Source organism: Lipophrys pholis (assembly GCF_963383615.2).
Source record: "Lipophrys pholis genome assembly, chromosome: 19".
NCBI classification, from domain to species: domain Eukaryota; kingdom Metazoa; phylum Chordata; class Actinopteri; order Blenniiformes; family Blenniidae; genus Lipophrys; species Lipophrys pholis.
The window spans coordinates 16,306,986-16,451,164 of NC_137647.1; the positions used below are offsets into that span (position 1 = coordinate 16,306,986).

The window sequence follows — 144,179 nt, forward strand, 5'->3', positions numbered from 1 at the left end:
GCACACACACCGAGGCCAGCAGCAGCCTGTGTATTGACGGGTCCAAGCGAGCAGAGTCCTGGTCCAGGGGCGTGGACTCCTTTCTAATGCGCAGAATTAGCACGAAGGCATAGAGAACCGCCACAGCAGGAACCACGTAGCCGATAAACATCATGATGGCGTCCGCCGCCTCCTTGTTTTGCATTTTGGAGCACTCTACCATCTTAGTAGAGATGTGGTTGCACACGTAGAAGAGCAGCGAGGAGAAGCTGGTCAGGACCGCGCCGCCCCAGATGAAGCCGCACACATGTTTGGTGTTGTACACACTGGACATGTACGTGCGGGGCAGCGCACGCTCTATGTAGTAGTCCAGACTGAGCAGCGTGGTGGAATACATGATGACCAGGGACGAGATGTTGAAGAGGATGAGCAGCGTGATGTAGATCTCATTGTTGTATTCCCAAGCGTGCCAGCGGGTGAAGGTGGAGCTGAGGAGCTCCACGGGTGCCACCAGGTTCAGCACCAGGCCCGCGATGGCCATGTTGACGAAGTAGACGTCGGGCATGGTCATGGACACCTTGTTGGAGAGGTTCACCACGACCAGCAGCACGTTGTAGCAGAGGCCCAGTGGGAAGCACACCAGGAGGTAGATGAGGGAGAAGATCGACAGGATGAGGCCGAAGTCCTGGCAGAGCCGGAAGTCCACGCTGGTGTCCGTCTCATTGTAAACCATGCAGATCCACATTGCTGGCTCGGACGCTGGTCACGCTCTCTCAACAGGTCGACTGCAAGCACAAGTCACACAATTACTCTCTGCCCCCGAGAAGATACATTTACATCACTGTATACACAACACTCGTGTGACTCAGGCCCCATTTACACAACCTTTCAAGTGAAATTCAGAAATGTTTCATGTTTACATGGCAACGTATAGAAAACATTGTCTGTTTACACGTAAAAGACGGAAACGCTGAAAATGATGATGCCATGCACCAAGTTGGCGCTGTTATTTGTTTTTGTAATGAACCCACAATCATGCGCACCGAGAAGAATACGCTACAGACATTAACGATAGCGAGTACACGGACATTCGTATAGACATATGACCAAGTTGGATTGCTATTACGGGTAACTTCTCAAGAGAGGCTGCCATTGTTGTTATTGTCCATCTACTTGCGCATGTGCAGAACTATTTATTAAAGCTGTTGTGTGCATGCGCAGTAGCAGCAGTTCCCTGCTCACCAACACAGAGACGGAGTCAGAGCGTTTTCAAAAAGTTGCATATTCAGTGGCTCCAAGCACCGTTGTTGTGAAACGAACACCCAAAACACAAGAAAAGTTTTTCATTTCCACTTGAAACGTCGTGTAAACGGGGCCTTATGATATATCAACATCTTGTACTTCAATATACAAACTAGGATTCTATGACTGTGATCTGTAAACTAACAACTGCATATGGTTGTTTTGGAAGAAGTTTGGATGTTACCACACATGGTCATTTGCTCGATAAAGAATTAAATAAGGATTCAACAGAAATTTACATTTCAATGGTTTGAGTCCTTTCACTGTACTTATGTCTTTCTTCTGTATGAGTCTGTGTGTGTTCTGTATTTTGACATAGAAACAGTCTTGTTTTCTTTTCCTTGATGAGCAGTATCCAGCCCTGTTTTGAATTTCTGTGCTGGCAGCAGCAGTGAGCGAGGCCTTGACATAAAAAAAACGTCAGCCACGACTCGAGCTATTATGCCCTGGGTAACGCTGTTAATTTTACTTCACTGCATCTGACTGGCTGAATACAAACCCCTCACAATATGTTTCATGTGCTAGCTCAGCCTCGACAACCCACGACTTCTCCTTGCTGGCCAGAGCAAATGAAGCCCTTGTTCTGGTGGAAGAATACAAAACTGCATTTGTTTGACACCTTGGCAGGCTTTTTTTTTTTTTTTTTTGCTGCCTCTCTTCTCTCCATTGCAGTCACATGCGAGGACACTGCCGGCTGTGCAGAGCCACCCTTGTACTTTTCATTCGGTCAAGTAGCCAGATAAAGACGAACACTCTACAGGCGCCTTCGGTGCTCTGGCTCTAAGTAAAGCACATTCGTCTTCTTTTCCAAGTTACTGCCAAGTTGACTGGGGGCTGGGCATGTGATGATGGGTAGCTTTATAAAGAGTGAAATGTGAAGCAGGCTTTGGTGAGGGGTCAGTGAGGAACGAGCCGAGGGCTGGGGTTCAGAGCAAGGCAAAGGGAAATAAAAGAACATGAGCTGCAAATCATCCAAACGCTTATATAATGATGCCTTGCATAGTTAATGTTTTAAATTAATAATTCAAACTTGATTGGTCAAGGAGAAAGTTACATTATCTCGGTGATACTACGATTGTTGTTGGTCCACGTGTTTGGCCGAGTGGTGATCCTCCACAGAGGGAGTACGTTTTGCAATAAAGGTTAAAAAGAAATTTCTGGAAAATTCTCCTCCGAGAACACCCGGGAACAAAGTGAAGTATTTTTGTTTTCAGGAGGATGAGTAACTTTGCCAGTAAAGGGGAAACATTCTTCCGTTCACTTACGTAACAACACTACAGAGGGGCTGTTTTGGCCTTAAGCCTCAGACACACATACGCACACAAGGGCTCAGTCCCTCCTCTATACTACTCCAAGCGGCTCTAATGAGACTGTAGTGGGGGCTGGAGCTCAGAGCCGGACTGGAAGTGGATCAGGAGGAAGTGTAGAGTTACTCTATAAAAAAAAAACCAAAAACCTGTCTTCACTACGGCAGGAGGACCGGTCAGCGCTCTTGTAACCATGTCTCTCTTACAGCAGCAGCTCGGTGACTCATTGACTAAAACAGACCTTGACTAAAGCACATAATTAGCAAATGTACTCTTCTATTGACTATGTAATCCTCCACTTGCCGTGTTCTGTTCATCCTTTGACGTCCGCATCGGCCTGCACTCCACCAACAACCTCTCATCACTTAACGAGAAAATGACTCGGAGAGAATGTGGCGATTATTAAAGAGGCATTCGCTGCATGGTGGCTGGCTGTCCCCATTCATTAGCGCCTGCTGTATGCAGACGTCTCTGCCACCCTTTCATTACTGCTCCGCCTCGCTCTGCAGCTTCCGATCGCTGCGGGGGCAACTCATAACTCGGAATAAAAAAAGGTGTCATTGTTTCAAGTGGAGCAGGAACTTCACAGCTTTACTTACTGAAGGCAAAACTAAACCATGGACTAATGCTGATGCTTTCGATTTCATGCAAGACGTAAGATATGCAGTGATAACATTCTCTGTGGAACATTAAGAACCTTATGTTATCTACTACTTAATAAGTGTTCAACTAAAAAAATTTTTAAAATAAAAAATCTTAAAATGAGACATATCCAGTCTTCCCTTAATATTGCCCAGAACTTTACCTATTTGGACAGGAAAGTGCCAGAAATAAAAGAAATTGCATCTATTAGTGATGACCCAGACAAGACAAGTCAGATCAGGCCTCTCATATAATGCTTGTGAACAGCTCGCTCTTCACTCACTGCAGCAGTTCACTCTGGGCAACGTTTACTCGGCCGTGGTGAAAGTCATTGCACTTTAGCTCTGCGCATTTTGCCAGCAGCCCGTGATAATGAAATCTCTTAGTTTTCCACTCAGCTGAGGGAAAAACATGCGAGGTGAAAGTAAATGCCTTCTCTCCCGTCCTGACTCCCAGGCAAGCGAAAGCCTCACACCGCATGAGCTCTGTCTGCTTTAATTCAGGCTAATGAGGCACCATTTCATTTCCAAGTCCATTTTAGAGTCTGTCAAAACTACAGCTGGAATGAGACTGTGTCGGGGTCGAGTGAAGGTCAGGAACACGCTGCTAGCATTAGCAAAACAACAGGCACTGCTCTCTGTGGTTATTACAGCGTGACTGTAGAGGTGAGTTTGTGATCTTAAAAGTAGGCATTAACAACTTAAAGGTAAAATAGCTTGTCCTTATTGGATTTTGTTTTGCTTCCAGGCTAATTTCCTTGGGGGAAAAAAGAAGCCTGAGCGACACAATTCATACCTCACTTCATGATCAGATCAATATTTTTAGATTTCTGTCAATTAAGTGAGTATTTATACACATATCTTCTCAGGATTGCATACGGAAACCATACTGGAAAACCTCAGTTGAAAAAACTTCCCCAGCTTCCTCTCGGACACGACTCCCGGACGAGTGCAGCCGTAGACTTGCTTAAGCCTTGCCTGAACTTTTTGCACCACTCCATGTCAAAAGTGGTTAAGTTAAATACTCCCAGAGGAGGAGGCCCTTGCTTCAGCATGCTTCAGCCCCGCCAAGCGTGATCTTGTAACAGGGACGCCCACGTGCTTGACGTCTCAGCGTACTGAGACCAGATCTCACAGGCTGATGGGAGTAGTGTGACATACTGGGCCCACACCCCTCATATATCCTTACTGGAATTTACAGGCTCTTCTCAGAAAGCGCTGCGTGATGTCACATGATTCGGAGCTCTTGTCTGCAGCAGTGTGCAGCGGAGCAGCAAGGGGAATACTACAGAAAGAAAATACGATTAGATGACTCACTTTTACGCATGTTGTGGCCGTATGGAGTGTCAGAGAGGAAGTGTGGCATGATGACAGATGTCGCACAAAACTTTCCAATGTTGATTCAAAGTAATCGTAAGATAATTCAAAGTAACTGTCCACAAAATACTTGGTTTATCTCAGGAAGTCCCTTCATGCAGTCATTTTTCAGTGGAATTCTCCGCCTCCTGCTAAGCAGCCCATCAACAAAGCACTCTAATGGAGGATTTGACTTCAGGTGTATGCTCATGCTGCTGCACAACATTTGCAATATTAAATCAACTAATCTCCTAGGCAATTTAATAAGGTTCCAAATAATTCAGTATGTTTTCCCTTAAGTTATTATGATTTCAGTTTGGGGGAAATCTTTGCATTTCTTGAAGTACAGATCACCAGATCTGTAGTTGTCTTGTCAAAAAGACGATAAACATACAAACAAACGAAAAAGGAGAACAACCCTGCTGCTTTGAAGGGCTCTCTGTTGAATAGACAGTTTTAAACAATGTCAGGAGAGACAGTGTTTCCTCCGGCTGCGCTCTATTGTTACAGACGCTGGTCAAACACAGGTCACAGTCGGTCTCCTCAGCCCTCCTCGCCTTCTTCCCGGCAACACGTTAACTGTCGGAGGCATCAACAGAGTCAGAGTTCAATGGTCAACACAAAGCAGGCTTACAGCCATTAAGCCCCCCCCAGGCACACACGCCCATGTCCCCTCCGGTCACATGGATGAAGCTGACAACAAGTGCAACGCCTAAATCTCAAGAAGCATTCAGTTTGGTGGGTGGTGGCGACACTTGACAATGAAACATCCAGTCAGTGTGATTTAAAGATCAAATCCATCACCACTGACGCCACTGTTCACTGCATGGTTTTACAAACTGCGGCAGCTTCACAAACAACACTCTGTGCATGATTCTGAATAAATGAACGATATCTTTGCATCTGTTTTCAGTTAGGGATCAGAAGCTCTTACGGGCTACAATAAAATGAAGATGTGCGGAGGCCAGGGGATGACATTAAACAAAGAAAGTGAATTATGACTGTTTAGATTCTAAAAGTATAAAACATCAAAGTACAATCATGAATATATAAATTATAATTAAAGTAATTATGGTGTAGAGTTTAAAGAGATATGGATGCCTTATGGTTGGCTAAACAAACCGACTGTGACAGGTCCCAAAGGAAGAGAATAGGATGTTCACTGTGTAAACAACAATTCAACAAGCAGAAAAAAAGAAAATGTGACTGAACTACTTTAACTTGGAAAAGCTGATCACGTGAGAAACATCTTCAGGTGTTGTTTGTCAAACATGGACATCTCGTTAAAGACTGTGGCGTCTCCAAACGATGGACGAAACAAAAAACCCCATCATATAATCTTGGTTCATTTCGTTTCGTCACACTTCGTGCAGAAGCAGAGCTGACAGGACTTTCGCATTATTCTGCCCTTTTCTATTGTTGGTAGAATTACAACCGCTCCTCTGGCCATCCTCCAGCGGGGCAGACTCACTCCTGCTCACTTCTTCTTTCTTTTCTTTTCTTTTTTTTTTTTCCCCCAGGTGAAAACCAGAGACCTACTTTTCGCATTAGCCAGGAGGGAAATGACAGAGAAGCAGAAGACAACTCACCGCGGACGTATCGGTTTGGCTCGGTGACAAACCTACGGAGGCATCGGGTTTGGATGGAGCATTTCCACTGGCATTTCTCAGTCGTTTCATACGAGCAACAAAAAAAAAAAAAAAAAAAAAAGAAACAAACAAGGATTAAAAAGCCTCTTCAGCTCAGCGCGCGGTCATGAAGACTGAAAAGAAGTGGATTTGAGTCAAACACGTCCTCTTATAGGAACTTTTCGGACGAGGCTCGGAGTGAAAAGGGGCCGACCGTTACAGACTTTACTACTGCTGGAGAGCTGCGGAGGGAGCCCACTGTGTACACACGTGACCCTCCCCCACCGTCTCCTCTCCGCAGCCGCTGGTCGCGAGGCCCCGAGCTCCCGTTCTGCGCTCTGATTGGACGGGACGCGCGGAGGCGGGGCGAACGTTTGCACGCACACACATAAACACACGTACGCACGCACACGAGCACAAATAGTCGTGTTTTTTTTTTTTTCAAAATGTTTTCACTTTTTAGCGCATAGTGATGTCTTATAACACTGATTTCTTTTCCAATCCCAATTCAGATAAAACCATATCTGGTGTGTGGTATGAGAATGGACATCTTGAACAGAAACAAAAAATTAAAAAGTTATTTATTTTCATACCAGAACTGGACAAATAGACTAGATCCAGATACCTGAAACAAGAGACTGATTCTCTTATAAAAACATAGACTAGACTTTTCAAACTACACTTGGATTCCTTAGAAAGCTTTAAGCTGACTTGGGCCTCGTTAAAACAACATTTCAAGTGAAAACGCATCGTTTTTGCATTTTCGTTTCAAAAAAGTTTTGCGTTCACACAACATTTTGAAAATGAATTCTGTTTACTCAGAAACGACAGAAATACTGAAATCTTTTGGAGTTAGTACATGCATGCAGAAAACAATATCGTATAAACATGTACAATGGTGAGAAACTCTGGAGTCTGCAGTTGTTGTTATTGTCGATCTAGTCACACAAGAAGTAGAAGAACTATTATGGACGTATTCTAAGATAATAAATAAAGAAGTGAAATGTTGTTAAGAATGCAAAAATACAGTAGATACAAGGGTGTACAGCATTGATAAGACTGTCTGAGCATCACAAATCACATGGACAAGTAGTTTGACCAACTAGCAGGAATTAAAATAGCCTTAACATTAATTAAAAAAATAAAAAATAAAACATGTTTATCTAAATATAGTGACTAGCATAAGAATTGATCCAAAAACAGATAAATGTGGCATCAATCAAAATTATGAGATTATAGAGACAGATGAGCTCAGAGAACGTTCACTGTTTTTCTCTGCATGAGATGAGAGTGGGAATTAACCAACACTGTGGTCCCAGCTGCTATTATATCTGGGCTAGACTCATGACCTGAATGAATGAAAGATAACCAAGGACAAGTAAATACAGCACAACTCAGCCAGAAAAGCAAAGTTGAAGATATGTTTCAATCAAAACAAAGTTCTCCATGAAAACTTGCACTTTAACTGTCTTGCTCAGTCTGACACTCATCTCGTCATATTTATTCATCTTTTACAGCTGTAATTAGCGAAGGTAGCTTAGGTGATTGCTTTAAATGAGAAGATCCAAAACAACCACAATCAATAATAAAATGACCATAAAAGCCTGCAAGCTAATCAAGAGACATAACATTTTACATGATACAAAGCAAAATGACAAGAAAGAGACAAGGTGGACACAAACTTAGGGAAACAAATACTTAAAAAATTATATGTATAAAAAAAGCTCCCGAAACCAAGAGGAGAGCAACAAAATATGCTGCATCACAAGATGACCACAGAAATAAAAAATAAAAAAAAAACAACAACAATTGGTTTTACATGAGATGGCCGGATTAAACAATAATCATTTTAACTCAACAGCCACGATGACTGACAAAATAGCTGCCATTGTGCGAATTCTGTTGAGATACAACTTTTCATGGAGAAATGTTTTTGAACTTTGTGGGTTTGTTGCTCAAACTAACCTTCCTGGATTGTATTTCATTGTCTCACCACAATCCGCAACAACACAGCTCCAGCAAAACGGCCCATTCTTTCAACACAGAACCTTTTTACTGGCTGTACTCCCACTGACCATAAACTAACCTCACGCCGAGTTCAGACGACTCAAGATGATAAAGAGCGAAGATAGGCTAAAGGGTAGGCAACATGTCCTGGATTCTTTGAACCACAATCAAATTCACAAATCCACAGGATTTTGCCCTTTCTTTGGAGTAGAACCCAAGTGTATTGTATCAAACCAACCAAGCAAAGGAACCACTGTCATGCTGCTGCTGAATTAGTTAGAACAAATAGCTCCAGTCTACTGGATGTTCAGGGAAGCAGAAATAGACCGAGATGACATTTGGTGACAAGTATTTAAATTTGGTTAGAATAGGTGGCTCTTTTGGTTTCATTCATCCTTGATGACAATTCAGGCCCTTGTTTACACAACAATGTTTCCAGTGACAACACCTTGACTGTTAAAAGAAAAGTTGTGTTTAGACTGCAGCGGCAGACACACTGGCACTGATGTAGTTAGTATGCCGGCCCATGGGAGCAGTATATATATATATTTTCTTTTCCCCTGTAAAGAAACCACACACACGTGTGCAGAGAACAATACGCTATAACCTGAACAAAATGGAGAGTACCTGACACTCGTATGGACAGACGACGAATCGGAGGCTGTCTCCACTATAATAGTAAAGCATGTTTTGTGGTTACACTCGTTTTTGTTGTCATGTAAACAGGGCCTTCGTCAGCATATATATTTATGTGTGACGTGTTGTTTCCCATTCTGGCCTTTCCAGAGGAAGACCAGGCAGAATTTATTGTTTCCAAAAGTTTCCAAAGAGGAACTGTGGTAAAGATCAACAGGGGAGGCCATCTACATCTAACTATGCTGGGACTGCTCAGTAGAGTGGTAACTATTCTCACCATGTTTTGGTTTGAGTTTGCATGTTCTCCCTGTGGGTTCATGTTTTCTTTTTTTTTTCTCCAACTTTTTTTTCCATTTTAAAAACTTGTTGCTTAACCAGTTGGTGGAGCAAGTGTATTTCTTTAAAGGGTCTGGTTCCAAGAAATCACCTCTGATGTCAAGCTAATATGGTTGAGTTTAAATAGTTTAAATAGTCCACATCTACCTCAAATATATTCTTTTTCATTTGGGTCTTGTTTAAAGAGTCCATTTCCTAATTTGAGCCTGTCTACTTTAGAGAGCCAGGGCTTTGTTTAAAGAGGCCCGGTTGGTTTAAGTGCTATTTTTTGTTCATGTCTTGTTTCTTAGAGTGGCTGTTAAAAAGGGCTAAACTGTGACTCTGAATAGGTTTTAATTGTGGAAGTGTCTGACTGTATGTCTCACTGTATCGACCCTGTGACTGACTGAGTGAACTGCAGCCCCTGTGAGCCTGAGTCGAATAAATTGGTTTGGAAGTTGCTCACCCACAATACACAAGGAAATTCTACTCTGTGCTGAAATAACATATGCCTTGCAGTCCGGATACGTTTTGTGAAAAAGAGAATTTATAGCCTGGTATAAAACTAAAGCCTGTCAAGGACAAATACATGTTGCAGATGATGGTTGGTTGATGTTCTTTGCGTCACAGTTTATTTTTAACGCAGGTACATCGGCAAACCTCCCTTTTCTCACAATGAAAGAAAACTGACGGCATATTTAAAAAACACACATGAAGAGTAATAGCAACTTCCAACTCTGGCAGAAACATGAGGGTAAAAAGTTGTAATAAAACAAGGCTGCTAATCATCTTGGCAACTAATACAGTAAGACAATACGCTATGATGATGAATGGTCTTTGCGCTGTTCTGTTGAAAGGAGCCTTTAATAAAGCAGCTGGAGTTTGCTAAGAAGATTAGAGATTATGATGTAGATACTTTGCAGCTTATAGCACATATCATAATCCTAACATACAAAGACAATTTATGATGATCCTTTCACAACTTCCGCTTTACGACCACAAACTACATTAGAACTGTGTTTCTGTTGGTCTAATCCATCACATGTATTTCAGTATTTCAATTTAGAACAATTGCAGTACATCATCGTCACATCTTTTAGTGAGTACGGATAAGTCACTTAGAGCAAGTAAATGTCATGTTGGTGTTTACTGCAAATGTCACAGAAAACCTATAAAACCTTACATGATCGATGGCTTCCTGAGCTGCACCCATAGGTCAGCGATAAGAGAGGCGTGTGCAGCATGGCAACATGAGGTCCTCATCAGCGCTTCACTGTGAACAGATCCATCCCTTAATTTCCTGCTCAGCACCTGAGGGAAAGCTGCAGCAACAAAAGCCCCAAAGCAAAGCGCTGAATGCCTGCCGTGCTAAAAGAGAGGAAGTGGATCTTTCATTAGACTCTGAAAAGCATCTGCGTGCCCCATCAGCTCCCCGTGCAAGTAATGGATTGGTTATAGGCCGGCAATAAAAATGAAAAACAGTACCGGAGGATTCTTGGAATGCAAAGTATCAAAATAAAGCTGCCTCTTAAGGGGTTCAGTGCGAGCTTTATGACGGTGCAGAACATTAGTCTCTCGAGCCACTTTTCAAGAAACGAAGCAGACACTTTTGGGGCTGGAATAATTGAAGAGATGCAGATTATGTTCACGAATATCATGTTGAAACAAAAATAGCCCTGCTTTTTCAGCAACTTCTTCGTCTATCAGATATGTGCGCTGCAGCAAACTGTGATGTCTGAGAAGATAGCATCCAATCTGACATCTACATTTACAGGAAACTGTACGTCAGAGTTCTTTCCTGTTGTAACTACCATCACTGATGAAGTTGACCCAAAAAACCCCTGCACGATTCATTCTAGCTGAACGTCAACATTTCCAGTAACTTACTTTTTGGGGGTTGCAAGAGTATTCATTTGCTATTTCTGATGGATCCAGTCCACCATTCTCCATTGAAAATGTCTTTGAATTTAATCACTAAATCAGTGTGTTGGATAATCAGATGACACATTTTCTTGAAACACTTTGTTTTTCTGGCAAAACCTCTGTCTAAGCTCTCCGTAAAAGTAAAAGTCAGTATAGTTGTGTATTATCATATTGGCTCGGGCATATTTTTACTCAAGCTGACCCGTCCCTTGATATTAACTTTAGAATGAGGAATTCTACAGAGAGATACTCCAGATTGAGAATCATCCTGTAATCTATGTACTTGATACCAATTGAAGAAACATTAACATGATGTTCCATACAATATCTTACTTCGCACTTTGTTGTATAACGATAACAAGCTTATTTTCATGACACAGTTAAGTGCTATTCACTGGCAACTCACCGTGTTTCCAGCCTTTTTATCTTTGCACACAGGTTTGTACCGCTTGTGAAATCATCACCCTGGAGGCCGAGATGTTTCAGCGATTACACCCGTGGAATTGGTTCATTTATCAGATAAGACATTTGAAGGCAAACGCTATCTGGAGTTAGTCAAGATAATGTTGATTACAAAGAAATGATTGATGCATTAAGAAGATTGTTCAGAATAAGGAAAGACATTTTTTTCCCCCATTTGATACCTTCTTAACGTCTGAAATTAGCTACATTTCTATTAAACTACAAGGCATTTGAACTTTATCATCTGTGTTCTGAGCTCATATGTGCCACACTGACTGTGGCTGCAATGGTGCCACCCACTATATCCGCAATTATTATACCATAAAGTTAATTATTATTGAATTTTGAAAAAGCACTTGTGTTTGAAATGTCCAGGATGTGTCTCATTCTGAATGAAACACATTGCTTCCTTTTTCTTTCAAATACCAGAAATGGAGGCGTGAATCATTACTTGTATTAAGGCGTTTCGACTGACTCAGTTATACAAACATGCAGTGGAGTGCACCGTTACGGAAGAAAGTAATCACGATAGCCTGTGTTACGTATTTATTAATACGAAGAATAAGATCAATGAATTTAATACTTCAGTTTAATTTATTGTAATGATGCACAAATTAGTGTTCCTCGCACTAAGTTGAAATATATATAGAATTTCTCACTGTTTCTTTAAGGCTTTGTTGCTTCCTTACTCCTAATTTATTCTGCACATCACCCATATTGTGTCAGTTTATTTTCCAACACTGGATTTGTACTCCATTACACTTCCATTTTTGTGTGTCGTCTGTGTAGCACAAGCTCTTTTTTAAATCTTCCCTGAAGGTTTAAACAGGGAACAGATGCTAAATAATACTGTTTTGCGTGGCAGTGCCTCTGATGTGGACATTTACTGCAGCAGGGGAGAAAGTGAGTGTCAGAGTCGGGGGCAGAGTGGGTCGTGAGTCTGACGACTAAATCACAGTTTATCCCCAATCAAGCTGAGAAATCTGTTCCTATTCTTGGAAGCCTCGGTGCCACAGTACCGCTCTGGTCTGCATTTACTTTCCCCTAAAGACTTTAGGCTTCATGACGACATATGGCTTGTTTACAAATGATAGCGTCCTCTCAGCCTCAGCCAGTCGCAGTCACTTGGGCACCAGATGGTCACACACACGTAATGTGCATCTGATGATAATGACTCAACCACAGTGTCAATATTTCATCAGGCGATGTTCTTAAGATTTGTCCCTTGTCGCACTGAACTACCAAAGTGCCAAAATAATAACTGAGAGATGTTCTTGTGCGACACACTGCTGTGTTCATTTTTTATGGGTTTTTAATACTTCTTTCCTGTCATAAACAGAGGCAAACTGTACAGCACTGCAGTCCACCGCATGCTGAGCACGGGCCTTTAAGCTCAGAGGCCTGGGAGTGCACATTAAGCTCATTAAGTCTGCAGTGGAGATTATGCTGTGTTGCAGACCAGGCGCCATAGTCCAGTGGCTTGGACATCTCCCCACTTTCAGAAGCAAGCTGGAAGTGGATAAATTAAGGTGGTAAAGCTCCTCTTGCCCATCAGTAAATCACCATCTGTAATTAAAACAAATGGCATATTGAAACCCAGCATCAATGTGATTACATTTATAAATAAACAAAGGAAACAAATCTAATTTTCATCCAAATATATTTGATTTAATGGTGGAAAAGGAATTTGATATATTGTGCACGGTGCCCACACAGACAAAGGGGAACAATGCTTTGCATAATGTTCAGCGAGAGAGGTGATGCAGTGAGCTCTCATGATGATTCGAAACAAGTTCATAATATAAACATCAGTATGGACCCTGCAGCTTGTTTTTGTTTTGCCATCACAACTGATTCGGAGCCACGCTGAGGCCTGTCATCCTGTCAGACAGCTTCCCGGAAAAAGGCTTCCCATGTGGCAAGACGTGTTTGTGTCATCAGGGTTGACTGGTGAAGCGAGTGTGCACTGGTACACATGTGAGTCTTTATGTGGGTGTGTGTGTTGGCTTTGCGTGTCATTCAGTGCACTGCTGGAAGAAATGTGAATATAGATAAAGTATTAAGCAGCTTGAACAGGGCTAGGTAGGTGTATTTCAGTAAAGAGAATGGAAAACCAGTGAAGCCTGGATTATTATAACATGAGATAAGCCCGTCCCTTAAGCTGGCGTCTCTGTGTGTATCTCCCTACTGGGATAAATTAGGCTTTGGAAAGATTTTTGATGGCAGTTTTTCATAGTTCCCTTGCATCTGTCAGTCTCCCTTAATTTTTCTCAAAAGATTCATTATCATCTGGGTTTTGTGAACCAAATAGTGTTGGGAGCCCTGTTGTTGTGGTTTCCTTTCTTCTTTATCCTAGCTTACCCTCATATTTACGCTGAAATGAGCAGTATGTCTTGGCGGATGATGGCAAACAGCACATCGGATAAACCAGAGCAATCTCTTTTATTCCAACAATACTGGACAATCTATAAAAGATATAATGGGTCATTTAAGGGGAAGCCTCCTAGTCGCAGCTACTATGATTGATATAGACCCTGTAATTTGATAGATAGAACACATGAACACACGCAAATGCACCAGAAAACTATGTCACTGCAAAACAATATCCAGGTGTTTTGTATAAGCATGTGTGCAGTAACATACTGATTTGTTTTTCCGCTGTCACAAAGAAATCCTCAGTACATATAAACTGAGAGCAAAAAAATTCAGCTGAAGGTTAACAATGTCTTCATAGGTGTACCTCAGGGTTCACTTCTTGGCTCTTATCATTTTGTGTTGCTGATATGCAGTGCTCCAATTTGAAAAAAATGAATGAACAAATAAATAATTAAATAATCAAACAATCAAATAAATAGTCAAATACACAAATATATAAATACATAAAGTTACCTCTCAATATGTAAGTTTTCTTGTAGAGCAATATTCATTCTCAGCGAACTCGGTCTTCCAAAGAATGCATTTCATTATGTACTTTTTGGGTCTCTCTAATACAAGAGTATGGAGAAACACCAAGCTGGCGAGCAAAGCTCATTGTTTGAAGTTTATGCCCTCTTTACACGCCAACGTTTCAAGTGAAAACGCATCGTTTTTGCATTTATGTTTCAGAAAGGTTTCCCGTTTACGCCGCAACATTTTGAAAACAATGTCAGTTTCCATGGACACAGCAGGAACGCTGAAACTAATGTAGTTACCTTGCCAGGCCACCAGAGGCCTATACTACGACTCTAAATTTTCTCTTATTGAGCTAACTTCAAGGATTAACACTGAGTTTTCCATACTGCGACGCTTGGTCACTTCTGACTGGGATAAATTACCCCAGTAAGTTATTCTGAATGTTTAACCTGCTCCAGAGCAGGTTGCGTTCTGGATAAGTGAAACTGAGTGATTACAGTGCCATGCCTGTCCATTTATATTGTCCGATGAATTAATATCGTATAATCTCCCGAAGTTACGCATGAACAATCAGGAATTTTCTGACTTTGGCTGCGGCAACAAGGTTTTTTAAAGCCTAGTGGATGTGTTTGAATTCTTGATATTTTCAGAGAATAATTGCTTCTCTATGGTCCTCAGGGTTTCTCCGTGTGTATGATTGGTCAGAAGCTGCAAGGTCAGCCCATGTGAAGGTGCACTGATCCAGCAGGGAAAACTCAGGGTTAAACTATCGAGTTGATAACCTGCTTGGTGTTAACGCTTCTCAGGATCGCGTATGCCTGGGTAAGTTAATCCAGGAAAGAGATAGATATTCAGGGTATGTTTATCCCGGGTCGTCGTATAGGTCTATCTCCTCTCACATGCTCAGAAGAGCTATTTACTACTGCTGTGGTGCGTAGTAGCAGCAGTAAAGCTGTGTTTTCCCCGGTTTACAATATGACAGAATTAGAGCATTTTCAAAAAGTTCTATTTTCAGTGACTCTGACCACCATTGTTGTGTAAACACACAGACACCCAAATGCTACAAAAGTTCTCCATTTTCACTTGAAAACCTTGGGGACAAACGGGACCTTAGACAGAACTCGTGGAATCAACTATAAATAGAGAATATCGTTCATATTTGCATATAAAGTGATTTTGTTAACATGCAAATGGAAAGAATTTAATTATTGTGGCGCTTTCCTGTTTCTTTCTTTATCATACTTGTTGAAATACGTATCGTATGCAGCTTGTTTGTCATGTACCCATTTTTGTTGCTATGATCTACTGTCTTATAACCCCATTAAGACTTAAAGGTTAGGGAATCCTTTTTAATCACATTTGAGACTCTAAGTCACAGTCCATTGGGAAATCCAATCCCCAAAATTTCTTTTTATTAATAAAATTTGTGGTCTGTTCAGATTTCGTAATCAATAGGTATTGTCTGACCCTAAAGCCAAGATAAAAACTCCCTATCATCGTCTTTCCAACATCTAGACACAATTTTCTTTTCTTAGAAATGATTTATTTTGGACAATACAGTTTTTTTTAATTCTTATATTTCCGATTGTGTGGTTTTGGTCATTTTTTACACTTTTCTTACCATATTTTTGTGTTGATTTTCTTTTTTTATTCTCAGGTAGATGTTGACTGTGAAAATTTTAGTCACCGGCCAGAAAGTGTTAAGATATTTCATAATCGGATATTTCTCTATCGTCCCATATTTGGTGTAACTGTTGGGCAACTCAGTCTGTCTGCGAAGACACCAGTGCACAGATAATATGATATTGTGCTCTCCTTAGCGGCAGAGAGGCCTGCATAGCTTTGTGACATTCCTGGAGTAAGTGAAGAGCACTAATGTTTTGGTAGTGGGCGTGTTTAAAAAGGGGACGCAGGGTAATGGAGGTGGTGCTCAAATGTAGGCAGGAAAACACGCGGACAGCTGCTTCCACCCACTGCGCCGCTGTTCGCTTGTCCCCGGTGAAGGAATGAGCGGTGACCTCAGGTCAACCTTGTAATGTATCCGTTTCAATAACATCCACCTCGGCCGTATGCTTTAACAGTAGTTTTACGGCACGTTCCCAGGATTTTCTTTGTCTCTCGGGGGGAAATTCAATTGTTGTCTTTTGTCAAAGAGCCTGAATCAGGTCAGGTTGCATGAAGCTTTTAGTATAAATAAAAGTCGTAAGATTGGAGTGACCTCCACTGAGGATGTGGGTGATAAAATAGCCTTCTATTTATACGGGTAAATTGATGATTGCACAATTTCTTATCAGCTTAGTCATTGCTAGTGTGTGGAGGGTTCTATTCAACTCCTTTGGGTTGATAGGTAGTGGTCAAAGGTTGTAAAACTGTACAAAATTTATACTTAAATACAACTGCAGACACAATTTACCATGTACAAAGCTCATTTCTCATTCTACTATGCTAAATATTAAATAAAAATCCAGAATTGCAATTTGTTTTGTAAACTAATGAAGATTTAGAGCAGAATTTACTGAAACTTTCCACCATTTTGCCAATGCTGGTGAATGGAAATGACTTTGTGAACGACAATAACATAGTGTTTAATTACTGTATTGTGAGTATTTTCTCATTTCTAATTCATCTATAGAATTGCAATGAACTGTGTTTATCTTGTTAGTAAAGTTTTGCCACAAATGTTTGAGTTCAGAACAATTTGAAACACTTTATGAGCTTCTTTTACAGTATGGTTAAAACACATCATAATTACGTGTGAGTGTGTGTGTGTGTGTGTGTGTGTGTGTGTGTGTGTGTGTGTGTGTGTGTGTGTGTGTGTGTGTGTGTGTGTGTGTGTATGTGTGTGTGTGTGTGTGTGTGTGTGTGTGTGTGTGTGTGTGTGTGTGTGTGTGTTTGCTTTTAATAGAGCTGCTGAGTCTCAGGTGGCCACACAAATCCTCTTGCACCTAATCCAGTTAAGAATTTATTGGGCTTAAACACTTTAATTGTTCAGCAGCCTTGTTTTTTTCCTTTCTTTTAGAAAAGAGAATAATACCGTGGGAGAACAGTAGGAGATTTTTGTTGCTTTTTGTTGTTGTTGTTTTTTTAAAAGTATACTCTGTTTTGTTTTCTTCCTTCTTTTTAATGGTTTCTCCCTGTTGGACAGAGAAGATGGATCCGGTTCGGGTCTCCAATGCTCCGCTTCGCCTTCTGCTTCATCCTTCAGTGGCTCTCTGCCAATATTATTCCACCGCTTGGTTCCAGCAGATGCCTGCGCGCCGCTGGTCGGGCACTGCCCGGCCCTGACCAGCAGATCTAAGAGGGATTAGTGAGCTGTTGTGGTGGATCGGCAAGAACAGTGGGAGGTTGTCCACACACAGCTGTGTGTTTGTGTGTTTCATAATGCTCTGGCCTCTGGTCCGTCTCTGGCTTTGGCTCCAACACTGAACCACCTTTTCCTCCCGCTGACCTCACAGGTCAGGGAGCTCTCGGACTGCAGACAGCAGGAACTCCTAAATTTCTGGAACGGCATGAAGGCTTTTAGAGAAACACGATTCTCCCAGAAGATTTGTGGGAGGGAAGTGCTCAGACAGACGTTATCATCTGAGAGTGTTTCCCGTTTTTTTTTTTTTTTTCAATGCTTCTTTTCACTGCTCGGGGTTTATAGGCAAACATTTCAAACAGTAAACCAAGCGAAAGAAAGCTTGAGAGTTCAACATCACGGGGGAGGAAATAAGCCACTATTGTGTTGAAGATATTTACCAAACAATGAGTCGGTGAAATCCAGGCTACAATTAGCTAATCATTTGATCCAAAAATGAATACCGGTTTGGAAACTGCTCCTGGTACGCCTGCAGGCAAAGATAATCGTTTTGTGCCCAGGTGAAGGCCAAGTTGTGTGCCTGCCCTTTCCGCGGCCGCGGTCATATTTCATGTCCCCATAGCGGTCCCCTGTTAGCTGGTGACAGTTTCTATTTACAGAAAACATTCCTCCCAGACAAAGATTCGCTGGAAAACGTTAGAAGATAAATGTCTGGAAAGAAATAGTGCAATTCAAACAGTTCCCTGGAGAAGAACATCAAACACATGTCTACGATTATCATTGGCTTCGCGAGTGTTGGAAAGCAGCATATTCCGAATAAGTCATGTCATCACGGAAAAAAAAAAAAGTTAAAGCACACCACTTGTTTCATTTTCTGAGATAAATCCCGTGTTTTCACATTCACGGTATGTGAAATGCTAATATTTTCCTGGATTTTTATGGTGTTTGTTGAGGACTGAACTAAACCTAACTAAACCTGAGTGAACTCCAAAACATCATTAAACAATGAAACAAAAGTTAATAATTACCCTCAGAATGCAGTCCGTCTCTAAATCCTGCTTATATTTAATTTCATGTAAATCTCCATCATGTGACTCACAGTGAGACGTGGAACACAATCCAGGGGCAACTCGAGTTCAAATATGTCAGATCTCCATTCTTTTGGTGATGTGATTTGCTTTTTGACATTTGTTTTCTCTTTCCCGGTGAATTGGAGTGTGGTCAGGAGGGAAACTGCTCTCCTCCTCACCTTCTTTCTTGAAGGCCTTGCTTAGCACACAACGTTGCAAACAATCCTCTGGATGGTGCCTCTGTCCTCCCGCTCGCTGTGTGGGTCTGTGTGTTTGATGTGGCGGTTTGGCTGTCCTCTAAAGTGTTCATTTCAGTGTGGTTACTTTGGGCCTCATTTTGGCTTGCTGGCTGTCTGCCTACACCCTGTGGTCTACCATCCACTACAACAACCGTGTGTGTGTGTGTGTGTGTGTGTGTGTGTGTGTGTGTGTGTGTGTGTGTGTGTGTGTGTGTACAGTATTACCTCGTGTGCACCAGCACTGTAAATTCCACAATAAACTATCTCTTGCCTATATTGTGTGTTCAATCTAAAAAAAAAAAAACTAACTTGTTTAGTCTGGAAATGGAGGTGAACTGTAAAGAAGAGCTTCTGGCCATCAGCCAACAAACCGACCAACCAGCAATCGAGCTCCAGTCAGCTGATGTTTTTCTGCTCCACTCATCATTCAGGAGCGTACAGTATACCGCTGTCATCTCATAAGCCTATTAATGGAGGGCTGAGGAGAGCGCATAGAACATGCTCATTACTTTTTAATGAAATCCATCATGTTTAATCACAGTCAGAGTTGCATTCTCATTTAAGTGCAGAACTCACCTTGTTAAAACGTGTGCACTTTGTCAGGTAAAGTAGCTTTTGCTGCACTTCCTTGATATCTTCCAGGAAGAAATACGACTTTTTTAAAAAGGGACCTTATTGAAACTCACTGTAGCAGCAACAGGAAGACCTTGAACGATTGTGACAACCTTTGGGCTCAGGAAAGGATGTTTACTCATTACTAAAAGAGAATAGCATCCCCAGTAAAAAAAAAAGAAAAAAGAAAAACAAAAGTGTTTCCGCGCATTTCCGTTGATCTTTGGATTTTCTGTTTCTCATTTCTAGATTAATCCTGCCTTTAGATCAATATGCTATTACTGCTCCAGTGTTTTCGAGCTCTTCGACACTCTGCTTGTGTGCTTGTAAACAATTGTACCTCCAACAACAGTCTGAACCTCTAACCTGTAAGACGTTTTGGTTGATTGTGGAAAAACTTCTCACCTTGATCCCAATGTTGATCGATATATGTTGGATTTCACCTAGTTTGCACAACTGATTTCACCACATCATGGACTGAATTCCATAGGTACAGTGGTATAATAGATCTCCCCACATCATTTTGGAATAACCTGGTTGATATATAGACAGAGTTTGCATGTTTGGATGTTTTTTTTCCCCCTATAGGGACTGATAGATTGGTGACTTGCATCATGGTGGACTCCAGCTCCCATGACCCTCACCTGGATAGTTATTGTCAAAAATAAATGGAAATACAGTTTATCCCTGAGATGAGCTGAGATCACTTTATCATGTCACTGGATGTTCAGCTCAGAGTGTGTTGCTGCATAGCTCAATCACTGTGTTGGTTCAGTCTACCATCAGCAGTCTGCATAACTCAATGGTTTCGTGCCAACATTCCAAACGTGTTCCAGTTTCATTAAATGTCACTATAGTTCACTTTTTCACACAATTTTAATGTGAAGCAATAGATTTTCTTTTTTAAATCTGAGGATAAGAAATTCCTGCAGGGGTGAGCCACATAGAACAGCAATTTCACACCGAGACTCAGGAGGGGATGGTGCATTCAACTAGTTTGATTTTGTGTGATAATATGTATAGAAATAAATGAAGGTTTTCAGAATGAAAAGCTTTCACAGTTTACACCTGAATCTGTCTGAAGAGGCGACTGCCAATCAGCAGCAACCCAAACATCTCTGCGTTTCCTGTTGGTGTTCACTTCCACTCCACAGCCCAGTTGTGCAGCTGCCTGAATGAGAGACCCATAAATCTACTGCTGAGTTGAACCATAATATCTGTCATCTATCAGCATTCAATACAGGCTCGGCTGAAGGCTGCAGGATTCAACAACATGCCGTACAACCATGAAAAGACAAGAATACAGATTTTGGTTACATGTAATTTAGTTATTTTCTTGTTATTTCTCTGACTTCATCATCTTTGACTGAAGCGTACATTGTTTTAACACAATAGTCTTATTATTGTGCAATCCTCCTGAAGCCATTTTTTTTTATTTCTTAAATAGAAAATCTGAAACAGAGACAGACAGGAACTGTGCATAGACTGATTGTAAAAGAAAAAAGATCACAACAAATGCCCGGATCCCTTTGAATGGAGAACAAAGAGCCCATGGACCTCTGTGTTTAAGACTCTTGATCTGCGCGCAAAGTTGGTTTGTGTTGCGAGGCGGTTCGAGTCCCTGACTCTCTGAGTGTGGAGAATTGAATTGGTGTGGATGTTTGTACAAGGGAATGGAAGACAGCAGGGGAGGAAATGCTAATGATCTTTATGGGCAATAAACAGGACGTATATCTTCGGGCTGAAAGATGCACATGACCTCTGCTGTGATTTAGTTACACGGAGTGAGTGTCTGGGGAAGGTTCATGTCAAAAGGTCTTCCTGAAGGTCCATTGAAGCAGAGATGAGAAGACGCAGAAGTCGAAAAGACCTTGGATTCAACTATCCCGGCATTATTTTTCTTTTATTTCCAATCTCTCGCTGACTCGCTGCACACTCTGGTTGCCTGTGCCATTTGGTCTAACACTATTGATTTCTCTGGTATCTAACTGTCACTGACCTGTGTGTATTTGTGTGCAGAAACATTTCCGCAACGCGGTGTTGCGCTTTGTGATCAAAGGTGAGGAGTTTTTAAGGTCCGGGTGGTTGGCGGGAGCTTGTTACGGTGAATATGAATACCTCCTGCTGTAGGCCTAAATGGTGCAGAACATCCCCACCCCTACCCTTCACCTATTTTGGATTTTCTGCCCTTCAATTCCCATAAGCCTTTCCTGGGCCTGCCAGGTCTAGATAGATAGCTATGGGGGCCTCTTCCTCTGATAGCAGTGTGACTGATAAGCCTTGTGCGGGCCTGAGAGACTACTCTGAGAGGTGCCTTCCTTTATGATAATAGAATCTATTTTCGATGGGAAGAATAATCTGACCTTTAAAGAAATGCACTTCTTGATTTTCTTGCCACTCTTCAGATTCTGTATACAGCGTTTGGCAAAGAGCCTGCTGACTTATCATAACGACACTCACTTTCTGAAACTCCCACGTCAAGATTAAAAAAAAAACTAAGTTAATGAGTGGTCTATTATACCAAGGCGTAGTAAAAATAATTCAGAGCTTATCATCATTTATCATGATACTGAAAGAAGGCACACATTCCCTTTACATTTTTGTACAGATAAAACAAATAGATAACATGTCAAGTGGGGAGATTTAAAGGTGCATTATTAGCAGTTTCTTTCTGTTTGCAGTTTTTGCAGAAAGCTATGAGTCCATGCCAATACAGGTGTGATAGATTGATACTTTTTTCATGAATATTCAGCAAAATTATTTAGAATTTTGGCACAAAAATCGAATTAGAATACTGGATGCTAACATATATTAGGTTTTTGGAAAATGAAATCAGGTGCAAACCTAATATTGTGATCTAACACATATACTGACCATGTTAACATTGTCTGCTTCATGAAAATGAAATACTAGGCGTCTCAACAGAAACTGAATACTGACAGGATTTCATCCAAATAGATTCATGTTCCGTAATGTCTCTTTTAAATTTCTTCTCATTCTTCATATCTCATTTTCTAATTACTTCTGGTGTTGTTTTCTTTGGGCTTTCATTTTTTGCGTGTGCTGTAACTCACTGAAACATGTGCTAACCTCCTCCACCCAAAATATCCAACTTCTCATGATCAGATTTCATTTCGTGCATGCAGGCGTTCACCTCTCCATGCAGTCTTTAAAAGGGAGAATGCGGAAAGCTTCATTTCACACTATTATTCTTCTTTGATTGCAAAGGAAGTTTCACTTAAATTGGATTTTTTTTTTTTTTTACTCGATTCAACAGTTTAGTAAGTCATCGTTTTGCTCTTGTGCATATTCTATGATATCCACACAAAAGATTATCAGGATTTCCACCTTTATTATCTCCTACACCTGCCGATGTCAGACATACGGTGACTTTTTTTTTTTTCCTTCATTCATCACCCGTTCTGGACATTTTCCTGTATTGTTGCACCACATATGAGGTCCATATGTATTGTAATCAAAAAAATGCTCCATGTGTTCTTGTTGTGGTTTTGGCTCATGTTGTAGTTTCACCACCAGAGCAGGAGGAAAAAAAAACACAATTTCGAGGAGATTTATCTTTCCACACCCTTGTGGTGTACCAAATGGCAGCCAACGAGGGGGTTCTAACGTCAAGTAGCCATTTGTTGAAAATAAATCCACAGAATAGGACCACATGTTTTACGGTCACATAAGGTATATGTTGGCTTGTAAGTGCTTCAATAGCATCAGCTTCAATGGCTCATACATGTACAAAATATACAGTATGATATAAAATACATCAAGGAGTCCTCAGATGTGTTAGTAGATGAACACGAGCGAAGCTTAAAAGGACTGTTTTATGTCGTCTCTGTCTCTTCGTCAACATCAGCCGGCTGTGGTGAGCGAAACAGATAAACCCAGACCTGCATATTGTATACTATGCTTTCTGGCTTCCGATGCAATTTCCTGGTACGGCAATAACTAAATTGTGCTTGATTCCTATGTGTCCATACTAGAGCACCTCAATGCATTATTGCTTGCCTGCACTTGTCTGTGTTCGTCTGTACTCGCTCTCTCTCTCTCTCTTCTTTTTTTTTTCATAGGATCCAAGCAGCATAATTACCCTTAACTGCACCACATATCAAACGGGATGGTTAATGCATGATATGGAAGATACTTTTAAATCCCAATTCATTATGCAGAGCAGTTTCTTGAAATTGTACATCGGCTTCCAAAAGACATAAAACATAAAGCGGGAGTTTTTACACAACCACTTTTAAATGCTGATAATCCACATTCCTGCATTAAAGTTCTTTCAAAGTTCAACGAGTTCGGATCCTCTGTCAGAATATACGCACACGATGAAGCCTATTCATCTCGCTCTGGTGCAAATTAAACGAGCGACTGGCGTCATGAAATTTAAAAAGCTAAAAGGCTGGATCACTTGTGCATAGGACTCCCAAGTGATAACATCTGCGCTGTGTGCGATGCCCACAGGGTCGTACCACCTGTTCCAGCTTGATCTATACAGCATAAAGTGCACACTTGCATGCAGATTGTTCTGTGGGCGTAATAGTGCGTCATTTGTTCTCAACTTGGCCTTCTCCGGAGTCAGAACGGAGATGGATAGTTTAATTTAAAGCAACAGAAGAAAGACGAATGACTGTGAAAATATGAACGAAAACAATGGCAACATATTCATTAGAGACTAGGTGGGTTTTGCTTAAATGCTTCCAAGAAGATTAATCATGTGCTCCTACAGAAAGTACACAAAGCTGTTCGGACTCACATGAGGATTAAAAAGGGAGGAAAACAACATCAGCCTCCCTGGCACGGTTACATGCACAATTAAAATATCATCAAATATAATATATGCAAGAAAATCCCAGCTCGGAGTTTCTCAAGCCACAAAGTCCGGGATTTGATTCTCCTTTCACTGTTTAAACATGTTGTGCGGTAGAAACAATTCATAGCTGTCAAAATCGAACACTGCACATGATCAATTACTTCAGTGAATATCCAGTTCTTGTATATTCTCAAATTTGGCAACACATGTTTAGTTACAGCGTTGTCCTGAACTTATTATTCTGGACTGTGTGAGAACAATTGAACGTCTCCTGATTTTTTTTATGATACAGCCGTGGGTAAGGTATGGAAAATGTGTATTTTAATACACATACTAGAGTGACATTATTGTGTAATAAATAAATGTTTTATAAATAAATGTATTTAGTTGAAAACTGTGTGGGTCGGTCTAATGCAGGGGTGACAAAGGCAGAGGCCACAGACGGCGCAATTTGTTCCCAAGGCGGCCACAAATATTAGTATTAAAATGCATAGATAACTAAAACTTTAAATCTGTCTTTATTTTATTGCAACAGCATATCAAAACATCATTTCGAAGTTCTTATTAAATAAACTATCCTTTTGCAACACATGATGAATCTTAAATTTGAATGAAAGAACTGCAATTTTAACAACATCATGCCTCCGTTCATCATGTGCTTTACAACATTTAGATCACAGTGGATTCTTATTGCATTTTAAAAAAAAAATTAAGGACACAAAACATCTGGTCACGTGCAGCTGGAACTCAAACATATAGGAGGTTAGTTCATACTATATCAGAATAACTTGAACATTTCTACATCTTTGTGGTAACGCACTCGCCACATAATACAGACTAAAGTGCGCCTCTTGTGGTCAAATGTCTATATTGCAGTTAATGTCATAATTTCTCACAGTAGATTTCATTTTGCGGTCCAGATTTGGACTCTGGTGGGCCAGATTCTTGTACGCAGACCAAACGTGTGACACTCTGGTTAAATGTACGTTCTGCTAAAGTTACATCAGCAAGCAGGAAGTCAAATGCTGGTTCACACAAGATATTTTGGTCTCTTGTCAGTTAATCGTCTATTAATGAAATCCACTGTGAGCATCCACTGCACACACTACAGCAGCATGCAGAAACAAAATAGATGAGATAAACTATGACCTTGCAGTCAGCCGCATACAGAGTTTATGGTTGTATTAAGCAAGTGTTTATTTAAAATCTGCAAATGCGTCTTTATCCACATTGGAGGCAGGTTAACGCTAACAACTGCCTCACAGAGCAGGACAGAGCGAGACAGTAGATCTAAAATAGATTTCATCCACAATGTAAATAAGAAGTAACGAGCTTACAGTCACTCCAGCGTTGCATTAATAGTTTCTACTGCCTCTGGGTGTTTTTCTTTATGTCCAACACTGCTCATATGTAACTGATTTACTCAACAAACTTGTAAAGGACTTTAGGGTTTAATCTTGTGACTCATGACTGAAGCACTACTTAAGTTACACAGATGCCTGAGGGAAAGAAACAATCGACTTTATGGGTGAAATGAAATGAAGTTGTATCGACTGTGTCAAAACTCACTTACATGTGAAGACCAGATTCAACATGAATCTTTTGAAATTACAATTTCCGAGGACCCACGAGCAGAAGCAATAGTTTTTCAACGTTTGAAGTGTCTACAGAGGAGCAATTACAGATAAATACACCACAAAGCAGAATTTGGAAGAAAGTGTGAAGCTGCAGTCAATTTCAGGAATCTATTCATTTAATTCATCACAGATTCAGAGTGTATCTTCTCATAAAAAGATTATTCCCCGATTGTTAGGTTGTAGAGTTCCAATGCACCTGACAAACAGAACGGAGCAGCTGATCAACAGGCTCATGCACATGGTGGCAAAAACGCATTCGTTCTGCCGGAGGCATGGCACTGTGTGCCTCTCTCTTTCTCTGTCCAGCCTGGAGCTGCCCCTCTCTGGGCCCCCTTTTCCCTCCAAAGCCCTCCTCCTCCTCTCTTTTGTTCTTGTGTTTTGTGCTTTGTTTGAGGTCTTCTCTTATTGTCTGTCCAGACTCCAGCAATCTACTTATGAAAGCCATTTTAGATATTTTTCTCCTAGTCACGTTTTGTTCCTTTAAAATGCAGTTTTGAATATAGCAACACAAATGCATCATATGTCTCGGTCCCCTCTTCAGGCTCTTGACATTCCACCCTTTGCTTGCCAGCAGCTCCTTTTATTGGCTCTTTTAATGCATTGTGGGAGGTTTGGGTGGAGATGAAGCTGAGGTGGCCACCCTTGTCTGGATGGCTTGTTTTATTTTAGGTTTTCATTCACCGCACAGGATTTCTGAGAGACATACAGAGTTCAGTAGATGACAGGGTGCTGGACATACCTACCACATGTTTCCACACAGAAATGGTGTCAGTGCATCGTAGGAGTGTAACCCATTGTCCCTCCGCTCATCATGTGCACATTATTTATGTATTTAAGATGGCAGAGGGATGAGCTTTGTTAGCAGAGTGAGGTTATGCAGAGGTGGAACTCTGTGTTTATAGTCCACACATGGAGGACCCCGGGTCGGATCGCTGGACCACAAGGGTGTCATTTCACAGTTTTTTGTTTTTTATTTTTTTACATCAGCCACATTTCCTTCACACCCCAAAACACATGATATAGTGCAAACAAAGAACGTGCCTCAATTCTATTCACAAACTCAAAAACAGACTGCTGACTGCTTGAATAAAATAAAATAAAATAAAATAAAATAAAATAAAATAAAATAAAATAAAATAAAATAAAATAAAATAAAATAAAATAAAATAAAATAAAATAAAATAAAATAAAATAAAATAAAATAAAATAAAATCTGCAACAAAGATTTTCTCCTCCAAACATCTAGGCAAGGTTTGGGTAACATCTTCAACCTGATTCGCTCTGCAGCAGCTGTGCAGGAGAGCCAGGCTTCAAGCTTAACCGGCTTGTGTAAAAGAAAGCCTGAATAAATGCCTGGGCCTCCCTGTGCTTTCAATCAGATAAGAGTAAGTCCAGGGAGCAGACATGAACTTCTCTGAGCATTCCTCTGCTGCAACACACAAGGCGGCTTTTGTCTGCCCTCCATATCTGTGGCCCCTATTCCAGTGTCAGCGCAGGATGCGTGCTGGTTATTAGATGCAGAGGCCTTTATTCACTTGTACCTAATTGGATCACACAGAAAGATGATGTGATTAGAGCCTACATGCACTGTCATCAGTGGGCCACCCTGCTATAGTATGTGGCACGACATGGCACGAGTACTGCAGAGAGGCAGATACTGCATCAACAAAATCAAACACACCCAAAAGTGTTGTTGTAGTCGCTTTATGTTTTGTGTCAGTTTTGTGTTCACCTTCCCGCTGACGGCTGCCTGGTCAAAACAGCTTTAGAAAAAAAATAATAAAAAAAGCTGTAGCATTTATCCAGAACTAAGGGGTTAATGCTCTCGCGTGACACAGGAAGAGATGCTATCATTATTTCTGCAGCCTCAAGGCATATTTTGAATCTCCACACCTGGTTGCATTAAAATCAAAGAAGGAAGTAGAAACACTCACAGAAATAAAAACCCCAGTCATTTGCATTTCAATATTGTAGAAGGAAAGTCACTATTCTAATCACTATAGTGCTATTTAGTGTAGCAACAAATAACTTCTTTACACACTAGATCTAGATTTCACTTCCAATTTGTATATCAATTAAAATATTACCAAATAATATACTTGATAACTGCTGATTAAAGTTGGGGACTTTTTTATTTTTTTTTAACTTAATGTCTGTACTTAAAGTATGCCAACAAGGAGTTTATGTCTCAAAATATCCTGGTAAATACCTCCTGTGACACTAAACATCACTGTGTGACACCATAATGCAATGCAACAGAAAAACCTCCATTTTTACCAAATACACAAAAGAAAAATCTACACTGCTAAAGTTAGACTGAAAAAACAACACTATTTATACAGAGTGTGGGAAACCTGAAAGTTAAAGTACAATAAGTAGATATTTCAGGTATCTATATTTCATTCAACCCTGTATTCTTCTCACAAAATGTTCCTTTTATTCCCTTTCTTACACGTTCCCTTGAACTGTCTGACATTCCTAACACTACTTTCAAACTGTTGATGATTCAGAGAAACAGGGATTGTAAGAGTTATTCTCACTGCAGATGTTGACACATATTCGCTACAACCGTTTTGGTTACAAGCCAAGGCTGAACAATATCCATTGCATTTATCAAACATTTATTATCTAAATGAAAAATGTATTAGAATGAGAATTTGTGTCTCCAGTTTTATTTCACATCAAGTCTTCAACATGCAGCGGCTTGATGATCAACAAAGTTGTGCTGTTTGTTCATACAAAAACTGTGTTTGTCAGTCAGATTTGAACAAGGAGGCGACTGATGGTGTCCTACTCTGAAGCAACGGCAGTAAGAGGACGTGTTACTGTGTGAAGATGAGCCGCGCCTCACAGAGGTTGGACCACATTGCACCTCCTCATCCCATCGGCCTCACATGCGGCACATATGAACAAATAAACTGAGGAGTCAAGTTTAACTCTCTGCGCCCCTGCTATAAAGAGTCTCTGAATTCACCCGTGTCCTGATGTAAAGGAAAAGGCCACACTGTGAGAGTGAACATGTAAAATCATGTGTCATGGAGCCACTCGTCTCCATTGGATTTGCAAGTTTGTTGCATTATATGTATTTTTAAACAATATTTTCTTTCCCCATGAACATAAAAGGCAATCAGGTTTATTTTGAGTGAAAAAATTATGTTGAATGTTGCTTGAATCTTTTTATTGATTGTGTTTTTTAAACAATTGAGTCTTCCACAGCTCCATTGAAATCACCTGTGAGCTGATCTCAGAGCTCTGATTGGTTGACCAGCCAATCAGGAGCATCAGATAAAAGTGTATGAGCAGCTGTTTGCACAAGATTTTTCTTTTTCTTTGCAAAGGCTGTGAGAAGAGGCCACTTGTCTATTTGTAACCTTAGGGCTGCGGTTGAGTGAAATAAATATCTTATAAAGTTTTTGTTTTGGTCACTACGACAGAAGAATCTAAGATCTGATCATTTCACTCTCATACACTCACACTGAAGTGTACCAGCTTAAAAACTATTTTGCACCAACAGCAATCCGCGATTTGCAGAATACTGAAAATGTACTTGGTTTTCTTCGAGAATTTCAACTCGTCCAGATGATGTAAAAAGATATTAAACTAAAGGTAAAGTTGGGGTTGACCAACAATGTTGTATTTAGAGGTTGTTATTTAGGAATGTATGTGTCCTCTAGACTAAAATGAGTTTGACACACTTGAGCATGTAGTACTTCCCAATCATCCTCCCAGTTTTCATCAGGCAACTCATTTACACTCTGCTGTCATGACCCAATATTACTCAGTATTGATAAACTAATCAAAGATGCCTCTTACCTCTTCATTTGACTGAGTCGACTGTAGCTTATAATCACATGTTTGTAAATCTTTTGCATTCTCCTAAAAGTCAGCAGGAGTCTTACTTCAACTGCAAATTGCAATTAAATCCAGGAACCTATTTCCTTTTCGAGTTTCGCTGACGAAGTAAGGCATTTCCATCTCATTAATATCTGATGGCATCATACTGGAATTTCTTCTCACAACAATAAATAATACTCTGTTATGTCTAATGGTTTGTTTACTGGTTTTGGCTGGCTGCAGGTTGTGATGTATGGCTCTTTAAATGGCGTACACTGCGCTGTAATTCAGGCACGGCAGAGATTTATGGCACGGATTATTTTCAACGTCTGTGATTCACATGCACGGTATAAACAAAAAAACAAACAAACAAAAACAAACAAACTGGTGTGCCAGCAAATGAGTTTAAGAAACACTTAAAAATACTATAATATTTCAATCTTATATCCTTCCATACAAAAATAATTGTTTCAGTTCTATATGGAAATGTATAAACGAAAGTAATTAAGCTGGATACAGAGCAGAGAGGAATTAAAGCCTCGGCATTCATTATTAGCCAGCAGTCGTCTGCTCTTATTCCTCTCTAAATAGTAGAGGAGAAAGATGTGGGATAGATGAATTCAGAGAACATGGAAGAGGCAGACAGCATAGCTTTACAGCAGGGGTTCTTCCTGAGATGCCGTGAGCCCAGCAATCCCCACTCCTCACTTCAAAGGGAGCGTTGCATTCTGGAGCAAACTGCAGGGTTTTACTGTTGTGTAACAACCACAGGGTGGTTCGAGGATTTGAGTGAAAGGGACGATGTGTGTGTGTGTGTGTGTGTGCGTGCGTGTGTGTTTGGTCTGATACATGTTTGTGTGTGTGTGTGTGTGTGTGTGTGTGTGTGTGTGTGTGTGTGTGTGTGTGTGTGTGTGTGTGTGTGTGTGTGTGTGTGTGTGTGTGTGTGTGTGTGTGTGTGTGTGTGCGTGTGTGTGTGTGGGTGGGTGGGTGATTGCACTTGATCTGATAAAGTACAGTCTGTGTGCTCTGATTATCTGTGCTCTCTTTCCCTTGCACGGTTTGGGAGATGTATGCACAAACTATGGTTGTTTAACCTAAATCTACATTACATATAGCATTAGCCCAGAACAAAATGTAGAGCAACGTGGAGGTTAGCCATCCAAGGTTGTGAAATTGTGTCCTCAGGAAATCTGATTTAGAATAGTCTACACCCAAAATTCCCATGACGATGGCTACAATATAACGCGATGAGATGAACAAATATTTATTCATTGTAAACCATTGACATATTTTAGTTATGAAGAATTTGATATTTTGTTCTTTGCAGCGGCAGATCTCAAAAATGTTGGAAGTGGAAAAAAAACAACTGAAAAAGTGTAGAAAAAAGTAAAAAAACAATAAAAAAGGGTTGATTATTTATAAGTCACTTACATTAAAAGCTTAAAGTACTTTTAAACGTTTAAAGCATTTCAAAACAAAACTTTAACTGACAGGCCCATCGGAATCTGCTTCATCACAGTTTTATTTCAGTAGAGGGTCACTGTTTTTCTTGATATGACCGCTCACGAATTAGATTCTGACTAAGGAGTTCCTCAAGGAGATATTTGGGTTCGCATATTTTCTCTTTCAAGAAAGCTCCCACTAGAAAATATTACCCACCGTGTAAAATTTTTATGATACATCATTTTCAAAATGAAATGTTTTAGTTTCTACATTTTCCACGTTGTACTTTGTATAAGATTCAGCTTTAAATAATCAGCAAGAGTAATTTGCTTTCTATGTACATGTAGCAAATTGTTCCCAATTAATGGAAAAAAAAATAAATCACATGTTCAGAACTGAGTTACGTTTTCTGTTGTTTTTGCTCAATTGCTATGAAAATATCTTGTTTGCAAACTTTTCCACTGGAGAATAAAAGTGTGAAAGTGGTTTTAGTGCACTGTGAAGAATCGGCCATGTTGTTTGAGGAGTCAGGAGTATAGGATGAGACAGTGCTGATGTTCCCAAATAGAAGGCATCTGGATTGAGTTTTACCCCGCTGCGGGCCTGCTCCTCAGCAGATGGTGCTCGCCAAACAAGCAAGGCTGATTAGAAGCAGAGGGGCGCCCCTTTTTACTCATGTTCTCTCCCGTCATGCATGTTTGTCAAAAGGCCAGCTTTAATAACATGTACCTCAGTGGTTCTGCACTGTAATCACGGAAGGGAACAGGCTTTTTTTTTTTAAAAGCTGGTGACGATTGATCAGGTCCTTTTTTTTCATTTGAGTTCTCGGCTCACAAAACGCAGCTGTGGTTTTTATTCATTTCATTTTCTTTTCTTTTTTGCTCGCAACCAATTTGTTTCCGTGTTAAATGAGAAATTTCGTACAGATGGCGTTTGAGTAAGCAGTTCAACTGAGCCACTGTAACATCTTTGTCAAGACGGAGCAAGCGTGTACAAAGCAGCCTATTAGTGGGACGTCACCTCCCTGCAAGCTGGCAACCCGCATTCACAATATTCTTTTCTTTTCATACAGACTAAGTCGAATTACAAAGCATTAGCTCTGGATCCTTGGAAAATGGAGGCGGGGGTGCACTAAGCCACTATTCTACTGTAATACAGCATGGAACGGTTTTCTTCTCTGTTTCTCCCTCTTTTTAAAAATCTCCCCACATGATATCCACATGATATAAAAACATGCTGTATGGCTAACCCACAGTGGCCACAGAGTTTACAAGCTGTGGGGGAGCAGACTGAGCGGACTGTGAGTGTCACTACCTGCCATGGTGGTCCAAGGCACTCGGTGTCAGCCACCATCAGGCTTCAGAATCTGGGGAGCTGAAAGAGGACCTTTGATAAGAGCCTGGCTAAGTTCAGGGAGGGCATGCTGGCATGTTTTTGGGCAATACGACTTGCCTAAACTATTACCTGTTTGGTTGGATCCGTCAAAGCATCTTAGTTCCACTTGTAGTGGCGGCTGAGGGATGCTGGTGACGCTGCCGGGTGGGATAGCACAAGGATATTTTATAAATTGTGGTTTTACCTGTAGTTTTTTGTGTGCCTGTTATTGTTTGGTGCCAGGTGTTTACTATCCTGATTCGAGCAGCTTTTGTTATAATTTGTTAAAAGAATTGGCGTGGCAGCCAATGAGACCTCTCAGTGCTGTGTAATGTGTGCTGCATGACTTGTTATTGAAATCAGAGTTCTTAGTTCTTTAATGAAGGTTTATCCATTTATTACAGGCCTTGCCATATGTAGAACCTAAATAATGTCACTTTTGTGTGTTGTATTGTGGTAGCGAGTCACTATGATGCCCAGTTTGTCTTCAGTCCCACTCTTTTGTTTCTCGGATGATGTTGTTGTGTGTGAGTTTGAGCCTCTTTACTGTCTAATATTCAATCTAGTATTTCTCCTATTGGAATTACAAGACTGGTTCGCGGGTTATATTTCGCACTACTGGACCCTTATTGACATTACAAACGTATCTATTTATCAGTACAATGAAAACATGTTTATTGTTTTCTTTAATCAGCTTATTTCAAAAAGTTTTATTAACACAAAAACAGATTAGATTATGCCTTCGGCAAATAGTCGGATGGATGGATGGATGGATGGATGGATGGATGGATGGATGGATGGATGGATAGAAGGACAAATAACTTCAAAGACTAGCTCCGCTATTGTGGAGGCAGCGTATGCTACAAACATGAATCGTTCGATTACCCACTGACACAGAATCAAATATGAATGTGCTTCTGTGGGAGGGTAGGAGACAGTTTTAGACAAAACTGTAAAAGCATGTGAAAAACACAGGACCACTTAATTCTCTGAGGCATGTGATCCTCCTCCGATACAAATAAAGTTCAGTGAAACAATAGCTGCTCTTCATAAACGGCTTCAATTAGCACTAACGCTAAAGCTAAAAGTGTATTTAGTGAACAAGGCAGAGTGAAGCCTTGTTTAGGCAACAATGTGAATGTTTTCATAAAATTTGGACATGATGAGTCTCTGAAAATATCACTTTTCTGTATTTATTTATCTATTTTTAACATACAACAGATACTGTACCTGAAGAAAGACAGTTTTTTCATAGCATCTCTGCACACATGCATGGGCGGTTGTGTTGAAAAAAACTACAACAATTAGTGGACCAATGTGCAAACTAGAGTGTCTTCAGCATTTCAGAATGCACCGGGAGCATTTTCAAGATGTCGTTGTCTGAATGTGGAACTTTTCTCAAACACAAATGTAAAAAGATGCCATTTCCAGTCAATAGAGTCAAAAAAGGCAGCAGCTCTGAAAGTCTTAGAAAAGTGAAGGTGAGCGTCATTTTCACATCTTTTGCAGGATGCCTGTGTCCTTGGCTCACCAAACTCTACATGGGTTGTTTATGGTGACAAAGCTTCAGATTGTGACGCTGAGACGTCACCTGCTCTGAGAATTTGCCGTGTCCCTTACAGAGAGGGTGAGCAGGCCTCGTTAAGTTGAAGCGAAGGTCCTCGGAGACACTGAAACAAAACATGGGACAGCTGAGGGGCTTGAGGAACACCGCGTGATTGGACCAAATGATAGGATAACATTTTAACAGCTGCTCCTGCCATTGAAAAACACACAACTTGAAAGTGCCAACATCCACTCATCCTTCCACCCCCCCCCACCTCCATGCAGTGGAAACTGAGGTGACTTGTGTGAAGGGGGGCATGAGAGCCAAGCTGACGTTATATATTGTTCTTCTGACCCACATACTGTACCCACAAGTCCACAGTTCACAAAGACACTTTTCAGATTTGTGGCTCTCGGCTTTATTCTCTGTTGGGAGGATTCCCTTCGGTTCATTCCCACAGCCTCCGTGTGAGGGTTCGGTCAGGAGCGAGACAGAGAACTCTACACACAGCTGTACCTCCCACCCCGTGAACTTTGACAGCGAGAGACTTTGGTCGCATTTTTCTACCATGTGATGTGGACTTTTTCTTTAATAATTCACATAAAACTTATGGATACTCAACGAGCGATTTGTCTGAGAAGCAGAAAGGGAGGATTTGGGAAAGAGAATGTCAGACAAGAGAAATAGAGAATTTCATTAAACACAAGCGTCTTTATAACTTCATGCTTTGTTGCTCATGGATATCCTCTCCTTTTAATTTACAGGAAATCTGAAATTCAACCAATATGTAGAACTTGGTGTATATTTGGGTTCAGTCTGCTGGCCGCATGCCAAAAAGGTAAATGTCTACGTCCCCTTAAATTTGTAGAATTAAGGGTACATAGACCAGAGCTTGCACCCTATACATTCAATAATGTAATTACAATAAGCAGTATTCCTGTTTGCTAAGTTGATTAGGCTGTCGGAGTCTTTCTTCACCATATCACGGCTTTAAATGATTAAACGACTGGAAATTCTCCAAGAAAACTCAATCGCTGGCACTCCCAATGTAAGAAGGCTTGACAGTTCTCACATGTGTTTGTGCAATCACACAAAAGTTAATGAGGGACAAGAGAGGAAGCCCATTGTGTTAAAGGTTCTCGTATGAATCATCACATTGGTTTACAGGGGAGGTGTGATGGGCCGGTGCAAAATGTGCTCGGTGTCCAACAGAGTTTGGGAAGTGCGAAAAGTCTGCTGACCTTGAAATGAACCACGGGACTTTACCGGCGGTGACTGGTCGCATTCTTCCTCTTTCACCAGCGGTGGCCGTGGATACAGTCGTCTTTGTTAGTTAGTGGCCATCAAAGACTTCAAAGACGGAGCTGAGCGCACTTTTTGGTTTTCCGACTGACCACTTGACCCACGGATGCCCCGCTTGTGAGGAGCTCTAATAGGAAATGAACTGAAGATTACTCTGAGCACAATCAGTCAGGAGATAAAAAAAAAAAAAAAAAAAAAAAAGGAGCTTCACATCAGAGGATATGAGCTTTTGCAGCAAGAAGTGAGAAGAATACTCAGATAAATGCAGGGGTGGCGGCCCTTTACTTTCAATTAATACTGACTTTGGGTGGCATGGCTGCTACTGTGAAGGATTTAGACTTTCTCTCTGTTATTTCTTTTCTTGTGAAAAGGGCAACGGTGACAAGGTATGAATAACAAGAGGACTAAACAGCTTTGGTCAAAATGTCCTCTTTAATATCACCCTGTCATTGATGCCTTTAAGATATACCAAAAATAGAAAAAAAATTAAAAGTTTATATTTGCATGTGTAATAAAAGTAAAAGTTCGAGGGTCATATTGTATGACTAATGTGATGAAAAATACATGTATTGCCAAGGGGAAATTGTTCTGTTTGAACTGTTTCATCAATACCAGATTACTGGCAAGAGCCCAAAGTTCTGTCTCAAAGTCAAGTCACTTAGGTCTGTTGGTGCCAAAGCAAACAGTATGAATCAATGTGCACAGTGGGTTGACACACTCATTTTGCTTCAAAAACAAAACATATTTATTAGTATGAAAAATGAGGGTTTTAAAAATGTCCAGTGAAGAGATAAGATGTTTAAAAAACAACAAATAAAAACTTGTTTTTGCTTTTTAGCACGGTCAAAGTCAGAGAGTTCATTCATTATTCCGACTTGTGCACTTTGTATTGTTATGTGTGAATATTGCAGATACACTGCTTCTTAAGTTTCTCACATTTAGAACTTTACTGAGCAAGTTTCTGGTAAGTTTTGAAAGTTTTCATATTTACTTGAAGCTGGCATTGGTAACAGACCGAATTGTAGAACCTTGTACCAGTAAAGTTAAATTAATCAATAAATAAATCCAGTAAAATTGATTTCCTATTTGTATTTTCTATCATTCGATTGGCTAAAGGTGTGATGTTTACAAAACATTTATTGAATATATATGACATATGATAGAGACTTTTGTATCTGTAAAAAGACTTAAAAGTAAAAAAAAAAAAAATAATTCTTTATCATAGATTTGCTGTTTAAGACAGTGATTAGGTGAAACTATGACATTCAACATACCATGATAAAGGCCAGCTCACTGGGTATTGTTTTTATAATTGGATGCACATGAAAGAGATTTGTGCAAATAGATATTCACGACTCAAACAAGCAGAACTTTTACAATAAAGTAGGAATACAGTAACAAAAGATCTTTTGTAGTGGTTCAGCAATAATCATTTTGTGGTTTATTGCAGATGCTGTTGAAGAATTGATTGAATGTATAGAATTTATTTGTATTGCTGCAACTGTGGCACAGCTGTAATTATCCTGGACTGAATCACATGTGCTGAGATTTCTTTCTCTTGTCTGGTGTTGCATATTGATTCCAATAGTTCACTTTCTAAATATTTCAATGTGTAGCTGTGGGGTGAGCATAAATTGCATTTTAATGGGATTAATATCAAATAAATGCTGATTTGTCAGTTTGAACTTGTGTTTGGTATCATGACCCCCCCCCCCCCCCCCACCCCCCGTCCACCCCCTTAAATCTTTTTCTCTTTCAATTTTCAAAACAAATTACATATTAGTTGTGACAGTCATCTGTTTGATGTTGAGGAAGGGAGAGGGAGCTCAAGCCCTCCCCCCCCCCCCCCCCCCCCCCCCCCCCCAACTGTTTCCCCTTTGGTGTTGTGTAGTGCAACTTTTATATTTAGTTTTTTCAATCTCAAACTTTCCCTTTTGTACTGTAACTGTGCATCTCGTCGTCTCCAGCCTAAGTGCTGTCTGTTAAATATCTAAGTTTGGCACGAAGCTCGTGCTTTCTTGTCGAAGTCTGCAGCCCATGAAGCCACTCTCTTATGTAAAGTCCTGCCATGAAGCAAGCAGCAAATTGTGTTGGCCTCAATTTAAAGCAAGGGCCCTTTGTAACATCGCCAGCCAAGTTGAAGTGGATCCCCCCAATGACACATTACACAGACTGCCAAGAAAAGCTTAACTGTGCATGTGAGGATCGCACTTTCCAATGAAGAACGGTGCAGCAGGGGAGCAGATTAATATTGTGTAATAATGTGCAGAAACAGGCACACGGAGACGAATTCCACTGCATCCACCCTGGTGTCATCACTATTAAATAAAACAAATGAAGCAGAACAAACAGTCGGGATTTGTTTATGCGCTTTGACTGAGTACAAAGTACCGTGGAAAGCATTTTGAGTTGTTGCTGAAATAGCTGGCCATGGACGTGCGTGTTTGTGACCGACGGAGTGAACCGCAGTTAGAACGGAGTGGATAAACAGATGATTCATGTGGACATGCCACACCACAATAATGACTTCTTCACAGAGCCCACTGCTACAACAAAAAAAAAAAAAAATCTTTTTTCATTCAAATCCCAAAATGAAATCACTCTCAGACATCACACTATGGTGCAGAGGAGCCTGCGCCAAAAAGCTCCTTTTCCCTACTTTTTGGGATGTGTTTTTGTCAATGACACATTCCAGTGATGACTCAGCAGAAAAGTAACTCTACCAACAAGTCATCTACATATCTTGGAATGCTATTTAATCAATCAAATGATCAGTGGTTTCGGAAGAAATGAAAGGGGACGACCCTGGGCTGTTCTTGGTGGTAGGAAATCATATGCTGCACATGGTTATCATGGACCAAGAGAGGATATACTGTTCTTTATGTGCCGAGGCAGCATGTATTTTTGTTAGTGCATGTAACCTACTTTGTACGACTGTCATAAATAATTATATGGAACACTTCATAGCCTAAAGCACAATGACAGTATGCAGACACTGATGTTGGAGCACAGACACTGAACACAGACTTTCAATTTGAGAGAAATCTGAAATCTTTAACCTGGAAGCAACACATGCACATGGTGCATGCCTTTAGATTAATGGCACTCCTGTTGTAGTCTACCATTCAAAGGAATGAAGTTTACAACATATTCACCTGCTGCACCAACAGAGTGATATTGAGAGATTACATATAATCCCGTGAGCTTGAGTGCAGATGATCCCCTGTGAGTCACTGACTTAGTTAACTTGAAATAACTATCGTCAATACAGTGTTGGAATTCTTTGAGGATCATAATATTGGTTGAAGCTGAATTTCAAACTCACGTTGGTCAAATCTTTTCCAGTGCTGAAGGGCATTGTTGATGAGTCAGTGTTTTTGGACTTAGCACTGAGTATCAAAGACCTCAGTGACTACAGATCGGTGACACTGACGTCTGTAGTGATGAAGTGGATTCAGAGGCTTGTTCTACGGCATCTTAAAATCGGCCTCCCTCAGAACCTCGACCCACACCAGTTTGCTTACAGAGCACTTGTCCTCGGACGCCGTCACTACGGCTCTTGACACAGCCCTGAGCCACCGAGAGCTCCCAGGAACGTATGTCAGGATGCTGTTCGGCAACTAAAGCTCGGCTTCAAGACCATCTGCTCGGACACTGTAGTGGAGAAGCTGGTGGACCTGGACTTGACCCCCCTCATGTTATCCTGGATCAAGAACATGCTGACCAACCGACCACAGGATATGAGGGTGGCTCAGCTCTACTCCTCCACTCCTCTCTATTCTGTTTTATCTTCATTTGGAAGCTGAATTATGTTTTATGGCTCAAGATTACATTTATTTGGTGGGATACGGGCACAAGTGGGCAAAACCTATAATAGAACCTGAATGTATTCAAACTGCTCTCATCAGAACCTGACGTATCGCCTCTATTTTATAGATAAGTTTGTAGATTTCAGGATGAATATCAGACTAATAGAAAAAATGAAAAACCTTCTGGTGAATGTTTTGTTAGTCATGTTGAAGCTTCAGGAAGTCTTCCTTCATGGTTTGACCCGCTGATGTGGACTCACTTGGTTCAAATCCTCCCAGTCCAACATGTTTCGTAAAAAGATTTCCGGCTGAAGCTCCAACAACAGAAACTGTTACTTAAAATGTAAATGAGACACTCATGCTTATCCAACAGGGCTGCTGAATTGTGCTTTTTGAAAGATTGAGGTGAAGCCAGAACGTAATAATCTATTCTAGAGAGGTGACTCGGGTTCCCAGCTCCTAAACCGGTGATACTTTTTTAATTGGCTATCTTCATCAGTTGTTCATTATTTGTCTGTGACCACAGTAGTGGGCGACTGCAGCTCCAGGCTTATCTTTAATGTTAATTTAAATTCCTTCTTTTGTGTCAAAATAACACCAATTTTGTGTTTTTGCTTTATCATTAGGATTTTTTTAAATGTAACGGCGCACTGTGGTAGTTTTAGTAATGATCAGATGACCTACACCAACAAATCCCATGTATAAAATCATCACGTGAGCTGATATGTTCAGGGTGCTTGTGTTTTGCAATGAAGAAACAGGGAATGATAACTCTCCTCATCATGGGACGGAGAGCAAACAGCTTCAGGAAGTTAATGTCATTCCTCAGCTCGATTAAGTACTGCTTTCAAAAACAGTCTGTACTTCCTGACATCGAAGCGAATGCTGGCGCTCTCACCGAGCGACCATTATCGCTGTCACCACAACAAAGTTTATGCGGTGACATACATTCTGTTTTTGTTGCCTGAAGGGGGTGACCATAAACTTATGATAGAAGTGGATTTGTGCTGACGCTGCAGCTCACGAGTCACATGCTGCCCTCATTTTCGACATCGCTATAATGATCGTTTAAATGAAAGTCTATTTAATAGCATCTCTATATACATTTGCTGCCTGAGTGGAAAATGAAATGTAACTGGGAAAGGAACACAAACGTTCAATGAGTCCAAAGACTTAACATAGTATCATTTGTATCATTTGACGAACACAACAGTTTGCTTCAAACTGGAGAAAAGTTGCTGAATTAAGTGTTTTAGATATTAAATCATATATTTTAATTTCAGACGATGTCCACTTGTCATGCCCGTGTGGCTTCAAGCATGTTCTTGCTCGAGCTGGAGTGGTTGAAATCGGAGGTTTAACGTCCCTCTGTTGTTTCTTTCATTACAGTAACCGTTCTATTAATTGTGGGCCCTTCCGTTCGGCAGTATCGGCTGGATTTTAAGATTTATGTGCACGATGGAAAGATCCGTCAAGCACTTATTGGTTTTACAGTGCGAGGGAATCTAATGAGAGCGTGTCAAAGTTTGCATGGCCGTGTATATGAACTGCGTCGGACTCGCTGATCGTATCAGGATCAGTCAACGCTGCTCCGCGTGAAGCGAAATGGATGAATCCAAAAATTGGGACGAGTTAAAAGGCTCAGTAAGTCACTGGCTTGGGCCCAAACGCCGTCCTATTTGCATTCCTCAAGGGCAAGCTGTCCAATATTATCCGTGCTCGCTCCGACAGAGGCCCCCGAAGCCACAAAGGACTTGCTGTGTCGGCTTCTTCCCACATCACTTTTGTTGGAGACGAGAGGCCGACTTCAGAGGTGCTTCATTATGCTGACTCCGCAGCAAAGGGTGCACCTGCACACAACAACAGGTGTTTACCTCCTCCTCCTTTCATTCTGAGAGAACTTTTCAGCTCCTGCCAATGGCAGACATTCATTACACGCCGTGTCTGATGTGATCGCAATTTCTGGAAAGGTGCATTAAAGTTTGCATTCCCATTCTTCTCTGAACTTCTAACTGTCATCCACTTGGAACTTGAGCCACGGAATTGAGTACGCACACACACGTGAGCTGACACATATTGGTTTGGGTGAATAAATAATCTCCAGCGTCTCGCTCGGCAGAGGTATCGGGTGTCATGACATGAAGCCCGCGGTGTCAGTCTTCACAGGGAAAAGCCACGCAGGGACTCTGCAGCTGTGAAATCTAACATCTCAGAAGAAAATAAATAAAGGGAGAGCAGGTTGCCTGCCTGGGGGATCCAGGTCGGGCTGCCACAGTTGGAGGAGATGGGCTGTACAGTGTTATATTTCTGTGCAGAAGGATTAGAGTTGTTTGAGAGAAGATAAGACATTGCGGGATCAGTGCGCTGTTAAATGTATCTGCCAGAGCCGGCAGAGGAGCAACAGCAGTGCAGAGACTCTGCCAACATTCCTGCGGATCAACACCAGCTGAAGGGCTCCTACCTCTCACTCCGGCTGCCAGAACTTCAAGAAAACTTAGAAATGAACCTCACCGTGGCTTCTCAAATCCAAATTTAACAGTGAAAGAATTTTATTCCTCTTTGACTTTGTTTTAAATTGAGTCGGCATTACCTGTATAAGAAGAGGTAATAGTAAATGTATTCAATCAGCTGAACTATAATTATGTAACTTTTTTCTCACTATGCAATTTAAGCCCCGTTTACACGACAACGAATTCGAGTGTATCTGCAAAACGACTTCACTTTTGGGGGGTTCCTTTTACACGGCACCAGTGTGCACGGAAGCACTGTTTCCGCAAAGTTTTTAATCCGGCTCCCAAGGTGGAAAGTTTTTTTCAAGGCCGCTAATCCCTCCTGCAAAGACTGCCGGAGGCTACTGAGCCTGTTACTGCGCATGCGCATATCTCCCCCTCTCTCGTGCTCATTCAGTTGTAAACAAACATGGCGGCCGCCTAGTGGCATGACTCGCGGTCCGTAATGTAGTTTTATCGTCCATATCAGTAGTTTAATAGTTGAGACTCACCCCAGATAGCATCTGATACGTCATCAGTCCATGCAGATGTCGGGTTCTCTCCATTTTCTTCACGTTTATAGTGTATTGTTCTCTGCGCACATGTCTGCGTAGTTCCATTACAAAATCAAGCAACAGCGCCCTCCTGTGGCCCGGCATACTAACTACATCGTTGTGTCCACTGCAGCAGCGTAAACGCACTCCTTTTTTAACGGATTAGGTGTTGTCACCTGAAACGTTGTCTTGTAAACAGGGCCTCAGAGGTATTGAGTATTTGCACAATGGTGTAGTGGGTAGCTCTGGCACCTCAAAGCAAGATTATCCCTACTTTTATTTATCTATTTATTTTATTTACTTTTTATTTTTTTATAGCACTTTGAGATTGTTTAAATGTAAAGTGCGTTACGAATAAAATGTATCATTACTATTATTACTTTGGTCGTTGGCCTTTCTATGTAACATTTGCATATTCAGAGAGACTGGAAACATCTCCAGAGTGAATCCAACCCTGATAAAGCAGTATAAAAGATGAATGGATATACCCAAGCTTTATACCTATTTCTACCTCACAAAAATAATAGTGTTTATTAAAGGCAAAGCAACACTGTTTATCCAACTTTAGGTTGAGGGTGCTGGTGCTAATCCCAGAGTAGACTGTGGTTGAAAGGCAAGAATCACCCTGTACAGGAATCCAGTTCTCCAAAAGGTTTACACAGGCACACAGAGAATCGCTCAGCTATGCAAAACCTAAACATGCCTTGGGAGAACATGCAAACATGACAGAAAAAGGCCCAGAGCCCAGAAATGAACCAGGAGCTCCTCACTGTACGGCTAGTGCGAGCCACTACATCAACATGTAGCACCATTTCTACTCAAAATACATTTGACCCATGATGACAAACCCCAAAGAATCAATAATTTCTTTATTTGAATGTATGTCTTAAATGTAATGTTCAGAGGATGTGGGGATCTACCTCTTCTCATTGATGCTTCCCATCTTCCCATTTAAAATCCAAGCAAACCAGAGCTGCCAACTGTCAGGCGTTGAGAGTGAATGTCACGCTATCCACTCAGTGAAGAAATGTAGTTTGTATAGTTTGATAGTCCATTGTAAATCTGGGCTGTCAGACTTCCCAATATAATTTCTTGTTCAATATTTTATTGTTAGACTGTTTAGACTGAGCCCTGTGGTCTCTGTACAGGTCTGCAGGTGTCATACCTGCAACACTCAGAGTACTTCATGTATTACATTAGGTTTTAAACATTTTTCATCAAATATAGATAAATAGAAACTCCCCTCATAGCTGTCAGAAGCACCACTACCGCCGATTCCAATCCATATAGCACACTTATTATTATCACTATATACTGTTGCAAAAAAAACAACCAGACTTTCGAGTGGCGAGACAGGAAAAAAGAAAGCCTGTCAGATGAGAGGTGAGTTTTCTTTGAAACTTCAAGCAACTCTATTTGCCTGCTACTCTTCAAGAGAAGTTATCCACATACTACACACTTTAATCATTAGTTGTGAGCAAAGTTGTCAATACAATGCAATGGGGTCATTTCTGATACTTTAACAAGGTGTTTATGGTCTGAAGTAACTTGATCTGTCTGCATAAACTTCTGCATCACTTTATGTTTTCTTTAAAGTGATGCTGGTAATTGAAAAGAAATAAGACAATACAGAAAAAATTGACATTTTTCTTATAATAGCATAAACACCACAGATTTGTTTTGGCAATCACCTATTTGTTGACTTTGTTTATGCACTAATTTGATAAAAAAAATGTGATTGATCACACATGACTACAGCAAACATCCATTAAGTCATGTTCAGTGTACTTTTCTGCAGAAAACACAGTAGGGCATTGGTACTCATATGTAAAGGACGAAAAGCGCATAAAAAAAAAAAGTGAAACTATGATTGATTTTGTTTTTCACGTTATTTTGCAGACTATTTGTTTATTTAATTGATGTATATGCAATTGTTCATCTTCACCACTGCTGGGAAATATAATATGGGATAATGAATACAACTTCACTCTTAACACAGATAGATCAGTGTGAGCCTGAAATGATACCAGGAGATAAGATCTTCTCACACTGTGCTGATGCCACTAAGTGGAAACCCTGCACTTAAACTCTCACCCTTACTGAGGCAGGGGAAGGGATTCCTAAAATGACGAGGACCTCTAGTGGTCAGAACTGGAAGTCCTAATTTGATTGATCATATTTTTTTCCTCAATGCCATACAAACAGTGACCACAGCTTGGGTCTTATTGTCCAAAGCTGGTGACTGTGAGCTGGTAAGGGTATTATTAACTTATAAAAGGCTCCCGGCTGCAGAGACATCAGAGAGCCGTCACGTGTGGGGATACACAGAGAGCTCAGCCATTTACTAGAGGGCATGGTGACTGCATCTGATGACAGGGTCCTCAACACACCTGAGCCGACATACAATTCACTGGCCTTCAGTCATCAGCTGCTCTCTAATTTAAAACGTATCGACCGGCGCTCAGCAGAGAACAAGCACTGAGAGACACTTGTGTCCTCCGGCTATGGTCTAATCGCTGCCACAGCAGCTCTTTGAGGATTGTGGAGTTGATTGTGTCGTGCCAAAGCCCTCCGCGTTCGTAATCTTACGGTGAACATGACAAACACCACTCCTCGTCAGCATCCTGTATATATTAATATCCCTGTGAGCAGAGTTGCGGTTGTGTGACAGGATGTGCTGGAACCGCAGGTAGCTGTTGCCTGGAGCAGGTAAAATCTTAAAGGTCAAGGGAAGCCAGAGACAAAGCACTGAGGGTAGCAACACGGGAGACTGATGGTGAGGATGATGACACTCTGGGGAACATGAAGGCGGAGTGGGCAATAGGTTAGTATCAACCCGTGGTATTTCTCCATGCTAAATATACCCGCTGAGCCCAAAAACATGAACAGGCAATCAGAATCCCAGTCTTGATGTTTGTCGAAGGAGGCGCCGAAAAAAGTTTAAATTTAATCTTTATTGGGGTCGGAGACTCTTCCCAAAAGGTTTTAATCCAATAAACAGCAACACAGGCGTTTACAATTCAAGGACAAATAATCCACTTTTACAATAACAAATAGAAGATAATTGGCCTCTTGCAGACATTTTTCACTTGCTGTCGCCTTTAAATCTGAATAACAAACCTCAAATGAAGTACTCAATTCAAAATCATCTGTAATACTTGAAATGAAATATGTCTGAGCTGGAAGGCAGAAACCTAAGTCACAGTCAGTTTTCTGGTATTTCACAGTCGGAATTCTTTTGTCTCATTTTCTCCATAGTTCAGCTTCGCCTCTTTCTTTAATGACGACCAAGGTAACTACAGATCTTAAATATGTTGCGCAGGAAATGATTGCTACTTTAATACTATTACTTCACTGGACATTTGAGAGCTAAGTGCTCTCTTTGACTCTGAAAAAACCACCAGAACAAATTAGTCAACGCAACAAATACTGACCAGACTGCCTCTCTAAGGGCAATATAAGGACATCTACAATACTGTGGCTGAATACGGACACGTCCCTTCATAACGGGTAAAGACACATTTCTCTCCTGGAAAAAGATTTGCATTGAAACCCCCCCCCCGGGACATTTTCTCAAACCTACAATGGTGTTAGAAAGATATAAACGGCTTCTACGCTGTCATCCTGTTATTATACATTGTAATATTCACCTTCTATATAATGTCTGTAAACACTCAAAGTGAGGTTGTGATTTTTCTTCTTTTTCTTTTTGTAAACATCTGTGCAGAACACCTGGTTTGAAAGTAATACAGAGAGAACATTGTCACAGCACTGTCAAGTATCTAAATATCACACTGAAATCCTAATATCTTTGTTCTTACTAAATCATACAATCAACAGTGGGAATGGTGGGGGACTTAAATAAACTATTATTTAAAAAGCTGATACAGTTTCTACTTGAAATCTTCTGAAATCTAAAATAGACTAAAGAGAGAAACTAAAACGTAGAGACAAGTGGTGTTCAGACGGACTGAAAGAGTCCATCTGAACCCCCCCCACCCCCACCCCCCACCCCCTTCCTGAACAATCCCTGTAATGCAGCACACTCTCCAGGCATAGATATGGTTTTTTGCGTGCTTCATCCTCACGACTCCACGGGCTCACGACACAAGCAGCTACGGTAAAAAGGTACATCACTATCCAAACGCTGTCGGTGTGAAGGTTTTGGTGCTAATTTTTCGGTGCTTGCTACAGTGGGATGATATTTTTCAGCTTTCCTTCAATTTTCACCAGTGTATTTCATCTTTTTCTTTTTCTTTCTTTCACTGAAGCCCGGTTGGCCTCTAAAAAAAGAGGCTACAAATCCATTTTCAAAAATCTGTGGTGAGTCAAAACAATACAGTGAAGCTGAACACGCGCTCACAAACATTGAGAAGCAGGAGCCTTTAAAGTAAAAAGTAATGTGCAGTTTTCTAGGTATTATCTACATTTTTACTTCCTGTAAATGCTTTCAATACGGCGCTGCCAGACACTCCAAAACCACAAACCTTGAGTTTCGTAAGCTCCACAGGCTTCACTTACTGCAAGTTTAATGGTAAGAGTCACACTGGAAAAGACTTGAGTAAATGATCTGGCGTTTTAAAATTCAAATCATTCTACTTCCTCTCTTTGTAATCCATTTTTTATTAATTTAGATGTGAGCTAATCCCTTTCCAGTTCAAGCCTCTTGAGGGAAATTATCTGAGCTATGATAGTACCAAGAGTAAAATCGTGCATGCTTAGCTCTAATTTGTTAAGTAATCGTTCAGTCACAACAATCTTAAGATTGTGACAAGATAACAGTAATTGGATTCCATCTTTAGGGTGATCCTCGCCCTTTTGATCCCAACCTTCCTCCTGCCACAGCTTTGGGAGGCTGGTGAAAGCTGGTGTTAAGTTATTCCTGTCTGGCCAATGAGGGCTGCGGCAGGCAGTGAGGCCTCGGCCCCCCCAAGTATAATTATATCACTGCACAGGTTCATTATCAGTTCCACTCCTCTTTACCTCCAGAGATTACGCCCCGTAGCACGACGCAAACTCCGATTTTTATTCTGGCACACGAGGCTTTCAGATGAGGCTTCTGCGCCGACTCAAAGTTACAAAGACTTTGAGATGTTTGACGGTTGCTTCGAAAGCTCTGTGAATGCCGCTTGAGCTCATTAGCTGCAATTAACTCAGTTTCTCCTAATAAATGTTTTTGAAGCTCTTACCATCTGGACACGAAGCCACCCACTGCGGTACGTACTGTGTAATCTTTGGGGATGTCAAGGACGCATTATCTCCCTTTCAGTTAACAGATGTCAGAGTGTCCTGGTGTACTTCCACCACAATATGGCTGATACTTATTATAATAATTTCTCTTACGAGCAGACGTACGAGCGAGGAGCCACAGTGATTCGTGACTTCACAAGTGTTAACTCTGTAAACAGATCCATATGTTGTGGGAAGGAATTCAAAGCCGCGCAGTTTCTTTGCAGAAATCATAAAGCGAATGGAGAACGTGAATACGGCGCACTGATCAGCCATAACATCATAAATAAGAGAATAACTGAAGAATTTGAATAATGATGGAAAGACAACTAGAGAGTCTCAAAAACTGGAGTTCTTTTTCAGAGTGACCCTGGTTTGGGTTCATTATCTAACAAAAATGGTTCAAGGAAAGAAAAGAGGTCAACCTGTGACGGGGTCATGGACCGCCAAGGCTTCTCGGTGCCTGTGGGGAGAGTAAAAGTCTGATCCAATAGAAAAGCTACTGTAGTGCAAAACTGCTGGTAATACTGCTTGTGATAGAAAGTTGCCTGAAAACACAGTGCATCGCTGCTTGTCGTGTACACAAGCAGTAAAAAAGGGTCCTACTCAATATTAGGCACGTTTATTATATTATAGTGACTGCTCAGCGTGTTTAGCAATTTGTGATGAAGATATTTTTAGTCGAAGGTTTAGTTGCTCTCGAATAATGAATGAATAATAAACTAGTTTATAAAGCAGGGATCATTTTGAGGGCCTTGAAAATTATATTCCCTCTGCCAGGGAGCCAAACTGTAACGACAAGCATACATTAGAATTATGACTGCTAAATATATCTAAAGCATTAACTGTGGGAGTGTAAATTAGATTTGTTGAATCTAAATGTATAGATGATGCTGGATGCAGCGATTTGTACACTCCCCTCTCTGTGCAGTGTGGGTCTCTGAGTGCTTCGTCTTTCCCCTATACTGTCCAAAAACACTTAGTCGATATGAATTAGTGACTCTAAAAGGGCCGTGGATATGAACTGTAGATATGAGTGTGTGTGATGGTGTCTGCCTAGTTTTACCCTGCCTTCACCTGGATTATTTCCAGCCTACTGACAATCTAAGTTGGATAAAAGCAGTGTAAAAGAAGGCTCTAAGTGCACGACGCCTATGATGTTTTTCCACATTAAAATGTCATTTTAGTGAAGTGATATGACCTTCCTACTCTCACATTTTTGGAGATTGGCTCACACACTGCACAGAGGGTTGCTGCCCCGGCATACGTGTCTGTTTGCAGACACTGGAGAATTTTACAACGTGACGTAGTTGTTGGCAAAAAGCATCCGCCAGACTTGTCATTCATAAGAGAGCGGAGGGGCCTCTTTACCACTGGGCAGACACTGTCTTTGGCCTTTTCAATGACCCAACAAAAGCTTTGTGAAGAATCTTAAAAATAGAAGCAGACCATCTTTAACACACCGACTCAGAAAATCAAAAAGACAGAGCAGTCCCCCAAAGCCACGTGTGACAGCAGCCACTAAGAAATACAATTGTTTTGCTGAGCCGATCAGTAGTTAAGCTGAAAATGAAACTTGATAAATGCTCCGGCTTGCACGTCCACTTTGAAGGAACTTTCATCCTCACGATGTCCATGAAATATGTGAAAAGTCTCAACACCTTTGAAATGTCCCTGCAACTAATGAGCATATCTGAGGTATAGATTCAGACTCTGACTGACGACTATCAGATATGTAAGCTACGTCCACAAAATAGTTTTCTAATGTTAAATCTATCATATCAAAGATTATACAACAAAGATAACAATTACCTGATTACAAAAAATATAGACGACTGACATTTAGGATCGACTATCCATTCATTTCTAAAATAGAGTTTAACTGAGACAGTATAGAGTTGCACAGTGACAGGATATTCACCCCCTCCCCCCAGTGAGAAAACAGCAATACGCGTCACCGTTTTCCTTTTTTTTTTCTTCTTTACATTTTGGTATAATTACTCAACAAACGATACGTTGGAGAAAAAAAGAAAAAGAAAAGAAGAAATCTTGTAAACATTTTGCACCAGTACAAAAGCACATGTTGCAGGACGTGGTTGGGGGGAAACACCAAGACAGCTGACAGCTTTTACTCTTCCTCCATTGACTTCTCAATCTCCTTCAGCCTGCGGACAAACTCCTGAGCCTCCCTGTCTCCAACTCGGGCTTCCAGCATCCTCATGATTGGCTTCTCTGGAGGGGAGAGAGCAAATAGATGAGGACAGTTTCTACACCTGACACACATACCTCCGTATTGAAAAGGTTTCATGCTGTATCGGGGAAGTAATTGAAAACCCGGACCAGCAGCCTCTGGTTGTCCGAGAAACCAATATTATGTTTGTATAAAGAGAAAGAGAGCCTGATATTGCCTGGAGCTATACGTACCGCTGGGTTTACTGCGAGACAGGTGCAGGATGACGGGCTGGATGCTCTTGCCAGCCGGCGAGGCGCTCGGCCTCCCCGGCCAGCAGAAGTCGCTGAGAGGAGCGACAGCTTCGCCGGCGAAGTCGTTGGTGGACAGCCAGTCGTAGTCCATCACAGTGAAGGTCAAGCAGGCGAACCTGTGTCTGTACTGTTCAGGACTGACATGGCTGGAAGACAAGAGACACACATGAGACGCGAGTGCTGAACGAGCGTCGGCCAATCAGAGGAGAACGGGACTCACAAGTAGAAGAGCTCGTCGAACACCGGGTGCAACGTCTTCAGTTTGACCTGTGTGCGCTGGCTCTTGGCCAAAGGAAAGAGGTGGTGGGGACAGAGCTCCACGATGACAAAGGGGTCACTCAGACCTGTGGGAGACCCAAAACGTGAGCTGAAGTTCAAGCTTCAAGCGAAAAATAAGCGGTCTGACTTTCACAGTTTTCACCGTTGGCATCCAGCGCGATGATATCGGCAGCGTGGAGAATCTCCACGGTCAGTCTCTGCTCGGGAGCGTCGTAGTAGCACTTGACGCTGATCCGACCGTAACGCGTGTGTTTGAGAGTTTTCTGCAGCATTATGGATTGAAAGCAAAAGTCGTTTTGGTTTGTAACAACAGCATGAAAGAAAACAACGGGCATATCTTTCATATGTTTTCACAGGAGTTTCGGTCGAGTGTTTTTTTTTTTCGAGTGTTGTGCTTTCCAAATCAATACTCCTCCTCCCGTCTACTTTTAAAATGAGAGCGTCAGCGTGGTGAAGTTGAAACAGACCTGCTGGGAAATCTTCTCCAGAAAGTACTGCTCAATCAGCTCAAAGGAGGAACATTTATTCAGCTTGAGCTCCTCATCCAAAGCCTGCCACAGCCACAATATGGCAAGAAAAGAGCCAAATAAGCTTCACACACACACACACACACACACACGTACACTTCAAGAGATTCGTTGGACATGTTGCTTTACTTTCTACCTTGTAGTCTCCACTCTTCATGTCTTCAAGGGAAAGACCCTCTCCCTTAGCGTGGAAGAACTGCAACAGTCTCTGAAATAGATTAATGAAATAACACAATTTTATCTCAATTTGCTTTTGGAATTCATATTGTACCACAAAAAAAACCTCAATAATTCTAAACAAGAGAATCTGAGATTTCTGCTCTCTGTCAAGGGTCGACATGGACAGAGGGAAATGACACACATTCCACATCCAGATCAATTGCTTTTATTCATTTATTTATTTTAGTGATCACGTGATTTTATTTCATAATTAGAAAGAAAACAAGATAAGGCAATATATAGCAAAATGAAAATGTTCTATTGTAACAATTATTTTGATCCATATCACCACCAGAATTTAATGGGTTCTTCCTTTGATCAAAATGTACCTGAGTACCAATTGTTATGAATATTTGCTGATTAGTTTTTGAGATATCTTAACAAATAAATGCGGATGATTTTATAACCTCCTTGGCGGAGGTTAAAAAAAACAAACAAAGTTGATTAAGTTGGCTTCATGATTTTGAAGGTGAATTTTCTACATTGACACTGAATGCAATGAAGAAAAAATCTCAGAAAGGGCATTGAGTCTGCTCCTTAAGCTCACAATCCAATTTTCCCTTCAAATATTTACTGGCCCAAACACCTCAGTGTAATTATGGACTCAGACTTGAAATTCAACAACCACATTAAGACAATAACAAAATCATCTCACCACCATCTGAAAAGTTTTACAAGAATTAAAGGATTTTCTGAAGATTCAGAGGAACTTGTTCACGCATTTATTTTCAGTAGGCTGGATTATTGTAACGGTGTGTTCACAGGTCTAAGTAAAGCATGGTTTTAGGCAGAGAGTCGTCCAGCTGTCATTTGGACGGTCAATTTTCGGAAAAGAATAGCGGACGTGTTGCTCAAAGCCATCTAAAATATGTGTATAATGGCCATCACTACTAGTCATCGTCTAATTTTGCATTTTTTCACCAAAATATAGCGAATTATCAGCTCGAGTACACAACTCGCAACTGACTTCTGGTTTTGTATTACGCCAAGTAACGAGCAACGTGATTGGTCAACTGATAACATGTGGTATGAACATTTTGAAAGGCGGCCTCTGATTGGTTCGTAATTCTCTATGTAGTGAAGTTTGGGGTGAGGTGAGTCAGGTACAGGTACAGCTACAGCAACAGGTACAAGTGAAAACCATCACCAATGAAAAAAAGCTATTACCTTAAAAGAAAAAAAGACGACCTTTTAACGAAGCAAGAAAGTATACTAGATTCATCAGCAAAAATGTCATGGAGAAAAGGAAATATATCACTGCTAAGCAAAATCTACATGTCACAATGTAGTATTTAGGCCAGAATGCATTAGAATGCACCATTTATGGTCCATCTCCATCAATTTTTTTTTTTTTAAATAGTGACCCCCTACCCCACCTCCCCACACACACCGCCAGTTGACACCCAAAACACTAGTCTCTGCCTAAAACCATGAAGTAAAGAGTCTGTTAAACAGCTGCAGCTCGTCCAGAGTCCTCACCAACAGAAAGAGGGCGCAGCACATTACACCTGAACTTCACTCTGCACTGGCTGCCTGTATGTCAAAGGATCAACTTCAAAATATGCTTCTGGTCATTAAATCTTCGAATGGTCTTCGGCCGATACATCTCAGATTTACTTGTAGAATATAAAAAAACAAAACTTTATTTCTTTACTTCCTTATAAATCACTGTGAACTGTCTTATGTCTGAATAGTGCTAAATAAATAAATTGGCCTTCCCTACCTCAAATTAACATGGAGAATATATCCCTGCTCTCTGAAAGCAGATGTTGTTATGCCAGAAGTCTCCATCTGTACAGCATGTTGGAGTTAATTTTAATTATACACATGAGCACGCTTTGGTTTTCTTTCTTTGAGTCGGTGGATACAGTGCCTTTTCTCAGAATTATTCTTTTTCTTGAACAAAGCTGCTTTCATGATGACCAGAAATAAGTGGAGGATAAAGCTGCAATTGATTTAAGGAATAAAATACATTTTTTAGAAATGAACATTTGCGAGCAGAAGTATCCCTCATGTGTTGCCAAATTTACATATAAGAAATAGTGAGCATCACCTGTAATCACTACAACTGTCTTTTTATTTCAAATGCAATTCACTTCTGAGCTAAAAAGGTTGCCAGCATACATAACACAACAACTTACACAACATTATTTAAATTTCAGTGTAACTTTGGATTTTAAACGTAGAGAAATGTAAGTTCAAACCACAAAAATACTCAAATTCATTTTCACAATCATTTTCTAAAATTGACGTTCAGTCGCTGCATGACTGATTAGCTCCTTGCTCCCCACACCGACGCCGGGAAACCTTTGACAGACGAGCGTCACGCCAGTGTGCCAAACTCAAAAAACTCAACCCGCCCGTGTTGCATGCTAATATACCCCGTCCCGTCCCTGCTGGTCAGACTGGCATTAGAATATACAGCAGTTCCCACATTGTCATTCATCAGGGATCTCACTCTGGCACTGAACTTCTACCCAGCGACTTCATGAATACCTGATTTATGCAAAAAGGTTCACGACAGCGAGCAAACAGGGATAATGAGAAATAATCCATTACACAGCAGACACATGTCTTTATAAGCCAGATGAATTTTTGTTGTTGTTTGTTGGTATAGTCAAAAAAAACAACAACAAAAAAAAAAACAAGTGTGTGAAGCAGCCAGCACTGACCTCCACTGTGTACTGGAAGCGGTTGTAAAACTCCACCTGAACGCCTCTGTTTTCTGCGACAGCGTCCAGGATCATGCGCAGGAGCAGCTCCCACATGCTCTGCAGAACTCTACCAGCAGCAGACACAAAGAGACACCCACACACTTGTGCTTACCAGCTTTACCAATTACACCCTGGTACCCTCACTCAGCCTCACGTCTGTTTTCACAGACAATAGCCTGATAATGAACACTTGTAAGCAGTGTAACTGATAAGGGGTGTTATTATTATTGGAAAGCATACATGCATCGCACTTGTTGAGCTGTCAGACATTTAACCTGGAGCTACTGAATGGATAAACTCCTCATTAAAGAATAACAAAAAAAAAACAGCTGGTCTTGTTATGGAGATACATTTAAGACTTAAGGCTTATGGAACCGGCATAAAATCGTTTAAAAACCTCCAGGTTTTACCACACCGACACATGTTATTTGCATGCAAAACATCAGTGGCGGCACGCTGCATAACTGGCCCACGTTCAACAACCCACTGTGAATACAATATGTTTCGCATGTGCAACTGATTTCCGTTTAAGTGCTCTGAATATTCTTGGACCATGTGCTGTACGTGTCAGTTTAATTTTGTATTGATGTCTTTGTGTGCGTGTTTATGGGATGACACAATGGCATATTTAATGGGAAAGATATTTTTTTTCCAGGATGTGGACTCCAGGAGACTGACGTCTGAGCCCAGAGCGCTCACATTATCTTTCAACTTAGACTGAATATTTTGTTCATGAGCTCATACAGTAAAGGTGGAAATAGTGAAAACACAAAAGGCAGTAAACACAATGTTGTGCATTCACACTTCTCACAAAGAAAGAAAGGAAGTTTTGTGTATTGAGCATTTCATAACTGTCGCATTCAATTCACGAGGCTTTATGGTTTCAAACAATAAACTATAGCGCGACTGAGAAGGGGCCGATAGCACTCAAATCTGAAGAGAATCCTTTTAGAACAGAGGAGGTAATTACCTGCTCAGGTTTTCCTTCACCAGATGCTCAGTGAGAATGACCATTGTGTCCTGTAAGTACTTCATCAGAGGAGAAACGGCCTGCAAGGATGTCACACGTTACATGACGGCAGGAGGTGAAACACCACTGATATTCAGAATGGCAATTGGAGGAAGCCATTTCCACGTACGTCGTCGTTGTTGATGGAATCAGGGGACAGGCTGATGTGTTGGATGTACCTCCGCAGCTCCGGAAGCATCTGCACAGAAGTAATGTGATTTCTGCTTCAAGTCAAACTGAAACCTTCCAAACGAAAGAAATGGAAGAATGAGGTTTTCATCCTCCAACTAAATGGGCTCTCTTTGCACTAGAACAGCTGCTGTGGCTCAGAAAAGTACTCACATAACTAGAACTCGTTATTTTTCTTCTAACGTGTGCAATAACATTCTTTTGGGTACTTTTGTATATATGTTTTGTTGACTTTTTTTTTTTAGCAGGAGTCATTACATTGTGCAGTGTGCATTTCATCTGTATATTTTTCTGGTTGTGTGTATACTTGTGCATGTATATTAAAGGTGAAGGAAGCTGATCCGTGAACAAGATTGGATTGAACACATTGACCAAATAACACATTTTAACTATCCATTTTAGTGCATTTGCCTTAATTAACATGGACTATTGGGCCTTGGGCTTCTTGACCAGATTTTGATATCTGAAAGGAGTTTATGCTCATGAATATTGTACGATGTGATTAAGGTCTATGAAAGGTCATGATTAAAACTAAATATTGTTGTTTGTTCACCATCTTTCTGGATCTCTGCTGTTGCACTTTCTTCTCACAGCTTTGACTTTGCGACAGACCATATCACATATGCATTTTTCTTTTTTTTTTTGTCAAATATAGATTTATTTGCTGCAAAGGTTCATTATATTTAACAGCTTCACCAACATGTCCAATTCAGTGCAATCGTATTTCATTTTGTGTGGGTTTTGAGTCATCGATCAACCTCAAACGCCCGTTTTTGGATTGTGGAATGAAAAAAAAAAAAAACGACACATAGAGAACATGCAAACTCCACACAAAGAGGCCCCAAAGTGGCTCCTTGTCACCTTCAGTCACCTCGTCTGAATTCATAAAAGTGCTGCACGTGCATTTCCGGTCCTTTCTACTTGTTTTCAGTGTGGCTGAGCTTCACCTTGTCAGTGAGCAGCGAGATGAGGCGTTTGGCTTCCCTCTGCAGGTCCAGGTCCATGTTGACCAGCTGCCCGTTGAGCGCCTTGTATACCTGCTCCTTCCCCTCCGGCCCGCAGGACTCCTCCATGGCCCGCTCCACGCCCGGCCAGTCCAGGTCACGGGGAAGGTGACCCAGGAAAACGCGGACATGCTCCGTGTTGTTCAGGGCGATGCAGAGCTAGCAGAAGGTGGAGGTGGAGATGGAAAAACAAAAAAAAAGAAAGAAGAAGAAGCGTGTGGAGGGGGTGGTGTGCGAGTGTAAGCGATTGATGACAACATGAGGCAGCTGCTTTGTTTTTGTGTGAAAACATATCTGCTCTCCTGTCGTGCCCTTTGTACCGGCATCTGAGAGCATTTCTGACGTCACCGTGTGAACTCCTGCCGCTCGGTCTCGCTCCAGGCGTTACCTGCACTGTGAAGCCCTTGTGGTCTCGGCCCAGCTGGCTCCTCTCAATCTTGCGCGTTATCATCTCTGAGTAACAAACGGCCTCGCTGCAGAAGTTCTGCGGCACACGAAACCGGTTTTGTCAACACAGTCCAGCGGCACGTTTCCCGCTAAAACATCGTCTATACAAGAATGGTATATACACTCTCACAGTCATGTTGGCAGGATATGAGTGTGCGAGTGTGGCCGCGGTAGAAGTAGAACTCACATCCGTCAGCCGGGTGACAAAGATGAAGGCCCCCGCAGAGTCTGGCCAGGCCAGCTGGTGCCAGATCTCGCGTACCTGGTTGAAGCAAGTCGTCACTTCCACTGGTGAGGAGCTGTGTTTGGCTTGTTGCAGCGGTTCAAACTGCACACACGGCAAATGCAAAGGTTTTGTAAGTTTAAAGTTATTGTGATATAATGCGATTGCATGGAAAAGAACAAAGTATCTACGACTGGTTTCTCAACCTTTAACGTGATTCTTAGTCTAAAATAAATGTGGGATCTTTTCTTTCAAGTTACTGAACATGTGAACTTGATTCCGCGTATTAGTCGCCTCTTCAAAAATAGGAGGGTTATTTAACTAGTTAAACTTGCTACAAGTAAAAGTGACTTGCCTAAAGTTTTTAATTGTCTCTCTTATTTAGGACGTCTTAATAGTGTGCAGAGTTGTTGTGTTGCTGTGACACATTAGCTGAGCTGTCAGCACTGTGTGGGTCCATGTAATGACTGATTCACTCATTACATTTAGTCAAATACTGGAGCCTGCACTTTATTCTATACTGTCTGAGTTAATCTGTCATGATTCAAATCTGCTGTGTTCAACTGTAAGTAGGAGAGACAATTTTGACAGTATTGCAGAACAATGTATAACACCGGTTCTTGAAAGAAATTGATTCATGAACTTACAGTATGGCAATGAGAAAAATCTGAACTAAACCGGCATTTGGACTCCAACAGTTGTCATGTAGGACCAAAGAAACAAGTAAGATGCAGTGTCGGTGTAATTGGTGTACTGTATTGCAGGAAACGTGGAGGCGTCCTAACACTGTTGTCACATATCAGAATATACCCATAAATAAATGACAAACTGCAGAGCAGACAGTTTAACCCTTCATTGGTCATTCATTAACACAACTCATAATATCATAACAGAACTTTAAAATACATTAAGATCATTATAACACATCCTTATGTGTCACTTTCACATGATAGATCACTTTAAATAGCATTATACTGACCATTCGTCAAGCGCATGTCACCATTTCTGACTCAAACGTTTACAAATTTGAAAAGTGTCTCACAGAACATACGAGTATGACGGTATGGCTTTATCATTTATTCTTCACATCAAATTGCCCTAAGAGTATTGAGAATATGTTTGAAATACTGTACTAGTCTATACAACATACACAGGCTTTTTTTTTTTATAGTTTATTTATATTACTTTCAACATTAATGCATCTCTTCTGTCAGGTGAACTGACTGAAGAGAAATTAAAATTTTCAAGGAAAATAATAATGGATTTATCCAACTAAAATCTAGCTCAAAATGCAGCAAACCATTTTGATTGTATATTAGGTGACTGTATGACTAAATGCAAAAGTTACCAAATGCCAATTAATTATCAATCAATTAAAACCATTTCTGTGTGACTATAGGTAATTTGATTGTATTGTTCTGATCATTTGAGTTACACCTCATTTAGTTTTGTCTGATACATTAAAAGCCTTAAATATTTACTTGTTATATCCAGTATAGCCACAACCGTGGTATATTGAGATAAAACGTGATAAGTGTGAAAGACTGAAGAGCATTTTAAACAGTGTTTGTCTGATGCTAAAGTACTATTACTAAATTTAAAAGAAAATTTAATGCATTCATTTCCAGTGATAAAACTATAATAGATGAACATGCATTTTTTATTTTTTATTTTTTTTTATTGTTGTTACAATTGTTGAGACAGGAGCATCTCACCACGTCTGTTTCCACTGCGTTACGGATCCTGTCGCAGGATCTCTCATGAACGATCTGCAGCCACTTATGAATGGAGGACTTGAACCAGTTATGAAAGACAGTCAAGGCTAACATTTTAGCATCCCTGTAAGAAAGAAGAAATCAAACCTCTTGATTTTACAAACTGAAGCATTAAGCCATTAAGCCGTTATAATAAGGCTCCTATATGGAACAGTCATTAAGAACCAACTTGAGTGGAAGAAACTCTCGAAAGCCTTTGAGGATTTTCAAGGACATGAAGAGCTCAAAGATGGTCTCTCCCATGGTCTGGGTCAACCTGGAGCTCTCCTGCTCCAGAGTCCCGCACACCCGCTCCATCGCTACATTCACATCGTCAGCTACCTGATGGAGGGAGAAAGAAAACAACATTCTCAAGCAGCTCCATCAAAAATAGCATCCAGCAAGAGAAATACAACACAACATCTTCAATAACAAACCTGTTTTTCCAGCTGCCTGTACGCAACGCTGAAGAAATCTACTTTCACTGCACTGTGAGAACAAAGATGAGAGAAAAACAAAAAACCAACAGATTCTACGTCATTACTCTTCATGATTCACTGTGGAAACTTTCAATTGCTGGAAGCTGATCTTCACCTGTAGAAGAGTTGGTTGTAGATGTTCTGGCCTCTCTGGACATCTGCACACACGGCGTCGACCACCTGTACCAGCTTCTTCAGCTGCTCCTCCAGAGTCTGAGGAACAACATCCAAGTGACGCCACAATCTATAGCGACATCCATCACCAGGAGTTTGATTAACTTACCCCGTCTTCGGGTTTATATCGGGCAATCAGGCTCTCGTACCACTCGGATGCTCCTTTCTGTTAAATTTATTCCAAAAAGTGAGGAAGCAATCAGATTTACCTGCACAGCCACCGCATCGTACCACTGACATCCTCCCAACAACCACACAACAGTTTGTGCACCACCGTGGTTACCTTAACAGCAGTAGTGATGTCCAAGTGAAGCTCGTTCCGGAGAGGGCATACGGTCTTGAACGCCCGCATGTTCTGCATGTAGCCAATCCCCCTGACATACGTGAACAGGAAAAATCCATTTACAATCCAAGAGTGCCACCAGTATAAAGGCTGCAAGCCCAGCAAACACGAATCACTCCAATTACATATATGAGTCAACCTGAACTGTGCAAGAAATGAGATATACAACTTTAACTACCGGGTGAGTCAATTTGTGTGTGCGAGAGGTGTTGGAAAATGTCTCCCTTGTGGCTGAGTGTGACGTCTTGCTGCTGAAGTTTCTCTAGAAATCCAGCAGCCTTCAAATTCATCTGGAACATGGCTGCTGATTTTCCCGGCGAGGGGTTGACATCAAGCAGATAATTGTTAATAGACATTTGAAGCCGGGGCCGAACGGTTTTGATCCAAAGCACCTTCATCTTACACTTCCAAGGATAGTGTCTCATTAGTTGATGGACAGTGTAGATTTCTGGTAAGTAATCTGTCTTAATTATAACACACGTTATACACACAGTACATTTTTCATACATTAACCGGACATTTTCAGTGATGCTTATGCTCCAGGTGATTTCCTCAGGGTGACCTGTTCAAAGAAACTTTCATTTATCTATACACAAGGTACAAAAAGAAGGTCAAATGAATCACCCTTTCTGTATTTTGATGAATGCATACACTACTCCTAGCAGTGTGTATGAAAGGATTAGGTTTGTGACTGTTGTTGTGGAATGGAGGCTTAGTATGATATTAGTACGAATAGCCGCTCTATGTTTCAGCGATTATACAAAAAAAAAAAAGAAGTGTGGTGAGGAGTAATGTTCATTGTTTCCTTTGACATGAGTGATGAGAAATGATCGAGCTATTCCTGTGTGGGTCAGAATCCCAGCACTGCTTCCTCCGCGGAGGGTGGATGTGATCTCTCTGTGTCTGTTGGGGTGAAAAGGTTGGACGTGTTCTCGGCATGGGAGCACGAGCGCGTGCCAAATGTGATGGCGGTGTGACTTTACCTCAACATGAGCTCGTAGCGCGTAATGGCAGCGGCGCTGGTGCAGGGGAAAACCTGACGCATGTTCTTCATCAGGCACAGGCAGTGCTCTGTGTACAGCCTGAAGCTGTCTGACAGCTGCCTCTCCTGGACACAGGAAGGGCCCGCAGTTATAGCTTCCAGTGGCTGTGTGAGACATTTTTGGCTGGACCAAAAACCTTGATGAATGTCAGTGAAGAGCCGAGCTGATGAGGTGACTGTTTCTAGATGATGAGAGTTGGTTTATTTAGTTCCTTTGATGATGGAGAGCCTACCAGGTCGCCCCGCACAGCGGGTGGGTCCCACTCTGCATCGATGGTCCTCAGGAGGCGCAGCAGCAGGGAGTAGCACAGCCTCTGGGTCCGATGGTGGCTGCTGTAGCACTGCCAGCGACTGAATAAAAAAACAAAAAAAACAAAGAAAATAACACATACCTTCCACTTGATGCCGAAGGTTTCATGTTTGATTTGATCCGCCGCCAATAATACTCACATAATAGCTTGTTGGAGAGGTGACAGGTCGGTTTGCACAGCGTGGTGTGTGAGCACCGTCCACGCAGGAGGAGAGACCTGCCCATTCCAGTTGTATGGCTCTCTCTATCGTCATATGTAGAAACTATGTTATTTCAGTCATACTTTAATCACATTAGGCTTTAATTGTACAGTTGTACATTCCACTTTCAACAACGTTGAAATAATCATCTTTTATATGTACAATAAAAAAAACAAAAAACTGAACCACATCTACAACGCACATTCTGTTTGGTCAGATATATCCTGCGGTTTCAGCCGTCATGCATGTATTAAATCTGTTCCCACCAACAGGGCAACCAAGCATGTAATAACATGTAATAACATGTAAGCATGTAATAAACCACAGCGACCCTAAATGCTACATATTTTACTCAAGTGGCTAAATGTTGCCACTGAAAGGAACAACTACACCGGCCGCAATTTGCAAAACAACTAAGGTGCCAACAGATGTCTGTTCAGACTCAACATATAATGTCGTATGTGAAACGTCTTAGTTCTCTGTGTGTGCCGAGTACGAAGGAATCGCCATTTGATTCTAGAGCAGACAAACCAAACATGACAGACCTAATGCTGTAACAACACTTACAGTGTTGCGTGTGAGCCTCCCATTTTGAGGCTCATTGCGTTACCAAAGGCCACTTCAACACGTATACAAGCGGAGATATAAAGTCATCGCAACGAGCACAGTCGTGAAGAAGAACTAATGACTCTAGAGTGACTATCAGGCCTCATGATTTTGGACTGTGGGAGGAAACTGGAGGACCTGAAGAGAAGCCATGCACAAGGAGAAGACCACACAGAAAACAAAAACCCCAACCAGACTGTGAGGATTTAACTGAGGATATTCTCGCAAACTAGCTCTACAGGATCTGAAAAAGAAACTCACCTTGATGTGAGTGTGCTCATACTCCACAATCTGAGTCAGTATTTTCCGGTGGATGGAGACATTTGTGTCCTTCTTTGATAAAGTCGTGTCCCTCTGAAGGTAAAACAAACATAAGATTTAATTCTGGATACATCCTCTATATACCACAAAAGACATTCATCGATTATATTATGTGCCGTAAACACCTGGTTGGTGAAGAGCTTCAAAATCAGGTGACATTCTCCCTGAACCTTCGACGCGCTCGATCGGGGCTCGAGCTTGAACCAGGTGTCGTAGCCGCCGACGGGGATCTCCTGCAGGAAGGAAGCGACCTGATTAGTCACGCCGACGCGCTTCCGCGGGAATCAGTCGGTGTCTGATTTGTCACCGCAAACAAGAGAGGTTGTTCCACTTTTGGAGGCTCACATTCAGGGGGATGTTGATGCAGCCGAGGAAGTCATCCGCGTTCTCCTCCGAGCTTGATGAGGCAGAACCATTAGCACGCACTGACTTTGCTATCTGCTTGAAGTACCTAGAAAAAAAAACAAAAAACAATGAATAATAATAAAAAAACAACCTTTCCCGTTAGTTGTTGCCGGTCGGACAGCTCATTTGAGTTTTTAATTGTGAGAGCTTTTTGAATAGAGCACAGCGAAAGTACAATGAGTCCTTTTTTCGGGTAAAACTTGTTCATTTGTCAGGATTTTTCGCACATTTCACGTCTGGATTATGATCCCTATGTCCCTTGGCGCTGATAGCTATTCTGTGGTTTTCATTAGACGCGTCTGCTTTGTATTAGTCTCTGCGTGATCTGTCTGAACTCCCTGTGTTCACAGTGCGTGCGGCTTTATTGGCACCAAGCTTTCCGGCATGTCAGCCTTTCGAAGAACAAACACGGCAATCCTGTAAAATTACAAAACAGGACGCTGTCAACTTTTTTGGAACAACTGCCGACAAGCCAACCCTGTCCATTTATGGGCGACAGCGTTGCGTCATATTTCTCGAGAAAGTGACACTTTGGAGCGTTCAATTACCCATTTTCTTATTGTCACAATTTGAATTAACTTGACCACAGTGTGGGGCATGTCTTTAGAGGATAGCCCTAAGACGTTAACGTCATTGCATTGTTAATTAAATGGCATTATTATATAGCACACAGCACGTTTTATTACCTTCCCATTCCTCGAAGGCCGCTGACTTCATTGAGCTTTTTGCAGGCCTCAGCAACAGACACGTCATCATCGTGATCCCTAAGCAAAAGAAAATGATCAGATATTTCAAACTTCACTTTCTCCAATAAAGGAAGTTGTTCGTTTTCTTTGTGACACTGAATGTTTGGAAGGTTTCACTTCATTTGATCAAGCTGTAAGAAGTGGACAGATGCTTTTAGGGTTTCAAGCAATTTGAGGGGCATAATAGTTTTTACAAACATCCTGCGATTTTAAAGGTCTTCTGGTTCACACCAAGGTGTAATTTTCTGTTGAATTCTGTACTTCCTGATGCGTGTCACATTCTAAGGTATTATTATGATCTGCTTTTTGATCCATAGGCTGTTAAAAGGCTGATCGCCTCCCATGCTGCTGAGTTTCTTTTAATTTAATTCGCTTGCAAGTCTTAATATGTGGTCTGCAACTGCTGCAATGGTTGCACTCACAGTATTATTTTCTCTTGTCTTTTAATATTAATTAGCTTCTATGCCCCTTACAAAAAAATCTGTTCTAAAATATGTGTACTTTTAGAGATGATTATTTACTTTACCCACAAATCACCTCATTTTACTATAATTTCTTTTTAGCAATGAAAACAAAAAAAGAAAGAGAAAATTGGAAAATCCCCCTGACCCCTACAGTTTTGCTAAATGTGCATCCCCTTGAAGTTCCCTGGTCACTCTCTGGTAAATATAATAAAAAATATCACAAAAACAAGCAATATTCACAGCTGCAATATTTCCGCGACGTGAATACACACAGTATCGTCATGTTTCTGCGTTCTGAGCTTACCATATGTCCAGATGTAAGAGGTCATTGTGGACATCATCTATTTCACTGAACAAACAAACAAACAAACAAACAAGCAGAATAAACCAGCAAATTTAAAAAGTATGTGATGATTTCCAAGAGTAACATTATCCATCGCCAGTTCATTCCATGAGTGCTCCTGTTACAGAGATGAAATGTGCTGCACTGGTCACACACTGTAATAACAGCTTTGGGTGTCAGTGTGAAACAAATGAAACACTTCCTCCCGCCTGCGACACCACGCCATGTGCGGAAAGTTCGGAAAGGTCAAAGTTTGTTCATCTCGTCGTACTCACAACACGAAGTGCTCGTCCCACACCGGGTTGAGGGTCTCGGGTTTGACCTCGGTCACCTGGATGCAGCGGGCGGGCAGCACCTCCTTGGTGCTGGAGCGCTTCTCCAGCTTCTCCCTCCTTTTCCTGAAGCTGAACTTCCTCTCCTTCTTCTCATCGGTTTCCCGAGGGCTCTGTCCCAGCAGGATTCCCAGCATGCAGTAGGGGTCACTGTACCCTGGCAGGCCACAGACAGACACATATTAAACAGCTGGAGTGTCATTTCTTAACGCACCGTGGGTCTCAATTTGGAAATGTGTCACCTATTGTTGCCATCATGAGATAATTATTTTGTGACACGGCATATATTATACATCTTCTAATATACATGCATTGTTTCCTCTTCTCCAGAGCAGCTTTTATCATTAACCCATGGGTTATTTAATATTTTGTGTAAAGTGGCCAACCATTGAGACATAATGCAATCTGACAAATGTCAACTAATTACAGGCATTCTGGAGGAGATTGGACGGCGGCATGCACACTGCAGCGATACTGAGTGCCAGCTTTAATTAATAGTGGGGATTAACATTATCCTGTGCATGCTCTTCTTCGGGAGATGTCATTATAAAAATGTCAGCTATGATAAACTCATTTCCAAATACATTTCTCAACCTGCCGTGATATTGGGGAAGAGATTCAAAACTGGAGTTATTAGCGGAATCACCCCAGCATGAACCAAGCAGGTCCCATCAACTGCTGCTGAATGAGGCATACTTCACTAAAACCACACTTTGCGTTCGAAAAAAGAAAGAAAATGCATTGAAAAGCTCTCACCATTTGCATCCTTGGCCATCAGATTCTTTGCTTTCATTACAGAAATTCTCAAGGAAAAATTGGCTCGCTGTGGAAAATGAGATTACACTCTGTTCAGTAGGAAATGATATGAAACACACAAAAAATAGTACACTGGGTTCATTCTTGTAATTTCTTGCTGAACACGGTTCTCCTGAAAGTCAATTCAAGCAGAGATCGGCATGCACAGTACAACGGGAATATAAAGAGTCAATTACTGCCTGGTGACACGGAGAGTCTGTCAGTCACAAGGAAGAAAAACATGATGTACCACCTTTTGAAGAGAGCGCACAGGTTTTAACAGGGATATTAAAAGGTCCCTGGCAGTCAAGTGCAAGGCTCAGAACCATTCAAACTGGATCTCACAGGTATTACATCTCACAGCTCTGACAAAAAAAAAAAAAAAAAAAAAAACATCTTCAAGGGCATCTGCACTCCCACTGAGCCTCTCCAGGCCATGCTTTTCACTTTATTACTTCTGCACTGGTCAGACTGTGAACATGAGAAAAGATCACCAAATGCCTTAAAACGCCGCCTGTGGCTTCACAAGTGAGGGTTTAGTGATGTTTCTAAATCTGCCCTAAGTGACCTACAAGGGGGTATTTTCTATTAAGAGTTGCATTCCTGTCTTTCCACCATAAGTTCACCCAGAGTGACTTTCTTCGAGCATTGGTAAGAGAGTTACACCTTTTTCCAAAGAACATCATGACTTTTTGGATAATTTTCTCACCCAAAAATGTGTATTTCATCTTTTAAAGTTTGTTTTGTTTTTGTTTGTTTTTTTCCAGCTTAGTGGGCAAAGCTAGTGCCTTCACACACAGAAAAAGACCCAGTATTTCTAAAACTATCTTCAGTATCTCATTAGAGTATTCCTCTCCCAAAACAAACATGTCTTTGCTTTACATCAGGTAGTACCTGGGCCACATACAGGCACAGGGAGAACATGGCAACTTTAATACAGAAATGTGACTGTGACACTGCTTACCAGCTGGCCTCACCTAACTGAATGCTTGAAGTAAATGTAATAAATAATGAAGCCAATAAAACAAGAAGACATGTTACTGCTATTTAATGTTTTGTGTAAGTTACAGAATACTAACTATGACAATGGCTGGTAAACATACTGATTTACTAAGCTTTTGTATAAAGTGACTTAAATTTCATTCCCATGTAAATAGCTTATGCTTTTGGTTTGATGATGATGATAATAATGATAATAATGATAATAATGATAATAATAATAACAATAATAATAATAATAATAATAATAATAATAATAATAATAATAATAATAATAATAATAATAATAATAATAATAATAATACAATGACTGACATTATATTCAAACAAGGGTACCAAAATGACTGTTTCACTGGCCTGAAGTCCTGTCTAGACCAAAATAATCTGACATTGAGTCACATACAGCCCTGCCTGACACTGGATAATCCCATACAATATTTATTGTTGACATATTTCCACTATGACACCAGCTCTATGACAGGACCTTTTGGCATGATGGCTCAAACAATGTGGGGTGACAGTTTCATACAACTTTTTAAATTTAATTTTATCATGGATAGGCACATTTTCTGCAGACGTGTTTAAATTGATGTGAAAATCTGATCACCTGACTGTAAGGAAATAGAAAATGACTCTTTTGAAATGTTATGTTTTGATTCAGAAACTGAGAAGAAAATGGAGAAGGAAAAAAACCCTGTGTCGTTCACCATAACTATGTTTGGCCTGTTAAAAAGTGTACTGTATTTCATAGTAGTCAAAGTGTACAGTTTACATATATTTAACTATATCTTTATGAAAACCTTATGGTAGTATTTTGAATGTGTTCCTGTGAGTTCGATTTGCACAAGAATATGAAATCTCTCACCTTGGATTCTTTCACTTTTTGGAGAATGATGTCATGCTCCTCCTCGCCCATATCAAACACCTCGGAGAGACGGACAATCACAAAAAGGACGTTTGAAGCAACAACAACCTTGTTATGTTGTTAAATTTACACCAGGAGTCACAATGCATAATACAGTTCCTCATCAAAGCAGACAAGACACATACAATCTTTAGCTGTGTCACATTCCCTGACCTGCTGCGAACAACAAGCTGCACACCTTGTAAGAAGACGCCCACTCCAGACAAAGAAAATATCTTAGCGTGACACCATCTGAATGAATGTAATATCACAGCTGAATATCAGCACACAGTGTGACTGGGCTTTGATGTTTAATCAGTCGTGAGCCAACAGCATCTGCTCAGATTCTTACAGGCTGCACACAAAAAATAACACTCTCTGTATCCAAGGACAGATAGACAGATAGATAGATAGATAGATAGATAGATAGATAGATAGATAGATAGATAGATAGATAGATAGATAGATAGATAGATAGATAGATAGATAGATAGATAGATAGATAGAATGCACGCACACAACACACACACACACACACACACACACACACACACACACACACACACACACACACACACACACACACACACACACACACACACACACACACACATACACACACACACACACACACAACACACACACACAGAGTTCAGTTGAGTTACCTTCAGCAGGTAAGCAAACAGCTCGTCATCACTTTTGACCTGTTCTGGTGAAGGCACGCCGACCCTGTTGACCACCGTGTACACAGCTTCCTCATAAAGCAGGTCCAGCTACATGAAAACACACTCCACTTAATAACTACCTCTCCAGAAATGAATATGAACTAAAATGAAAAGCCGGCGTTCCTTTTGCCTTTGTGCATTTTGCTCTGCTGCACATCTAAAGCAAGACATGAAAAGCCACAGCTGCGTTGTTGTGGCCGGTTTTGAAATATGAAGCCCTGCTGAAATTCGATAAAAACAGTGAAGCTGAGCCGACACACCTCCGTCCTGCTGATTCGGTCGGCGATAAAAGCCTGGTCCACATGCTCTTGAGGTGGCGGCACTGTGCAGGCCCCTCTTTGGCTCTGTGAGAAAGCAAACACCAATTCAGCCCACAGGGAGTGAGGAAAAGCCAGTGTGACAGTAAAACATTACTGCCATGTCCTTTAGTCTGCTGTCGAGTAGTGGGAGACAAATGCAGTAACTTTAGTAAATGCACTTTTATGAGAATAACTGCATTCAAAACATCATTAGGTCCGCAGTCATTTCTACAGTATTAGGGAGCATCACTTGACCCCTGGGGGTCACAGAATATCATTTACTTCTATTGTTAAAGTGAAAAGCTGCATTTCACCGCGTTCTTTTTCAAATCAGTAAACACTGCCTCTACAAAGAGTGAAATCTGTCACAGAAGCATGTGATTTCCGAGGGGATGCACTTATTTCTTTGCATGACTGCGAGTGGCAAAGTGACCGGGATACAACAGAGGAAACAAAATAAATCTCGGAAGTAAATCCTCCACAGTCACAACAACATTGAATTGATTAATTAGACAGAAAAAGATGTTTGACACTGTTGAGTCACACATGTACAGTTTGGACCTGCAGACTAGAAATCATCGGTTTACACAGGTTCCAACTCTTGATTCAGTCAAAAAGAACACGCATTATAGGTGAATTGGTGACACTAAATTGGCTGTAGGTGTGAGAGTGTGTGGTTGTCGGCCTCTCCCGTGCTTGCCCTGTGATGGACTGCTGACCTGTGCAACAACAATTGGTTTAAAGCCAAAGGAGTGCACTGCATTCATATATTCAATTTAAACATTGTTTATCCAATTACAGGGCCAAGATATAATCGCACAACCACGCATTAGCATCTATGGGCTATCTAGTCACCAATAAACCAACCTTAACATTTTAACAGCAGAGATTTTTTATCGTTTGCATTGTTTAGACAGTGTGTATGAACTCATGTGTGCACAAGGAAAACTTGTAACCCGTGTACTGGGGGTACAAAACTCAAATTGTACCCCAAAATAGCCCAAAACAGTAATTTCAAATGTTGTGATTATGGTCTATTGTTTGCTTGTTGCTTATTTTATAGTCTGTTGACACACAGCAATTTTGGAAATAGAGCCATAAAAGTATCTCTATACAAACATGTAAATAAAGCAGGACTGGCGAGCTGTGTCAGTGGGAGGGCCTGAACATGGATCCATGGAGAGCATCTTGTCACAGCTGAGCTTCGAGTCTTCAGCGCGCCCTGTTTAACCCAGTCCTTCTGTCTGCAGACGTCACAGTAGCCATGGCAGTGGGCTGGGAGACAGCACCGAAGCCTCGTCGCCACCGGTAATTATGCTTCAAGTGTGTAACAGTTGGAAAGGTGAAAGTTGGGTCAGGGGTTGCGTTACCTCAGCCTGGGCCGCCCGCATCATGTTCTCCTGCTTCTGCAGGATGGCGTTCATACGCTCAAAGAACTCCATGCACTCCTCAGACATCCTGCCAAGACGAGAGAGCACATTCACAGAGAAGCCTTACTTCTAAAAAATAGAGCTTTAAGTGATATTCCATGATGTCAAGCACTACAACGTTCCAATCTCACCAGTTTAACCAACAATGTTCAAACACAGCGTGATTCGGTGACATGGCACAGCTTCCTGTTTTATTGGCACTTTGCATGAGCGTCCGTTGATGAAGATGATCTTTTTGGTTCAGCTACTGCTTCAGGACTCCATCCCCTGAAGTTCATGTCTGTTTCAGTTATCAAACCCCATCTTGTCGAAGCATTCAACATGTCTGCACTCCGTATGAACTGTGTTAATCGGGTCTGATGAGTGGGGCTGTGTGCAAAATGCAAATGATGTTTTTCCGTTTCCTCCAGGTGTGAGTGAATCCCCCGACTCCCGCTGGCCCCAGTTGTCATGGCGATACGGGCATAGTCACGGAGGTAGGGAAGCTGAAACTGAACACTATGGGAATCCCCAGCAAACACTACCTTCACCCCCACATTTCTCTCCACCTAAACGTCTGCAGAGGCGTCTTCCTGGATGGAAATCAGCCACGCTCTCCGCCCTAATTTCCCCACAACCGCCACCAACTCTCAACACGACCCCCCCTTCAAGCTTCTGTCTCCTTCCTTTTCTCTCAGCCAACCCTATCACATTATGCAGAAGAGCTGTCCACAGAGGCCCTGACACGCTCTTTTATTAGCGTCAACGCATCTCAGCAGGCGTGTGGCAGCCCATCCCAGAACCCACTGACTCTCGCCACGGTGGGAGAGCGGATGGTAAACCCAGGAGGTATTGATGGAGTGGAAGAAGAGGCTGATGAGGTTTTCTTTAGAAATGGCCTCAATAAAACCTGAGAGGTGGGTGTGTTTAGTTTAAACCAGAGATGGGCAATTTCAAATATTGCCGGGTGCCACATAAATCTCATTGTTGCTACCAGAGTTAGAAATTATCACTAAACACTTCAACCATATGAGATATATGCTGAACGGCTAGAATGATGGTCTCTCAATTTCGTTTTTTTAAATCATCACACATGCATGTCATAGTTTGTTTCCTTAAAATGCATATACGATATTATAAGAGGGAAACCAAGCCTTATTTTTCCAGAGCGTTAAATGCAGGAAAACACAGAACTAAATATATTCAAGTACGAATTACAGATGAGGATTGGTCCAATATGTCAGAATCACACCGTTCGACCGTTCGACCACATTTGGAGGGAATTCTCCTGGAAGAATCTGGTTTGTTTCTTTATGACTCCCAAAATAAAAAGCAAATGATTACATGTACAACAAGTATGCTGGAGAACTGTGGACATTTTCCTGTGGATCATGCTCAGTTTTTTATATTATTTATTTTTTCAATGTCATAAAATAATAATAAGTGAAGAATAAAGACAAATATTTGGATATCAACTCCCCAAGAGCTGTTTGAGTCTATATCTGTAAAATCTTCAAAGTAATTGCCCCACAGAATTATAAAAATCTGGCAAAAAAACAAAATAAAAAATACTGTTAGACGCAAGCAAGAAAGCCATCAGAAGAAATTGGTGTATGGAAACACCACAAACTAAAGATCGAGGAAGAAATCTCCTTACTGGAGGAGATCACACACATACGCCATAAAAATGGAGGAAATGGATTGTAAACAAGACTGAAAAGGACAAAGCTGGACTATAAACAACCCTGAAACACAGTAAGTTCAGTGTAAATGTTTAATTCCTTCATTCCTTCAAACAATTACATATAAAATAGTTGAATGAGAGTAGCTTGGTAGTGTTTTGAGAATGTATGTCATTTATGACAGCTCTGTGCCTCTTACTTTATTTAAATAGTTTTTAAAAACGTTTTAATATTAAATATCAACATATTTAAAGTCATGCACATTGTAGGTAATTAGACACATTAAAACTCATCATAATAGGGTTCAACACATTGAACTCAACAACCATTGACGAGAAAAAAATGTAGTTATAAAATCTGAGTAATGTGTGTAGAATATGTGAATAACAACAATAAGGATAAGTGTAATATGAAGTCGTGAAGTGTTATCAAATAACATTTTTACAAATGTCAAAAAGTGCAAAACTGTTTTAAGTATCCTTATATACAGTTAATATCTTCATTCTAACATTAGTGGGGTAGAAAAGATCAGTTGTAAACTGTTTTGGGACCTCACAGAATACAAGAAAGAGGACCCCATGTGACCTGTGAGCTGCCTGCTGCACCATGCATGGTGGAAATGATTAAATTCTTACATCAATACCTGACTCACCTCACTAAAAAGAGTTCTCCTCCATGTGAAAAATCCCCCCCACAGAGCTTTAATCAGGACCCCAGCTTAAGTTTCCTCAGCCACGTCTGGGAGTGCAGCTGCAGCCACATTACAAATGCTCATTTTCCTGATTAATTGGTCCAGAACTCATTATTCATCAGACTTGCACGTTGTCAACATTTTTGTCTGATTATTCGGTACAATCAAGGCTGCAAAATAAGAAAGATCCAGTTGGAGATGAGGCAAAGACATTGGACATTTTACCAACAGATTGATTATTGATTGATTCACACCAGTTGATCGGATCGGAGATCAAAATTAGCCGTTCCTTCTTTTAGCGACCTTGATGCGTTTTGATAAATCTGCTGAATACCGATCAAATTCCCGTCCGCAGCTCTACACTCAGCGTTTGTGAGCTAAACACAGCAAAGGGAGTCTACAATCTGTGATAAACAAGGCTTGTTCCACGAATGGAGGATTGGGAGCTTTGTTTTGGTTTTTTTGTGTGTTGTTTTTTTGTTTGTGCACAAAGAGAACAAATACGCTTCATCTCAAGTTAAGACTTGTTGTTTTGAGACACTCAATTCTCCCCACGTCTGTCCCCGATTGTTCACGGCATTATTGTATCCAGAAATCTGTCCCATCTTTTGTTGGTCAGATTGAGGATTTGTTTGGGATAAAGACTCTGGGATTCTTCGGGGGGGTCTTTTTTTTATATTTATTTTTTTTTTTTTTTACTTGCAACACATTCTGAAGTAGAACTAGAATCCACATGATGCAAATCCAGTCTGTTTTCATTGGATGTATCTAAAAAAGACTTAAAAAAAAATATTCAACTAGGCTTACATCTTTCATCCTTTCTCAATCTCTCTCTTCCTGACACATGTGCACAAACACACGGCGAGAATAACAAACCGATTTGATGTTGCTAGGAGACGTGTCAGGTTTCTTTTTTTTCTTCCCACTTTCTTCTAATTTATTTTTAGAATTCAGTCAAATGCTTCAATTATGATTTCCTGTCCTGAGAGCGGATCAGACGGAAAACAAATAAAAACACGCACCCTCCAACACTTGTTACTTGACAGATGAACGTTACTAATCGAGAGACTGAAGGTGACAGCAGCCCTTCACTTTTAACTTCGATACAATATGGCAGCGCGTACGTAGTAATTAATGTTGTCATCTGCCGCATGAAAAACAACGTGACGTCTGTATGCATTCTATTGTTATGAGATGAGTTTTTTTTTTTTTTCTAAATCTGATTCATCATGGTTGCCAGTGCATACGACGAGCCCGCAGCTCATGTCGTGAAGGAAGATCTCCATGACAAGGACCCCCTCCTCAACACAAATAAGACCACTGTTTGGTTTACTCTAATTACACGTTTGATTAAGCAACGTAACAGAGCAGGTGAAAAAGCTTGAGTGTGAAGACATGAGCGCAAAAAGTTCTGATTGAATTCCTCCTGGCTGCTATTATATTACCTAACTTATAGTGGCTGAAGGCAAAGTACATCCTGGATCATTTACAGTTAATTACAGATCAAATATAGAAACCAACTAGTCTCAAATGCATGTTTCAAAATGCACGATGTAAATATGGCGTGTTGTAAGATGATTAATAGTTTCACCATCCATCTATTTCTTTTTATGATTTATTCCAATAAAGCTAGAAAGATTTATGAAGCAGCTTTGCTTTCCTCTGAAACTGTGAGTCCACCCGACTGTATTACAACTATGTATGATAGCTATTATCGCCGCTCATTTTTTTTTTGCATGTGAGCAAGCTCCACTTCATCAAAGTACTTGAGTAAATGCATGTCTCTGCTTTACACCACATATAATTGATTTCCAGTTCAAGCTTGGCAAATAGCCCCCTGAGTGAAACTGTTTTATTACAGTGAAGCTGCAGGTAGAACTGAAAAACATGTACTTTTCATTACTGTGGGCCATAGTGACATTTACTTAACTCCACAGTAAGTTCCTGCTTGTGAAAATTAGTCAGCCTTTTTTTTTTTTTAAGAATTTTTCTTTCTTTTTTAAGAAAAAAAAAAAAAGGTTTAACTGCACAGTCGGGGCCAATTTTTAAAGAAATACACTCTGACTGCAAATGAATGGATCCGAAGTTTAGTTTGCCAACCCCGATCCTCCTGGACCTCCGCCCTGCATGTTTTGCATCGAGTTAGTATCCTCGCTCCAGACTACCTGATTAAATTTAATGAATCATTAACAAGATCCACAGAAGCCTGAAAATGAGCAATTCATTTACAAACAATTGTGTTGGAGCAGAGAGACCTGGGAGATCCTGAAACAAGCTACTCACCAACAACCTGAGAAAACATTTACACGTTGCTGGTTGCGTCTGTCAGTCTGAAGAATATTATGGACTACTTCCAGCCTTTGCACGACCTACTATTGCGTTGGGGATTTCTGTTTAAGGTCATTCTAGATTGCATTGTGTTATGAAAAATATGAGATCTCTGATACAGAGAGAAATCGTTCCAAGACTCCGGCTGCAAGCTGAAAAGACAACGAGCTCCAGTGTGGATCATGCAGCTCAGGAGGAAAACGGTGGAATGATCAAACAATAAGAATCCAATAAATCTAAAAAAGTAGACAAATTAAAAAAAAACATGTTAGCAAACTCTCTGGTTGATCTCTATTGACAATGACAAAATTGACCAAAATGTGCTGATAAAACTTGTATAAATGTACATTCACAAAATCGAAGTTATCAAAGTGACGAGTTTCACTGTTATATGCTTCGAAAGTTCAATGCCTTGCGATGAAAGCGAAAAATGGTCATAACTCAGACATTGTGGAGTCTGCATTAAACTCCACATGCTTATGTGACACCCAGTGTGATTCCCATGTTTTTTGGGCTAAATCTGGTCGGTCCGTTGAAATTGGGTTGATATCGTACTGTACAATGTCGTTCAAATTTAGCCCAAATGCAGCCGTTGAAATTAAGTGTCATTGGACGACTGACTGACCAGACCTTCGCCCAAAAGAACAATGTCTAAATCGCGTCGGGTGTTTGGTGGGTAACATTTTTTGAAACACAAATGCAAGAACAATGCCCTTTCACTTGAAACGTGGTCGTGTAAATGGGGCTTAAAAATGGGTGGAAGATATGTGCAGTACATGAAGAGTTACACTACATCTGTTGAGTAAAATGTATTTTAATATAACACACACACACACACACACACACACACACACACACACACACACACACACACACACACACACACACACACACACACACACATATATATACATATATATATATATGGGTTATACTGTACAGCTAGTGAAGCTCATCTGTGAGTGTGTCTTGCATCCCTCCAGACCTCTAATAACTGCTTCACATCAGGGCAAAGATATAATTTGCTCGACCGCATGAAAGAGTTCACCTCCTCGGTGCTGCTCGGAGCTCCGAGAGGCTCGGCTCTGACAGCCGGCAGCAGTACTGGGTCAACAAGTGTGGACGGAGGAGCCCAAATCTACCCGGCCTCATTTGCAAATTCTCAATTAAAGTGGGAGCGCAGACAGGTCAGGAGCAGACTGAATAGATAACAAAGATCAACAGCCTGCCTCTAATGACGTACGCCCAGGGTATGCACACTGCTGGAGCTCAGTGGGAAGGTAGTCGCACCGGGGGGGCCGGCATGGGAAATGAGAAAAAGGTGAGATACTGTCAGCACAAGCCACTTTTCAATGAAAACATTAATTACCACTGAAAATGTGGTACACATATTAAAATGAACCACACTAACAATGCGTTGGTTTAATTAATATATGTAAAGATGAAAATAAGTCAGCGTAGATTAGTCTTTAAATGCGTGTGAGCGAGCAATGGAGAAACGAAAGCGAGCGGCAGCTTCAAAATCCAGAGGTTTCTGCGAAAAACCAAAATCTAACAAGATGCACTGAAAGACTAACAAGGACTTAAACAGAAATCGTTCACTCGTACATCAGAGACGCTCCCTGGCTCACAGTAAGCAAAGCAGCCTGTTTGATCTGTTAATGTTAATGGAAGATTGACAAATTAAAAAAAAAACACTATCAGGACACAAGTTAATTCCTTTTCGTTTTCTTCTAATCTCTCCCTCTTTCTTTCTTTGAAGTATTTCTAACTCCCCTGTTTCAAATAAGACAAGAGAAAATACCATAATACTGGCCACCACTTATTTTTTTTTATGTCTGTTTGACATTTTTAACAACATTTAGGCTCATACGTTCATGTAACTGTTACCAGTAAGGTCATTTGTTCTTCTGACAAATTTAAACTATAAGGTCACTAAGCTAATTGTTTTGAATGATTTAAGACTATAATATGCCTTTGGGTTGAAGATATCCAGGCGTGTTGATCTGCTGCTAAATGTGCCTTTTTTCTAGGTCATGTTATGGTATTTATATAGAAGGTGTTAGTGTGTCCCTTTGCGAGCACTTATCTGTGTGACACTACTGCGTGGGGTTAGGCAGAGAACGTGTTCTGATGGGTGAGAGGGTTGGGAATTTTCTGTATCACATTCTGTTTTTGTATTTTTGATCTCTGTTTACTTTTTTCCTCGTGTCTCTCTAATACTACCGCAAAAGTTAAGTCCATTAAGTCTAATTCCTACTTAAATGTTGTCTTTCTTATGTAAATCCATGACTAACTTAACCTGTGTTGTGGGGGAAAATGTGGGAGAGAACACAACTTTTTGAAAATACTTGGGGTTCATCTCCATGTAGATGGCGGAAAACACAATGCTTATGTGCACCCCAGCTGTAGCATATAGTTCCCTTGCACATGTGCAAATAGATGGACAATAACAACAATGTTTGCCTCGAGAGTGTCGTCACTCCCAGTCCATATTTTTCTGGAACCTGGTAGTTTTATAGTTGAGACTCAACCGGAATAGCAACCCGACTTGGTCTGTCATTAAAATAAGTCCCAGTACTCACCGATGCTAATGTTTATAGCATATTGTTCTCTTTGTTGTTTCATTTCAAAAACAAACAACTGCACCCACTAGTGGCACTACGTTCTAACTACATCGTTTTCAGCGTTTTTGCTGTTTTCATGCAGTGAAATTGTATAACATTTCTGAAACAAAAATGATAAAGTAATGTGTTTTTACTTGGAAGATTGTGTAAATGAGGCCTTTTATTTCCCAATCTGATCCACCGGTTGCAATGTTGAATCTTAAAACTAAATTATTCAAATAAAAAAAATTATAAAAATACTATGTAGAAATAGGGATAGCTATTTTTCAAGAAACACACAAACTTGTCATTAATTTTGAATTGGTGGAGTGGATGCGCTGTTACATAATTGTAACAGGCAGGTTATAAAACACCCCAGACATTTTAGTATATGTGCCACACTGGAACAAAAAGTCTTTTTTTTTGCACATCTCCCAAATATGAATACACACAAGAGTTGTGGTGATATCCTAATGAGCTTGTGCTATGTAGGACTTCCTTGGTACAAATAGCACTTTCTGGACTCCTCATCAAAAAGCTATTCCTTCTTCTCACCATGATTTGTCTTAGATAGGAAATTCATTCCATTAGAGTGAATATGAGTATCAGGCAATATACGTTTCAGATCCTGTCCCTGTTTTGACGACTCTCTGTATACCAACTTCTCACGAGGTCTATGGTCCTTGGTGTCCAAATACATTATTCCTTTCTGATGAATATTTCGTCAATTTGATTTCAACTGAAATAACTTCTTGTTTGGAATATAACCAGAGACAGAAATGTCTCGCTCAATAGTGTGGGAATCAATGAAGGCATACCTCAAGGGACAGATTTTATTTTTCTGTGCACAACTTCGAAAACGTAAAAACTTGAGCAGTATATATACCCGCACACACACATACTGTATATATATATATATATATATATATATATATATATATATATACACACACACACACACACACACACACACACACACACACACACACACTACAGAATCTAATGGGGATGACAATTAGTTTGACTTAAATCATTTTCCATGGAGGAGCTCCATGACCTGACGGTTTCCTGAGCAAATTTGAAAAGCAATTTGCCAATAAACTTACACATATTTTGCTTTCTGTATCTCAAGAATATTTTTCTTCCAAATCTATGCCTCTAACAATGTAACAGGAGGTTGTGTCACTTTTCCTCTAAAATGCAATGAATTCCACTGACAATGTAGACAGGAAAAGTCTTATTAAGACGCTAGCCTGCCATTTAAAAACAGTTCTCTTCTTGACTATATCTGACAACCAAAGAGGCTCCAACAAAGGTTGCCACTCTTTATTTGACATCTTATATAATTTACACCGTAGTCCCAATCTACCTGATCCCCATCCCAGAAATATCAATCCCATTAGACAGGGAGAAGACGTTTTCTTGGGTGAGGTGGGATTATCTTTTTTTCACCCTCACACAATTCTTCCCCTTTAGCAGCTGTTGAATGGAAACCTCTCCTATTTACCTCTCATGCATCGAACAAGGTTGCCCCCTTTTTACCTCTTTTATTTACTCTTGCTGTCGAACCACTATCATTTGTATCTGCATGGAAGGCCGCTACTAAGAGTACAGAAATATGTGATTCAGAGCATAAAGAATCCCTTTATGCTGATGACATGCTTTTATATGTAACTGACCCATTAGACAGTCTACCAAGAACACTAACTGGGCAAAAAATGAAGTTCTAAAGTTAATGTATGAAAGAACGAGACCATACAAGTGAATGCATAGTTAAGATGATCACTTTTAAACAACTTTCTTTTAAAGTCAGCAAACTTAAAATTTAAACCAATTTCAGATCATAGATCATGGATCATCTAAAGAAAAGCTCGCTACGGTTACGCAGAGACCCTAAGAAAAGCCCCAGACACATTTTCTCATGTGTTTTGGTCTTGCTAAATGCTGAACTTTTTCAGATGAAGAATATTCAAAACAACTTTGGGAATAATTATAAAACCTTCTGCTGTTATCGCAATGTTTGGAGTACCTCCACAAGACATGAATCTAAGTCACGAAGAAACATTTTTTACAGTTTTACCTCATCTTTTAGTGGGAAGACTACTTAAGTTGAAAACCTCCCACAAACCAATAAACTATGGCTCATAGACCTTATGTGTCATTCGACATTGGTGACACTGTGATAATGACCCCATATCATTATTTACATTTTATGTTCTCTCCTTCTTGCAAATACCCTCAGATGTTTGTCAGATGACGTTTATTTGTGCAGATATTTGTAGAACATTTGATCAGTGAATTGTACTGTAGCATGTGCATCGATGGGGCTCTGCTGGAGCAAAACATGAGAGGGAAGGTGTGACACTGTATTCAACCAATATGTTTGCAAACATTGCATTGTATATGTTTTCAGCGTGAAATGCAGCATTTGAGGTTATCTCTTATGATAAAAATAGACATTGGTTTTCATTACGAGCATAAGTTCACATCATGGCAGTGGCCTGGGTTTAGGTTGCTATAGAAACCTCAGGTTCATACTATTACTTTCAGCTTCAGATGAAGCTTCAAAACAAGACTGGGGGAAAAAATAAAAAACATGACTGATTTTACCTGAACCACTTTGCTGGACTGAGAGAGGCAAATGGAATGACTGCACCTGCCCACCCAGACCCCCCCCCCCCCTCCCCCCCCCCCCCCCCCCCCCCCACTGAAGAAAGACTATGAATAAATAATAATATAGAAGAGAACCTTTCAAGAGGTAAATATGCATCAGATGTACCAAAAATCAGGAACAGTGTGTACAAATCCTCGAGAGTAAATAAAATGATCATGAAGCCATATCCAACGGCCTAACTTCATTTTTCAATTATTGATATAATTTGCCTCAATGAAACCATTCAAAGCCTCGATCTCCTCTTTTGCAACCCACATGTGTGATACCACACAGATTGATACGGTCTGTTCCATTACATTAATACCACATTAACTGAATTCTAATGTTATATCAGAGTGACTTCAGAGTAATTTCCTGATTAATCGAAAAAGGCAAATCCTCCCACATAAGGTGCCACCCTAAAATGTTGGATATGTGGTCAGAGAAAATGACTGAAATGATCATTTACACACATAATCACATTAACCCATTGTGCTTCATGGTGCCGGGAGAAGATGTGGCTCTAACAGCAGCAGTGTGCCGTGCAATGTGGCACTCATGTTAAAAGAGGCATTTGGCCATGAGGCCCATGTGGTGTAAACCTGATACAAGAAAGCAGCATCTGCGATCCCCTCGGTGCCTGCCTGTGCATGTTATTACATAGTGTGTTTGATGCGTCCTTTGGGTGAAAAGGCGGCTTGTGAATGGGTTACTCACCATAAGTCACAACTCCAGAATGAAAACCAGGCAATTAAAACTGTATGTTGACAAGACATTAGGACCTGTGCCTTCAACCGGACGACTGATGGAGAACAAATGAGGAGCAGACATGAATTATTGCTTATGAGAGCGTGCTGCTGCTTTCCAATGGTTGTCATTATGTTTCTGAGCTGCACTGACTGCACCCTAATTTACTGAAGAAGACTGTAGTTTTCAGAGCCGCCTCTTCTGCAAAAGAACAACGATAAACACATTTTAATTGTACCTGAAAGAATTTTTGTCTTACTCAAACTGAAAGATTAAATCCTGGAGTTGCCACATTTTCTTTAATACCACTGATGGTGACACATTCACAGACAAACACTCCATATTCACATATTTACAACTTGGTGTGTCTGACGGATACCAAAGACACGAATGGCTGCATTAATAAAGTGTGAGTCTTCATGTGTTCACACAGTGACTCTCTCACTCACTCACTCACTCACTCACTCACTCACTCACTCACTCACTCACTCACTCACCTGCGAGGTAAGGGGTCAGGACAGTGTGTGAGGGGGCTGCTGGGGTTGGGGGGCGGCTCCCTCCGGCTCCTCAGCGACTGGCTCCTCTGTACCTGCCGCAGCACGCTGCTCTTCAGGTCCAACAGTGTCGTCATGATGTTTCACTGGCAGAGCAGAAACAGAAGGCAAACATTGAGACACCATCATGGAGCTTCAAGCCTCGCACGTCTCTCTCTCTCCCTCTCTCTCTCTCTCTGACGGAGTCACACACCGACTCAGTTCAATTTCAGATTTTGAGATTGTTTGCAAAAAACTAATAAACCAGCCAGTCCAGAAGTCCATTCACCTCTTCTTTTAGGATCCCACTGATTTAATCTTATGCAAATCCAGCAGAGCTTTAGTTTTAACGGTTAGCAGCGTAAGTCGAATGTCCAACAAGCGCTTTATTGTTGAAACAAGTCGGCGTAAAAAAAACAATCCAAATATAAAATGTTTGGTCATGAAAATCCAAAGCTGTAATATACACTCTGAATATGTGAGGAAAGCAGCTTCGTTAAAGGGAAATGATGATGCAATTATGTTGAAATGTGCGGTCAGGGGAGGCTGATGAGGCTGAATATTCCCCAGAAAATTATGATGACATGAATGAATCTAAATATTTGTATCTTGATTTGTGCTACAAATTTGCACATTCCTGGTCAAACTGTGAGGCGATGCACACAGTCAATCTTAGCTGTTTTACCCCCTTAGATAATAGAATCCCTTACAAACTGGCCTGAGAGTGTCTCTTTAGCTTTCTGACTGTCGGTTTGTCGACACTTTTATTCTAATTTATCACCTTCCAAAGTATAGGTAACATTCTTCCTGGAGGTCAATAGTAAATCTTGCGGGTTTATAATAAACACCAACGGAAAAGCTCGAGGTGAAACACTCTCTCTTAAATCAGGCCTATAGCGGGACAAAAACATAGACAGAAACACAAATTGTGAACGTTCAACTTTTTCAGTTGGGGTGATTGCATGATTAAATGACTGCGCTGACTCTATGAATGACCACAGTAGAAATAGAAAAAGAGAAAATCCAAATTAAAAAAACCTTACTTATCCACGTGTGGATGATTTTGATTAGAGACGTGAAACTGAACAATAGTCGGTTGGCAATATAAGCTTCTCTGTTGGGTTCATATTTCTGTAATTCCCGTTGCAATGAGTCAACACTGGAGGATGAAGCTGAAGACTGCTGCGCTAATTTTAGCTCCGAAGTCTGCTGGAAGTTGCCCTAATAAGCTATTAAAGAAATGTGCCAGAGGTGTAATGGAGAACATTGAAGTAATGTTTCCAGCATTTGTAATATCAGTATAATCACCTTTAAATAACTCTCTGTATTTTATCTCTTGACTGTTATTCATTGTTCTAGTTGAACAATGGATGTTAAAATAGCATCAAACACAGAGGTTGTGTGTTTGGAATGGAAAAAGTGAAACGTGGGTTCAATTGGACATAAATGTGTTTGATTGAGAACTCAAACTTTTTGCAAGGCGATCAGCTCCCCTGGCTGTAATGTTTTGCTCAGAGGCACATCAGCAGCAGGCGTTGGCGATGCCTAAATGTCAAGACAAAAAACAGTCGTCTCAATGGCTTTAAAAAAAAAAGATAAAGTATTCCACAGATACTGAATCTGAGCTGCTGGCCTGCAGGTAATTGATATTGCAGAATCTTCTCTAACTTGATTATTTGAACAGTTTTTACTTTTAAACTTCAGCAGTGGCTTTGTCGTCGGCATACATTCAAGGCTTGATATTCATCTTCGAGGACGTCAAGCAGAATGAGTCAAAGCTGCACCGTGGGTGGGGTTGACAACCCGACCCTGCACATCACATTTACACCTTCACCCCACACGAACACGAAGGACTCAAGTCACTGCCAACCATGAAAATGGTTCGTGGTACATTCTGTATATCAGCCCAATCAACTCGTGTCTCCGTGAAAAACCGTATCTGGCTGCACGATTAGAGATGTTCACACAACATGACGGATTTGGTGCTGATCTGCAAAAGAATTGCACCTACAAATGGGCACGAATGTGATTATCGCCCGAACAGATGTTTGAATGCTGATCTGCTAACAGATGCACCGAGAGTCGGATCTGAAGGATGAGAAACATAACTAACGGTATCCACTTAGCACGGATGTGGAATAGTGTGTGTGTGGAAGAAGGTTACGCTAAGGCGAAGGCTGCACACGGTGTAATTTACTCTCACGTTCCAAACTATTGTGTGTTTATCTGTGAAGGAAAAAGATGTTCGGCTCAGCTTTCAGCAGCAACGCCGCAGTTATAGCGCTGAGAGGCTTTTCCTCAGCTGGCGAGTCACAACTTTTGAATGCTGACTTTAGTATAAGGCATCCTTTGAGTTGCTCAAACTTTTTTGTAAGTTTGTGTCCCTCATGACTTCCTCCACAAACACTCAGCACTGCCTTTAATGGCTCCATGGTGGCTGCAAGCAAATTAACCAAAAAATAATGTTTCCAATTGATTGTTCTTGGACGAGCAGAGGGACTGGGACTTTAAAAAAAAAAAAAAGGTTTAAATTTTTGAAAACGCTCTGACTCTGACTTGAAACAGGGGAAAATTTTACTTTTCTGAAACGCTGCAAATGCGTCACAGTCAATAGTTCATTTGTAGAGTTCTTCTGCGCAAGGAGTTGGACAATAACAACAATAGCAGCCTCCAGAGTGTCATGACGGCCAGTCCATGATCTCCTGGGACTTGGAGGTTTTATAGTTGCGAGCCACCGTAATAACAACCCAACTTCATTGTCTGTCCATACGAATGTCCATGTACTCGCCATTGTTAATGTTTCTAGAGTATTATTCTCTGCTCTTGTGTGTGGTTTCATTACACTTGGGATAAAGTTCAGATTAATACAGAGGTAATATACAAAATGACCCGCAGATAACTGGTGAAGCTATGGCGCAGAAAATATGCCGCACATTTAAAAATCACATCTTTTGTTTTAACAAATGCTGGAGAGTTTTTTCACACAGCACAGAGGACAGGATTCTTGGTTTACTGTGGCCATAAAATCTAAATGTATCAAAGTGATCCCGTGTCCCAGAATGATTGGCGCTGTTGCCAGGCAATTCACTGAGACTGAGGAGGTAATTTTCAGAACCTCTTGCCACAAAGTAATTCTCACTTTGGCTTAATGGTGTCTTGACAGTATAACTGAATTGCGAGACCCCCAAGCAGTATTGTGCACTGTCACTGTCCCCCACAGAGGAACAGGACTGTTTAAGACGTTTGTACATTGTTTTTCTCATGTGCAAGTGTTGGAAGAAATGTACTAGAAGCAAACTGTACTGCTTCTCTGTAGGAGAATGGTGTGATTTTTTTTCTTTTCTTCTTCTTTTTTTTTTTTTTTAAATATTGCCTCTTTATGAGCGTTTATTGGAACTTCATTATTATCTGTAGTGTCTACTTTTCATTAAGATGTAATCCTTTTTATCTTAGCAGAAGATTGGGTGACTATAAATAACTGCGATTCAAAGAGCTAAACACCAAAACCTCACAGGAAAATTACATTTATTAGCGACATAGTCTGAAAACAACATTTTGAAATCACAGCAACAGCCGCCTCGTGTCTTATGTCACATTTCAAGTAAAAAGTACAACAATCTTCAAACTGCAGAGTCATTAATTACATAAAACACCAGCAGCTCGATGACCAAAACTCCAGGATGCTCGCACATCTGCCTAGCAACCGGGGAGGTAAGTCTCCTTAACGGCGTCCAATCATTTTGTCCCGTGCGTCTAATTTACTCTCTTGTGAGGATGATGTGAACTTGGTATGTGAGGGGGCCGTGATGACCGGGGGGGTGTCTTTTGAGAGCCAGTGTGCCATGAACAGCAGTGAAAAGAGGAAATATCCAAAGAGGGAATAGAGGAGGGATGACAAGGAGAGACATTGATTGATGGGAGAAGTTGCTTCAGGAGACAGTCAGACAGACTCAGACAGTCAGACAATCTTTCTTAGATGCTGAAGCCGACGACTTCAAGCTGCCGAGCCCGAGGCTGAGAGTTTGCAGAAGACACAGGCATTAGTGATACATGGCAGTGAGCTGGGCGTGCTTGTTGACAGACATTCAGAGCCGATGCGGCCCATTTTTTCCCGTTGGCACTGTGGAGGGCTGCTTGTTTTGAATTAGAGTACTTACACCAAATGGATCCGAATATTTGCCCGAGTGCTTCAGGCCAACTGCAAGGGGAACATTATGTCGCCGCCTTTCCTGCGCGCGGGGAGCCAGACAGTCACAATGCAAGTCCCCTTATTGGCTGAGTGCAATCTATCGATCCAGGAGAAAGACATCTGCCATACACTTCGATCCACACTTCACCGTGTCAGACTCAAGTGTCTAAACTCCTTCTCTATCAGATATCATCAATGTGTCGTTCTCAAAGATGATTTCTGCTGCACATAGGGATTTCTTTCCTAGCTCTGCAACTGACAGGAATGTGCTTGAACCACAGCATTTTCAGTCAAGGTGGTGAATGTACACCCGATCATATTAGTTACTGTTGTTAGTAGCAGTCCTCGCTTATGCTGCTGCCTCAGAGTTGGATTGATTCCTGTATGGTTTCTAAATGTCACTGAACACAGAGGCTACAGTGGAATCATGCCAAAAAACCTGCAGGCGCAAAGACGCAAGGACTGACTTTAGAGATCTGTACTTATCTACATTATTAAAAAAAAACAGCAGGACAGAGAGATTGTTCCACTGAAATCTAGAATTAGATTTAAATATAAAATTAGATTTGCTATCTTGATCCATGCGATCTGACTTCTTGTGATTCGCATGTGTGGATGACAGTCTTTCCGTCAAGGCGACGTTATGTTTTATATTGTTTTGCTTTTTGTACGTACATATTTTGCTTATGTTCTGACATGGCTGGAATAAATGAATAATAAAAACATAACAAAATAACCATTTAGGGTGCTCTCAGATAGGTAAGCTATGAATACTGGTACGATATATTTTCATGCAATGTGCACTTTTCATTAACGCCGAAAAAACAAGGACAATACACATTTACGGGGCATGCTTGATATTCCTGATATTATTATATATATATATCATATGTCCATATGCACGCCGGCAAATAAATTTGGCAGCAGGTTGGACCCACTTTTACTTTGAAAACTGCTTTAATTCTTCATGGCATCGATTCTACAAGGGGCTGAAAACAATCCTCAGAGGATTTGGTTCATATTAACATGCCAGCACTGTGGTGATATAAAGAGATGGACATGGTCAGCAACAATACTCCAAAGATTGCCAAGAAAGTACACCACACAGGTCGGATGGATCCATGCTTTCATGAAGTTTACACCAAATTCTGACTGGACCATCTGAATGTGGCAGCAGAAGCCAAGACTCATCAGACTAGGCAACGTTCTATAATCTCCAACCAGTCTGTTCATTCTCCTCTGACTTCTGGCATCATGAAGGCATTTTGGCCCGGAGAACTGCTGCTGCTCACTTCATATTTCCCTCTCTTTGCGACCGTTCACTGTGAATCTCCGTATATCAGCAGTTTGTTAAATATCTGTCCGACACCGGCAACCTTTATTCAAAGTAACTTAACTCACTTTTCTTATCCATTCTCAGGCTCGGTTTGACCTTCAGCGGCTCATCAATGTGCATCCATCTTTATTATTACACTTTATGATTAAGAATCCTATTGCGTTTGTGATCAATTCTCTGAATAAACGTGTTCCTATAAAATATTTTCTCATAAAATAGTTTAGCTTGTGACATTTTAACATTTAATCATGACTGCTTATCCAATGCGACTTGAACCAGCAACATTCCTGCAGCACTAAGTCACAATGCTCCATCGTGAAAACAGATTTCTATACCCCAGAAAGATTTTGTATTTCTGTTTATTTGTCCACCAAGCAATGATATCGAATTGTTGACCTTATATATCCATGCATAAATCTAAACTTTTGACCTTTTCTACATATTCTGGTGCTTTTATGGGAATTTGTCAGTTCATTTTACCAACCCCAACAAAAAAAAAGAGCACAACAGCTAAAATTCACAAAGCAGGGGTCCTAATCAGGGTGTTTTGTTTTTGTCCATTTATGTGACGACAAACCACATGTAATATTACATTTACGTAAACCCGTATGCAAAGCCACATTCATTCTAACATTAACTATAACTACAAGTGTGATTTTGTAAAAATCTCGCACAGGAATGACTGTCCTCAGTTTCAAGCTGCGCTGCAGCTATATTTGTGTGTTTTTGTCACCCAGGGTGAGCAATTGTTCAATGTTTCATGCTCTATTGACTGACTTCTATTTAGCAGTGTTGTTCTCTGTTCATTACACCTTTAAAAGGCCAAACAGCTAAAATACTCGAGGCAAGCTCGACTTGCTGTGGTAAACAGGGGGGGGGAGAAACTTTTTATTTTTTTTTCAACTTCAAACCACGGTGTCACAGGTCAAACAACCTGCTCGGGCGTCATATCTTATCCGCCGCGCGCAGGCGAGTCAGCACGGACTGGCGACAGCGAAGAGGCGCCGGCGAGCAGCTGTCTCCCAGGTGAACTCATTTCAATTACAGGAGTGGATCTCTCCCAGCTGGATTTCACTCCGTCTCAGCAGTGACAAAACGGGAGGACGTGCCACCATTGGTTGGGGGGTGGGGGGTGGGGGCGGGGGCGGCGGGGGTGCGCGCGGGTGGGGGGGTGGGGGTGTAACTGCCAGGGAAAACCGTCAAAGCCAAGTAAACGCCTTTCCTCGCTTTATCGTTGCCGAAGTCATGCCAGGGAAACACTTGCTCACCAGTGTCTCACTCTAGTGAGGGAGACCAATGAGCCCGGCAGCCAAAGGCGACTTGCTGATGGGGATGGAGTGTCTCTATGGTAACAGCAGAGGGAAAGGAGCTGGTGAATACAGGTAAAAAAAAAAAAAAAAGGAATTCCACAAAGGCAGGGAAAAACATCCTAACGGCAGCTAAAAATCCATGCAGTTTACACTGACAAGTGTGACAACGCTGCCAGTGGTTCACGGTCGTATAAAACATGGCAGACTTCACGAGGGGCAGAAGCAAAATCTCTTTAGTCTCTCAATGTGTCAGTGTCAATCACAAGTGACAACCAAATCCCCAAAAATAGCTCAATAGTCTTAAAGCGAAGGAAAATCTGCAGCTCCCCGTGTGCGTGCACGTCCTGATAACAGAGGTGAGGAGGTATCAAGGTTTACAAAGTGGCTCATCATCAGCAGATCTCTCCAGACTCGTCTTCCAGACGTTTTCTTTTGATCATTTCCAACTTTACATTGTGCCACCGTCCACATATATCTCTTTAATATACTTTCTTTCTCTTCAAAACCAAATTGAAAATGTTATGGCTCACGACACATAAACAAGCACATTTTGCTGAATGGTCCAGAGGAGATACGCATTCCCACCGTACCAGAAGTCGAAGTGGATTATCTTATAGTGTTGCAGATGTAACAAGGGACCTTTAGGACAGAATCAGGAGCCTCATCAGTGTTATTATGGTGCTGGCCCCGTGGGACACAGAGGCTAAATAGATCAAACTGTCAGGTCCGTGTCAAATCCATAAAAGTCTTCCTCAAGGAATGAATAAAGAGTGTAGCCATCTCAGCAATCTCTACTGCATGCACCTTTGGATAACACGAAAATCCATAATTCAGCTAAAAAAAGAAAACACGGCACATCCAGTTGTCTATTCCCACAGGCTCCCACAGTCTGTGTCGTCAAGGCACATGACAGGCACTTTGGCTCGGAAAATTGATTGCCGGAGAAAATCCCAGGAATTGACGGCTGTGAGCTTTTGTGAAAGGGCGTCTGCGGCGCAGCCGAGCGGCGCAAATCACTGACAGAAAATATGAAAGTTAAACAATGGCACTAATCCTTGCTTATTATACCACATATAATGCATCCTTTGTCACCCTGAAAACACCCCGGCAGTGACACTTGTGTCAGAAATAGCAGCGATTGTGTCTTGATGCAGGAGCCAGAACGCCAACTCCATGGTTCGCTGCAAAGAGCATCAATCTGCGTCTGCGAGCGCGCGTACTACAATGAGACACTCTGAAGTCACACAGCCGCACTTTTGAATGCTTGTATTTTGGTACCGCATGACAATAACTTTTGTGTCATGGCGGCTTAAGTGAGAGGAGGCTATTTTCACAACTAGTGTATCGTAAAAAAAAAGAGGCGATGATTAATTAATGAGTAATGGACTTGTGGTGATGAGTCTAAAGTGGGGGCCATGACCTGCGTCGGACAGTTTCATCAGGGTGTACAAAGGAGAGCTGCAGGGTGCACTTCAAAGATGATTCCTGCAGTGTTAAGGCATTCCTGTCGATTTTATTTCCTCTGCACACATGTGGGTTTATTACCCGTTAGTCTGCAGTTTCACGCAGGTGATGAACGAAACCTCACTCTTTTGTTTTAACCCATTTTAATCAGCGGCACATGAAACTACTGGCAACATAAATAGTACAGGTAAACTGCAGGCTCGGAGGATTGCTGCAGCTGTCACAAGGGGGTAAACAATACTTGGAGCTGAGATGTCTGTGGGAGTGCATGGGTGCGTGAGGAATGGACGTCCACACGCGTTATGAAAGCGCAATATTAATTTATACACAGTATACATCACAGCGTGTCAGCAGGTGAAGAGGTTAAATTAGCATTAATGGCAAGATCTTTTTTATTTTTATACGTACAAAACAAAGCACTGCATTTTTCAACAAAGAGTGCTCTGTTGCACCTGCATGTATACCTGTGTGTGTGTGTGTGTGTGTGTGTGTGTGTGTGTGTGTGTGTGTGTGTGTGTGTGTGTGTGTGTATGTTTCTGTTGCTGGGTGTGGAAGTGCTTCGAGCTTCGCAAATGTGCAGAGTAACATAATTCCGTTTCAAAACATTTTAGAGAAACTCAAGACATGCATATAAGAAAACAATGAATCAGCTCGCACCTGTCAGAGTTAGAGCCAAAATTAAACATCCATTACATTTTTTATATGTGTTGATTTCTGATCCAGCAGTCGGACAACTTGTGTCACTGATCGGCTTCCAGCATCAACATTCTTATAGAAAACTAAAAGGTAACTTTTTTTTTACCCTATTTGACACAAATTGTACAGAATTTTCATTGTTTTCTTCTTCCATCAAGTGATGATACTCCCGAGCTCCACCACCTGGTATCTCTGTAATGCTTTGTTCTTTCATATTCCATCAGCAGAACTTCATAAATATCTATTTTAAGCCTTTGGAGGGTTTTCTTTGTTTTTTTTTTATATTACTCTAAGGAAATGAAATCAACAGGTGCAAAATAAAACATCCTCCTAAACTGAATGAGTTACTCCAGCTGATGCTCAGTTTCTGTTTTATTAAACACTTAATGTTGACACGAAATGGATTGATAGAAATCCTTCTTACCTGTGTCTCTGGACAGTTTTCCAGTGTGAAATCTTTTAGCTGCTGCGTGTCAGAGTTGCTGTGGATCAGAGGATGCTGCTGATCTCTGCAGCAGGTCGCTGTTTCCCCTCCGTGGACGTGGCCGTGGTCAACTTGTGAGAAAACAACGTTTGTGTATTTTTCTTGTGACAGTCTGAAGACAAAAAGCTCATTTTAGTGCCTGGAAATGCTCAGAGTCAGACTCACGCGCCGCGATGCGCTCCCAAATATGGTCAAAGGAAGAGCGGGACCCTTCACGGACATAAAATACCGTGGGAAATACGGGGACTTTCAGTGCACGCAAACACCGCCCCAAAAATGCTTTGAATATATATATTTATATGAATATTCTGTTATTAAGACGCACAGATCTATTTTCACATTTTATTTAAAATGTTCTCTAATATTTGAATAATAATAATAATAATAATAATAATAATAATAATAATAATAATAATAATAATAATAATAATAATAATAATAATAATGGATGGATGATGATTCTAGGTTGACTGTTGGTGTGAAGATATGTGTGTCTCTCTGTGTTGTCTGGTGATGGACTGGCGATGTGTCCAGGCCAGGGTGTTACAATTATACTACGTTAGATAGAGCAGTGTGGAAAATGGATTCATGGATAAACATATAAACTAAATTATTAAGAATTAAACAAAAAAATGTGAAGTATTTCAGTTTATGTGTAATACATCCAAAATATATGGAAGTTTGATTTCAAGTTTTGGAAATAATAAACGTGTCCACTCTATTCTGTTTTTTGAGCTTCATCTTCATATATGGAGTTGGAAAAAATGGCAATTAAGGCAATGCCATTTTAAAATAAGTTTTGTGTTTCACAACAAAAGAAAATGCATGCATTGTGTTCATTTCAGAGCTCATTTATTGATTCAATGAAGTCATAGATAAAGAAACAGTCGACATGTTTTACTATGAGGTCATTTTTGAGTCAAAGTAAAATCGGAATTCCTTTTATAACATTTTTTACTTATTATCTGATGATTTCTCAAGTGAAAGCACCTATCTTAGTATTTTTTTTAAGGTTATACAGCTAAAATATATGTATGCTGTCTAAAAACATGGTTGTGCCACAGTACATGTAATGTCACATATATGTATTTTGTTTTGTAGTCAATGTTCATGTAAAATGCTAAAATTTGAATTACTTTATTGCTATCAAATAAATAAAAATAAACTATATTTGCACCTCATGTGGCAGGAAGTTGGACAAACTATAAATACTATTTACATTAATGTTATTGAAGAGCAGTCAGTTTGGGGTTTTTGTACATACTTGATGGTTTTCAAAAAGTGCTGCTTAATATATTTTTGTTTCCAACTCTGTTGTAGAATCTAATTTCTCAATACAATAAATATGTCTGATAAGTGAGTGCATTTAAGGAAATTTACTTCAACAACAGCAGTACGAACAATAAACATTTGGAGTACTCTCAAAGCTCTTCATATAGCAGAGGGTTTTTTTTTTTCTCCACATGCCTGAGATGAGCTGTGGGTTTTTACGATGTGTACCTGAATGCATCATTCGACTGTTGCTGAGGGATGTCTCCAAAGAAAAAAAAAACGAGAAATAAAAAAAAAACTGGTGTGAACTGTCAGTCAGGAGAGGTCCACTCTCTTTCTTTCTTTCTTTCTTTCTTGTGCCTAATTAGTTCCACTACTGCTTTGACCAACTCTAAACAGCTGAGCAGTATTTTAATGGGATGTAATTATGTTTGAGACCGAACCACAATCACAGCTTTCTCTTTCTGTAGCTGTCATTGTACAAGAAAATGTGAGACGCATGCCTTTACACTGTGTCAGCATGAGAATTGATATCTAATCCAGTCTTTTAAACCTTTGCCATATCATAGTAAGAGGCAAAACACTGTCATTTCACTCTTTTGAACTCTTCTCTTGTAAGCTACATGCTTTAATTTAAACTATCTAACAACTCTTTGTGTCTCTAAATGTTTTGTTTTTATGGTTTTGCACAAAATAATTCTGCATAATTTAATTTCTAACACTAGTTACAATAAACCCATATTCTGAGAATACCTGTTTTGATAATATATTGAATATCCTGACAGTTAATATGTCTATTTCTCAAGAGGATTCCTTCTCAAAATTAAAACTGTTGGGAAAAGTTGTCCCCCCGACCTCAACCAATGATTTTTCCTGCTTCTGTACCCCTCTGAAGCTCTCTGGTGTCTCTCAGGAGACACTACGAAAACCACTAAACATAGCACTGCAGTGACGATCAAATACTATTTAAATGTCATCTCTATTTCATGGAAAACCAGAGATAATCAGACTGAATCATAGTCCTCTCCTGAAAACTAAAAGGACTGAGATGTGGAAACCACATTTAGAACCAGTTTAGTATTTCATTGATAATGATCATTTAAAAAAAAAGAAAAAGCATTTGCAAACACAGGACTTGGAGGCTGGCATACTATGGGAATACGTTTTTTTCTCACTCGTTTGTTTGCTCATTAGGACACATCAGCGGCGGGGCATGTGCTCCAGAGCTTTATATAGGCACAGGAACATTAATTATACGCACACAGGGGGAAGAGGTGCCTCTGTCTAAGTGCAGAAATTATTTCACACATGGCCATTATGACGGAAAATGCAGGCAGCCTCTGCTTCATGCCATCAGACCGTCAATACTGCAGCATCAATGGCAGGTAATGACAAGTGAACTCCTCTTAATAAGGAGTTTACTATCACTCACCTTAATCAATGTGAGAATCCATTATAAAGCATTACGGAAGGCTTTGAGGGAACTGAGTTCATGCTTGATGAATAAAATCACAATTCTGTGTTGCAGAAAATGTTCCAAATGTTATTATTATTATTATTATTATTATTATTATTATTATTATTATTATTATTATTATTATTATTATTATTATTATTATTATGACTTCTTCTTCGCCGTGCTATTTTTCCTACAATCTTTAACCGTTTTGAAAAGTTTGACCATCACAACGTGCAGCCAGTTCATGAGATGAGTGCTATGCCATTTTCGTCTCTTTAACCGTTTCCAAATAAATTTGCTCCGATAAAAAGAGATCAGTGTCTGTTGCCATGGAGACACTGCCATCAAAGGAGATCAAGCTTTATTCAGCATTCAGCATTCACGCTGGCATTTGTCTTCTGGAAATGCAAACCTCTGGTTTAATCTTCGCCATCCTGCGGAGGTCATAACTATTATGAAACACTTGAGCGACGCGGTTCTGTGCAGCAATCAACTTAAATTTTGTGTTGACTCGGTCTTGACTGACTAATTTCATAAAATCCCCGTCAAAGGAGGCAATTGTCTCTTTTAGTTGATCACGAGTGGCTTCCAAGCTGCAAATAGACGGTAATGACAAAGATTTTGAGGCTTGACTCCACGGTGAGAGCACATCAAAACCCTCATCCAAAAGCTCTATTAGGGGGGAAAACCAAAAAAAAGAGAGGCCTCTCATATCTGTGATGTGTTTTGACATGACGTTATAATCTGAGCAAAGTCAAGCAGAAGGCTTTCCCTGTCTTGAGTGAAGAGACACATGTGACCTCTTTGCCTTGTTTCCATGGACACATCATTAGATAACTTCCCCAGCTGCCTGCGACTGCTTCAAGTGTTGATGGCAAATAACACGTGAAGGATTTGGTTATTATAACTAACGCTATAGTGAGGACGGAGCTGTTCAGGCATTGCATTACTACTGCTGTCACGGCATCTGTGCCGCCATATGTTTGTTGTATGCACTTTACCAATCAATATTATTGGTTTTGCAATTATAGAGAAAATGCAATGCCAAACAGTTTCCGCTCTAAAGCAAACAAATGTACTGCGCAGCTTGAGAACAGTCTGAGTTCATTGTGTCAGGGCTTGGCTACCTTTTGAATTTGCATGTTCTCCCTGCGTGAGCTTGGGTTTTCTCCCACACGCGAAACTAACAACTAGCAGACAAATAAATAAACAAACCCGGCATTTGTGTTAAAGGTGAGCAGGGATAACAGCTCCTGAGGTGGATGGTTTAAAAGGAAAGTCACATAATTTCTTTGTTTAATTAATCCAATAACAATTTTCATCTAATGGTGTGGTTCATTTTAGTTTTTAGTCTCTCTTCAAAGGCAGTCTCTTCCATGCAGGTAAAAGGTGTGTGCCCAGCTTTACAGCATAACGCCCGTAAAATGCATATAACAATGTCCTAATGTTTTTATATTACAATAAAGGAATAAAAATGTACATAGCACATAGAAACAGTGATAGATATTAAAAAGAGAGATAAGACTCCCTATTTATGGCATCATATTCATGTAATTACCAATACGATTAAATAAAAATACTGGATAAATATAAAAAAAAACAATTGTATATTATTGCATCTCTTTTATTCTGTTCTAATCTGATTTAATCCCTTTTTAAAACAGTGCTGCTGTTATACCTCCAGCCCAGTAGATGGCGCTGACACGCTCGCAAACTGCTGTCAATTTAAACAAAGCAACGAGGAAGAGTTAGTGAAAGGATTTTGCTACTTGGTAGCTTTTTTTCAGCTCGAATGTTCCTCAAAATCTGATAGAAATGTGAGCGTAACCAAATTCCAGGCGCTCTCTTCACTTCGAGTGTCATTACCCGCGCAGGATGGCGGACTGCCGGTCGTGGTTGGACTTTTACATCTCGACGGAGAGAGACTGTCGCTGTTGTTGTTATTGTAGCTTGCGCTAGCCTCGGCTGGTTTAGCGAACGCTGCTGTTTTCTGTCCAGCAGGACCGATGTCGATTCATTCTGCGGGCCAGCAAAACCGCAAAAACAAGGTAAATCTGACGTGACGCGCGGACTCCGAGCCATGTCTGTGTGAGGCTTCCCGGGCCGCCGGGTTATAACCCTAAGCTGCAGTGTTTAACCCAGCAACCATGTTAAAACCAGCGAAGGTTAGTTAACCAGCCCGACTGTAAATGTTGAGAGATGGAGCTGCTGGCAGCGGGTGAGATGACTCCTGCGCCTTACAGCACATCTGCCTGATTTGTACGTATCTGAGAGAGCGGGTGGGGGGAGGAATCATGTCGTGCAAAGCCGCTACCAAGGACAAGAAGTCCAGCTTCAGCAAGAAGCTGTTCAGGCGAGGCTCCGTGCGCTCGGTGGGCAGCTTCATGAGCAGAGTCCTCAGGACGCTCACCGCCTTGTCACACTTTGGATCCGAAGTACAGACAGAGGATGATAAAGATGATGGAGGGTTTTCCACTTTTAAATCCGGGAGCAAAGACGTCCCCATGGAGGATGGGGACCTGGGGGGCTTCCTGTGCGGAGAGAGGATTCCTGGGGTCTCCGGGCTGAAGAACCACGGGAATACCTGCTTCATGAATGCGATCCTGCAGTGCCTCAGTAACACGGATCTCTTCGCCGAGTTCCTGGTTCTGGAGCAGTACAAAGGGGACGAAACAGACGAGGACAAACCAAAGACCAACGGTGTGAATTTTCAGAAAAAGGGTCCTTTTGCTAAGGGAGAAGTGACTGAGCAGCTGTCAGGACTGGTGCGGGCTTTGTGGACGTTTGAGTACACCCCCCAGCACAGCAGGGACTTTAAGGTGAGAGTGTCAACACAGTATCAGAATTAAACATTGATATTGAGATATAGCTACATGAAACAAACCTGTACATGTACTCGAAAAACAATCTGTTAGAATTGGTTGCATGATCACCTGTTTGCACATATACACTTGCAAGACATCGCTACTTCTTGTATTTTTTGATTTACATGCAAAAACAGATCGTATTATCAGAGTTGAGTCTGTTGCTGATGAAGGTTTATTCTGTCACTGTAAACACTGAGGCTGGATAATATGTTTTGTAATCTTTGCTTTTGCAGAATGCCGTGTCCAAAAATGCCACGCAGTTCAAAGGAACTGCTCAGCATGACGCGCAGGAGTTCCTGCTGTGGCTGCTGGACAGAGTACACGAGGACCTCAACACAGTGAACCCCAACAGCAGGCCTGCCATAAAGGTGATCAAAGTGTTTGTGGTATTCAGGACACTCATTGCATTCTGTAAATGTCTTCTATTCACTGTTATGTTAAGTTAGATTTGCCCTTTCCCCCCCGGACTCCCAGAAACCACTGACAGTATCTGATGATGCGTGCACAGGTGAAACTAATCCAACCTGTTTGTGCTTGTTCAGCCGCCCATTGAAGATGACGACCCAAGCATAGAAGGCCCCTCACCTCCTCTCTCTGCTGGGTCATTTGTGCAAGAGCTGTTTCAGGCTCAGTACAGGTAGGCTTTACGTCAACAACATATATCAATATAACCCCTCTATGTCTGCAACACATTAAGATTTTAATTTAATTTGACATTTTCTTCCACCACCAGGTCATCTCTTACCTGCCCACATTGCCAGAAGCAGAGCAATACGTTTGATCCTTTCCTTTGTATCTCGTTACCGATCCCGCTGCCACACACACGGTGAGTTTGCAGCTCATATCAAAGTAATTGACTGAATAAGTTTACAATTACTTGAACTAATCTGAGTATGTGCAAGTGGACGAATGTAACCTGCTTCTTGCTTCCCTAAAGCAAGCCATCTCCAAACAAATGTGTTCCCCCTTTTTTTTTAGGCCCCTGTATGTGACGGTGGTTTACCAGGGGAAGTATTCTCACTGTATGAGGATTGGAGTAGCCGTCCCTTTGAAGAGCACCGTCTATCGCCTCCGAGATGCCGTGTCATGCGAGACCAAGATCCCGATGGACCAGGTGCTATTTCGGTCACTTATCAGGGTCTCACACCGTGAGACTATCGCAGGAGGAGTCCTCAGCTCAGTGTTCATAGAAACCTGCTCTACCTTGTTAACAGATGTGATTTTTATAGTGGCAGTCCAAGATGATGCTAGACGAATCGTGTTAATAATCCTTTTATTCACAGTTTGGCACAATCTCTCCGAGACCATATATATATATATCTCCTAACCCTAACATTACACTGGCATGCAAGCACTTCCTCAGTGTAGAGGTTAAGGAAATGCTTTAAGCCACTGAGATGCTACGCCAGGATGAATGAAAGTCTGAGTCCTAATTTCCAATTTATCACTTTGCTCCTTTATTAACATTCCACTCCTTTTTGTGTGGAACTCCTGACCAGCAAAGAAAAGTTCACCTGCTAATTACACCGTGTACCACAGATAAATATATGTCCATTATGCTCCTGCACTCACTTTAATCGTCCGCTCACAGTCAAGGTCCATCCTTGTGTGAAACATGTGTATTATAATTGCAAGTGCTATGTTTGCGTATGGCTAGTTGGTTAAATGATCATGATGATAGTCCATAATGAGTAATTACAATAATTTAACCCCTTGCTCGTCAGCGACAGAGAGATTAGTCTGTTAAACAAGACCGTTTAACTGTCATGCAGCCGCCCGTTGGTTTCAAACACCGTGTTGGTAATTTGTTAAGCCGTTTGCTGAGCTCAACAATCTCAGGCCAGTTTGATATGGTTTGATATCACATACACTGTGATCTCGCTCAGTCTGAGAAGTTAACGCAGCACCTTACAACAATGAACTGACGCGACCTGCTTCCACCCGACTGATGAAGGCAAAGGCCTTCTGATTGAGTCTGATTATATTTGGCTTAATTATTTGACTATTTATTAGTGTTTGGAATTGTAAAAATAGTAGACTCGTCACAATTCAAACCTTTGTTTTTTTTTTTAAGTCAACAGAAGAATAAGTTGCCAGGATCATCAATACTCACTTTTGTAAAAACACCTGCCTAAGTTATTTATAGAAAAGGGACATGAGCTTTCCTCCTTTCCACATATTTTGACAACTCTACTGCCATGAAATCAAAATAAATCCAGGCTGTTTGATTATATTGAAAGGAAGTTAAGACTGTTCAATCATCCACTTTAAGTGGTTCTTGTATTTAAGCTGACTTATTTTTTTTCTCTTTTAGTTTGTTTTGACCGAAATGTACTATGACGGCTTTCATCGCTCCTTTTGTGACGACGACGACGATCTGGACATCATTCAAGAGAGCGATTCCATCTTTGCCTTCGAGACACCAGAGACCTTCAAACTGGAAAACATACGCACAAAAAGAGGTACACGAGATGCCATGTTGATCCAATTACCATGACATTGATTGAGAATAATTAAGACGCGCCTCCATTCCTCTGTCTGCCTCCGTTGCAGGAAGTCTGCTGGCAAACCTGAATCATAACAACTTGAAGTACGGGGCAGAAATCAGCAGGACCCCGTCTTTCATGCAAGGCGCCATGACGCCTGTAACCGCATCGCCCAATAAAAACCTGACACCAGAGAAAATCATCCTTTTGGTGTGTAACAGAGCATGCACTGGCCACCAAGGGAAGAGGTACTGAAGTATTTCATCTTCTGTGATTCCGACTTTTTTTCTTTATGAGCAAATAACACACATCACGCTCTTCTGTTTTTTTTTAGGTTCGGCTTGCCTTTCGTACTGTACATGGAGCGCACTGTGACCTGGGATGCTCTACAGAAAGAGATCCTTGAGAAAATGCGTCATCTCCTGAGGCCCGGGGTCTACATTCAGGTAGGAAGAGGCAATATAGCAGGTGCAAAGAGGAGAGGAGAAAAAAACAAATCACCTCAAATGTCCAGGCATATTCAAAGTGATATTTCAAGTCAGCTTCCAAAGATCTGTTAGCAATACTCAGGACAAGTCGCTGAAGTGGTTGAACTAATCATGTAGATGTATTGACAGCGGGAGGTTCGGTTTGTGTCTAAATGCAGGTCGGACCTTTCAGCCTTCGAGTGGTTGGCGTTGTTGGCATCACCTACCTCCTGCCCCAAGATGAACGACCACTGTGTCATCCCACTGTGGAAAGGTCAGTTCTGACATTTAACATTAATATTTGATATTGGGCTCACTAGAGATGACACGTTTCCCCTAAATTTATGTTGCAGTACTATGTTTTATACTTCACATAAAAATTAAAAAGAAACATGAATATGTGTATATTTCATTATATCTCACCTGCCTTGCATGGTAATTTGTTGTCCCATTTAAGTTGCAAAAAGCGTGTCATGATGACAGTCAGAATCTAAAGATGCAATTTTATTTTGTATTTCAGTTAATTAAAATCTCCCACGTCATATTTTCCATGCCAAGGTCACGGTAATTTTCATAAAGATGAAAATTGGCATCATTTTGACAAACAAGGTGGGGTTAAAATGTCAATAGTGCTTCATTCTCACCTCTACACACACACACACACACACACACACACACACACACACAAACCCACAGCTCGTTTCTCCTCTCCTCACACACTGGAGGTAAGAACGTGCCCTGACAGGATTTGTTTATTAGAATGCCAGTTTGGCCAGTTTTGCATGTAACCCACACGATGTGATGAAACTGTGAAACAAGTCACAACATTGCACAGGGTAATACATTCTTTGTTTGTATGTTGGGCTCAAACTTGATGCCAAGTTGTTACATTAATGTCATTTATGGTCTTTTTCAGTATTGATAAACCTCTTAATCCTACCTATGTGAAAATGAGTTTTAGAGTTTTGTCATGTGATTATATATTTTTTTTTAAATTTAAGAATGAATTTTGCCGTTTTTTTTTTGTGATTTTATTATAGGAAAGAGTTCATTCTGCACAGATTTGGTTATGTGCACGGCTTTGGATGGATGAGAGTTCCTGCATCTATCATCCTATTGGCTTTAACACGACAACTGTGTTTTTAATGTGTTTTCACTCCAGAGCATACAAGTCCTGTGGACAGGGCGGCCCGCCTCATGTGAAGATTGTAGTGGAGTGGGACAAAGAGACCAAGGACTAGTGAGTGGAAAAACTTCAGTGCTGTGGAAGACGGTTGTAAAGCCGGCAGAGGTTGAAGCACTCACTGTAATGACCTGCTCCGTAGACATGACAGGGATTATGTCACACTCCAGTTTAATTGAAGCCCATTCATTACCTGACAGGTCGACGAGCTCGGCTGTGTGAGCAAAGATACTGGCAGCTCAGCCGGGATGGTGATCAGTAACCTGATGGAAACATGAACATTGCAGTGTGGTAATGTCAAAACAAAAGTCTGTTAGGAAACAAGAAAATGAAAAAATCTAATGGGGTGAATGACAATTTGAGTTTTAGCTTTACTTCTCGTTAAGATTATACCTCGAGTGCGACGAGTTATTGTTGAATATGGTGAAGGTGAAAATACATTCACATTGGATGAAGGATGAGTCCTCAGACAACTTATAGTTTTTTTATGAAGAGAAAACGGAGGGAATCTGATGTGAAAATACTGTGATTAGGAAATGAATTTAAACTATTTCGATTATCTGACACACAGTACCTCTCAACCACGGGGACCCAACCCCTAAACGATTTTAAGGGTTATAATGTTTTAAAAATGTGTTTTAAAAGTGCATTTATGTGATTTATGTTGCAAAACTAGACAAAAGTTAAATATCTTACATTAAAAAGTGTCATTCATTTAAGAATATATGGGGAAAAAAAACTAAAAATACTATTTCAAACAGCAATGTGATTTTATCTGTCAGGCCGAAATGTTTCGACCTTAACCCAACTGCGACTGTACTCATGCGTGCCGCGGTGCTGTGCGCAACGTTCCAAACAAACAAGGAAAGGTTAATGTCGTAAATGACGACGTCCAGCTGGATGCAGAAACTCTGGCCTCACTCTCTCATCTCAGCAGCGTCAGCTGTCACCTTCACAGTCGTGTTTTTGTGCGCGTTTTATGGCAACATTTCTATAAAACTGACGGTGTTGGTCGGTGCCTTTCTTCAGGCCCGTCGACTTAAGCTACGCCTCGGCTGTTTCTCGACTCAGCATCTTTTTTTGAGCGCTTGAATATCCGTTCATTTCAACCTCTCCCCCCCCAACTGTTGTCCTTCACGCCTTGGAAAAATAAGCTCTCCTGACCTGTGAACAGCTGGGATTCATTTGACACGGCTGCAGCCAGAGTCTGAAGTTTCACCCGCAAAGTTGAATGCATCTGCTCTTATTTCCTCCTGAAGCCGAGTTTCATTCTGCAGGCTTAACAAGCCACGTGAGGAAAGGAATGATGAATGTGCCACTACGGTTTCATTGCTTAAACTGTTCTTCTTTATAACAGGTTTATTTTCTCAGTTTAAAACAATAGCTTTTGATGTTGCTGCGACAGCATTACCAGCATCAATGTGACGTTGTAAACAACAACTTAACCTGCTCGGCTCTAAACTTGCTTATATGTTGAAAATATTTGCTCTGTAATCTCCGAGCAGACTGTACAGCGCTCAGCACGTCGTTCTCCCATGTTTCCGCAGCCTGTTTGGACACACTGAGGAGGAGTATATTCCAGATGCTGAGAGTGTGTATCTGCACCGGGAGCAGCACCACCAGCCACAGGCCTGCACACTCGCCCAGTGCTTCCAGCTCTACACTAAAGAGGAGCAGGTAACGTTTTTGACCACGCGCACAATCCGCCGCTGCTCCGTCAGTAGTTTTGACATCTGAACATAAATCACAGCTTTGTCTTGAGACGTGTCGGTTGTATGTTCATGAATGTATTTTCCCCCTCCCCGTCGGTTTGGTATTACTCTACCGGAGTTGAAACGGCTTTTCGCTCCTTGTGGTTTCACTGGATTCGATCCTTAACGCTATGTTTAGAATAAGCAAGAACCCTCGAGCGCAGACCTTCATATATGCTGTGGTTTAACTGGCCTGCGTCTGCGCTGCTGGAGTATAGAGGGGAAAACTCGGGGCCTCATCCTGTGCGAGGCCTTTTTTTTTTTTTTTTTTTTTTTTTTTAAATCCGTGTGGTCGGCGTTATTCCTGATGGTTGCTCCTTGGGCTGTGTGTGTGTGTGTTTCAGTTGGCCCCAGACGATGCCTGGCGCTGTCCCCACTGCAAGCAGCTGCAGCAGGGCCGTATCAAGCTCAGCCTGTGGACTCTGCCGGATGTGCTCATACTGCACCTCAAGAGGTTCAGACAGGTATTTCAGCTCACTGTCAACGAAGCTGTGACGTTTATCGAGAGCGCAAAGTTACTTGACTCAATAGCGAGATTATAAAAAGTGGAAGCCATGTTTTGTTGTTTGTTTCTCTTTTCTTCGTTTTCAAGCTCAGTGACGCAAAATACTACTGCAGGGACGTTTTGGAGCAATAAAAACGATGAAGACGATGATCGGGGTGGAAATAAACCAAATTCAAATCATCCGATAAGAAATCTGAATGCAATTTAATAGCTTACCAAAATAAAACTCTGGTGACAAGCTTGGTAAGCCAGCATAGATTTTTTTGTTTAGCTACTTGTGAAGAATTCAGTTTCATATACATAAACCAATGTCTTTAGGTCAACACTGATTTGTTTTAGATGCTTTTACTTAAGAAAAATGGCAGTGATGAACTTTGACATCCTTATTTGTTGTTTTATTTCTTAAAGTGCTCATATGTGGTAAGTTTCATGTTTCCAAGTCATTTTTTCTCTCACAAAGAACCTGTAACAACTCCTCTGAGTCGACTAACAGTAAAACAGAACCGCACGGCGAGCTGACGCCATCGACACTTTATGGTTAAATTGTAATCCATCAATTTAAGCTTGATCACAAATAAAAGGACACTGTTTCCAAAACATACTCCTAAGAAGACAGGTCATTTTACAGCTTCTTATACCAATAAATAATCTCCTTTCTTGTTCTCTGGACTGGATCTTCCTACAATGTAATCCAGTTTAAAGCACATTATTTGTTTCAATCTACCAATATTACAGTTTAATCCTAAAGTGGAATGTTTGCTATCTTTGTATTTCCTGCTCTTGTCTGCAGGAGGGGGACCGCAGGGTGAAGATGCAGAACATGGTGAGGTTCCCGCTGATGGGGATGGACATGGCCCCTCATGTGGTCAAGAGAAGCCAGAGCAGCTGGAGTCTGCCTTCCCACTGGTCACCATGGCGACGCTCCTACGGCCTGGGCAGAAACCCCGACGACTATCTGTATGACTTGTACGCTGTGTGCAATCATCACGGGAACATGCACGGAGGCCACTACACTGGTAATGCACACAGCGTTGGAACTGGATGGATCGAGTGTTAAATGTATACATTTTCTTTAACATCTTTCTTTGTGCTTCCAGCTTACTGCAAAAACTCCATCGACAGTCAGTGGTACTGCTTTGATGACAGCGAGGTTTCGCCTGTCGCTGACGACGACGTGTGTCAGCAGACGGCGTACATCCTGTTCTACCAGAGGAGGACGGCGATACCGTCCTGGTCAGCCAACAGCTCTGTGGCCGGTCAGTGTTTCCATCTCACTGTTTCTCCATCAACTTATTGGCAACGTGGTTTGGGCGGGATATTTACTAAATGGCACAGTGTTGGTCAGACTTTTTAAACGGGGATTGCAAACGGACTTTTGCTGTTATTATCAACGAGCGAGATGAGCATGTATTTCAAAGTTTAACTGCCTCCGACTGTGTCCATTCCCGTCTTGGCGTCAGGCTCCACCAGCTCTTCTCTATGTGACCACTGGATTAACAGACTGCCGGGCAGCCGGCCCGCGAGCCTGGCCTCTGGGGCCTCGTCCAGACGCACCTCCCTGGCTTCACTCGCGGAGTCCGTCGAGTTTCCCGGAGAGCGCAGCGAAGACGACGGTGAGACTGTGCTCGCGTTGTCTACGTTTAATTGAATGGATTTGCTGATATTAGATTGCACGTCTGTCAGTTACTATGTTTTCACTCCCGTCCGGCAAAACCATGTGGTAGTAATTTGGCCGACCAGATTTTTACCTAATATAGTGAGACCTGAAGAACTGCTTCATTCTCACCTCTACACACACACACACACACACACACACACACACACACACACACACACACACACACACACACACACAGAGCAGTGCATATGTTAAAAACCTAAATGTGAAAAGAAAGAGCGGTGCTGTCAGTCGCTCGTTATACTTCACCGCTAAAGTGGGGAACACAAACATTTATACAAAGAACTTAATACTCTCTCGACTGACCTTATTTATGTTGGAATCAAATGATACCATTGAGGTTTCCCAAGCACTTTTATGTCAGGAACACCCACACTTGAACTTACAAATGCCAACACTTAAAATGTCACGATTACAAGAGGGAAAATATTGCAGAGACGGGCAAATTGAAATCTGAGTGGGATGAGCAACAAAGCTCTGTACTCTTTACAGCTTCTGCTGAGTGAATTCAAATGGAGACTTAAATTATCTTACACTTGAACAGGAGAAAATACAAGATATTTGTAAAAACCTGTACAACCCTCAGATCTAATTGCAGAATTCTGTTTACTCGCTGTTAAAGATTCATGTGAGATTATAGCTCAATTTGTACACCGATTTGGACTTTATACACAATTAATCCGAAAAGCCTGGATGCAAACTAAACGTGCTTCATGTTATTTCCTGTTTGCAGGAGGATTCTCGGTCCGCCCGTTTGTGCGAAGCATTCAGCGTCAGAGCTTGTCCTCCCGCTCGTCCGTCGCCAGCCCTTTAGCCTTCAGTGACAGCGGCATCAGGCCTTCATGGTCTCTCTCGGCCAAACTCCACATGAGGTCCAACTCGCCCTCACGTTTCTCCCTCGACTCGCGCTGCTCCCCTCCCCTCGAGAGGATCGGAGAAGCCTGCGATGACAAGGTTTCCACGTCCTGTTTTGGCAGCTATAGTCGCCACGAGCGATACTTTGGCAGCAGGACGCCGCTGTCTATGGTGGAGAGCAACTTCAGCGAGCAGGACAACAATAAGAGGTTCTTGGACATGATGTACTGCAGGGCTCCCACTCCCGTGGAGAAGAAGAGCGCGAAAAACGAGCCGACGGAAAATAACAACCAGATCACAGCTATAGACCAAAACACACTACCCACCCAAGCTACTCCCTCCAAAGAACAAAAACGCAAGAGCAGTATCGGAGGATTTGCCCTGAAGGCAGAGAGCACAGGCTCCGCCAAGAGTTCCAGCAAAGCGGAGCAGGAGAAAACTTCTAAGAAACGCCTGTGCGCGACCCTCAAGGCCTCCTCCTCGGAATCGTCTTCCAGCACACCTGTGAAAGGCAAAAAGCTGAGCAATACTAAAGAGAAAGGTGCAGGCGCCAAGAAGGGCAACTCCACGCCCAGTGGAACTCCCGTCAAAACGAAGGAGTCGACTCAACCTCAAGCAGCAACGCCCCAACATAAGCCATGCGTCCGCTCCACGCCGCAGTCCTCGGCCTCCCCCTCGCCCACCACCAAGAAAAACCCTGGCGCCGCAGACAAGAGCGCCACGAGCAGCCGCAAGCACCTGGTGGAAAGAAGCTACAGCAGAGATTCTATGCACACCAGCCCTCTGGTGGACAGCCTCCGGGGAAGCTCCGGAGCCCGCGCGGCGCTTTCCAAAGGCGGCGAGGGCAACCGCCTGGAGAGGAGGTCGGTGAGGAGCTCCAGCAGCAGCTCCTCCGTCACAAGCCTGCGATCGCCCAGCGTGTCCACCAGGGACCCGCAGCGCGCCGGCAAGTCCGAGGAGAAAGGCCTGTCCTTCTTCAGGAGTGCCCTCCGGCAACGGGAAAGCCGCAGGTCGGCGGACTTGGGGAAGAGCACCCTGCTTACCAAAAAGGCCTCGGAGAGGACGTGCAAGCAGAACGGACAAGCCAAGGGGACGGACGGCGACAAAGAGTCGGGAGACGCGGCGTCCTCGCAGACCACAGAGACTCACGGGGGCGGGACAAAGTCGGAGAAAAAGGAGTCTTCCAAGCCGCCCAGCTCGCTCAGCCGCACTCTGTTAGGCAAGTCCAAGTCTTCCACTTCAGACGTAAGTTACAAGTCTCCTTCCAACGGGAAGAAGCCGCTGGAGAGGAAGGCGTCTTCCCGGAAGCTGTCGTCAAGCATGCAATCTCCCGCCCGCGCTACACAGAGGCCTCAATGATACCTGTGTTCTTGTCTTATTTAACAAACATAATGCAGCTAATTTCTTTGTGCCTAAGTTTCAGTGAGCACCAGAAGTATTTCAGACTCTCTTTTGATGGCGCGGTTTTGTTTCAGGACGGAGTGTCGCGTGCGTCAATACAAAGTTTCGGCTTTGTGTGCTTTATGGTTTTATCATTCTGTGTAGTTTTAATGATTCGGGGGGAAAAAAAAATGTCCTGCAGGATTTCACTGACAGAGACTTCCAATCCTCTAGTTTAAATAAAATAAAAATAAAAAAACGAAGCGCTGCGTGTTTTAAGGGTTTACAAGCATTTAAAAGCAAGAAAAACAAAACCGTACCATCAAAAGTTTCCTCTGACGAATACAGAAAGGGAACTGATGTTTTCCGACACGCACACAGATATAAAAAAAGAGTTTCATTCCGAAATAACGGCGGCCGCGATCGTTTTGAGCCAATCGAATTGTTCTGTAAAGAGTCTGTATTGGCCAATGAGGGTCTCGCTATTTTTTTATTCCTTTCTTTTCCCCAACGCTTGAAGCTGTGGAGGAAAGATAACGCTACACTATATGTTCACATTTCACTCAGTACGTCTTAAGCACCTCAGACTGGTTTCGACAGCAGGATCACCATCGTTGTTTTTTTTTTCGAGGAATATTTGTAAGAAACATGGTGGCGGAAGGCCATGGACCGAAATGCAAAACATGACGGAGATCAGTCTACGAACGCAGAATGTTTTCAACCTTTATTTTTCTCAATGCTCTAACTTTTTTGATAGAAATGTATTTTATTGATCAGCTTTTACTTTACGGGAATGGTGTGTTTTTTGGAATGAAACCCTTTAAATTCAAAGTATATAAATGTATATGAAGATTGACAGAAAAATATACGGTATAACAACCTTTTTTTTTTTTTTTTTTTTTTGTTTTGTTTTTGTTTTGTTTCCATGAGCAAGATGAAAATAATCTTAAGCGCCTTTTCAAAGCTGTAGATAGATACAAGTACTTGCCTTTGGCAACATAGTAGTCTTCTACTGTATGCATCACTGAGTAGGAATGTTGTCCGTTCGCACTTTGTATAGAGAAAGTAGTACGTAGTTATTATTACTAAGTATTTTCCAGACATATCGTAAAGTAAGAGTTCACAGGCCTTAGACTTGAAATGGTAAAAGGGTACATTCATCTCACTGTTTCAGGGGTCATCTCGCGTCACGAAGTCACCCCGTCCTCACACCTGGTGCTGTAACAACCGTGTTCATCACAACCCGTGGTACCTCGCTGGACACATATTACACTTTCCAAAACCGCTCCGAAGCGAAATCGGCCGCCGCGGCGCTCGCCGACTCTGTATCCGGCCAAAAGGCTCCGTCGGAGAGCTTTTAGCGCAGAACCAGTGACGGCAATATTGGTGTGTTAGATACCAGCATAGGGTTCATTGTGAGTGAACGAATGTGCTTTTTGCCACTAAACCTCTTCAGTTGAAGCATTACGAGCGTCAGATATGCAGCATTTCCCCCCCTCGTCGTTTCTCCGTAGCATCTTTCAGGTTTTACAGCGGTTCTCAGATGGTTTTAGAGGATTTGCCACCCAATCAAAACAGTTCTGTTTGTTATTTCTGTGATCTGTGGATTGTTTTTTTTTTTTTCCCCCAGATGTTCACTCAACGTTTCTCTATTTGAGTTAAAACGCGGCCACAATTATAACGGCATTATTAGAACCGGCGGCGCTCCAAACAAACACTCAATATTCTCTATTAATTGTCAGTTTCAGACAAAGTACTGAAGCTAATAAGCCGACCAGTAAACGTCTCAGTATCGGTGGATGAATTAAACAACCGTTTACATTTTCTTTAACAGCAATTAAAAAAAAACAAAAAACATAAATTGTGTACAAGTAGTTCAGTAATTATCTTAGTGATTATTGCTCCAAACCAGAGTCTCAAATGGAGCATTTAGAGTAAACAAAGAAATCTTAAACGCTTTGTATGCTTTTACAGGGCGGGGAGGGGGCTCATCCCACAGGCCAGAGAAATAACAGACATCTGTTTAAACGTGGCTCATTCCCGTAGCTGCTCTTTTCTACTTAACGTTTGAATCTATCAGGAAACCTGTGCTCGGCACTTTGGATCAAAGCAGGACGGTTTGATGTCAATTTGCCGTTTGCGTGTCTCGTCGGCCCGTTTTTGGAGTCTGTACTGAAATCCTTGTGGCTGGTGTCTGTTGTGGAGGTGGACTTTCCCATTACACCTACTTGTTTGTCATCATCTTTTTTTTTTTTTTGTCCCCCAGATAAAGAGTTTATTGCAATATTAACCCCTTTCGGTGTAGCCAAAACCCGGCGCAGTGCTTTAAGATGCCATACTAGTCATTTCTCACCATGAATGAACGGGGCGATTATGTAATGCGACCTCGGCAGACAATCAGAGTCCTTACAATACGTTTAATATGATTATTTTCTCGACAAAACACTAAGAATTACAACGTGTAGTTCAATTAAGTTTTTTTTTCTCCCGAGATATTTATTGTTGTGGTTGAAGAACAGTTCTCCCATTGGTTGACTTTGTTTTTGTTTGTTCTCCAACCAAAAAGTGTGTTTTTGTTCTGTCGAGACGAGCAGAGGAGCGCGGCGGCGCCCTTCAGCTGGAGTTCATGTAAAACGCTTTTTGAAACAAGATGTCGAATTCAGGGTCGAAACAGGACGAGGGGTCGAGTCCCATTTAGCTTTTTCTCTCTGGCTTTTCATCACTGCAGTAATGTATGTTTTGTAGAATTTTTTATTTTTATTTTGTCAATGTACAGGAAAAAAAAAAACAAAAACAACCTGAGAATGACTTAGGAATGCAGTATTGCATGAAATTGTTGATGCATGTCTTTTTTTTATTTATTTTTATTAACTATGCAAGCAGCTGTGTACAGTTAGAGAGCAGAGCATGGCTCCTATATCCCATGGCTTAATTTGCACACCATTCATGTAAAATACTGAATAATCCATCTGTACAGTTTAAAAGTAGGTCATCTCAGATATATAAATATATATTAGAATAATCTATTTAATGTCATATTTGCTTCCAGAAAATCAACAGTTTAACGTGTATATGTTTGTTTTTACACTTGTGTTTTTTTTTTTTTTTAAAGAATCTGGTTCCCTGTGCTCTCCGGGTGCTGCGACCACACTGGTGGCTCATCGTCTCCGTGGTTGAATATTAATACTGTTGTCCACCAGCAGATACAATACTATGGAAACGATACTCTCTCTAGTGGTTACTAAAATAGACTCATTACTACGTGTGTATGTGTTTGTGATAGAGCCTCCTGTTAGGTCCGTTGCCATGTTCTCAGCCGCATCAAAGATGCGGCCGGTATCTAATAGAAGAAGACGAAAAAGGAAAACTTATGTAGCTTAATGCAATAAAGAAGATACATTTATAGTTTTTTGATACAGTACTTAACGATGACGTTAAAAATTCAGTTGGTACTTTTTGTATTCGTGCGACGTTAATCTTAAAAAAAAAAAAAAAAAAAAGGTCCGTTTCAGTAGTTTTGGCTGCGTGTGAGCAGATGTTAAACGTTTTAAATCGGCGCCGCCCGTGTTTCTTCCTGATGATTGGTAAAGTGGGTATAAAACTTCAATCGAACTCTTAAAAACGCTTCCAAGATGAGAGATTCTCGCATCGGGGTCAATATTGGGACTTGTTTTTTTAGTTTTTGTTGTTCAAATTTGGCGGCGCCGCAGTACTGACCTCTGAACCCACGTTACCCTTAAACGAATAAAGAGGGTATTGTTGTTGTTTTTTTGTTTTTCTCCAAATGTGAACACTACAAACAGATGAGAGGTGGAGTTTTAGAAGCCTTAATCGAAATTGTAAAGGATGGGTGTCTCTGGATGAGATCGAATGTCATGAGTCTTATTCGTTTCGAAGCTGAACGCGCAGCATGTCTGTCCTTTTACTTCATCTTTAACATTTTGTAAAACGTTTTTGTAAAATACGGCATGTTGCATTTACTGAGATTGCTTTTGTTTTCACTGTATTCCTGATAACACCATGAGGTTATTGCATTGTTTGAACTCTTGTTCTCATTTTCTTACACAGCGTCAGTTCCTGCTCATGCCTCTTTATTTAATTTCTTTTGTACAACATGTTTTGGCTTTTTTTTTTTTTTTTTCTTTTAGATCTGTGGACTGTGTCAGAGTCTTTCATGTTAATTTATTTTTTTTAAAATCATCATTTATGCACTTTTATTATTATTTCTTTCCCCAAAAGGACAAATGTGTATATACTTTGTTGGTTTATCCATGCAAATACAAAATGAAACATCTGATTAAAAACGGATTAAACTGGACCCTTGTGTGGTGTTATATATATTTGCACACTAGGGGGAGCCCTCTTCTAACAAATTAGCCTTCAGGAGGACTCGTGCAACATGATGCTCCAGCTTTCCACTGGTTCATGGTCATTCTCTGCACTTTCACATCTTGAGACTGATTAATATCAGAAAAAAAGCACGAGCTCTAACCTGGAGCCAGAAACAAGAGTGTAAATCCCCAAAATGTTGGGATCATTCTTAGTTGTCACCGAGCATGTAAAGACATTTTGATGGTGGTGTGTTTTGATGTTCAGAGATCCTACTTTTCCTTATTTCAAATCCGCCGTGTGTTTAGTTTCGGTGTGGGGACACAAATCTCCCGTTTATTGTCTGGCTGAGGCAGCTACTTGAGCATTTTGTGAGATCTCAAGGTCGAGCCGTACGCGAGCGGCTCTAAATTTCTTGACAGGGTTGTAATTTCATGCCTTTTTTTTTTTATTCTCCATTGGAAGAATATGAGAGTGATACTGTGCAGATGCTAACACGTTGTGAGCTCAGAGAAGGATCCACTCGTCGCAATTTACACCTTTAATTCCTACAATGGAGAGAAATCATTATTCACCTAAAATGAGATGTTGGGTTTGCTTTGGTTTAATGAGCAGTGTGTTTTTTAATATATGTATAAAACCAGCGTGAAAGATAATTGATACTGCAAGGTAGAGTAAATTTCACAGATTTTGTAAGCTATGAGTTGTGATTTCCAAAAGTATGGCGCAGTGGAATGACTCTGGGTCGGGGGAAACCTTTTCCCAGCGTCATTCTTTTCTTTCGTCTGATATTTTTGAGAGGAAATCATGATACGACGACACAAATGAAGGTGAAACCGTTCATAGGAGTCTGAGCTCTGTGAAGTTTGAAAACTTGTGTTTTCAATCAGTGGATCGCCTTGAGTCTTGATTTTAGCCTTTATATTTCTTCAATGCCGAGACCTTGTGGTAATTTCTTTTAGAAATACGGTCTGCGAGTAAACGGTTACTGATGGTGGTTGTCATAAAGAATACGTTTTCCTCACAAAACAAATGTGGCAAAATCCTTAAACTGTGGTGTTGTTCACCACTTGACACACTCCGCATTGATCATTTCCCTCGGATTAGATATTTGATGTGTGCTTCTGTTTTGTGTTATAATATAAGGCCTTGTTTACATGACAACGGTGCTTGGAGCTACTTAAAACGCAGCTTTTTAAAAACGTCTCTCACCGCGGAACTTTTTTAAAACACTCCGACTCCATCGTCGTGTAAATGGGGGGGGAAAGGCAACTTTCTGGAAATGCTCTGTAGTAAGTAGTTCTTCTGCACATGTGTGAGGAAACAGAACCCCCCCCCCCCCCCCCCCCCGAGTGTTTCTGCCTTTTCCATGTAAACAGAAATAGTTTTCAATACTTTGTCGTGTAAATGCGAAAATGCAAAAACCATGCCGTGGTGAGTAGCCAAACCGCCTCCACCAATGCGGAAGGATTCAGCTGCTCCTCTCTGTCGATGTGCATGTTGTCTTCAGGACGCTTGTTCGCGCTACACAACAGGATCTTCAGTCCGCCGCTGGCCGGGCTCCTTCTCAAGCCTCACTTCCAGTGAGCCATTTACTCTTATTCTCCAGTGTTTTTAAATGGAGTCGAACCCGCGTCCGACTCCCCTCTCGCGGGGATATCAGCACCCCTGCGGTACAGTGGAGTTACTTTCGCAATTCGCCTGTGGTTTTATCTCCTTTGTCCCCCTCTTTGGACTCCACCCCAGAGAGTGCAGAAAAAAATCAATAATAATTGATTTTGGAAGGCAAGAAGAGGAGGTTAGAATTCAAGCGAAAGGACCAGAGGAAGACAGAGACAGAGAGGTACCAGCAGAGAGGTGGGAGACCCCAAGCATAATGTGCATGTGCTGCCATGGAAAAAGGTCACCAACATGAACCTGTCTGTAACAACAGATTATAAAGTGTCCTGGCCTCACGGGAACCAGGGTCTCACCCGTTAAAGAGGAAGAATCGGGGCATTTTATTCAACGGGAGGGTTGTTTTTCGCCAACTGCTGCCACGTGATGGAGATAGCGATGAGGAAATGAAAACGTTTTTTTTTTATATTCCCTCTAAATGAGAGTTAATCTGATCTTTCACACGGCTTGTTTATTACTTCTTTCTCCCCCAAAACCACTCAATCAACCGTCACGGGGTAATTTTCCAGGCTAAGACAAGACGGCCGCGGACTGCGAGTGCCGAGAGGAAGCACGGTTTGATTTCTATTGCAGGATTCAGCGGCGGTCCGGTGGGTCAGTGTGGCTGACAGCTTGGAGATTGATAGTTGAGATCTTTCCCAGGCGGAACAGTGTTGGACAACATGAGCAGTGATCCAAGGCGCCAAGCGGAGCGCGGTGGAGGTGGGGCGGCCGCAGATGTGGTGTATCTGTCAGTGTGTGTGTATGTGTGTGTGTGGTCTTCTGGCTGAAGGCCATGCCCCCCCACCCCCACCCCCGCGTCATCAGGTCCACTGAATGCTCCACAGTACCCGCAGTTCTCAACACCTGGTGACCCATCGATGGTTCACGATGAGTCAATTTTCAAATAAAATTGGAGCGTCGCTTGTTTTTTTTCCTCCTTATTTTCTTTATTGATTTTCTTTGTTTGTTTTTTTTAATCCCCAGCTGTCATTTCTTTTCCTTCTTTATCTGCCATTTTCAGACAAAGCAAATACCCCAAGATTAGCGCTGAGGGAAATTGTCACTCTTCCTGATTCTGATCAGACCCATCTGAACGGTGAGTTGATTTTAATATAGATGCAGCCACACATGGACATTCAATCACAACGCTGTTGTGGCTTTGCAAAGATTTCTTTCACTTATGAACAACAACTACAGAATGCTCATAAAGGCAACCTTTTCATCGACACAATTCTGGTTTTAGCAGTTGATTCTGGTTTGTTCGGGGTCGGGTGGGATGCTGAACGACTCATTCCAAACATTTTGTCTATTTCATGTGGAGCCAACCCAAACTGTTTCTAATGAAGGCTGTAGGAGCCACTCTCCCTGGGAACCACTGGTCCAAACGTCGTCGTGTAGATTTCAAGTGGTTTCACATGCACTTCTATGATTTCTAATACACAATTCTGATTTTGCTGAACATACATGCCTTAACACTTGAATCTCGGTCTATTGCGACTGCTGTGCGTCCCAGAAGCTCGCAGCAGTGTGTCCTAAATATTCCCATTCTTCACTTTGTTATGGTTGCACGGCTTCATCCAGACAGGTTTAATGACCTTTTAAGTGGTTCAGCACATTTTCCAATGACAGCACGTTCGATGTGCACACAGTTGCTTTGATGGGTTTATTACCATCAGTGTGGGATGAAACATGTCTGAACCCATCGTTGTGCTCGTCCATACCTCATGCCTCATTTGCATATGCACATAGATACTATTTGCATATACCAGCATGACGAGAAGATTAAGCTTGTGAACCATTTCCTCAAAGGTGGGCTGTGTGTTTGTTCATCATGACAGTTGCAGCTGTGGCTACCTAGTTTTCTTCCGAGAATAGTGGAGCCATGTGGATGAGAGTCCCTGCTTCTTTGCATAGAAAAAAAACAACAACATTTTAATGGAGTTTCCAAATATGGAAACATAATTAAACAGAGATGCTGAGAACCTGAACCCCAGACTTTCTTCTTTAATTTACAAGAGACAGGTGCATCCCAGAGTGAATATGGATTAGGGTTAGGGTTAGTGCCACAACAGGAAGTGAACTCAGTGGCCAGAAGTAATGGAGCGTCTTTTCATCCATCCTTTCATCTTATATACTGTTTCGTCAGACCATCATCAGTCCATCACAGGACAAACAGAGCGGCTGAGACTCACACCCATTCTTTCATACCTTTGGACGCGAGGGAGGAAACTGGAGAAGAAAAACATACAGAAAAAGCCTGAATAATTCGTTGGGCATTACTGTGGTAGTCGCGAGAACAAAACCTGTGAGGGTCGCCCTCAGATATGTGTGCTGACTGCTCAGTAGTGAGGCCTCGTTTAGACCGTTTCAAGTGAAAACGCTTTGTTTTTTTTAACATTTTTCGTTTTTAGAAAAGTTTCGAGTTCGAGTCCTGGGAGTCGTGACACTCTGGAGGCTGCCATTTTTGTTACTGTCCTTCTACTTGTGTGTGCAACTATTTACTGTGACTGTGGTGCGGATGTAGCAGCGTTTCAGAAAAGTTACATTTTCTCATTTTCACAGCGACTGAGTCGGAGTGTTTTTGAAAAGTTGTGTTTTCAGTGGCTCCGAGGATCATTGTCATGTAACCAGAGACCCGAAATTCAACCCAACTCGAAAACGTCGTCGAGTAAACTGGGCCTGACATGTTCTTCCTGTGCACTTGTTGGCTTTTCTCCAGGTACTGTGGTCCAGAGATGTGGGTTTAGGTTGACTTGTTAGATAACTCTAAATTATCCATAGGTGACTACTTTAGGTGACTACGTGTGTGTGTTTGGCCATCTCTCAGGGTGTACCCATGATTCTTGCCCATTGCCAGCCGGGATCGACTCCTCCTAAGTTGAATGAAATGGTTACAACACATTGTTCGATTCCACAAAATACAACTTGACTGTTAATGTTATGTTCTTCCACAAGAACAAAAAGGCTTGAAGGAACCATTTTTAAAGGGGCTCTGTGCTCATGAATCCTCTTTATCATGATGCATGGCTTCATGAGCTCAGCAGCTAATACGAATATAAAGCCAGATGCCCCCATAAGCAGTTTTACCATTATTTATTTTTGAATGAATATTCTCCAACTGCACTAATATGTCCCGGGGCTTAGCGGAAACGGTTTAATATATTTGTTAAGCTTGGTCTGGGATTCTTTATCGCCTGTCAAATCTCTGAAAGTAACACTTTGTCATGTGGTTTTATTTCTGCTTCTTTACATCTCATTCGATACTGGGTTTTTGACGAAAGGTGATATTTGAGCACACGGTGTCACCCACATCCGAACAAATGTTTTTCATCATTATTACCCGCGGTAACGACCTTGTAAAAATTGACAAGAACATTTTATGACGTCTGTCATGCGTGGTATTTATTGTATATGACGGCAGGTGGTTTTCTCGTGTACGACAAAAGGGAACGTCGGGGAAGTTGAGCTTCTTTATATTGTCACTCTAAAATGTAAATCTATTTCACATTCACTAAATTCAGGTGTGTTGAAGCAGAAAAACTAGTTCCACCTTGGGAGCCATTTCAGTGGCTGCGAGCTCTGTTGTCGTGTAAACAGATGGTTTTTCATTTTCACTTGTAAACGTTGTCATGCAAATGGAGTAACGAGAGCCTCAATGAAGGAAGGAAGTTTCCCTTTTCCATTTTCTACATTCAATATACAACTTCGTGGTTGTGTGTGCTCCTCGCAATCACTTCGCCCGCTCTGCCCCTTCTCCACCTCCCTGCCGTACCGTGAGTGTTGACGTCCTGCCATCACATGATCACTCAGGCGCTCGCTGCTTGATGATGCATGATGACGGATAAGAGGAGGAGCGGCGTTTGGACTTATTTCACAGCTGCAGACCAAAACACTGCAAGCTGTGACGTTTTGCAGAACGTATTGTGGCCACCAACACCGCAAATGTATTTAAACACTTAAAAACACACCTGAAAGAAAACCTCTGAGCCGCAGCAATATCCAGGTCGCTGTCATAGAAGAGAAAGTTAGATTTAATCCTCTCCAGCATTAGTGCATGTTGTTTTTCTAAGTGTAATTGATAATCCTCATTATAGCTGTAATTTTGTTATTCTGATTAACTATAGACTATTGCCAGTTGAAATAAATCTAAATGAATTATTTTACTGGAACTGAAGAAAAAAAAAAAAAACCTATATAAAGATATCTGAATATCGATACCTCAAACCGTAAATATGAAGATGGCTGAATAAAATTACCCTTCTGAGTTAACTGTCTCAACTCACCTTTATTTGCATAGCACTTTAAAAACAACCACAGCTGAAACAAACTGCTGCATATGAATAGAATTAAAAACATAAAATACAAAACAATAAAACAATAAAATGGCAACAATAAAAACAGGAGCAGAGTTAAAAGCCAAGGAATGAAAATGGGTTTTAAGATGAGTTTTAAACACGAACAGTGTAGGCTCTTGTCTGAGGTACAGCTCATTCCATACGCTCTCAATGCTTCCGATCTTTGTCCTGCATTTTATTATTGTCACAAAAAGGTATCGTTTTTATTTTCACTAAAATGTTCATATTGATAATGCAATTGCTTCATAAATAATAACACGTTGCTCTTCCCTATACGAAAGTAGAAGCTGCTTTTCTAAGAAAACAATATCGATATTGGCAATACTGGCCCTGCATTTACTTGGAAAAGGATCAATACCACCTTTAGCAGTATCGTCCAGCTATAACCATCAGCCCCAGGAAGTGTCCGAAGCATTGCCTTGTTGCATTTTTTTTTTTCAAAACTGAAAGACAGACTTTTCAAAGAGAGAAATGAAATACAGATTGTATTTCTGCAGTATTACAATCACTCAAATTTCCCAGTCACCTAATGGCCTTGTGTCATGTTCATGACAAGTCTCTCATATAAAAAAACAAAAGCGCCGACCTCTCTGCTCTGCTAATTAACAGTAAGAAGAGACCCCGTCACGTTCCCCAGAGTCTTCTCACCAATGAGAATAACAATGAACCCAGCAGAATGAATTATAGATTGCCCTGCGCTCTGAAGAATAATCGCAGCTCTTTAGTACACAGTAAAAAAAATTTGGGGGGGGGGGGGGGGGGGGGGGGGGTAGTGGGTGACCATTTAACTCACTTTTAAACAGTTTTTTTCGGTGCCCACAGAACCTGGCTAATGAGTGTACTCACAGCGTCGTAATGAGTCAGCCAAGCGTTGGCTTTAACTGTAGTGGCACTCGTGGTGTTTCATGCGTTCTCCTTCAGTCGCTGCCAGTCTCCAGCCTTTACATTTTCAGACTGGCTTTCTTCAGTGATAAGAGCAACACTTGCCCTTTGATTCTGGTTTAAAAAATAAAATAAAATAAAATAAAAAAAATGCAAATAAACAACCTTTATTCCAGCTATGTAATAAAGTGCATCAGTGCTCTGTTAAAGATTTTCAGGTTTCTCGCATGATGGATGTGGGAATTGTCCATTGTCGGTAAGAAGTAGATTGACACACCTCATTGTACATATTTCTGACTCCACAATAAAAGCTTTTATGTTTGCTCTAAAGCAGGAACGTCCCAAAGATTTCATTTAGCAGTTGGTGGGAGATGTGAGAACATTCCGTGCTGGAGAACATTTACTGCTCTCGGCCTCTCATGATGTAAGAAATGTCAGCTTTGGCTTTGAGGCAAGCTTCTTAAGTCTACCTCCGTGATGTGAGAAAACACATTAATGAATAAAATATCAAACTGTGCCTCGAGTATGTAAACTTAAAAAACCCCATGGCGAGTCATGAGGATCTTAAAAATCTCACTTTCATGCATTTTTAATTGGTGGAAAGAAGAAGGAAAAAAAAAAATAAATGGAAGAGGGGCAAAGAAAACAGACCGAAATGAACTCCGCGAAAAAATAGTCTTTACATGTAATGCCGGAGCAATTTACAGCAATTTAGTGTGGCTGGGATTCAGCAGCCTCCTCAGGCGCCTCTTTTATTTTCATAGACGATTCAGTGACAGTAATGAATCATAGTTAAGACCATACTGCAGTGTAAGCTTGCAGTTTATTAAACAGTCAGCAGCTCATTGCTTTTGATCCTTGGGAACGTCATTGTAATAGATTACAGGCCACCATGTTGATAGTTGTGCAACCGATTCCTTCTCCGAGTGTTGCTTCCCCGCCACGATTCACACTTCATATTTCTTCAGAACGGGCTGAAAGGGGAAGAAGAGGAAGAAAAAAAAAGAACCAAACAACCCATCAACAACCAAACAGACCCAAGAAGCCATGCTTGGGAATGTGAATGTAGTGACCTTGGCTAATGTTATCCTCTCAAGTGTCGAGTTTCTCTGTGGCTGAAGGCAGGAATTTAATCACAGCGTTCTTTTGTCTCTGAAACAGGTTCAGGATGACACTGCGGTGAAGGACGAGATGTGTTAGGAGAGAGTTATCTGGTCTAACACACGAGCAGGACACTCTCAATTTCCTTTGACTGCATCGTTTGTCCTCATGTGAGTGATACTTACCGTATTGGTCTGAATATAAGACAACCTCTTGTGTTTGGGGAGAAAAAAAAAAACACTTTTCCCTCAGACTGATGGTGAACAGCAGCTTCTCAGTGTCGTCTGAGTTAATCTGGAATCTTTTGTTTTTCTCTGTAAAAACAGCCCGTTACACAGCATGGATCTTCTCTACCAGCCCCGACTGGCTTTACACGCAGTATCAGAGATGTTGAGCACTTTGGAGGTCCTTTGAGCTTTCCGCTGGATAACAGCTCCGGTTCTGTTCATTCTGTCTTTTTTCTATTTCTCGTAATCATTCCCTCTCATGTCTGTCCTTGTAAACCACTTTGAGGACTCTGGCAGAGTCTTGCACGGGTTCAGGGTAACAAACCCAGATCCTCCTGCACCCATGAAGCACAGTATGAAACCCGACCTGTTACCCACGATTACCCTCATGTGAAATATGCAGGAGACCCGAAACCAAAAACCTGATTAAACACAGCGTCTCCACAATGACTCACTCCGAAGTGCTGAAACGACGACACGTTCATTTGTCTTGTGTTCGGATCAATACAGTAGATCTGTTACCGACATGGAGCAGTTCTTCACATTTCTGTGTTCGGCCATCTTTGTCAGGGACAACACGAACACTGTTAGCACATGTGAAATGGGTATGTTGAAAAAAAACCTTACTTGCTTGAACAGAAGAAAAGAGAATCTTTTTAAACAAACTAAAGGGACGATGAACCTAAAAAGTCTCTTAACAGACTGATAGAAGAGTCTGATTGCTATTCTTCAAGTGTACTTCAATGCTTTTGTTGTTTTGATGTTATGTACATTTTATACTGTTGTGCCTCTCGGCCTAGTCTCCCTCAACGCAACAGACTTCCTGGTAAAGTAAAGGTTGGCAAGATGAAACAATAAGTACTTTTATATTTTATTGTCAGTCTTCAGAGGCCGTGGAATTAAAATGCACCAACTGAGCAATATTTTGAGGCAGACATGACCGATACAAGGCGCCATGTAGCTCCCGTCCAATGAACAGATCATTGGTTTCTTTATGAGAAAAGAGAAAAGCCATTTAAATTTGAACCTAATTTCAATTATAGATACTCTGTAATCACCGTCATAAATCCAAAATAAATTAAAACGTTCATAAAATGGGAAGAAATCATTCCAATACATCCTTGTGGTAGATTTGTCCCCCTCTGGAAGGTTACGTTTTAGACTAAGTCAATGAAGTTGTTGTGTGGTGCGACAGCTGAAGCAACACAAAACACCACATATGTAAGCAAAGTAAAAATCCACGTGCCATTCGTAGAAGAAACAGGAAAATACGGTAAGTGGTTTGATTCATTTGCGAAGCGTCTGCATGGAGCTGATGTGAAGGTGGGTGGTGGGAAACCAGACCATCTTTTTTGGAAAGCCAGCTGCATAAATGCCTTTAGATTAACCTTTGATTAATGGCGACCCGGGAACACATTACCCTTACATCCATATGGATGTCGAAAAAAATGGATGTGAACTGTGTACTCAAGTCGTGACCTCAATGTCTTTAGTCCCACATATCCTGTTAGCGATATGTGGGAATTATGCAAATGATGTGTTCATTCTATGAAAGTACTCTCGGACCGACTTTATGGACTCATGAGTCACTTCATGGATTCTCTTAGTTTTTTTCCCATCATCATATTTGATCTCTAAATTGGCATCTTTAATAGGATCTTGAAGGAAATATAAAGGTCAGCTCTTAACTCTTGATCAGCTATTTTTGTGTGGAGTTTGTTTGGTTCCTGGTCACCGCATGGATTGTTTCTAAGTACTAAAATTGCCTCCTTCAGTTGAGTTACTGTGAAACTCTAAATTGGCTGTAGGTGTGAATATTTGAGTGCGATTGCCTGAATTAATGCTCCAACAGACTGGTCAATTTCAGCAGTCTTTTTAAGCTGTGGGATGTGAATTTGACTGCATGACGTCACTCTTCCATGAATCAGAGGAGATCATCTGCTTATTCCACATTGGTGCGTTCAGGAACTATGTAAATAAAGAAGAGCTGGACCTGTTCTTTTAGTAGCAGGTAAGTGTGGTCGTAGCCAGAGTGAACTCGGCTCTACATTAACTCTTCTTTGGAATCTGAAAACTGCTATTTGAGCTTCACGTCCTGTGAGATTTGAAATTTATGTCACAATGAGAAAATTATTTTAAATCATCTGTGATGGTACTGCCATGGTGGCATCACTAACTCACCATGGTGGGACAGTTTGTGTGTTTTCTAGGACCAATGAAATTGTGTCCCCATCATAAGATTATGTCAAATCATACGTGTTCACACATTTGTGACAATTGCTATTCATCAACCCGTCACTGTGAGAGAATGGGTTTTAAGCCACGATCAAAGATATTGCCTGTTTTTATTCTGGCACAGCTGATTTTGAATAATGTATAGCCCTTTTAACTGTGTTACTTCTCTGATTGACTGGTAACTATCCAGGGTAAACAGTACCTACAATTAAGTTGATAAAGGGGCTCCAGAATCATGGATCAAGCGACAGATTTACAAATAAAGAAATGTACATTTAAAAGCTATTTGAAGAGTGTATCTGCAGAGCACTTGACTGTGTGCCGCACCACAAATCAATCCACAATGAAGTTATTGGAGATCAGATTCTAAAGCCTGATCAAAAAAGCTTGTGAATCTTTCACACCACATAGTTAATGGCATTATATGAGAACATGTTTGTTCCAGAAGAAAAATTGGACACACTTGTGGAATCGTGAATGTGCAGGTGTGCTCTAATTGATGCCATTAAGAAGTGTTGGATTCCTTCTTGCCTGTTGTTCACATGTTTTCTGACGAGTGTGTGGCACGGCCCAGAATTTGAATCTTATTATTTTTCCTCCTTCAAATCATGTCAGATTGTGGCATGTGTGAAACAGTGTGGAGCCATGTCGCAGCCGCCAGCTGCCCGTCCCTGCCTCCATCCGGGGCGAGAGGATCGATCACACGTCCGGGGACACAATGTGTCACGGCTGAAAAGCACAACACACAGAGACGCCTGCTCAACAATGAGGCGCTTGCATTACGTAACATACCAGGTGCTACATCCTCCTTTGCTCTCCCGCAGGTCTCTCAGCATGAATCCTCCTCTGGTAATGTTCACAGTGGGGACTGTGCCGTCTGAGCCGGTCCAAGTCGGACAAAGCCGTCCCGCCAATACATGGGGAGCCTTTGATGCTAATACAGTAACGTCTACAAAGAAAAACCTGCGGTAAGCTGTTTGCGATATATTTAGTGTATGTGCTGCTACGAGGGCACGGAAAATACTGAAATATTCCACTTGTGTTCGTCAAGTTTCGGAGGCGCTTCACATCAAACTTTGAGCAAAATCTGTAATAATAATGAGGGAAGGTTTTAAACAGAAAGCGGTTTTGTAGAAAGGCGGTGAGTCCCTGCTTGTGTCTGCGTGAATAAAACATCAGCTAAACGCCTTAAAACTGAAACTATGAAGACTTTGAAATATATGCAGCAAATCTTGTGCAATGTGATGCAAGGTTTGTTGTGATACAGTTATCTTAAACAACCAACTAAAACAACAGAAGTGAAAAAAAAAAAGTGGCTTTTCCAAGATCTCTTACTTTTTATCCTTCAGGGATGAGAGAGTGTAAAAAAAATAAACCCAGACAGGACTTTTTATGTTGGAAAATCTTCAGCCAGATAGGATTACTTTAGTACAATTGTATATATTTATATACCTCTCTCAATATCAAACTTGTGGCCAAATGGGAGCATTTAAGAACTAAATAGGGTGGGAGAGACCAAAACAGACCCAAGCAACTTTATCATGTTAATGTATGAGAAAGAATAATAAACCATAAACAGATCTAAAGTCGACTGTTAAAACATGGTGTCACGTTTTTTACTGCAGTTAACTTTAAGGAAAATGAGATGCCTAATATAGAAACTCATGTGATTCCTTCTTTTTGCTATGATCTGTGGGGCTGATGTAGTCCCAACAGGCACCATCCCTATATCACTTCACCGGGCCTTCACATGTTGTGGCAAGTTTCTGATGGAACCTGCTCTAAATTATATCTTATTTTACATTGTCGTTTTCCTGCTCTGCTGTTTCCACTGTTGTTAAGGGTGTCGCTCATATTACCAGCGATGTTTACACTCCCGTGAATCTTTTTTTGACGTTCATTCACTCCCTGCACTGCAGTCCAGGTGAAGATCGTCTGAACGATCCCTACTGCCACCAAATGGTACGATCCTTCGTCTATCTTGATGTGGGATTGGCTCCATCAAAACTCCCCAACAGAAATTGGCTTTTCTCATTCAATACAAGCCATCCACTTAGGGCCAGCCCATTTGCAGACGACACATCACTACTCACCCGGTAGCCCCCCCCCCCATCACTTGTGTTCTCCCAATTTGTTGTTAGCAATTCTCCAAAGTTCTTTCGAAGTTGCCATATGGACGTTGTTCACGTCCAGATGTGCAAGTACGAGTGTACGATATTGTGTCACTGAGAGTAATGACTGATTAAAAAGATAAGAGCATGTCAGCCTCCAACTGACATGCAATAAACGTGGCTGTAATCAGTGTCATCATATCCCAAACCCCCTCTGTCTGGGTATTATCAAGCCCACGTAACGCAGCAAGACAGTCAATCCCATGCCTGCCTTGCTCAGCATAAGAATATGTGAGCGCAATTTAAAAGCTGCTCCACTAACTGAGACAGAGCATCTATAGAGCCCTGTTCCTAGGGGCATATAATTTCCCATTTCAGCATATTGGCCTCTTCTGTAATTAATCTTAATTTAGGGGCAGGAAGTGGCAGGGGAGAATGGTATATTGGAGCTTCAGAGATTGGTCTGCTGTCAGATTGGACCTTATTCTGTACTTTTAATGAAAGAATTTGGAAAGAAAAAAAAAAGAAGAAAAAAAAAGGACCACAACATAACTGGTCGTCGTCATGGAGAACCCGGAAGGATGGAGGAATGATTTACAGTCTCTGAGTTTATGCAAAAATATTAGTTAAAAAAACATGCTTGCTGGCACCTCTGACAGCCCAACTCAATAGGCGACTACTCTAAAGCCATATTTTGCCTTTTCCACTCTACTTTAGCTATAAATCACTGCTCCTTTTATTAGTTCACTTCCCTGAAGGAAACATATTTGAAACTGAGGCATATGCATACTTATTTAAGATGAGCGTCTGAAGAATAGCAGCAAATATCATCATTATCACACGTAACCGTTGGAAACACACCCCGAGACGGCAGGAACGATGCCATCACATTCGCCTCCACTGTTTAATGGAGTAGCACAGGTTTGTGTCATTTTTAATTAACCTTTTTTAGCCTCCCTTTTATCACGTTTAATGGCTATTCAAATATGCAACAATCTCCATATCTGAAATGTAAGCCCTATTGAGATGAGACAAAGCATGCGCAGTTCCGTCTGAGCAGAAGAGTGTGGCTTCTCCTGTTAATGGGGTATCAATTTTCCTTTCACACATGAGCAAAGGGGCTGAATGTAACGTGAAATATCACATTCAGAGACTGACGTCCATTACCTTTATCTTCATTTGCAGCAGTTTATTTATTCAAATCTGTTAAAGGACACAATGTGTTGTAGGTATTTTAATGACCTGCAGTGTTGATCAGTACAAAAAACAAACAGTGCTCGTACACAAGCGGGAATCAGTCACATCCCTGTTTCCACATACTGAAATACAGAGCTGTTGTTGCCATTACAAAAGATTATTAAGTGATCCTCTCATAAGATTATTATCTTATGATTGTTCTCGGATTCTTTCCACAATCTCAGGTTCGGGCTGAAGAATCCCCGTGACGTGTTTGAAATATCAAATAGCCGAAAACTTGCGGTAATTGTGCATATTTGCATTGATGGATTTGCTGTTATTTCACTTGGATGATATGCGGGATATGCCGTACGGGAGACATTAACTTCTCACCTCACTCTGTCTCTTTCCGTCGCCGCTCCAGTCCTCCCTCTCTGACTCTCCCTCCTCCTCCTTTCATCTCTCATCTGCAGTTCTGGGCTGATCTGCCACCGTCTTTAAAGTCGCTCCGGATCAGCGAGACTATTCCTCGCGCAGCGGCAATGTGTGAACTGATCCTCACACTCTGCTGCAATATAGAAGACAGGTGAGTGTGTGTGTGTGTGTGTGTGAGATACCTGCACTGTTCCTCACACACTCTCTGTGACAGTTTCACAAAATATTATACCTGAAGACAAGTACGGCTAATCAAATGGGAACGTGCAAACGGCTGAGAGTCGAGCTTGAGAGCTTTTGTTTCTTAAAGGGGAATAACAGAGTGGCTTTATATTCGTTACTGCTAAGTGAAAGCACCGCGTCTGGTTTCTTTTGTCCAAACAATGGTAACGCACAGGTCTGAATACTTTAAAAGATCTGATGTAAGGCAATCCAAACAAGATCGGCCCTATCGTCTAATCAGAGTCCTGATTGTTATTGATCTTCGCTCCTTTCTGCAAACAGAGGTTCGGGATTATTTTTATCATTTCAAAGTGAAGCAGCGTCTACACTCTGACGGTTTTGGTTCAGCGGAAATAGTTTGATTATTGTCTTTGTGGGCTATGATTGGTCTGAATGGAGCAAAGCGGATATAAATCTAAGTTTACCGTGGGTTTATTGAAATGATGTTCACTGACGTAAAAAAGGGGGGGAGCAGTCAGTTTACATGAAGCCACGATGGGATCTGAAAGCTCCTGTAAAGCCTCTGATCTTCAGGGAGTGAGGGGAGTTTTACAGCCTGCTGATACTTAATGCACCGGCTTATTGTTTAAAATGTGTCTTTGAGCTCTCTTAGTCTGCCACAACACGCGAGGCAGACTGTAGCAATCAACCGGGATGTGTTGTTTTGATATTGGAATGATATGTACCCCTTGGGTTGAAACGGCTCACATTTTCCCAGCTGATGTGTCTTAACCTCACAGTGACTGCTCTGTAGAAATGACAGTCATTAAAGGTAATGATCATGAATCCATCAATTACAATCGACAGTAATTAGCAGGCTGTATTCTGCCCAGCAAACACTCAGTAATTAGTCAGTCAGTGTTATGCGGGAACATATATGGTCTTACCGCAGGCAATTCTGCACATCAAACAAGTCAACTTATATTTCAAACGAATTATATAAGGAGCTGCTCCTCGGTTCAAAAGAATCTTCTGTACAATGCCCTGCACTCATCTTTTTATAATCAGACATGAACACTTGATGAAAGATCAGTGAAGACACTCTTCATATAAGACTTCTCATTTGTCTTGGTTTTGTGCTTTCTCATTTATTTTCCGGTTTCCATTTTGACAGAGCCCAGGTGAAGACACGCTCGAGGGTTTCTGAAGGCAGTGACCTGTCCGCCTTCCACGTCCTCAAACAGAACGACGTGTCACTTGGACATGTTATTTACCAGACTGCCGCCGCTCTTTAATGCAACACTGGAGAGAAAAACACTAGAGCGAGAAAAGAGAAAAAAAAAAACCAAAACAAAACAACGGAGCAAAGTAATCTGTGCTGCCTCTCAAGCATTTGTTAAAGAAAACAAACAAAAAAAACAAAACTCAACATCGATACCTTCTGGATTTGTTTCTGCAGCCTTTAATTTAAGATGATGAATTATTGTTATCAAACTTCTCACGTAGCCGAGTCGTCAGCTGTTGATGTAACAACACTTTGTGTCGCGAGTCAAAATTGTCATAATGACTCTGCGGTATAGAGGTGGTTTTGTTTTTACCCGGAGCCTCAGTGGTGTGGTGTGGTGTGTGTCGAGGGCCTGTCTTCATCTGCCTGAAGCAACAGCACTCAGTCAAGGAGTTTCACTGTCATTGGTTTCAATGAGAGTTTGTGCTTCATGTTGCTTCTGTGAAGCTCAATTTATTCACTGCAGGTAGACGTCTCCATTGTTTGGTTTTGTTTTTGCAAATCCGCCTGTTGATTAAATGTCATCGTTCTATGGTAATTCCTACATTCATCAGATGGTTTAACATGAGAGCGGCTCAACTGAGGCTAATTTTGTTGCATTTTCGTTTCAGAAAAGTTTGGCTTTTAAACGGCAACTTTGTGAAAACGACGTAGTTTTCATGTTGGTTGTTTTTGCAATGAAACCACACCTTCATGTGTGCAGAGAACAATACGTTATTAACATTAACAGCAAAGCTTTCTTCGCTTTTGGGGCGTCCGTTTACACAACACCAGTGTTCGGATCCACTGCGCCTGCGACTTTTTTTATACCGGCTCCCAAGGTGGAACTTTTCTTTCAAGGGCACAATGAAGCACTGTTGCTGCCCATGGACTGTGGTAAATAGTCCCTTCTGCTCACCCGCCAGTAAACAAACACGGCGGCCCCCGTAGTGGTATGACTCGCCATCCGTATTCTAGTTTTATAGTCCATATTAGTAGTTTAATACTTCAGACACACCTAATAGCATCCGATTCGCCATCAGTCCATACGAATGTTGGGCTCTCTCGGTTTTGTTCACGTTTATAGCGCATTGTTCATGTCTGTGTGGTTTCATTACAAAAACAAACAACAGCACCCTCCCAAGGCCCGGCATACTAACTACATCACTGTCAGTGTGTCCGCTGCTGCAGTGTAATTGGATGACTGGATCACCTCAGCTGACTCCTCTCATGCGGCACAACTTTACGTCTCTCCCAAGCGGTTGAGCTCCTCGTCTTCATGAAGAATGAGACTCAATACCCTGAGCAGAAAACTCATTTGTTGTATCTGCGATCTCATTCTTTCAGTCGGGACCCAAAGTTCATGACCGTAGGTGAGGGTGGGGATGTAAACTGCCTGGTAGACAGAGAGCTTTGGCTTTCAGCTCAGCTCCCTCTTCACCACAACAGTCCCGAAAAACGACTTCATTGCCACGGCTGCCTGTCCGGATCTGTAGCCGACCGCACGATCCCTCCTCCCGTCATCATAGTGAGTTACAATACAATGGAAAGTATTCCACAAATTGCTCACACACAAGTTTCTATCTTTGGTATTATATCAGTAAAGGGAAAAATATCCCCACCACTGGATAAAAGAGTTTTATGGGTCATTAGTGGGAAGTTAATTGAGGAATTTAGGAAAAAAAACAAAAAAAAACCATGAATGAGAAGCAACAATGAAATCAAAAATGTTTCAGTGTTGCTGGTTTTCTTGGTCAATTAGGCTCAATCATCAACGTTAGCCACAAGAAACATAAATGTAAATGAATGCCGTTTAAAAAGAGCCCTCAAGCATATTTATTATAATTATCAACATCATCGCAACTCTTTTTCAGTGAATAAAAACAAGCTTACGTCATTTTTCTTTTCTTTCTTCCTGATGACAATCTGCCTCTAACGCTCCAGAAAATCCGTTTTTTGTAGACGTGATTATTTATTCATGTGTCCTTAAATCAGTGAGAACAAAAAAGTATGATGTTTAATCCGAGCAACGACGAGAGCAGGCTGTCTCGGTGGCCACAGAGCTCACAAGCTTGTTAAAACGCCTGCCCACTGTTGTCGGTATGGAAATTAGTATGGGGGCTGGAGGCTAACTATCAGGAATTGTCAGTCAGTATCAAGGCCACTTTTTGTGCTCTCGGACCCAAGTGGGACCACACGGCGCATAACAAAACAATATGTGTTCTTCATTCACATCCGCACAGCACTCTTTGTCCTCCCAGTTTCTTTGCTGTGATGGTCGATAAGCGAGGCGCAAGACATGCCAGTGAACCAGGTCGGTATACGGTGCTTTAAAATAAAAAAAGAGAGAACAGAAAACACACACACACACACACACACACAAACACAACACATACATTTATAATGTGTGTTGTGAGTTGCACCACTTTTGTAATCAGAAGTGTGAAGCCAGTGCAAATGAGCAGCTTGTGTGCAGCTGGTGTTGCAGTCAGAGAGCTGCTATCTGATTCCTGCAGCGCGGCTTCCTGGTTGTTCCTTCAGGCCAGTGTGTGACATATAAATATTCTGCATCGTTTTTTCACTCTGTCTGCGTCTACAAATTTTTAAAGAATGATTTCAACCGAGAGCAGTCTACTCTTTATGGATTATTAGTTGTTTGTTTTACAGTATGTGTTTTGAGAAAAATCCTAATTTCTTTGACTTTTTTTCATCATACAGTTCACTGATTGAGATTAATACGAGTATGTGTCTTCGGTCTTTGAATACTTGGCTGGCGCTCTCATTGGAGTCAAGATTTCTTCAGTCACACTAACCGGAGTGGCAGTTTGGTACACAGACGGCTGGTGTGAATTTACAACTCCTCCAGGCCGTCCTGTTTTCTAAGCGTGTTCGGTTGTGATGATAAAAGTATCAGAGAGTTTGCAGCCGGAGACTCCTTGTTTCTGGACACGAGGTGACTTATTGCGCTTGCACGACACCACCAGTCAGGCTTTCCGAGCCCCAAAGCCTGGAGGAGGATTTCAGCCCTCTGCTGGGATGAGAACGTGTGGCTGTGTGAGGTTTAGACAGACTGACCAACATCACTGGCTTCTGCACAGGACTGACTTTCTCTCACCCGCTCACAGCTGGAGTTACTGTCACAGGGATATACTACGTCCCTGATCTGCCAAGGTCCTGCATGAAGTGTGCTAAATTGCGTGCTAAGGCAATAGATGGTGCTTTTAGCCTCTATTTACACGATAACGTTTCAATTGAAAACGCCTCGTCGTTGCATTTTTATTTGGGGAAGGTTTTGCATTTAAACAGCAACGGTTTGAAAATGATGTCTGTTTACACAGAAACAGCAGAAACACTGAAAACAATATAGGTTTTGGCAAATCTGGGGGATAATAGGTCACAATTTGTGGTACAACAGAGGAAATGTCCTAGATTAATGTCTGTTAACAAAAGTCGTGGTGAGCCAGTTGAGATAATGTCTCCCCTCACAATCGGATCAGCATCTCTGCTAACAGCTGATCTGATTTGCAGCATGTTTCAAACAATAAATGCATACAAACAATGCAAAAGTCTTCAGATGTCATAAATCTATCAGCTTACATTCCTTCCAGTATTTTGAACACTCTGGGAGACACTCCAATCAATATTCATGACGGCAAACATGCAAAATCAATGTGCTTTATTTTGCATAAACTATGTCAGACATGATTCTGAATACAATCTGTTAGTAGATGAGCTTCCACAGCATGAGCGCATTATCACTTTCAAACCTGTTTTTACCTGCACAAACCCTTAGATCAGGCTGTGTGCTGACTGGCTCTAACAAGCAGCTGCAGGATTTCAATGAGCTGCTCCGCTATTGCAAACGCTCACTTTGCTGTGATGAAGTACTTTCTTTTTATGGTATGTAATCAAAGCGGAGAGCAATTTCTAAGATGTAATTGACGATGTTCAGAGCTATAGGTTGTCACAGTGTACACCAACAGTTTGAATGAATATTGCATTTTCAAACACAAGATGCTCATTTTAACAGAAAAAAAAACCTTTTTAATTTGCATTTATTTACCATAGATACATTTATACATACAGTACACTTATTTTCTTTTTGTCTGAGAAATGTGCTTTAAACATTTTTACATTAAAGGCTTATTTTTGCTTTTCCTGTTCAATCAATGAAAACATCATGACCTCAAATATCAGTTATTCAAAAAAAAAATATTGATTGGAGCGTAGAGAAATGCTCTCATTTTCTGATTGAAGTGATCGTGAAATGACTGCAAAACAGTCCCTTCTTGTTTTTTTTTGTGAGAGGTGGGGGGAAACTATTTTGCAGTCTCTGCCACGCTGTTGTGAAACACAAGCAGAAGTCATTTCAAGATAGAAACTTTTCCACCGTGAAGCACTTGAAAATGGTTTCACTGCCTCAACTTAAATGGCAACAAATAACCATCACTGATGTCATGTGTGCAATGTTTACAGATGGTTTGACGTTTTTTTTTTTTTTTTTTTTGTGTGTGTGTGTGTTCTTTGGGGGTTTTATTCTTTTTGTTTTTGATGTCATCTTGTCTCGAGGAAATAACATTTCAAAAACACTGCTTTCGACTCTGCATCGTTACAAAAGCTGATTGAATAAAACAAAAGTGCATAACTAAAACATCCACCCCTCCATCCATCTTAGACAGGATACCTGTCCATCGCACACACCCGTAATGAACATCCATAAACACAGAAACAGGTTAAACGAACAAACAAGTCTTTCTGAAGGAAACCGCTGTACTTGGATATGAAAAACAACACAGGCACAGGAATAACACGCAAAGATTTCACTGACAAAATTACAGTTGAATTTCTGCAATTTCCTGCCATATATATGACAAATTACATCCAGACTGTGCCTTGGATTTGCCCCAAGACTAACATATGTTTCCTATAGTGTCACACAAAAAAACTTCGGGATCCTGAACAAACTGACAGTTTGTCTGAGATTGACAGGTAATTTATTTTTAATTCAATGACTGAAATTTGTTCTCGTGGTTGGCTCACTGAGCGAGTGGCAGCGGCTCTGCAGCTCTACAAGAAATAACAAGTAAGAAGCACATTGAAATATTTGTAATTATAACTACACTACTAGTTTCATAATAATGATCCGTTTCTGGCATGCCACGACTAAAAATAGTGTGTCAGCAATATGTTGCTTTTTATAGATATTCCCAACACGGTTTATAATGTACTGTTTCATGACTGTTATCACATATCGGTATGAAATTACAGTAGCTAATCTTTTTCTCGAAATAGAAAATAGTTTACTTGGTGAATGGACTAAAAGCTGTAGGTGTTAATTACATTATGATTAAATCAATGAGATCAGTTTCTAAACATCGATCACCTAATTAATTTTTGATGCTTGGTTTTGGTGGAGAGTGAAACCTTATTGCAGACGTGAAAGTAGAACCAGATCAGACGGCATGCAGTCACTAATTAAAACAAAACTGTAAGTGTGTGGATCAAGTTTCCTCTCACACACAAAGCTAAGAAAAGCTTGTCGCACACAATGCTAAAATGAGTTTCACACGGTGTGGTGTGACATCGATTCGACAAATTAACCTCTTTCTCCATTTGCTGACGAGAGCTGTGGAAAACAGCACAGCTGTACAGGAAGAGGGCACGTTATTCTTAAAACAAGAACAATACTGTTGACATATCACAACCAAACTCTCTTCTCTGTGAAGGTAAATTAATCAGAAGTGTGTTTTAAGCAGCAGAGAGTTTGTGGATGTTGCTGAATTGACGTGTTCAGGAATAGATATTCCCATGTAATGTTTGCATAGATCCATCGTCACGCATGCGTTTTTAGTGCGTTTATGAATGTCTTTCAGCAGCAGCCTAATGGACAAACGGTCTTCCAAAACTCATGCATTCTTGACGTCTCCTTACATCTACAACAGTAACAGATTCACATGAAGCTGCCACATCTTCTTGGACTACCATTGTCCATCCGGCTGATTGAACTCTTCAGGCCGGCTGAGCCTGACTGCTGCTCGTCATTCAGAAACTGCAGGAAAAATTCCCAGCAGAGTGTACAGTAGCACCGTCGGGACAATCAGCTGAAAAAACGCTTCTCGTCATTAATACTACAATCACACATTGTGTGGCAGCCTGTTTGAAAAGTTTCCTAGGGAAGCCTGAAGCGTAAATATTCTTTGAACGCTAAAGATCAATTGTCTCAACGATCAAAAACGACTGTGCCGAGCTGATTCCTTTTGAAGTTTAAGGCGGCGCCGCTGAGGGCTCCTGATTTAAAACAATGCTGATTCATTGACACTGCGTCACCCCTACACTCTAATCTATCAGCAATAACATGAGTATGGCATCTTCCCAATAACTCTTCTTGTCTGGGGAACCTGAATTGATGAATTATAGATATATTTCACTTAATATTCACCAAAAAGTTATATATCATGCTTCACCACTTCTGTCTGTTGTTTGAATGGTACGGGCTGTGGTGCAAGTTGATGTGGGGTGGGGCGAATCAATTAAATACATGAGTAAAAACACAATACAGAAAATAAATGAGAATACAATCAATTATTAAAACACATCTTCCAAGTTGTAGTCAAATCTGTGAACTTCAACCGTAACTTTGATAGAATCATATTGAAGATGATGGACCTTCACCACATTATGGATGCTGTTAAGTCTAGGCCCTGTTTACACAACGTATCAAGTAAAAATGCATCATTTTTGCAGTTTTGTTTCTAAAAAGTTTTGTTATTTACACAGCAACGTTTTGAAAACGACGTCGGATTACACAGAAACCACAGAAATGCTGTAGTTTTCACGTTGGGCCCCTGGTGTGTGCTGTTGTTTGTTTTTGTAATGAAACCACTCGCACACATGCCCACAGAGAACAATACTCTATTGAAAATGATCAATAGGAGGACACGGACGTTCGTATGGACAGACGACCAAAGTTGGATTGCTATTACAGGTGACTCTCAACAATAAAACTCCCAAGAGGCCGCCATTGTTATTATTGCCCATCTATACGAATGAACTACAATTGTGGTGCACTTGCACAGTGGGGGCGTTTTTTGAAAAGTTCCATCTTAGGAGCCATTTTCAAAAAGTTGCATTTTCAGTGCCTCGGAGCACTCTTGTTGCATCAACAGACACCCAAAACATGACGAGGTTTTCTGTTTTCACTTGTAAACAAATTTAGTGTTAGTGGGGGCTAAATGTATTTCTATATGGAGTTTTTATGGTCTCCTACATGCAGGGACTTCCGCCTGCAGTCCAATGGCACGTCTCACTGTGTGTCCTGTGACAGGTTGATGGCTCTTCCAGGGTTTAATCTGCTACTTGCCAACAGTCAGTTGAGCGCGCCACAATAGATGGAATTGATTATTAAAGATGGATGAACGAATGCCTGGTGTTAGAGTGATATGTGATTTAAAAAAAAAAAAGTAAGGAAAAGAAAAGTCCTGAGTGCTGTCATTAGCATGCTTTAATGAGGGAAGAAGACAGTTTTTGGATGTGTTTTGGTTTGGAAGAAATCCTCACTCAAATTCATTATCAGCTGTGTGGATAATCAGATGTCACCTTGAAATCCAAATAACTAAACAACAAAACATTTTTCCAGGAAAGAAAAACAGCTTTCATTGCTTTGAATACCACAAACCAGCTGCTGTTTGTTGTGCTGAATTGACAGCAGACCGCATGGCAGAAACTTCAGCACATCACACTCAAACTATCAGCATGATTAGACATTACAGCACTCTTGGTACCTGTCTATAATGTGCTTTTTATGTGTTTTCCCGCTGAAACCCGCTCATCTCTCGGGACACCACTGATGTACCTTTTTAGTCGTATTTTGTGTGCGTGAATGGTCTCAGCATTTCAGTGTGTTCCACCTCATTAAACTCAGATTAACCTTGTCCTGTTATGTGTGACTGAGTTGGCCGGCGCGCTCTGGGTCTCCACGTGGGAGCACGAGGCTGGCACTCGTGTCAAACCTATATTACAATGTAAAATATGACTTAGCAGGAATTTGAAACTAATTGGTGTTTTGTCATAATTTGTTCCAAACTGGAGCTTTGTGTTGAAATGCAGCTAACACAGAGTCTCTCTCTCTCTCTTTCTGTCTTTGGATGCTCATCAGACTCTCCATGCAGCAATATGTGTGACCTTTACATGATGAACCGTGTGGGGCCACGGTTCTGACATATCGTTTTGTCTTGGGAGTCTTTGGCAAAGAGGCTCAACTCTCCTCAGAGCAAGAATGCATGACAGAGTTCCGGGGTGTTTGAAAGGCCACTATCCATTTTCAAAACATTTAACAAGCAACCAGGACACACTGTGTTTGCTTGGCCCCATGAATCATATCTGCTCACCCACATCATCCCCCTTTATTTGCTCTAATGTGTTCGTCGCTGGAGGAAAGAGACGAAACATTGAGCTGTCTCGGAGACAAAACAGAGTCGCTGCTGTGCTCAACTTTAATTCCTTTTGTTTCGTCGGGGCGTGCGAGCCAAAACTTCTGTTAGGGCACAAACTTCACATTGCTTAAACTTTACTGTGATGTTTGTTGATCCATAACACCTTCGCCAACAGTCAAAGTTTACCAAACCTCACTCACCCCCCCCCGAATTCAACATCTGTTTTACAGTGTTGAAGGAAGTAATCTACAGCCTGTAAGTGCCTGTATCCAGAGGCTACCGACAGAAGGGCGCCTCCCTCTGTTTTCGCTTTGGCCTAAGCCTCAAGAGCCTCACGAGTGTTGTTCGTGAAATATTTCAGTGTTTCATCTTTCCAAAAAAATATTATATGCATTTTACAGGCTCTGTGCACAAACCTTTTAACTGCAGCTATGTACAGGCATGGAAGAGAGGATAAAAATATAGAAATTTTACCACATCATCAGATGAAAATTGTGTTGTTGGAGGAATTAAACAAATGTAGCTTCAATAAGTTCCCCTTAATGTTACCCCATTAAGTTGAACTTATTGAAATCCATTTGAGATAGAAAATGGATATACCTCTTGTCAATTCAGTGTCTCAGGGCGCTGGAGCCTATCCCAGCTTACTATGGGCGAGGACAGGATCCTCCCTGGGCAGGTCCTGGCATTTTGGTGTAAATGGACATCATTTTCAAAACATTACCTTATAAAATCTAAATGTTTCTGATTCAAAAACGATGTATTCTCTTTTGAAACGTTTGCCATGTAAAGCGAGCCAAAGTTGATCTAGAGAAATCAAAATTATGTCCACGTATGTGGACAACAGGTCCCAGAGGTGAATGTGTGACCGTCTCTCTCTGTGCTTGCCATATGATGGGCGAGCGACTCGCCCACAGTGTATGTACGACACCTTAGATTGGACGAGGTGGATAAAGAAGATGTAAAAGATAACTGTGTGGATACTAAAACTGAAATGAAACTCAATATGTGAGTAGACATTAGAAACAACCTTTAGCCACAAAGGTGACAGAGCAGGTGTTTTGTGGACATGCATGAGGGATCTGATGTGTTTTTAATGAAGAGGTGCATCTTTCATTGTCTGTGTTCAGAGCAGACTGCAGACTAAAATATGGCCACCATATGAAACCATCACATTTGTTGTGATGAGAAGTGCTTTCAACATTCAGATTACATCTGATTAGATCGGACTTCGATAATCCCACATGGGGAAATTTGGTCATCACAGCAGCATTTTCACATTGCACAAAATATTAAAGGTAGACTAGTTGCACCCAGAGAATAGACTATAAATAATTAGAAAAAGATATACGTATAGAAATATAAATATTATATATTTAAGAGACATAGAACTATAAAAAACTTATTTTTTTGTATTTATTTAGAAATACAAAGACAGAGAAGGGGTAAAAATAATCATAGTAGTGGCAGTAATATTTACAATATTTACAGTACTCACTGTTGAACAGTGCCAGGACAGTGATATTTTCCACATTCAGTTTGTGCTGTTGAACTGACCCAGAGCAGCAGGTATGAATGACCCGTGGTCGCTCCTTCCTGGATGGTCGCTGCAGTTAACACTCCCACAAGTTCGTAGAGGTGACGAGAGATGTTGTCCATGATGGATTCCAGCATTGCCAGGATCCTCCTCTCATCCACCTCCTCGATGGTCAGCAGCGAGGTCTCCAGGTCAGAATCAGCCCTCCTAACCAGTTCGTTCAGTCTGATCCTGTCCTGACAACTTCGAAGGATCTCAGCCTCCTCAGCAGGCAGAGTCAGCTTTGGTCCTTCTTGTACAGGGCATCTGTGTCGGTGGTCCACTGTCTCTATGTCCAAACCCTGGATGCTCACCAGAGTGTGTGTTGCGCCTTCCTGTGGAGGTCTATTACCATCTCTGTCATCCTACTGGCATTGATCAGTTGATGGTTCTGCCCACACCAGTCCACCAACTTGGTGATGACCTTCCCATACTCCAGACTGGAGTAGATTCTTCTACATCAATCCCTGCTCTGTAGGCAAACTGCAGGGGTCCATCGACAGGTTCACTTGGAATTAAAGGTTTCAGGATGATCCTCTTCAGTGTCTTCATCAAGTGAGGGGTCAAGGCCACAGATATGAAGTGGTTCAGCTCTTTGGGGTGCGACATCTTAGGGACGGTCACAACACAGGAGATCTTCCGAAGAACCGACACCCTCACCAGTCTGAGGCTCAGGTTGAAGATGTACAGAACCAACTCACAGATCTGGTCTGCACAGTCCCTGATCTGGAAAGTCTGGACACTCTGGACCTAATGCCATCTGGACCCACGGTCTTCCTCCCCCTGACTCCCCTCAGCTCCCTCTCACATGTTCAGATGAGAGAGCTGGGAGGTGGGGGGCAGGGGGCTCCTCTTGCTGAGAACAGTGGAGGGAGGTGATGGACCCCAAATTCATTATCACTGTTTTAAAAAGTAGCTTTTTGTGCAATACTTATCCTTGCAGAGTGAAATGATTAAAGGAACAGGTCAACATTTTTTCACTTTCCTGCTGAGTTCAGCGACGAGAAACCGCAACTCTGATTCCTTTGTTCTCAAACCACAAGACAATTAAATTAGATGTGCTCAAAGGCAGGAAACAGAGAGGAGTCAGGTAGCCTGGGGTGGCAGTGCCACTAATGCTCACTCATTAACAGGTTATATTTGGCTTATTATGTCTTGTTTTTATCCACTTTTCTCATATTTTTCTATTTCCTTTCCTGACTGTTTTATACTCAGAAATGCAAATTTGTTCAACAAGTGAAGGTTAGACTAATAGATATAACAGTTTTTATTATCCTTCCAACTCCAATTATTCACATGTTTTCATACCAAGCTAAGGTGAGGTGAGAAATCCCGACGGTTGGAAAGGGAGCAAAGACAACCTATACGTATCTGAAAATATTCAACAATGTATAAAGTGTGATTTGTATTTTAATGACCTAAAAAGAAGGGAACGCTGCACAGAGTCCTTGAGTTTTGAGTTGCCATCAGAGCGCTCTTTTGTTCTGGTTCTCGCTGCCAGATGCAGCACACAAGTCATTTATCTTGAGTGCGAGAAACACATTCACAAACCCTCAGTTTCAGCTACTTGAAGAAGTGTGGAAGCGTTGGCGTGTGGAAAAGAAAAAGACATTCACTTCAAAGTCAAGCAATGATTTTTTTGGGGGGCTGTGTCAAAACGCCAGCACGACTTCCAGAACGAGAAAAATAAATAAATAAAAAGAATCATCATCAACAAACAGAATTGCACAAACTTGTTCTTGACACTTTGTGGTAAGTCATTGCTCCACACTTACAGATACCACAGGCTGCGCTTACTTAAAATCCACACAATCACAGCGGCAATGTTATGAAAATCTTCACTTTGGTCTCGGGAAAATCCAGTGCAAAGCTGCGGCTCTGCAGGAGATCTATCTCTTCCTTTTTTTCTGTACAATATTTACCGAGGAGTTCAGAAAGGTCTCTGTGAATGGCTCACTGATACTCAACCCGTCCTCAAACGAGCGATACACACTGAACTCTGATCGCAGTCATTTCATTACATCCTGTTACGACGGGACTATATCATTGTTCGGATTGTGAGGGAGATAACTCAATTGCTCTGTGTGTGTGTGTATGTGTGTGTGTGTGTTTATAGCTTTTTCTGGAGCAGTGATGTGTTTTTAGACGAATTGCTTCAGAGTATTGTTGATGGACCAGTTTTAATAATTCAGTAGTCAAACAACTTTGATGCTGTAAGACACAAAGGCTGACAACTCCAGTGGAGCTCACTGTAAGTCCCAGTTATGTCAGCAAACATTACTAATCCTCTTACATTCTGAAGTCGTGTACCGCAACTTGTCATGCATTTTTGATTGATCCTTTGTTGCTGGGGTATAAGTATAAAACACCGCATATTGCGCCGGGCCCGTTTCTCAGGCAAGAGAGAAGAGATGAGCCCTGCTCATGTCTTTTTCACCTCGTCTCTCACATTCAGCGGGTTTGCGTGAGGCCATTCCGATTTAGACTCCTCCTCCACCGCATGGAGAGATAGCACAAGTTAAAATGGGTGAATTTATCAGAACTCATCACGGAGATAACAGGTTCATAGACCGCAGCTTAAAGGCACATTATCACACCGTTTTCAGCTCCTCGCGCCTTGTTTTGTAATATGTCCATATCAACAGACTGGGTATTTTTTCTTGGGGCTGTAAAAATTTGTTTGCAGTGAAACAATTAGCCAAAGAAGGATTGGTTTTGTGATCACGAGTTGAAGGCGGAAGCAGTTCAGCTAATTTGTGCACAGTACAATAACTGTTAGATTGCTCAAATTGTGAGAAATTTAAACTGAGAGTGACGCTGTCAAAGAAAAACTGAAAATGACGTTAAAGTGCTTTAATCAACAGCTCCGAAAAAAAATAGATTTAACTCATTTTACTAGTTTAAATTTGATTGTATAACACAACAGCTGATATGAAGCAGAAATGTTGTCTTTTAACAAAAAGAAAGCTTATTCAACAGATATGAAAAACAATTAAAAAACTGTGGGTGGAGTCAGTAGCAATTTAAAAGCAGCAAAGACGTTAACATGGAGGAAACTGCACTTAAATACGAGTAAAAGTACTCACGGGTAGTATTAACCAAAACTGGATTGTAACTTTCATACTTGTTGTTTCAAACTTCAAAAAGAATTTCAAATGAGACTTCGAATGAAATGAAACTGCATATCAATAAAGTTCCATTAAAAACAAACCCTTTCTTTATGCAAGACTTTTGTATAAACTAGAAACCTGACTATGAGTGTAAAGAGTCACACACTCACAGAGTTACTTGCCTTTTTCTTGACCATTTCTACAGCCGAGTTTGTCTAATTTGAAACAATGCTTCCAACCAAACTTGAGCTGCGTCCCCATTTCTGTGTGTCTTTGTGTTCAGCTAAATGACTGCTCGCTGAAAGATGAGAGAAAAGTTCTCATCTTTTCATCTAACTTGTATCACTGTGGTCGTATAACTCCAAGATTCCCGGAGCAAAGTTAGCAGATGTTTTTCTTACATTTAGAAAATCCCCAAATCAGAGCAAAAACATCCATACATGGAGATTCTGTCTTGATGAAGAGTCATGAAAGCTGGAGAGAGCAGCAAATATCCTCAAATGTTTACTATCATAAGCTGAGGGTTGCTGAAAGGAGAGACAGTCAAAGATAAGAAAGTGTCGGCCAATACCCACTCAACGAGGCCATTTTCCCTGAAAGCGTGAAAGTAACGACACAATTGAAATGCTTTAATAAGTCACATAACACTAAAGCCGGGCCAGTGTGATTGCAAAAAGCTTCGCCACAATCTATGATAATTTCCCTCTGAGAATCTATCCCAGCCAGGCTGAGGCAATCTCCATGGCTTTGCATTTGCTCTGATTATTGTCTACTGTTCTCCAAAGTAAGGCCATTAGTTCCACAATTACCTTGAGTTATGTTGGAGAATGATTCGCCATTTTTTCTCCGAAAAAAAAGGCCTGCACATTAAGGGTCAATGAGGCGTTATATCAACAGTGCACGTCCTCCATCCATGTTTACGACGCTCGTGGCATTTTACTCACGCCCTGAAAGCAACCCTGACAGCTTTATAGTGCCATTTCATTAAAGATGCCTTCATAAATCTCAGCCTTACATTAATAATTACATCCAAACAAGCAACACAAATAGGCAGTGATAATCAGCAAATCAAACACCAGCATAAATCTTGTAATACAGACCAAGTAATGCTTCAAACGCCGTACGGCAGCATTTGTTCCCCGCTGAAAGCAGCGGCACCGGAGGTGATCGGGATTATACAACCGAGATGCTTTTGTGAGGTTGACATTTAAAACTCAAGTTGGCACCGAGTTCCACAAGCACACGGCAGAAAAGTGGCAACGAAAACAAACACGCGGCGATGACAGAAGCAACTGATTCGTACTTTAACTAAGTAGAAAGAGGAAATGCATTCAGCCTGCGAGTGGAACTTGTTAACGAATAAAGATGCCAGACTGATCACCGGCTGGCAGTAAAAGCATTCAGATGCCCCTTCCTTTTTTTGTTTTTTTTTAACTAGCTGACTGAATGTTGTTGATGCCGAAGTGGCGTTGGTTTTCACCACCTGCCGGGTCGTAAGTTTCAGGGTGTGTGAGTGTGTGTGTGTGTGTGTGTGTGTGTGGTCGGACTGCACACAGCTGAGGCTGATGGGCTCTGGGGTTTGCAGAAAGACGACAGGAGTGGTGAAAAGTTTGGGTAAGTGCTGGTCATTTGGCAAGAGCTCCTTATTGTGCTCTGCACTCCCGAGCGCGCTGCCAGGCACATTCGCTCAGCTGAATAAGGACTTAATTATCTAAGTTACAGACTCTGGCTGCATCTATCAGGCCACCCGGGGAGTGTGTGTGTTATCAGCGTGTGCCCCTTCCTCTCCTCTGGGGGTCCCCTGGGCGCAGTCGTGTGCACCGAATTGACTTTCGCAGCGATCCCACATTTAAATGGGAAGCAGTGGACGGAGCGGATCTCTGCCAGCACTGAGCAGTTGTTTGCCTTGCCTCCAGAACAGTTACCATGCTATGGTTTGTCTTCCAGATTGATCTCTTCCAACAGGGATGAAATAAAACAGCGACGTTATGATTATGTTTTGCAGATGACTCGGAGGTTGTAAATGTTGCAGCTGTCAGAAACTGTTGCCATAAAACTCATCTCCACGTATAAATTATGAATCTGTAAAAGAAAATAATAAACTTGAGGCAACATTTGTGTGCATCTCTTTGTGATTGTTTGACAGTTTGTGTTTTCCATTAGAGTGTAACGTGTCGTGATTTCAGCAGGTCACACATGAGGAATATTCGGTCACCTAGTATGACCACATCACTTCTGGCTATGAAGGACAGAACAGTATTATAAAGCAGAGTGGGTATGTTCGGACCTTATGCTGGCCTTTGCTGTTCAGAACAGGTCAGAAATGTCAACATTTTGGAACAATGTGTGGTCATTTTCTTGCCAAGATGTTACGATCCTGGTATTTAAATTTTTTTTCTTGTACTGTTTTATCTCTATAGTTCTTTGTTTTCTATCTCTCCTCGGAAGTCTGTCTGTTGATCACCTTACATTTCTTTGGGGATATATATATCCAGCTGTGCTCCTCAACTGTAGCAGCTTTGCCCCATTGTCTCCCCTTCGCCTGTTTGTAAACCGTGTCATTTCTCTTGTCCTTGTATCTTGGTCAGTTTGGGCCCGATTGACTGAACTCAGGAGGAACTATCCAACAGAGGTAAAAAATATAATCTATTATGTATTTATGTATATGTCTACATTTCATGTATTTGTTTGCCTTTGTGAATAAAGACTGTTGTGCGTTTGTTCCAAATTGCAAATTGTAATCGTTTATGATTGCATCTGTTTTTAACACTTTAAAAAAAGAGGTGTAATTCTTCTCAGACATCGGCAGGAATGCTAGTGTCATTGTGATGGGAAGCATTTCCTCTGCTGGCGCCTCACAACTGTTATTTAGCGACTTTAATATTAAAATTCCTAGTTTTGTTTAAGCAAATTGATGGTTAGTAAAAGTGAACTAAAACAATAAAACAACAAAATGAGTATTCCCCGAGCAGTGTTGATTACAGTCTATTGATTACAGCGACTAGTTATCTTGTTACTTTTTCTGTTACTGCAAATGAGAAGTAACTATTTACGTGTAGTAATCTGGCTGTTCAGCCTCACGTTCACATAGCAGTATGTTATACCAGTTTGTCTTATAGCTTGGACCTCGCGGGCAACTGGTCCCGACTTTGCAGTTTGGCGTTCTGACCAGGATTAAACAAAAGCAACTCTGGTAATTATGTTTCTATGTAAATAATTTGATGTGTTCAATGTTTTCTTTGTTCTCTAATCTTTTTTATCGGGCAGTAATATAGATGAGTCGACATTGAGACACTTTACTAAGCAATCAAAAACACAGTTATCATTTATGTATAAAAACAATCTGTAGGAAAGTTGAGAAATTGAGTAAAAATGTGTTTTATGGCTAAAACATTTCTCTAAATGGGTATTTCATTCAAGCGTTCTGCAACTGTCTGTAACCCTTTATGAAGAACTCATCCAAATAGTTGGGAATTGTATCCCTTGGTGGTTTTTTTTAGCTATAGTTATTTCAAACTATATAATGTCACATTTTGTGAAACTCTCAAGAAACGCAGGAAAAGCTGGAACTCCCATCTGAACACACCTGTCTAACACACCTGTTTCCTGCTGCCATTACATTCTCAGTGTGACTTTGGAGGAAACAAAAATAAATGTGGGAGTCACTTTGCCAACACAGGCTTAATTATATCGAGCGCCTTGCTGCAGTCACCACCTGGATTTCAGCTCCAGGAAGTGAGGAACCAAGAAACACTTTCAGCCTCCACTCTGTCGTACCGCCAAACATCAACTTTCTATCAGATTCCGTGTACTCAAACTCTTGGAATTCTCTGGAAACATCAGCTCTCTTTGGCCCTTTATCAGCCTAAATTATTTAATTATCTCCTGTCCAAACAGTATCCCATTGATTCTGAGTTGATGTGTGTTTATGAAATCCTTTGTTAGTTTTCTCTGCTTGTTGTTCCTTCATCTTTTATTTGTATTTCCATGATAGTAATGTTTATTGATGGGGAGTATTTCATTTCCTCTCTTGGACAGCTTGGTTTCATCTTCATGCAGTTCTGCAGTATATGCCTAGGTGTGTGCAAGTAAAGACATTTTGACAGAAAACGTACTATTTCCAGTTATTATAAACGGATTTCACATGTGCAGGTTTTACTTTTCAATGTACCAGTAAATATATTACAGCGACATACATTTAATTTACCAAACCCCTTATTCTCTTGAAAAGAAAATTAGTTTAATGATGTGATGTCAAAGGTTCCCACCAAAGAACTTTCCTTGTAATGAAATAACAAGATATTTAAAACTTTTTCTGCATTTATCTCCTAGATAGAGATATACTGTTTTATCTTTCTATGAATACATGTTTTAAAAGGCTGGTGCTCAAGACACGAATAACAAACTGTACATTGGAAGTTTCCCCCACTCCCAACTATACTGCTGTATAGAATCATGCTCTTTTATATTTCACAGGAGAACAATGTAATGCAAATCCCTACCTTGCTTGAATGTGAAACAATATATTCGTTACCCCTGAGGGTGGCTACCGACTGCAGCCGTATCCCAGGAGCTGGTACGCATCTTCACCACTACTGCCTAATTAGTTGACTGCGTGCCTGGAGACCTGTTCTGCACTTGACCTTTCTGAAGGTAAGGCAAAGCAGCACATGTTCAACAGACCAGAGGAAATGAGGTGAGGGGAAAGGTTTTCATATTGGTTAGCGGTGCATGTGTCTGTGTGTGTTGGTGGATGTGCTTGTGTGGCAGCATTAGTCTTTTTTTTTCTTTCTTTTTTTTTTGTCAGGGATGCGTAGTTTCTTTAATGGGGAACTTTTCATTAGCACAGAGCTTGTCAGTTGTATTAGATCAAGCATGCAGAGACTGCAGAGACGCTGACATACCCTGAGAAAATACCAGCATGCATCCGCAGCAGATGTGAATTCAATTTTTTTCTCGGGACATCTTTTAATTTACAGGATCAGCTTGAGATGCTTGAAGATGCATGCTGATAGAAGATGTTCCATCTTGGGGACTGATGATATA

At 41.2% G+C, this 144,179-nt stretch overlaps 3 protein-coding genes across 3 annotated transcripts in view; 1 reads left to right on the forward strand and 2 right to left on the reverse strand.

Annotated features, from left to right (window-relative positions):
• Positions 1-6,502, reverse strand: part of gpr146 (G protein-coupled receptor 146) — a 10,238-nt gene extending 3,736 nt beyond the window's left edge. The window contains exons 1-2 of the mRNA XM_080487710.1: positions 6,175-6,502; positions 1-764 (exon numbers count right to left, since the gene is read on the reverse strand). The exon at positions 1-764 is cut by the window's left edge and continues 3,736 nt beyond it. Of these exons, the coding sequence (XP_080343836.1) occupies positions 1-724 (724 nt within the window). The 5' untranslated portion in view covers positions 725-764; positions 6,175-6,502. The remainder of the gene's footprint in view (positions 765-6,174) is intronic.
• Positions 6,503-49,840: 43,338 nt separating this feature from the next.
• Positions 49,841-80,795, reverse strand: baiap3 (BAI1 associated protein 3; the record flags this gene model as incomplete). Its single annotated transcript, XM_080488780.1, has 33 exons — positions 49,841-49,944; positions 50,137-50,342; positions 50,417-50,540; positions 50,618-50,738; positions 50,943-51,026; positions 51,139-51,210; positions 53,894-54,002; positions 54,906-54,985; positions 55,075-55,143; positions 56,081-56,296; positions 56,526-56,621; positions 56,772-56,912; positions 58,523-58,646; positions 58,752-58,903; positions 58,999-59,050; positions 59,156-59,253; positions 59,324-59,380; positions 59,498-59,588; positions 60,541-60,665; positions 60,833-60,950; positions 61,050-61,153; positions 61,977-62,069; positions 62,162-62,269; positions 62,382-62,487; positions 63,128-63,205; positions 63,956-64,000; positions 64,270-64,483; positions 65,083-65,149; positions 66,986-67,045; positions 67,690-67,797; positions 68,010-68,093; positions 69,419-69,506; positions 80,662-80,795. The coding sequence occupies 33 exons, from the start codon at positions 80,793-80,795 to the stop codon at positions 49,841-49,843; spliced, it is 3,528 nt and encodes a 1,175-aa protein (XP_080344906.1).
• Positions 80,796-94,634: 13,839 nt separating this feature from the next.
• Positions 94,635-106,316, forward strand: usp31 (ubiquitin specific peptidase 31). Its single transcript, XM_080486932.1, has 16 exons — positions 94,635-95,726; positions 96,008-96,142; positions 96,317-96,411; positions 96,508-96,600; positions 96,753-96,888; positions 98,089-98,236; positions 98,328-98,508; positions 98,595-98,706; positions 98,907-99,001; positions 99,890-99,967; positions 101,458-101,587; positions 102,006-102,125; positions 102,957-103,182; positions 103,264-103,422; positions 103,627-103,779; positions 104,578-106,316. Exons 1-16 carry the CDS (start codon positions 95,202-95,204, stop codon positions 106,056-106,058), a joined length of 3,867 nt encoding a protein of 1,288 aa, XP_080343058.1. The 5' UTR covers positions 94,635-95,201; the 3' UTR covers positions 106,059-106,316.
• Positions 106,317-144,179: the final 37,863 nt, after the last annotated feature.

What these genes read in the sequence shown, in the direction of transcription:
- usp31 (XM_080486932.1), top strand. Translation starts at nt 95,202, where the DNA reads ATGTCGTGCAAAGCCGCTACCAAGGACAAGAAGTCCAGCTTCAGCAAG. An exon ending in CCAAGATCCCGATGGACCAG is followed by an intron (nt 96,889 to 98,088) that starts GTGCTATTTCGG and finishes TTTCTCTTTTAG; the next exon opens with TTTGTTTTGACCGAAATGTA. An exon ending in GGCCCGGGGTCTACATTCAG is followed by an intron (nt 98,707 to 98,906) that starts GTAGGAAGAGGC and finishes GTCTAAATGCAG; the next exon opens with GTCGGACCTTTCAGCCTTCG.